General features: G+C 37.6%; 2 protein-coding genes across 8 annotated transcripts; both read left to right on the top strand.

Annotated features, from left to right (window-relative positions):
- Positions 1–30894: 30894 nt before the first annotated feature.
- Positions 30895–64967, top strand: ari-2 (E3 ubiquitin-protein ligase ari-2). Of its 2 annotated transcripts, none has more exons than XM_071582607.1 (9): positions 30895–31094; positions 31572–31778; positions 32562–32859; positions 43298–43529; positions 45545–45662; positions 47385–47609; positions 51742–51954; positions 54988–55137; positions 62707–64967. In XM_071582607.1, the coding sequence occupies exons 2-9, from the start codon at positions 31572–31574 to the stop codon at positions 62716–62718; spliced, it is 1455 nt and encodes a 484-aa protein (XP_071438708.1). In that variant the 5' UTR covers positions 30895–31094; the 3' UTR covers positions 62719–64967. The 2 variants fall into 2 exon arrangements, with proteins under 2 accessions (XP_071438708.1, XP_071438707.1); XM_071582606.1 differs by having other exon boundaries at positions 62228–64967.
- Positions 64968–71364: 6397 nt separating this feature from the next.
- Positions 71365–98812, top strand: LOC139685648 (isocitrate dehydrogenase [NAD] subunit gamma, mitochondrial-like). 6 transcript variants are annotated; one of them, XR_011700206.1, is made up of 12 exons: positions 71365–71493; positions 72034–72090; positions 79209–79312; positions 80754–80869; positions 83266–83456; positions 83544–83677; positions 84879–85110; positions 85379–85565; positions 85646–85727; positions 90718–90817; positions 91335–91379; positions 97453–98812. XR_011700206.1 is itself a non-coding variant. In XM_071582604.1 (11 exons), exons 1-10 carry the CDS (start codon positions 71416–71418, stop codon positions 91342–91344), a joined length of 1191 nt encoding a protein of 396 aa, XP_071438705.1. In that variant the 5' UTR covers positions 71365–71415; the 3' UTR covers positions 91345–91379; positions 97453–98812. The 6 variants fall into 6 exon arrangements, 3 of the variants coding, with proteins under 3 accessions (XP_071438705.1, XP_071438706.1, XP_071438704.1); XR_011700207.1 differs by having other exon boundaries at positions 90718–90821; XM_071582604.1 differs by lacking the exon at positions 90718–90817.
- The last annotated feature ends 45367 nt before the right edge of the window (positions 98813–144179 follow it).

The following is a 144179-nucleotide window of genomic DNA, read 5'->3' as shown; positions in this document are numbered from 1 at the left end:
TAAGTAGGCTCTAACGCTCTTCCTGGTATTGAGAGAAAGGTAGCAGAGAGGTTGATTTGCAACAGGTTGTTAGGGCATATGAATGAAAGAGGATTTTTCAGTTCAAGGTAATATAGATTTTTGGAGGGACGAGGGACCTTGGACTCCTTGAAGGCAATGACCGGAGTTGCCAAAAGCGTATGTGAAAAGTGTGTACTGGACATACATTTGAATATTGCTGGGGCCTTTGGTAAAGTATTGTGACAATATATTTTGAAAGAATTAAGGGCCCAAAGAATTGATTGCCAAAATATCCTTCTGTCTATTAAAAGAGACAACTTCAGGACGACTGGAAGTTGAGGGAGTGACATCGAAGAATCAGTAAGGGATTATTGGGGCATATTTCTGGAATATTATTTTCACTTATGTATAAAATCTGGTGCTGAATAACCAAACACTGATAATTGTTGACACAGATGATTCCTTGATATTAATTGAGGGAAATGACGGAAAATAACTAGAAGTATAGGTAGTTCAGTTGGTGGTTATATTTGGGGAAGAACATGGAAAATAACATTTGTAGCTGAAAAACAAGTGTGACCATGATGAGGGGAATTTTAAAAGGAAACTCAACCGTGAAGTTTCAGTGAGAGAATATGAAGTATGTAAATCTTTAAAGAACTATGAATGGAGAAAATTTTAATTTCAAGGGAGGATCTAGGTGTGTGTTGCAGATAGAGTCAAAACAATATTCTTGGTATTGGTAGATATTATTAGGGTTGGTATAAAAGCATTCCGGATATTTTATCAGGGTGTGATAGAGCATACATATTCTATTTATTCTATAGATATGATGTGTGGGCCTTGAAGATTAAATAAAGGATGTAAAGCAAAGGACAAATGTCGAGAGCGCAGATAACTACATTGCTAATGCCAATAAAACCTATAGAACAATTTGAACAGAAGCACTTCGGATTTTGGCTGGAACTCTATCAAGAGATATAAAATTACTACAGAAATAAGGAAAAAAATGAGAGAAAATAGATAGCATAAATACAACGAAGAAAATATAAGAAAAGCATGTACCGATATGGCAGAGTACAAGGTTTCCATAAAAAGTATCGGTAACAATATTTCCTGATGTGCACGTGAAGTGTTGAATTCAGACCGTCGGTTTAGTGTACGAATGATTCGCAGATCATATTGGCGTTGAAAAGATGAAATTGCGCCCCATTATCCCTAAAAATTTGGCGATGCGAAAGATCTCCGCTAAATTCGTCCCGAAGGTCTTGACGGACGACCGAGAGCAGAGTCGAATGTCTGCTTTCGAAGACCTTCTGCAACGGCATCGCGACGATTCCCCAAACCCCTTAATTTCCCAACTTGGCACAGCAGATTATTTCCTATTCCCAAAAGAGGTATCCTTCCTCAAAGGACACCAACATGGGACCTTGAGTGCCGTCACATAAGCTCGCACGTGTACCCTTAAGGACCATCTGGAATCCGCCTACCAGGGAGCCTTCGAGTCGTGGAAAAACCGCTGGTAAGAGTGTGTCGACGCTCGAAATTTTGGGCATAAAATAAATGAACTAGTGGCCTTGGAAAGAACTTGGGTATAATTCACGGGCCCGAGGGCTATGACTCCGATGGAGACAAAAGATGAAAACTCAATCAATGCGAACCAAACTATTGCTGAGAACTCTACTCAGAACGTGTCGATGAAGCGGAGAGCTGGCCGGGGAAGCACTCGCCGTCGAAACTAAGTACCGCGGTTTGGGGAAAATCCCAAAGAGGAAAAGGAGGAACAAGGGTAAGAAAGCGGTCCCCGGAATAAACGAAAGCTTGTAGCCGGGGGTGTGCGCGGAGGAGGGTCCGCGGGGGATTTCCCCACCCTATTTAAAACTTCAGCCCCCCTCCCTCTCTGTCGACACATTTTCTCCACCCGCTGCCACGCCTACATCTCAAAAGCCTCTTATCTGCGCTCATCCTCTTTTCTGAAAGATCATTAAGCCTCACGTGCCAAATCGAGTTCTTTTAAAACAATTGCCTATTTCACATCTTGACTCTTGTGATCCATTATAAGTTCTCTTCTTGCAAATGCTTCCTTCGAAAAAGTAAATCTTCTCCTCATGCCCCTTTTAACATACCCATATCCCAAGAAAATACTTGCCAAATAACTGAAATACACCACTTTTTTCTTGTTAATTACCGCTTACTTTAACGTTTACTTAGCACCTGCTTCTCTAGTTACTCATCTTTATTTCGCTTTCTTGTGGCTAATCTTAATCCCGTACATCTAGCACTGTTCCTGTGAAGCTCTCGCATTTGAATTGAGCGTTCAGCATTTTGCATCGTACACTTGATGGAGAGAAAGCCGAGCGGGCTTGTTTGCACTTGCACTCCACGAACGAGAGTGCAAGTGAGTGATCGGTCAAGATACTTAGGCAGGCGACAGAATCACGTTAGACTGTTGTGAGGAAGAATCACCGGCAGAAAAAGAGGGCGGCACGAATGCTTGGTACTCGTGGTGAGGCAAGCATCCCTGAGACGCATCTTCGGAGAATATAGTATGGCGATGAACGTGCGGAGGATGCGTGGAATATCTCGCCGGACCACGCGTCGAATGAACGGAAGGGAGAGGCAGGCGGAAGAGTTGCTCTCTTGTGTCGGCCACGACTGCACGTCGGGCGTCTGGAATCTTGCTCGGGAGTACTACATTGCGGAATCAATGAGGAGAGAGAGAAGCATTCCCTTTTCTTGAAGAATTGATGCGAATGTACCGAAATCGTCATATTACGTTATTGCTATTATATTTTTGGCCAAGGGTTGGGGCGATGGAAGAGCGAAGATTGCGCTAACGAGAAACATTATTAGAAAAATACAGATTATACAGGCATAATACCTAGAAGAAATGAGTTGTTGGGGATCGCCCAAAACCTAGCTATAATAGGTAGGCTACCTTGACTGAATTTATGAATGGGTTTAAGGCTGACGCAGTGAGGCAGATAAATTTAGCACCGCATTAAAACTGGTAAGAGAGGCCACAGCGAGGGAAGAAGGAACTTGGGACTCCAGGCCGATTCGACCAGTCACGACGTCATCACGACAATTCGAACTTCCCGAAAATACCAATCAAAACTAAATGTAAATACGACTTTATCTCTTAATCAGTGACTTTCTCGTAATTAGCGAATCACCTAATAGCCTCTTTAGCTGACACACCCTGCCCCACGCCCTCAAACTAGGCTTTGTACAAGTAGATTGGTGGTAGGGAGCTTGTAGATTAAACTTGCAAATTTTTCAGCCGTGTTATTTCACGGACCAATTCGATGGACTACTCCAAACGGTACGCCGCCACATTGGTGGGTCGGACGAAAAAAACAGGATTAGAGAGATATCAGGTGAAATCAGTAGATTCAAGGATTCGCTTCCCTCTTGCTGTCGACACAAGATACACTTGCAAATCAATATCGATCTCTGTACATCACGGGCCTCAACAGGGCCCACAAACACCCTGCCGCACGCCCCTGCGGCGGCTCGCGGACTATCATTTGGATGCAAAATTACTGCTTGATTTCCCAAGGCATTCGCACTCGGTTGTGGATCTCGACTGCGGAGGAACGGGCCTCCCTTCTATGAATAAAATTACGTCGCAGTGCGAAGCGCCACGTGATTTATGCTGCTCTCACCCATCGAGGCGACCTTAGGATTGATTGCTTTGGTGCTTGGCGTGGACATATAGCAATTCCTTTGGATGCGTAGGCAATTTCATATGGATATCCTCGAGAAGGAAGTACATTGAGGAGATTCAAAGTAGAGTCCTTCGAGGATGACCAAAATAGCATCCGCAAGGCCGCTACCCGCAACGCGAACTCCACGGCTCATCATCAGTCTTGGACATCTGGGTAAGCAGCGCCACGTGAAGCGTTGTCATGTTTCATATTCATCACGCCAAAAGGTCACTTGTCAGCTAAAATGACCATGCAATTTATACAAATTCTTCCGCACTTGGTTCGAAGTTTTATGCGATATATTCTAATGGATTGTTTCAAATCAGTTACACCACGAGAATTTGGTGAGTCCATTCATTACTGTGGCGATGACGTCCACAATATGGATGCGAGTTTCGCCGGAAGAATGACAAAAAAGGTCGAATCTACGATCTCCCTTGCCTCTTTAATTGCTGTGATCAGGATGGACCCTTCGGCTAGCCATTTTACCTCATTTTGTGATAGTTCCTTTCTAAAGTAGCGTCGATCCTGGATGTAACAATCTAAATCTTATATTATTTGGCCGCTAAGCTAAAGCTATATATGAGTCTCACAGTAGTATTGGAGGGGGTAAAGCGTTGGACTACTGACCGGAAGGACCCGGGTTCGATTCCCGGTGCAAGTCTCTGGGCACCTGCAGCTCAGTCCAAGCTATGATGGATAGTTTTGATGGACTATGAGGATATGAGTGGGTCGCGGTTAGTCCAGGGGGTAGAGCGTTGGACTGCTGACCAGAGGGTTCGATTCCCGGGCAAGGCACTCTGGGCACCTGCAGCTCCACCCAAGCTAAAGTGATTTTTCGGGTACCAGATCTTCCTGGGAAACCATAACCGGCACAGGGAAAGAAACTGGCCCCCCTACCCTGATGTGTGAATTTCACACGCCGTATAGGGCACTGGGTGAACTCCTCCATCACCAACTAAACCGACCTTTGGGTTGACTACTGTGTTTATGGTTTTTATATATATCTATAATACAACCAGGAGGTATTTGCCTGTTTCGTAGATTTCGAAAAAGCGTTTGATAGAGTGGATTGGGGAAAACTAATGAGTATTTTGCAGAAAAAAAATCTATTCCTATTTTCTGCAATATACTCATTATTTTTCCCCCCATCTACTCTATCAAACGCTTTTTCGAAATCTACGAAACAGGCAAATACCTCCTGGTTGTATTCTATATTCCTCTCGATTAATAATCTCATACTGCAATGTCATCACGCGTACCTCTCCCCTTCCTAAACCCAAACTTAGGGGATGACCAGGACCGGGTTTAGGAAGGGGAGAGGCACGCGTGATGCCATTGCAGTAATGAGATTATTAATCGAGAGGAATATAGAATACAACCAGGAGGTATTTGCTGGTTTCGTAGATTTCGAAATAGCGTTTGATAGAGTGAATTGGGAAAAACTAATGAGTATATTTCAGAAAATAGAGATAGATTGGAGTAAAAGGAGGCTAATCCGCAACCTGTACATGTCTCAGACTGCTCAGGTGCGAGTGGGGAATGGGGAGTCCGGTTGGGCAATGTTAGGAAGAGGTGTAAGGCAGGGTTGCCCGTTATCACTGTTGCTGTTCAACCTGTATGCAGAGGAAATGATTAAAGAGGCATGGGAAGAACTGGAGGTAGGAATGAAAGTCGGTGGGGAATTCGTAAAATCAGTTAGGTTTGCTGATGACCAAGCTTTAGTTTGTCAGTCAGCCAAGGGGTTGCAAGCATTGCTGAGTGAATTGGAAATTCAGTGCGACAGGTATGGGATGAAAGCCATTATTAATAAAACAAAGTTTATGCGATTTTCTAGGAAAGAAAAGGCTAAGCTATACATTAAAATAGGATGGCAAGAACTAGAGCAGGTAGAACAGTTAACGTATCTCGGTAGTGTTTTGGACCAACACGGTCAAAGTAGTAGGGACGTAAGGAGAAGAGTTGCGCTAGGCAAAGAGGCTTTCACAAGGAGGAGGGAATTGAAGAGAGGGACGTTGAGTAAGGGCATTAAGAAAAGACCCGTAAGAACTTGGGTGTGGAGCGTGGCTATGTACGGCACGGAAACGTGGTCATTGAAGTAGGAGGATAGACGTAGATTGGAGGCTTTTGAAATGTGGGTGTGGAGAAGAATGGAGAAGGTGAAATGGACAGAGAAGAAAACAAATGAGGAAGTACTTGGTATGGTGGGCGAAGATAGGGGTTTGTTGAGTGAAATCCTATGGAGGTAGGAAAAGTGGATGAAGGGGGTATTGACCGGCAGTGGGATGATGAAGACAGTAATCGAGGTGAGAGTGTTAGGTAAACGAAGAAGGGAAGGAACAGGATAGGGATGTTGGACGGGATGAAGGGAGGAAGAAAGTACTCAGAGATGAAGAGGGACCTACTATAGAGTAGGATACTGGATTTTGTGTTTTGTTAGGAGTCACAAAATATTTATTTAGAAGCTTTGTCCATCCAAAAATCTACCTTAACCGGTAGATGACATAATAATAATAATATAATGTAAATATAGAGATATAATTATGTATATATATTTATGTGTGTATATATATATTTATTTATTTATTATGCCTTGATTGCTATTTATATTTTGAGCTTTGACACCACTGAGGGCTTAAGGCGCCAGCTGACGTTTCCATCTGGCCCTTTAACGCTAACTTTCTGCAGAATATGTTGTCGTTTGATCATAACTTGTGTTATTTACAGTGACTCGAAAATTTTGCCTCAGCGAAAATATTGAGTTAACATGTGAACACTTTCGTACGATCATGTTTTACGACTTCCGACGTGGATCATTAAGACAGGAGTGTATCGATTAACTTACTTCCACTTTTGGCCATAAAACCCCATATTTTACCACTGTGAAACGTTGGTATAACGAATTCCATCATCGGCGACGTCCGCTCAGCGACGAAAGTCGTGAACGTCGTCGAAAATCAGTTGTTGTGCCGGAAAAGATTGATGCTGGACAAGAACTAGTGAAGGAGGATCATCATATGACTTCTTGGGTCTATGCGTATGAGCCAGAAACAAAACAGCAATCCACTGTTTGGGTCTTCCAAGACGAGTCAAAACCGACGAAACCGATTCGCGCACGAAACACATCGAAGCAAATGATCGCCTGTTTCGTAATAACTGGACATGTGGCAACCGTATCGTTAGAAACGTAGAACCGTGAATTCTGAATTATAGGCGAGCATTTTTTTGCCAGATTTGCTTGGCGAAATACGGAAAAAGAAGCGGAAACGAAGGATCATTATTCATCATGACAATGCAATCTTTCACAGATCGGCTGAAACAACTCTCTATTTGACTGGCCAAAACGTCCAATTGATGGGTACAGCCATGATTAAGCACCAAATGACTTCTTTTTATTCCAGTTTATCAAGAAAACATTGCGTGGTCAATGTTTTTCGGCGCCTGAAGAAGCCGTTGTTGCATTCAAAAACCATGTTTTGGAGGTACCTCAATCGGAATGGAAACAGTGCCACGAAAATTGGTTTGAGCGCATGCAAAAGAGTATTGATTATCCTGAAGAATTCTTTGAAAAATAATAAAGACATTTTCAACAGTAAATTGCTGTCTTTTCATTATTAGGCTGAAAATATACATAAATAGCAGGCGTCGTAATGGATAATAATAGATGCTGAATTTTTACAGCCAAATGCAACTCACGACAATGAAAAAAGAACACGAGAACCCAGGTGGAACAGAAATATACCGGAGGAAAGTTAAGCAAGTTAAAAGCTCACCGCGATCATCGACAGATAATTAGAAGGAATGAATGAGACTAGCATAGTGGGACAGTGGAATCAAATTAAGAACGTCATAATCGAAATGGCACTGGAGCAACACACCAGTAAGTAAGGAAAATCTAAGCGGCCGTGAATAACAGCTCAAACAAGACGCCTCATTGAGGCAAGAAGAAAAGACAAGGATTTAAGAAATGGAACAGAGAAGGCCATTCAATAGCAGTTGCGGAATCAAGCCACACAAGAGTGCCAGAAGGCCAAGTTAGAGTAGATGGAAAACTGCTGTATTAAAGAAGCTTTATTATTATATAATTAACTATTTTATAATAAAATATAAGGAAGGGAAACAGTGAAACGGCTTCTTAACTGACTAAGAACCTATTCGGGTAAAGAAAAACAATATCCTAGATGGTTAAAATATTAACAGAAAGATACTAATAAAAGATGACGAATTTGGGAAGAGATGGAAGGGATACATTTAATTCATATTCCAAGAGCCACAATCACTTGAAGATGACTTGATTAAATAACGAAGAGATCTTGATAGAGGCAGGCGAATGAGGGGTTGGAAATATTGAGCATCTACTTTGACAGAGTCTTGAAAGATTTGAAGAACAATAAGGCACCAGGAGTGGGCAATCTTAACGGTGAAATAATCAAAGCGAACAGGGTCAAAACGAATTGCACCCTCATTGGAACAATGAAAGATACGTTTAGCTAAGGTGGTGGAAAACTACCAGAAGGCTTCCAAAAGAGTGTGATGAGTGAAATACCGAAGAAAACAAGAACAGGTAAGAGCAAAGAGCTCAGAACATTGAGCCGGATGCCACACGTATCGAAAATACTTACTCGGCTCCGAATAATAGAAAGAGGCATTTTAGAAAACCTCACGGAAAATCAATTTGGATTCAGGGAAAACCGAGGAGCACGAGTGGCAATACTCAGCTTGAGAGTACTGTTCTACATAAAAAATGATACACTTAAGCTAACCATTATATGTGGCATTTAGAAGGGCTTGAAGAGAAGGGGCTTCGACAGCGTCGAACGGAACAATTTTCAAGATACTAAACGCGCCTCAATTGACTAAAAACTAAATGGACTACAACGACAGAAGAATAATTCATCACTTTTACAAGAACCAGGTAGAACAGGCATGCAACTTCAAAACGGAAGTAAAATAGAAGTCAAAAGTAAACAAAATATTGAAATGTGGACATAAAATCTCGCCTGCATTATTTAACTTAATTTTAGAGGATGCAAAAAAATAAGTACAGGAATAATGCATCGAAGGTGTGAAGATGAATGGCGAGGAAATTCCCATTCTCCGGTCCGCAGATTGTATCGCCGCATCAGTGAAACATACGTGAGAGTTATGCTATGAACCCAGTCATTCGGGATTATATTATGAGCATCATCAAAGAGAAATCAAATATCTCTCTGTTTGGAAGGGAGAAGCTGAAGGCGAATATCGCAACTCGAGGCGTGGAATAAGAGCAATGTAGGTAATTAGTCATGTACCTGGGCAGCAGTATAATTTTGGATGGGAGAATTTCAACCGACTTCAGGCGAAGAATATAGTTCAAGCTAAAAAGGCGTTCGTGCAGAATGGGCAACGACTTCGTCCATAGAACCATACCATATGTGGATTCAGTTTTGGAAAACTGACCCCTCGTTTGCAGCCAGTCAGTTTTGAATCAGTTTTCCAAAACGTTTATATACAGCATGGCACTCTACTGCTCATGGAAATCGGACGTTGGAAAAGTCGACCAGGGAGGAATAGAATCTTTAGAAACATGGCGCTGGAGGGGAATGTTGGAATGGACAGACGGAGTGAGGAACGAGAAAGTACGTGTGTAGAAAAGCATGAAAGGAGAAGGCCATGTAGAGAGAACCTCATGGCAAAGAATTACTCGGTAGATTGGACGCACTTGGAGGCACAATGGGTCAGTTGGAAATATAAATGGGAGGGACAATTGAAGGGCCTATCCCGCTGGGAAGACCAAGAGACAAATAAATGGGAAAAATTAAAGAAGACGAAAGAGTGAGTAGCAATCAGGGGGGTGAGGAATAGAGAAGAGAGGAATCCCTGAGCAGAGAAGATGGATCACTGTTTGGAATGAAACACAGATGTTGATGAATCTAATCACGTGCCCACGTAACACCCGCCGCGCTAATTCGTGTCGGATCGAATATATGTATTTTAAATGTAGGTGTAGTCCAAGTTAGCCACACAACGGCAGTGCGGGGGTAGTAAATGGACGAAGGAATAATTTGCAAGGGAGTGGATGGCATTAATGTGCGTCGTCATACAAATGGCGGGCACACAGTAATACAAGGTTTTTCCCAAATGTAGTTGGACTGAGTCTAATATTTATTGCCAGAATTGATACATTCATTCAAAAAAAGTCTTCGAAGTATCACCCATTCTTGTGCGTCTACACTCCGCTGCCAGCAGGTTTTCCACGCCACGTACGCATTCTGGAAAGAGGCGCCCGGAATTCTACTTAACTACTTCGTCACGGCCTGTTGTAACGCTTCCACCGGGCCGTGGTGACGTCCTTTCAGAAAGGATTTGAGGCGCGGGCAGGAGAAAAAGTCTGGTGGGGCATTGTCTAAACAATTGAATCACATGGTCGAGAAACTCTTGGCAGATCCGCGTGCGAGTTCCCTTTTGTTCATCGGAGAGCACTTGCGGCAGCAATTTCGCACACGCCTTTCTCATGCCCATGTTTTCGGTCATCAGGCGACGCACATCACTTTTAGCGATGCCAAGTTCATCAGAAACTATGCGAACACTTAATCTGCGATCCCTGTCCAACAAAGCCTCCACTCCTGCAAGATTTTCGTCACGTTTTGAGGCCGAAGGGCGTCCTGAACGTTCGGCGTCTTCAACATCTTCTCTTTCCTCCCGAACCAACTTGTATCACTCCAAAACACCCGATATACCCAAGGCGTCATCAACATAAGCTGCCTTGAGTATGACGTGAGTCTTTTTCCCGGTTTGCCCAGTTTTACGCAAAATTTGATGGCGTAGCACTGTTCCAATAACAGGTTCATGACGGAGCGTAACAAGGAAAGGTTGTAGAGGTTTAGCAAAGGAACGATCCGCACTTCGCAAAAGCTGGGAGACAACTGCCACCGGCCGCCAGCCTTTCCCTCGAACCCAGCCAGAGAAACCGCCGCCCGGCCGTGCTCCCAGAGGGAAATGTGCTCCTTGAACATTTAGAGTAAACCTAAGTAGATAGACGGACAACGAGTACTTTGTCTTTTACACAATGTTTACTCTGCTGCTTTCACAAATGTTTCAAATTTTTTATTACATCAACTGACTTTGGAGTATATTTCTCTAAAGCACCTCACAGCAGTCTCCCTATTAAAATTTTGCAGCGTTAGAATTGAGTGTCATCTATTTCCTTGGTAACCTGTGCTATGAAATACTATGTTCGTTGAAGTGTTGAACAAATTATTCTGAAATCTCATGCAGTAGTTAATGAACAAATTTAATTGAACAAATATTACGCATGTATCTCCAAGATTCACTGATAAAAATAATAGGCGCCACACTCATTTCCATAAGCATTAAAAATTAAATTTACTTTAGTTTTAGTTGGTAGAACAACGAATTTCTATTGTTGCGTTAGCATTATAAAAGTGACAATCAACGATTGGTTACCCATTAAATATTATAAAATCGTTAAATAGCACCTGAATTTTGGCAAAACCCCGTTAATTCTCACGTTTTAACTGCAATGAAGAATTATAAAACGCCTTGCACTGTATGACAGTGTAGCCACAAAAGTGTAACCGCAAAAGAAAAAGCATATAGGGTGAAGTTTCGGCCTATCCTGGAATATTCGGACATAGTATGGGACCCGTATGAGGTGGGACATATTAAAAAGATAGAAAACGTGCAGCGAAAGAAAGCCAGATGAGATCGCCACGGACATGTTGGTTATTCTGGAATTCTGGAGAGTTTGCAAAATAGGAGAAAGAGAGGTTAGGTGAAATATATTGAATAGTAAAAGGTGAAAAAGCGTGGCAAGATTTAAGGAAGGATATAGAAATACCTAATTATAAAGGGAAAAACGACCAGAGTATTAAAATAAAAATATAAGATCACAAAAAACAAATTGAAAAAGTTTACACTTTCAAATAGAAGTGTTGTTGAATGAAGCAAGCTACGTGGAGATTTTTTTAATCCCTTTCCATCAAGCGTTATGAATTTTAAGAACAGGAGTAGGCAGCCACTGGGCAAAGGACCGAGTGATAAATGTGCCATGGCTATGAGAGATATTGGTGTGTAATGTGATGTGGACGGAGTGAGAAGTTGGACGGCGATGGTGGGCGATGTTTGACGGTGAGTGATTCTGGTCGGGTTGTGAGGTTGGACAATGCGTGAAATTTTGACGGGGTGTGATGCAGGTCAGCGTGATTTTGGACGTTGGGCCACGTATGGCATTATTTGATTCTTTCCTTGATTATTCATGCAGCGCTTTAGTTTTGATTTATTAATGACTGTGTGAATGACTCTTTTTTTTAATCATCACATTTATGATTGTTCAATGCCAAGCGATTCTAGGGACTTGTGTGCCACCTGAAAATTCCTGTATGTATATATTTTAATTAATAATGATGTAGACAATTAAAATTGATGAGTAAAATTCATAACTTATCATAGAACATGACGCGAGTTTTCGAATCATGAGGGTAGTTTGTAAGGCTCTTTGAATCACCACCAGATATCAGCGCTAGCGCCACGAGTTTCTCGCGTAGTTTTACTTGGAACATCGCTGGAACAAGTGCATCAGTGCAGAGGGAGACTACACTAAAGAATGAAAAAGTTTCTTTGAAGTAAGTCGTTAATTTCTATTCCATTGCGAGAACATTTCTAATTACCCTCGTTTCATTATCATCACCCTGTGAGTTGCATTTTATACAGCACATAGCCTACAATCTAAACGAATAAGGTGGGGGGGGATTAAAGGAGGCGGAGGGTGAAGGAAGGTGATCAGGTCTGCGGGGAGAAAATAGCTACAAGTTAGGTTTTAGCTGAGCTGATAGCAGGAAAATATTATCGTTAAAAATGCTATATAAATATATTATATTGACAAAATATACTATATTTCTCTAATGTTTCCGTACGTTGTGCCCGTTTTCTTTAGCGTTATTGATCGATTCGTGTTCTTTAAAGGACACTATTAGAAAGAAGATGATGCCGATCCTCCATAAGAACATCGTTATACTGGACAATGCTATAGCTACCAGATATATAGAAGAATACCCTTTTTAAATGACAAATATTATCAGTCGTTTTTAACCGGGGACGTGGCTCACGAAGGTATCGCAATGAGGCCTCAAGGGTGCTTAAACATCAAATGATAAGAAGCGCCCTCATACTAATGGCGTATTTTGATAAAACTTAATGAAATCGTTTCTTTTTAATTTTTTATTAGGTTCATTGCTCTTGAAATCAAAAACTATTGTATACCTCTGCACAATTTTTAGATGTATCGTATAACCATAAACCTACTTATAACTCTGTAATCATTTTTGGCCCATATTTGATATAAAAATAATTAATACGGTTGATAAATAATGTAACCTATATGTTCTAAATTATATATTTTTTGATTAGGTTTGCCACAGTATTCAAAATTATCAAGTTTGGGTTGCCACCAAGTTTTGGGGTGTCTGCATCGAGTAAGTATGTAAGAATCGCGAGACGATTTCCGCGTTCGCATACAATATTTTGCAACGAATAGAGAGGCTCCGCTTTACAGGCATGCATTTGGATTCATGTAGGAACTCTCAACAGTTCTGGTATGAAAATGTCCGCAGAGGATTCAAGACGAGATCGAAGTGCATCGAAGCGACCTCATCTCCTTAACTAGGCTAAAGAAATCAACGCGAGGGTTAGTGTCTGTCGTCGGCGTTGACGCTGGGAGTGGCTGAAACGGAGAGCTCATCAAGTGGGGCAGCGTCGAGCGGGGATGGTCGTCCAGAGTGTCGCCATATTTGGTTACGAGGAAAATAGGTATTGCGGAGACATCCGGTACAGCAGTACTGAAACAGCAATCGTAAGGAGGTGCCTGGAAGAATCAAGGCTACCTAATAGGCTGGTTCTAATTTTTAAAATTTCTCGATTAACATTATCATATTAGTTTCATTAAATTCGCCGATATACTCGAATATAATGTTTCACTCTACTTCACCGTTTATCTTCATTCAAGTTATCCATGCTATGTAAGGGTCGGAATTGAAAGATTACGAGTCAACATCCGAGTTTAATGAGGTCCACATAAAAATAATTATTTGCCATATTTGATAGGCTTCCATAATGACATATATAGGTGGAAACAATGAGACTTGTCTTTAACTATCTATTGAGTATAACGACGTCCATTGTCTGTATGTCTACCGAGGTTCAAACTCCTCGAACGGGAATCGGGGAATGCGGTTGCTTTTTTCCGTGCAAATATATGATTGACCTCGATTATTTTCCAAGTGATTAGAATGGTTTAAATTTCTTCCTGGTCTTCTCAGCATGCCAGCTTTTTTCTATGAAATAATAGGTTTCACTGAATAAATGCCATGGAGATTCATTAACTTTGATTTAGATTGTTTTGTAATTGTCATAACTCAGATAGTGCATTCTCACTTCTGAAATTACGACCGATATCGTTGTAATTTATGCATAAACATTTAATGGACTACGAATTATTGCGTTTTAACTCCTAAGACTATCATTGATATTTCTCACGAACAAGTTGAGAATATTTTTTTTTATCCTCACAGCGCGTGATATGAACATGCTCAGGACTTGGGGTCAGATTTTCTCCATGTGCAAACTTCTTTTCCCAAAATGATCTGGCAGTTGACCAAACATTGCACAGTTTTGTTGAAGCCAGGACTATCGCGAGGACTCGAACGCATTTGCACTTGAATTTAGCAGTCGTGCCTGGCCTGTATGCCACCATGTATTACCTCTAGAGCAATCGAAGGCCACTTTATCCGCGAACGACGGCACCGATCCTTCGACTCCTCAAGATCGTGCAACGGCGTGTCCCGGAGCGCGCCGCCCAGCTCCCGGGAAACTCCCCTCCCGCGCAGGGGAGATCGCTTCGACGTCCATCCGATTGCCCAACCCCTCGTCCCGGCCACGCCCGCTCACGCCCCCGCACGTGCCGCCGAGACTCGTACTGGGCCACGAGCGGAGGGATCAGATTCATACGCAAATACGATCAGATTCATTTTGAGTCGCGAAGTGCATTTACTATTTAAAATATGAAATACGTGAAAATTCTTCCCTTAAATATTCCTAAAAATCTTATAAATCTTACCTTATCTTACTTAAAATCTTATCTTATCTTACCTCACTACTGAATCACACAATAGCATAGAATGGTATATTAAGCATATTAGCATAGAATAGGTATTTTAAGGAATAGAGTTTTCTAAAGCGATGGATGTCACTGAAATCTTTTTTGGATAAATATTCTCAAAGGTAAATGCTCTGTTTGCTCAGTTGTGATCCTACATTTTGGATGTGAGTTCTAAATGACGGCAATGAATATTGGTTCTGTTGGCTCCACTCAAATCGGTTCGTTCTTTCGTTTATGCCACTAAAATAAAATAATCGTTTAGCGATTGTTGATACCGGCGTATTGTTTCACAATTTAATGCGAATAATCTAATTTTAAATTTCCCAAACTGCAATTTCTCCCAACATTTCGATTTCATCCTCCCAGTGACGTCATTACAGCTGTTTCCCCTGTTGATAAAAAATTCATTGATTTATTCGCTGGTTGTTTCATTTTTATCGATGTCAACATAACCCAACAGGATAGTATGGTAGGAAAGCAAGATGATATGCTTCATGAACGGCGTATTCAACGCGCACAGTCGCGGCACCATCCCGTCGGCGGGATGCCGTTTCCTTACATATGGATCTTCATTGTCTACGTCTCTAGAATTCGATCGCATCTTTAGTTATTTTCCCATGTCACAGTGTCGGTTATGCATGCTTGCACTGAGAAAGGTCACTGAAATAACGGGACCGTGTAAGTAACCAATAAAGCCAGACGCTAGCTACTAGCATTGCTTTCATTGTGCATTGCATTCATCTTTTTATACCGTTTGACCGAGGTTTAAAGATAATTTTTTTTACTCACTATAAGTTTCCACGCAATGAGATAAACATAAATTGAAAAAGAGAGACCAATTCTAAATGACTTACACGATTCACCCCTTCAATATCTCGGCACCATGAACATCAATGATTGCTGAACTTACTTGGTTATTTGTGATACTTTTCCGGAACTTTCTTTTTTTTCTATGTAATACGGAAATACGTTGCGGTCTTTTTCTCCGATCACATTCCGCCTTCTCTCCTTTTGTTCGTGTTTTTGATATATTCTCGAATAACGGCATCCTAGCATCTTAAATCATTCGATTACAGACTCTTGGTTTCCAACCTGATGGATGGATGGATGGATCCAACCCATACGGAGGAGCACGGCAGGACCAAATCCAAAAAAAAGTGGCCGAAAGTAAAAAAAAAAATTAACTTGATAATTAACTTTTTTTAATTTGTTGATATTCTAAAGCATAAGATCTGCCATATATACTCCCAAACGGATTTAACGATAATTCCTTACAGTTGTATAATGTATCAAAGTAGAGTACCTTAAGACGATATTTGACTGTCCCGATTTCTCCGTCAAAAATAGGCCTATTGACGTATATTACTAAATGAGAATTCCAATAAAATGAATTGAATTTGAATAAATTTTGTCCAACTGTTGGCTCTATTTTGAAGAAAATTCCATTATTTTCATTTTATTTAATTATCAATTACAGAAAAATAAACTTTTTTAAGTTTAATCATGCTTAATATGAAGTTTATGTTGTTAGTGATCATTTCCTTCGTTCCCTCCATCTACCTAATAGACATTTCTGCAATCGCTGATGAAGTGGATGCATAGAACACTACTTATTTTAAAACATTTAGCTCCAACTTCCTCCATCTATGTTCCATTGAAGTTGGACTGGCCGCTACGAGCCTTAGCAAACATTATAAGCTCGTCAAACGTTTAAGTTAATCATTAGAAATATTTCTTTAATCCTTTATCCAAATATTGAATTCATAATGAATTGAACACATATTTTTACACGCGGATTGGTGAATCGGTAAACACTTAGTCGCAAATTTACCCTAAAATGATTATCTGTGAACAACCTCAACTGGATCTAGTTGGGTGCCATGGGAACACAATGCAATGTGCTCACATTCCTTGTGATATGAATTTCAGGTTCTCTTGTGTTAACTACAGTTGATTTGTTAATGTCCTATGCCGTTTCGTGAGTCTCCTCTGAAGTTCTTTGAGCCACCAAATGGTACCTCTTTATTAGTCTGAACGTCTCTTTCGACAACAGCTCTGAATGGTACATAATAGTTATCAGAATTTCAATAAAATTATCTATTAATTTTATAAATCGGTTCATTTGAAATAAGTGTAAAACTAATGTAATTTTTTCCGGTTCTTAGATGTTTAAATAATTACCGTTTGGGCACGGAAGCTCGAATACTGCAGCGAATCCTCACTCTTGGAGAAGACGATCAGGCTGAAGAGGTTTACTTGATAATGAGTAATTCCCCCCCCCTATGGTTATTATTATTATTAAAAAAACACATGTGCTGATAGACCGTATCAGGTGGCACTCGAGACCCAAATAATGACAAAAAATAAAGTTACCTCGTGGGGAAATTTCACTTAAAATGTGAACTGCATCGATTGAACCCAATGTTAGCATAAGTTTTCCGTTCTATCATAACTTAAAAACGTTTAGACAATATGCAAGTACCTTAAAGCAATTGCGAAAACACAACAAAAATTATCATAATTCATCAGATTCAGTGGTGGACACTAAATGCAGCGATTGACATAAACAAAAGATTAATGCATAAATCCTTGCAAAATAGTTTTCACTCCTCCGCTCATAGTAGAGTCTCTGCTTCTTGTGGCTAGCATCAATGTTATTCACAACTTGCTGCAAGTGAGTACTGATGCTCAGGGCCTTTATAAGACAACACGCTACCATCTAGACGGCATTCATAAATATGTTTCAATGGAGGAATCACGTTATTTTTGCTATAATAAGCAAATTGACCTAATTGACTACTTCGAACCGTAATTCTTATTGTTATATTTCTGGATACATTTCAATTTTTTAATTAAATTTAAATATTTGAATTGCCTTGGTCCAAATTTCATTTTGGAGAGATAATGGCAATAAAATTAGACAGATTAAGTGTAGAGCAGATAAATTTAAAATGTCAGTTATTCCACGAACAATTAATGGGCTCAGAATAACATAGTCCGACCGCGGTAGGGTCATTTCCGGGTCAAAATTAGTCTGGTGTGTAATCACCCCCTGCCACACACCCTAGCGGTGGCTTGCTGGGTAGTCAAATATCTATATTTATCAATTTACCAGTTCTCTCAATTTAACGTCCTCGGGACCCTGGATTTCACACAAAACTCTTAAAATGACTTTATTCCATGCTGTGATGCATAAATGTTCAATACTGTCCAATCTCGTTCACAAAGCTCTGGTTAAGTTCTATGACTCTTACAGAGTAGTCTGATTGGATTTTCCTGGCTTAAGTATTCTAGCTTCACACTCTTAATGTAAATGGCACCAGATAATGCTGTCGCACAAATGTTCCAATGCACTTGAATTCTTCAAATCAAAATCTTCATAATACTCTGAAACTCGTCGCAAGGGCGTGTTACGGGGGGTGTTAGGGCACCATCCATACATACAACCGTACATGCACGAATATTAGCTCATACATGCACTTGAATTTAATTTTGCTCATAGGAGTAAATCCGGGAGAGTTTCCAACCTTTTCGAAAAAATTTCACCAACCACTGCAAATAATATTATGAAAATCTTCAAACTCTGCATATTTGTTGCATAGATTTTTGGGCCACGTAAAAAAACCTGCTCTTCAAGAGTAAGCGTTCCGATCAAGGAAATCATAAAGAGTATGGGTCCTCCATGCGAGCTAAGCTGGCGGGATGTTTGGAAAGATATGCACCTTCCTCTCGATCACGTGGCCTGAATAAAAATGCTAGCTGGGAATTCTAGCTGTAATAATAGCATCGCTAAGTTCTCCTAAATATCTAAGAAAGACGACAATATATTTTGAATGCGGCATTACTCCCGACTAGGTCGGAAGAAATGCAACATATTACTTTAAACAATAAAAATGAACGAAACTGCCAAAGGCCATGAATGAAGGAGACCATAATCGTACCTATAAAATATAATATGCAAAAGTTGCCGTCGAATCGAAAATTACAATGAGTAATTAACTAATGCTGATGCTTTCCAATTTATTAATCGGTTCAAGTGCTAAAGCTTCAAGTGATCACGACATCTAACTACAGTAACGTGCACAGTCTGAAATTAAAAGCAGAAATGTGTATTATTGCAAAAGATGCATCTTTCCAGCCGCGATATTTTACCCAGACTTACAAAATACAAACACTCTACACACATGCATATGCGAGTATACGTGCATCCTGGCGTGATTGGTGTGTTTGATTGGCTTTTATGTAAATATAGACGGATTTTTGAGTCTGATTTAGTCATGATTGTTTATTTTGCGAGGGGAGAGTGACTAGCTGTCGGTTATCTCTTTTATTTTATCTTGGTGGTCGAATCTGCCAATAAATGGGGCTTAAATAATTCCCTCGGTGTCCCAAGAAAACTCAGGTACCCTACACCTACTCACCTTTCAGGCGAATTTAATCTGCTGTCAAACTTTTTGGATCATTATTGCAATTGAAAACCGCCAAAACTGCAATAATTGTCAAAAGTTATCAATATATTCACTAAGTACTCATTAGAAAGGGTAGTTAAATTGCCAACAAACGTGAACATAACTGCAGGAACGAAAGGAGGAGACTATTTGCAAAGCTATATTTGCAGTGATGAAACCCAAGTTCGCAAAAGTGATCAAGTGAAAGCATAAAGTTTATCTTTCTATAAATAGAAATTTAATGGGTTCCGGTCGAACTACGGTCGGTTTAAACACGAAATGTCATTGTTCACGTTCAAAACTTACATCGCTGACGCAGAACACACTTGGGAAACACATACTTTCAAATGTCATACGAGACGGGATAGAAAACTCAGAGAAACAAACGGATATATATGTATGTATCTCTCTCTCTCTGTATGTATATATATATATATATATATATATATATATATCTAGAGATAGAGTAGTGTATATTAGGTGACTATATACGTATGGACACCTGATGATGTTGTCTTGCGACGAAACCATGGCCGTAAGAAATAAAAATTCTAGTTGAATCTGCCAAGTTTTGTCTTCCCTCATTTCAGCCTGGTTTTTAATATAGTTGGAAAAGTAATGCAACATATTGTAACCTTTATACTATTACTAGCGTTAGAACCGTCTCTCTTACACTAATCACTTGGTTGAGCAGTGCTGGAAGAGGCTGTGTAGGGGTTGCCATATGACTGAATGTGGTGAATAAACACCTATTCCAACCTAAATATTTGCTGCGTCATTACTCATTTAAGGCGGATGAATTTCGAATTTAACAGGGCGAGTTCTTGCGTGGAAAAAATTCACGTATAATACCGAGAAGCAAAAGTTATTTGCTGGGTTTATTTTAAGCCACGCCGGTCTATGGTGGAGGAAATCTTAATTTCCTGCAGTCTGATATACTATACGTTTATGTAAGACTATGACAACCAGTAATTCATGGAATTAAGAACATAATGTATTTTTTCCACTTTTCTTGTTTTTCCACTACATTGTGTTCTTCATTACATGAACATAAACTTCCACAAAGTTGAGCCAGAAGTCATTGAATACAACCAGTTGTTTTCAAAGGCGCCAGCGCATATTAGGGATTGGCTCAATTTCGCTCGCGAGTTCGAAAATGTTTGGTGGCTACGAAGGAACACGTGGAGAAAGGTAGCATCTCATCCAAAAATATCCTATTAAATATGCTACGGGGACCTTCTTTAGCCCCCTTCTACACCTTCGTCCTCTCCGATGAGGAAATCAAGAATCATGAGGAAATCGTGATAAATCCCTTCGAAGGCTATGTGGCGCCGAAGATAAATGAGACCTTCAGGCCCCTTGTTCCATCAACGTATCCAAGAGGAATGGATGAGTATCGAGTATTTATTTCTTGGAGGACTACAGGAGACTTATAAGAAACTGTGGATTCTCACGAGCGGAATCTCAAGAGAAGTCGGTGTGCTTCGTGGCAGGATAACAGGTCTTCGGCATACGGGACTATGCGAATCGAAGAGGCTCTCCTGCGTAGGGCGCACCGCCTCCCCCTGACCAGTGGAGTGGCGCAGGCGGCAGGGAAGACACAACGGGACGGAAGGACGAGGGCTTCAATGTTGACTGTGTCAAAGAAATGAGTCAGAGCGAGTGACACAAGAAGGTGTTCCAGGGAGGGGGGGGGGGGAGAGTAAAACGAAACGCAGTGAGACTCGAAGTGAATTTCAGCACCACCGGTGTCGAACCATACATGGCGAACGCGTATTTATGCGCGAAAAAATTTGCTGAGTGAGGCATTAAAAAAAAAAATTCCCCAGCTTTTAGGGTCAATAGGGTTGGACAAATCAATGTATGTGAATCAGAAGTGTCATCACTCTCATTTGATGCCATTGAAGTAAAAGCAAGCGCAGTTGCCTTTACTCATTGGTCGATCGTAAAGCCCGCTGAAAATAAATGCTGTGAAAAATACTCGAGGGCATTTCATTGAAAATGAAATTGGGCACAGTAGCCCAAATTTGCCTTAGATTGCCTTCGTCAGCCTTCCTCGTATATGTAGCGAGATTGGGAAAATTAGGCCAACCAGCGTAACGCTGGACTAAAATTAAACCGGAAGGGATAGTTAATTCGTGTTGTACATACATATCAGGGAAACGAGGCACACCTTGACTGTGATTGCCCTGTGTGATGCTCAACCTATACCAGGTTTGCGAGGCTGTGCGTACACTTGTCGCTAAACCGGATGCTTAAACTGTAAATAGGATCCATGGGATCACGCCTACCGCACTCAAAAGGTACGCTGAGTTGGATAGGCAAGGGCATTATTACGAAAGTTGTAAGTGCCGTTCGTAGAGGGTGGATAAACATCCTACCAACAGAAAACTAAATGGGAAGTTAAGATTGTGCCTTGAACCAGTAGGTTTAAATAAGGCCTTGGTGAAACAATATTATAATGCTCCGACAGTAACTGTAATTGCAAAGAAACTTTGAGACAAGGTATGTTTCTGTTTTTGAATCTTAGGAGGAATTTCACCATGCTAAAATTGGCAGGATATTAGATTTGAAATGTGAATTTTCCAGCCCTTGTGACTGCAATGTGGTGAGACTGCCATATGATATTTCTTGTGCCCCAGAAATTTTCACAAATATGGTTGAAACACGTTTTAGTGATATTCGGAGGACTATTATTTCCTGTGATGGCCGACCTACGAAATCTTTAGTTCAGAATTCCACATAAAAAATGTACAAATAAATCGAAATTTGGTTTCAGCCGAGTGTTAGCTGGAATTAAATTCTAAATTAAATTAAATTTGACAATCTTCTCTTTAATCAAAACCGTGACATCAGAATAATGAGTACATAAGTGTGCACCCACTTATAGTCTTAACAAATAAAATTCAATATGTCCCAGTTAAATCTGCTCATATCTTAGGCCAAGGAATACGCCTTGAATATTCTTAAATTACTTATATGAGTACTAAAATGAGTCTTGTCGTTGAAACGTCAAATTTGTACGCAGTGTCCTTTTGTTGATTTTGTATGTTTATATGAGTTTACATATTCTATGTGTCGTCGATGAAGGGCGTTCCTTATAGGAGATAAAATGTGTGTGTGAATATATATGTATGTACGAGGGTCATCCGGAAAGTAGTACCCGTTCGTGAAATAAAGACACAAAAGTAAATATTAACAAACATAAAAAATTTTATTTGAAAGAGGATACTTTAAACTACTTCTCAACATAATCTCCAAGCAAATTAAGGCATTTGTCATAACGTGTGACAAGTTTCTGTATTCCTGCTGCATAGTCCTTCGCCGCCAGCTCATTGAGATACGCGAGGGACCCATCTTGCACAAATTTTTGCATAATGCAGATGGTGTTTAACAATTTCATGAACAATTGTTCGAGAAACATTGGGAAAATGCTCACAGATGTCATCAATTGTGACGCGCCGATCGTTCCTCACGAATTCGTCAACTGAGCTCACCAGTTGGTCTGTAATGACAGACGGTCTCTCCGAACGCTCATCGTCGTGTGTGTTCCCCCTCCCCATGTTGAAGTTGCGACACCACCGCCGAACAGACGACTCGTCCATTACATTGTCTCCATACACCTCCTTTAATTGGCGATGAATATCACATGGGCGAACGTTTCTTGCATTGAGGAATTTAATCACTGCCCTCACTTCACAACTGGCGGCGTTCTCAATTTTTTTAAACATTGTAAACAATCACAGAAACAACACAGGCAATGCTAGCGTCACGCAACTTGGCTCAGAGAAGGCAGACAAGCCACTGAAGCTATCTGACCTCGTCCAGCGGCTACTCGCGTCGTCAGCACTTCATGCGGCACGAACGGGTACTACTTTCCGGATGACCCTCGTATTATGAATGGGTTGACTGGCGAAGAGATGAAATGCCGACCGGATATCTACATGGCGCATTGTAAGTCACCGCTAGGGTATGAGGCAGAAGTCGATTACACACCAGACAGTCAACATAAAAAATTGATTGTTTCTTAATTGCTAGTCAATCAAATGCGGCATTGAAGATGAGCTTATTGTAGAGTTGGATGTGGGAATTGTCGTACCGTTGCGTAGCTTATGTGAATCCAAAAACTACCTTAATCGGTAAATAACCAATAATAATGATGAATATCACATGCATGGAATCAGATATTTACATATGCCGATATCTGTGGAAATTTTGGTGGGAGGATATATTTTAGAGTCCACCGTTCTTTTGAGTGATATAGATGATAAGTGAGATATTAATCAGCATGCAGATTTAGTTTAAACTGCGAAACTGCAAACACAGGATGGAATTTAATATACTATATACTTGTACTTGCATGGACTCAGGAGATAAAGGGTTTGATCATGTCTGTGATTGCTACTGAATAACCAGAGATGGAAAACATGATAACTAGTGAAATAATGCTAATTTATATTTGCTGCAAGATTTGAGAGGTGTTTAAGGATGACCCGGATGAAATGAGTGGAGAATCAATGAAGAATTGGCGCAGTAAGTGGCTCCTAGATCCGAATAATCCTAATTAAACCAAGTCCTCCATGGAACAATTCCCGTAAGGTCTGAATTAAAGTTTAATATCTGGTGAGGAAAATCAACTCGTAGCAAAGGTGACATTTCTAGGTCCTTGATCCAAAACATATGGATTCTCTAGCTCAAGTTCCTTTAAATTTGTAAGGAAAGGATAATTTACAAAGTTGGGAATCAAATAAAGCGGAAGGATGTTTTGCCGACTCTTGTTTCACAAGGAGTTTCTACAATGGAAATGACAGAATGGAAGTCAAATATTTGGAAAAACGTAGGTTGCTGGTGTAGTGAACATACCTGATGCGTGGGCAAGTGGCATTTCTGAAATAAATAAGTACTGCGATGGGATACTACGCACCTAGTAGGCGTTAGCAATCCTTAGAAGTGGTGGAGTGAGAGGGAGACAAGTTTTCCCTGATCTATATGATCCAACTTAAAGAGTTCTCCGCTGCTTTCTCACATCAGTGCCTAACAATAGAATGATTTCCTAGGTAGGCCAGTAAAAGCAGCCACACTTACCATGCATGAATGTGGATTTTGTCTGTTTTGAAATAAATCGTCAGTAAATGCATGTTGATCGTAATTCTACCACTTTCAAGTTGCGGCCCTCCCCTCCCCTCTCGATTAAGTTTAACTTAGAGATAGGAGCTGAGCGGTGAGTTGTGAAGTAAGATTCATGCCTAACGAAGTCATTATCAATCAATTGATTCTGGAAACAGTTTTGCCTGTAATAAGCATTGTTTTATGCACTTCTACCCAGATGATACGCAAGCGGATGTCGATTAATGAAAATTAGGGTATACATACTTGCCTCGAAGGCCAGTCGGTCCCGAAATTGTTATCATACAACTCTATTTTAATGTTTTGGATGCTAACATGTCAGCTCATTGATGTATAAATCTGAAAATTAATTTGTTTCTTCGGGGAGGAATCACGCCAAGAGTAAGTGCTTCTAATTTTTTGTATAAATTGGATAAAAATCCCCAAAGTAACCAAGGCTTGTTCCAATTTTGGTATACTTTCCTGAAACATTTTTAGATTGAAAGAAAAACCAATTATTTGAAAAAAGGTTTTTTTTTGTATGCCGATGGCAGCACATCATCGACTCAAGATTAAGATTTAAATTCATTTGCTTCAATGAGGAGCGACGATTTAACTGTTGTGTTCTCTCCTTATCTAGATATTTCATCATTTACAAATATCTATTATGATTTATGTCAACAGCTGAGCAGACGCTACGTACATTATAAACTGCTGCTGCAAAATTCGATCTATTTTTTTGAAGTTTATTTAAATAATCCATCGTTTTTTTCTGTAAAAAGCTACAGTTAAATTCGATTGTCTCCAATTATTTCTTTAAGATTTAACTTCAAAAGGTCATCGGTTCGTGTTTGCGAATCCAATGTTTATTATGTCTCTATGAATGAGCTCCTTCAAATAAAGATAAAAAGAATATTAATTTTGTGATATTGGAAAATCTGCTATGGTGAAGCTAAGACTAAAGAGGTCTTTAGATGTTACGGTCAATAACGATGATTCTGTGAGTTATCCAACCGAATTCTTAAATTCATTAAACATGTTCCGTATACCATCATATAATTTAACATTGAAATTTGGAGTTCGGCTCATTTGAATTAGAAATTTACAAGTATCTCGTGTAACGATACATTACATTTGTGTAATGGCACGTGTCTAAAAATCACAATATTAAAAAAATATCATCACCGCCAGAATATTAACTGGTTCCAGAAAATGAGAGGAAGTCATTATCCCAAATATTCACGTTAAACCAACTAACCTCCCCTTTCAGTTCCAAAGATTACAATTTACAGGGGAACTTGCATTTACAATAAGTCACTTTACAAAGCAGATGGGCAAACGTTGAAAACACCTCGTATACGTTAACATGATACTTTCTTCTCTCATGGTCGACTACTAATAGCGTTTTCTCGTGTTTCACCAAAACAAAATTTGTTTATCAATGCACCAAATGGCAAAACCGCAAATGCTGTGTGTGAAGCTGAATTTAGTTAAAATTATTTTACTGAGATCTATTTATATCCACTCAATTACAATTACAAACTCAAACTACCACCATACACTCGTGCATAGGAGGAGCTAGCTATAATACGAATTAAAACCAGTTACAGCTGTAATGATAAATTGCTCCGGCCCAGCCGGGCATGGCTAGTGTGTAATTGTATCAATTCTCTCCATCAAGAGTTATCTCTTGGCCAAAAAGCGGGGCATTTTGCTGCATAAACTTCAGGGGTTTTCTAGTGTAATTACGTTTCCTCGATAGCTTGATTGGAAGAACATCACAAAACGAGGTCTGCTGTTCAAGCCCCAATCAAGAAAACTATTTTCTGCACCCTTTCTCCTTCCCTCACAACCATTTGTCTGCGTTTCTATCCCTTTTCCTTTTATCAACACATGTGAATATATATTCGCCATTTGACGGGTTTCTGTGTTTCAAGGTGTATTTCGCCAATGTGGATCACTTACCCGTCTTACCATGCGTGCGTTTAAAGCACACTGTACCCACTATTTACGACATGCATCAATTCTTCATTCTATCCTCTCCCCTGAGTTTTCGTCCATTTCTCTCTTGAGGGTGAAACAGCTCCCGAGCGCTATCTCTCGGCCAGAAATCGGGGCATATGGTGCATTATCTCCCCGCGGATTTCAGTGGTAATTACATTTCCTCGATAGTTTAGTTGATAGTTCATCGGACGTCAAGACTAAAGCCCACTGTCCCAAGTCCCAGTCAAGGAAATTATTTTGCGTTTGTTATCTCAACCTTCCTCCTTCACCACAACTTTTTGTCCGTCTTTTATCTGTATTTCTATCTCTTTCCCTTCGTAGGGAAAATTGTAGAAACGGCATGGAAGAAACCGGTGGTTAGAAGGACAGTCGGTGAAGAATTAACATAATCAGTTACATTTGTGAATGAGCAAGCTTTAGTTAGACAGTCCGCCAAGATATCTGAATTACTGCTTTGCTCATTGGAAAGTCACTATGATAGGAATGAAAATTAAACAAAATTTATGCAATTTTCGAGAAATAGAAAAGCAAAGTTAAGTAAAAAATTGGAGCTCTATAATTGTAAGCTAAAGTGAGTGATTTTTTTGCCTAATTATTTACCTAATTTTAATCCCTATGTAATATAATCTTTACTCTATCCACCTGTCTTTAATTTGTCCACCAAAACTTTGACATGAAGCGCAGTTTTGCACAGCATGGAAACGTTGTCATTGGATCGAGGTGATAAGTATAAATTTCTCAAGGTTTATCCTTGTGACTAATGTAGCAACTCTTACAACTTGACTCTAATTTTTACAAGGATTTTTAGTATTTTTTTAATCATGAAATACAAAATCCAATCTGCCTCCACAAAGAGCTCCTTTCTTCAGTTGGCCAAGGTTTCACCAAAGTCAGGATTGAATGAACTCAATTGGATACAAAAATATTATCCAAATTAATAACCTGAATATTGTCTTTTACATTTAAATTTTCCATGTTCTTGATTTGATTTGTGATTTTTTCTTTCTGTTATCACATCTACAATATGCCCCAAACTTCACTGCAAGGGCATGCGGCTGAGGTTTCTATGCAGCGAGTCTATGCATACATAGATGAAGAAAATAAACTACTTATGCATGGACATTCATCTATATTACTGGAAATTTACCTGTTTTTATTTTGTTTTCTTCAATTCATCTTCTGTTATATACTTTTACATTCACTCTTTAATCTCCTTGTAGACTATAACCATGCCTTGGTGGAAGGGCTTCTGCCTTCCGATGACCCTCTAGGGCTGAGCTGCCTTGAGGAATGGCAATTGCTCCTGGTAGGGTCACCTTTGGATAGATAGGTTGAAGGTTAGGAGCCAGACGAAAGGTAGTCCAGTAGCCAGACGAAAGGTAGTCCACGCTGCATCTGTTCCTCAGTGAGACAACTTCAAAGGCATCTGACCCCAGTAAGGCCATTGAGTAAATGAGGAAGGCAATGATAAACCGAATGATTTAGGAAAAGTCGGGAGGAAGAGTTTTCAGAGGCTAATTCATAGCATTTATGACAGAAGAATCTGACCGGAGGACTTCGTGAGATCAGTGTTAGTTCCAATTCCAAAAAAGGTAAAGGCTAGATCATGTGAGGACTATAGAACAATGAGTTTGACTTTGCACACAGTCTAAGTGGTTCCCAGGATCATCAACAAGAGGATGGAGAGCAGAGCAAATGACTGCTTGGGGGATGATCAGTTTGGGTTTAGGAAGGAAGGAGGCACTTGTGATGCCATTGCGGTAATGAGGTCACTAATAATGAAGAACATTAGATACAATTGGGAGGTATTTGCTTGTTTTGAAGATTTAAAAAAGGCGTATGATAGAGTGAATTGAGGAAAACTAATGAGCATATTGGAGAAAATAGGAGTAGATTGAGGGATAGGAGGCCAATTTGCAAAATGGGCATGTCTCAGACTGCTCAGGTGCAAGTGGGGGATGGAGAGCCCAAATGTTAGGAAGTGGAGTAAGTTGGGGTTGTCCATTATCACCTTTGAAAATTAACACTCTATATGCTTAATTAGCTATGCTACTCAACTTATGTTTTGAGACAGGAGATTTTCCAACAGCTCCAAAATATTCTAAAACAGTACCTGTTTATAAGAAAGGTGATAAAGATGATTTAACTAACTACCACCCCATTTCCATGGTCCTCGATTTTGGTAAAATATTTGAAGCTATTATAATGAAGGATCAAATATTTGATTTTTTCGAGTCATGTTATCTGTTTTTCAAGTCATAGTATGGCTTTCGAACTGAGAAATCTACAATTAGAGCTGTAATTAATTACAATTAATTAATTAGTTACAATTATGGCTGTAGAGTTAATTGTCATTAATGCATTTGAAGAGAATGAATCAGAATCTGTGAAACTGTGTGATCTTAGTAAGGCTTTTGCCTGAGCTAATCATTCAATATTACTATCCAAACTAGTTTATGGTGTTGAGGGTGTTACACTGAAATTAATGAAGTCATATTTGGATTATTGTCACCAATTGGTTACAATTGATGGCTGTCAATCTGCAGTTCTTGAAGTAAAATGTGGTGTCTCCAGGCTCAGTGCTTGGCCCAGTTCTTCACATCATCTTGATTAATGATTTTCCCTGTAGTATGAAATCTAAATCTGTTTTATTTGCTGATGGCACCACTTTTGTATGAAAATATCAACATCTAGAAGATGTAAAGGTATGATCTAGCTCTACCCAATGACAGGCTAAGGAATGCTTTGATATTAATCATTTACATTTAACCAGTAAAAATCCCAGCATATTGTACGCAGTCTTAAATCAAAAATAACTGAAATTGAAACTGCTAAAATACTAGGCATTTAAATTGATACAAAACTTAACTGGGAGACCCATATCAGTCAAACCTGTAATAAACTGAGTAAAGCTGTTTATATGTTAAGAAAGCTCAACTTTCTCATTTCAAATGAGTATCGTTTAACACTTTACCATGCCTTCTTTTGATGTCATTTGAATTATAGTGTTGAGTTATGAGGTCATTTCCCACATGTTAAACAAATTTTGCTACTACAAAAGAGAGCTAATCGCTATCTTACTAATGTGCCACCATGTGATTCCTGCAAACCTTATTTATTAGGTATGGAATCATGACCGTACTTAATTTGTATATCTTTAAGGCTTTAATTCATGTGAAAGTTAACAGAGAAACTTATCAATTAAGATCTCACATCCATAACTACACCACAAGAGGTAAAGCGAATTTAAATACTACTTATTGTAGATTGTCATCAACTTACAACACATTTCATAATGTGAAAATTCGACTGTATAACTCTGCCTACTCAGTTGAAATTGAACTGTATCCAGAGTTTCATGAATCGGTAACATGCCTGGTTACTTGCTCACCCACTTCACTCATTTGATGAATTAATTTGTGACAATCTTCATGAAATTTAAGAACTTAAATTGATATATTAAGTAATATTTATATTGGTGACATTTAATATGGCTGTACTATTTTTCAAAATGAATAAAGTATTATTATTTCAAATTTGAGTGTAGCAAATGTAGTTGTCTATTTTTTCAGAAGTGCTAGTAAGTAAATTTTACACTTCCTCTGTGATTGCACCGGGTCTAATTAAACATATTCCTCCTTATAGCAATAGTTGAAAGTGCAATGCCACAATTCAAAAATAATTTTATTCCTTTCTTGAAGAGCCAATATCTATCAAATAAGCCAGCATCAGTGGAAGATGGCAATTGAAATGCTGCCTTCCCAGCAATGGTAATTATTTTATTTGAATGACTTGTAAAAATACGCGTCCAACTGTGAGGTTTAATTTCCAAATAATTCATGGTTGGTTTCAAGTACTGACTTGATTTTGTTTTGATAATTACGTAAATAAATATGTCACTCATTATTTAATGTTACAAAAATATTGTATAGACAGATATAGGTCTTTATTTGGGCGAAATTGAGACCTAATGGTCCCGTCTTCTATAAGCTATTTTGTAACGTTAGGACTTTGTTTTGTTAATCTATAATAATAAAAGTATAAATGGAGGCAGGAAAAATGGATTAAGGGCGTATTTGTCGGCAGTGGAATGTTGAAGACTGTAAAGAGGGGAGAATGCTAGGCAAACGAGGAAAGGACAGGAATAGGATAGGGATGTTGGAGGGGATGAAGGGAGGAAGGAAGTACTCAGAGATGAAGACTGGGTTGCTGGATTGTGTTTTTTTAGGAGTCACAAAATATTTATTTGGTAATTGTGTCCATCCGAAAACCTACCTTAACCGGTAGATTACCTAATAATAATAATACCCAAGTTAAACACGGTATTCAAAGAGCGCGGCAGTAATGCGACGCCAGTGTTTTCTATCATTCGGATTCGTAACTACTACTTAGTTTCCTTGTAAAACAACGCCATCTGTGAACGGGTTAAAAAAGAAGCTGTCTTAGGTATATGTAGCACTAGTGGGAGATTCATGGCCGTAAGTAAGCTTGTATCCCTAGGGAGTTGTTATGAAAGGGCATGAGGTTTGGTGTGGTTCCCTGGGGGGAGGAAAAGATTACACGTTAGTTTAAATTTGGGCGTCGAAATAATATATTCCGCGGTAGTACATCGTCCCTAGTGTTCTTTTGTGTAGTAAAACGTGTGTCCGGATTTAGAAGGTGGAGGGAAAAGTAAGTACCTTTTGGCATTTACAATTCACGTTCATCTTTTATGTTGTGCCTCAATGTCGATGAATCTTGTCAATAATCCGCCCTGTAGTCGTTTGTAAGCAAATATAGTTTTGAATCCGTTGTAATTTTGTGCTTCGCTTTATTTATAGAAATTTTTCCTACTCTGTTGGCGTGGATTGTTTACTTCTTTAAGAAATGATTTCATTCCTGGTTATTTTGCACTATTTAGTGATCCAATGCGACTTAATGCTTTTGAATGGAATACAAGTGTCATTTTGGAATTATTTACTTACGAGTCTTGAAAATTTCGTCTGTGTTCCATTCTCATAGCGGTAATCGCAATGTCTTTGCTAATTGGCATTCCTACTGAACTCCATTTAAATATGTAGCCTTAAGAAATATGCGTTGCTGACGCGCGGAAGTCCACATTTTGTTGTATGTAAATGTTTTTATTTATTGCCATTTTCTTTCCATCAGATGTCGGGTGAAGAAGAGGACCATGAAATGGACTACTCAGACGAAGACTGTGATTATGGCGATTATTACAATACGACCGAGGATGACATTGAGTGTGACGATGCAAGTAAAACGGATCCAGAGTATTTTGTTTATGAGTGCCTCAGTGTCGAGGAAGTAGATAGACTATTTAATGAATCTGTCGAGGCTTTATCCACGTCTTTACAGGTACACAATGAGATTAACTATATCAGCATCTATTTATCGAGACAATTATTAATAATATATTTCTATTTACCGGTCACTGCTCTGGGGAGTTCCCTTTTGGTATTAGCAAGTGGGCATGATTTTGTTAAAGTCCGTTGTGCCTTTAATTTTTGCTTCTGAAAACTACGTTAGGATATACCCTTTAAATGGCACTAATGGTGGAAATGCTTTCTTACTTATGATCGAACCGCCCATGATATATTACCTTCACTTCTACTGTACTTAAGAGCAGTAATGAGTTTCCCCTGCAAGCTTCTTGCTTAGTGTTTTTAATGTATTTGTTTTTTATGTATTTGTTTTTTTATGTCGTTATGGTCAATGAGAAAAATGAACTTTTCTTATCGGATATTGTTATGAATTGCTCAATTGTTAGGAAAAGGTTTGAAATATTTATTTCTAATTGTTTATTAATTGTCAATCTGATTCGTTAACATAAACACACTATGAAAATATTAAATGCTAACTGACGGGGTGTGTACGAAATTCGAACACAGAAATTATATTTCATTTCATGTTACTTCGACATTTTGTTTCTTAGCCACTTTTTTGTAGAATGCAATCAAATTGCAAATTTTGAGCAGTTGTTTTTAATCAATCTTTTTGAAGTGAAGTTTCATTATTTGATTATATCTTAATTACACTAAATGTTTAATTGGGTATTGCTATGCACTTTTTTCATTTTCCCAAATTTAGATTGAGTTTTTACAATATTATCTCTTTTGAAAAATTTTATTTTCCATACAGATAACTCCTTCTTTAGCAAAAGCACTGCTTCATTCTCATGGCTGGGCTGTTGAGGAAATATGTGAAAAGTATCGTGTGGATAGTTCACGTCGTTTGGTAGCATCAAATATAAATCCAGAGCAACCTGCTGATTTCTCTTGGTGCCATTCATCAACATCTAGGACTACTTCACTATGCCCTGTCTGTGCCATAAGTCAAGCTTTGAACAAATTTTGTAATCTTACCTGTGGTCATGCTTTTTGTAGAGATTGCTGGGCGATGCACTTCGAGGTGAAGATTATGCAAGGGGTATCTACAGGCATGTATTCTCTTAGTTTTTGTTCTACTATATATTTTTTGGTAATTATAAAATAGTTGCAGACTGATTTGGTGTTCAAAACTAACTGTACCTGTGTGATGTTTCTGACATTTCTCAAGTGAATACTATTTGGCATTGCTGTGGACATGAACAAGTGTTCCAAATGTTGAAATATTTTAATCTCTTGTTAGGGAGTTAAAAATAATCTTTGTTGCATTACCATATGGTAATGCAACAAAGATTTAACCAATAACTGTTGAAGAATTTTGTCACAGTTGAATTGAGAGTTTTGATGTATCCTTGTTGGGCTAGCCTTGTCCCTTTACCATATGCTTTTAAAAGTAATGTGGAAATTTGTCCTTGGTTGACAAAGTAAATACTCCTTTGCTGCAGGGGGCTTGACTTCTCCAGAAACCATGTGAGAGAACCCAAGTTTTATTAGCCAATTTTTTTTAGCATCTTTCTGTCAAATCTTAAGTTGGCCTCTCACATTTGTATTCAAAAACGTTTAAAGCATTTTGAGCACCATTGAGTTTCACATAGTTTTCACCCATTACTAAAAGAAAACATATAACAATTGAAAATTACTTAAATTGCTGAAGAGACCAAATGGGTTTTAAATTTTGAATAGATCTTGGAATTGTGTATTTAAGAGTGGAATGCCATGGCATAACTGGTCATTCTTGAATAATTGAATCGTGTTTTGGAAAAAGTTATTTATTGTTATGACAAGTGACAACATCCTGTATTTGAGATACTATAGGATAAAAGTAATTTTCCAAGAAAGAGTGAATGACACCTCTTATGCATCAGCAGCCAACTTTAACTTCTTTATCCATTGGTACATGTTAATTTGTGTATCACAGCTTTAAAGAGATTTAAAAGTATAGCCTTAGATAAATTATTTTAAGTCGGTGGTAGACAGGCTTCCCTGTTCTTAGCATGTGTTGTATTGTAATCTTTATTTTGTTTTCCCATGCGTGCCATACATTTCCCGGTGTTCATTCCTGTTGTGCTTTTCATTTCCCGTTGCCTTTTCATCTCTTTTGCTTGCTTGGAATGTGCTACTCCCATGGTTTGCCTTTGGTTTAAATCTTTGAATCAATGCAACAATTTCGAATCATTTGCCTTGGCTGGGATAAGGGCATAAGTTCAAACTTTTTCCAGTTGTTATCAGAGAGCAAACTGATTAAAAATTATGTATTATATATCTACGTGAATAAACCCTTCATGCCATTCCCTTTCATGGTAGCCTAGGTAAAAGAAGCCTCATTCAATGCTATTCCAGGAAATTTAGTCCTTTTATATTTTCTTCCACAAGACTATCCTTGCAACATACTTTTTTTGACACTTTCATGTTCCTGCATTGCTTCACATATGACCTTCTGTTCCTGTTAGCCCTTGCGTTGTGAATTCCTTCGGTCACATTCACCCTCTGCTTTCTCCCTCTCTCTATCCCTTCCTCTCATACCATAAACTTTTCCCTCATATACCTGTTTGATGATCAATGCCCTTAGCATGACCAAACTGGGTTAGCATATTCCTTGAATAATTTTCTATTACCATGGCATTCAATCCACATTATTTCATCACACACCTTTTTCATACCCTAGGTATCCTATTCTTCTAATTAACACTCCTGATGTGATATTCCAGGGTATTTTATTTCATTTTAACCAATGTTTAGACGTTCCTCTTTGCTCTGGTGATGGGTCAATATGGAATTGAATCAATATAAAATCCTGGGGAATCACAAAGTTGTAGTTCTCCATGCAATTAGCTCATCAGCATTGTGTAGAGATAGGAAAAATTGTTAATTAGGTTGATTATTTCTTTGCTTACTCTCAGTTTGCAGCTATTCCTCCTGTTGTCACTGTCATATTTTATTCCTATGGCTCCTTTTGCATTATACCTTTTCCTCTTTAAATCATGGTAAATTTAATTTTAAGAAGTGAAGCTTAGCTAAGTAAGTCTTAAGTAATTATGGAATTGAATTTGCTGTTGGTTTTCATTAAGTGTGCAATGTGCATTTAGTTGGCATTCATATATCTCAGGAGAATATTTTAGAATAAAGCATGAAGTTAGGAATTAGGAAATACTGCATGCCTTTGATTGAAATACTGATAATGAAATAGTTAAAATGAGATTAGTTTTCCACCTGTAGCAAGTCTGAAGGAAAAACTGAATGTGATTCACCCACATCCCAAATGAAAATTTAATTTGGATCATGGGTATGGGGTTAGAATCATGTGATACTGTTTTAGGTGGATGTAAAATTATATAATGATTTTTTTATGGTTTAAGAGAGTTCTGACACAAATTATGTTTAGTTTGTTTCTAATAAATAAGGATCATTTGCAACATTATTCCAGAAGGTCATAGAATTATTGAGATGATTGAGGCTGGAATATCTCACTAATTAGAGGTGAGGTGATAATTCAATAAAGTTGATTGCTGATAAACCTCATACAGGGATCAGCAGATAAGGTATAGTCGAGGCTAAGAAATAGCATAAATGTTGAACCTCAAAATGTATTCAATTTCGCACCATCATTTTTGATACCTAGGAAAAAATTTCAGGAGCATGTTAAGGCATGCGATTGTGTATCCTGTGATTAATTTTCAATGTAGAATAATGCACTGCAATGTAAATATGACATTTCAATGTGAAAATGTTAATGTTATTATTCCAATATCGGCCCTTTTTAATTTGAAGGAAGGTAATTAGGTTTTGGGGATGGATATTGATCAAAATTGATAATATACAGAGAAGGCTATCAATTATTTTTCAGTATAATACTTGAGGTAATTTTGGGGGGGAAAATGATGTGAAATTATGAAAGGCAAATGCAAGTGTGATGTTTTATGAATGCAGTGTTAAACATTAAAATGACAACACTGATAGCTTGATGAGAATTTCTACGAGAATGATGTAGTAGTGGAATTAGGGGAGGTGACCGACAGATAAGGTCATTTGCGCCTTGGGGGATGGGAAAGGACAAAGGGTGGAGAGAAACCCGGAGCTTTTGTCTTTCATCCCTCTTTACTAGCCCAATAGATTTTTCCCTTGGCCTTCCTCGTGAGACCTTTGTATCAGTTTTCCTTCCTGTTATATTTTTCACCAAATTGTAGGCTCAAGGAGGATCCAATCTATCATGTTCTTTTAGTTAAGGTGCTCCATGCACTCCATGAGAAGGAAAATGCTATTTCTCCGTATACTTGTTCATTTCCTACTTAATTGTTCATTCTTCAGCATTTACTTCTGGAACAAACGTCCCAAGGCTTCTATTCTCTTCTGGTGTACTTTTACAATAGCCCATGTCTCGGATCCAGGCCTTGCCGTCTCTACACAAATATTTTTGTAAACTGTTGTTTGGTTTGGTTTTTATTCTTTGAGCATAGGAGTTGCCTTTTCTTCAGAAATGCCTTCTTAGCTTGAGACAGTCTGCACTTGAAGTTCATTAAGTTTCTTCCATTCCATGTTATGGAGCTTCTAAGCAAGGGGAATGCTTCCACTAGTCCTAAGTGTAATATATGCTCCAAACATTTCTCTTCTGCAAATTAGGATTTGGTTTTCTTATTCATATTCACAAAATATTTATGCAGTACTTGATGTATTGTTTTAATGATGCTTGCAGGTTCACTTAGCCTCTCCAATTTTTCACCTGAAGCCATGCTGAGTTTTTCTTTAGTGCGTTCATGCTGCATTGTCCCATTAAAAGATATTATTATTTAATGTTTTAAACTCTCTGTATCTTTTTGTGTCATAGACTACAGATAGTGTCAACTAGGCATGGTGTCTTTTTGCCTGCCCCAGGTTTCTTCTGGCACTGTTGAACTTGATTCTTCTGCCTCTCTCTGTCCAGGATGTAGTTGATGTGTTATCCATCTCTGTCCACTTATAGCTTCCATGTGTATATTCTGCACATCCCTCCCATGGAACACACCCTTGACGTGGTGGGAGGGTTCGTGCGTTCCCATGACCCTGGAGCTGTGCTGATGGCAGTGATGATAATTGCTCCTGGTAGGTTCACCCATGCCAGATAGGTCAAAGGTTAGGAGCCAGACGAAAGGTAGCCCATGCAGCGTCTGTTCCTCAGTGAAGTGGCTGCAATGTGTCTGACCCCAGTGGGGCAGCCAGTGAGTGATGGTGTCATGTTAAAACCACTATTGAGGAAGGCAATGGGAAACCACCTCAATTATCATTCCCAAGAATATAATGATGGACAATATAGAGAATATGAGTATTGGCACCTGTAGGACTCATCCGAATCGGCCTTGTGTCTTGCCTGGCAGCGGGAGAGGCAAGGCTTCTGCACCCCACTGTTCCGTCTCTCGATGTGTCTTGAGCTCAATTCCTTAAGTCCTGGTGACTTGTGATTTTGGTGTTGAGTTTGTCCTGCAAGAGGGTTTTCTTAATCCATATTTTCTGAACTATTTTAAGGAATATTCCATATAATGGCATCGCTTAGGAAAGAGAGTGCTTTGCACAAGAAAGAAATTTTCTTTGATCTGTGTGCTGATGACCTGTCAGACATGTTATAACAGTATTATGAAGAGAGTGGAAATAATTTCAATATTGTAGTGAAGTTGATAAATAAAAAAGCCAGTCTTGATAAGTGAAAGTGACTCCAATAAGAGTGCCAATGAAGAAAATACTGTACCAGGAATATCTAATTCAACCATCAGGTCAAGTAGAGGGCTCCCTGCCACATTGAAGAGTGAGGCGAAAACAATAAAAAAGGTAGGGTGTGCATTTTCTTGTGAAGGTGAAGTGCTTGTGGTGCTTTGGGATGACAAAAGGGAGGTGAGGATTGTTAGTACTATTCACAGCACCAGGATGGGTAATGCTGAGCTGAAAGATGGGATCACTGGACTACCAAGGAAAAACTCATTTGTATTTTGAATTATACAGGGCCCGTACAATAAGTATAGGGACTGGTCCAAAAATCAATTTTTATTGCAGTTATCAGTACAGTTACTTAATATTCTTCAAAATACATTCCTCCTCCATCGATACACTTAGTGCTGTCACTCGTCAAAAGCCCACTGGGAGTCGGTTTCCGGAATACTGTTGCGAGCCTTGTCATCGCCGCTTGAACTGCTTGATGGAGTCAAATCGATATCCTTTGAGCTCCTTTTGAGGTAATAACGTGGTTGAGAATATCTTCATCTTCTGGACACAGTCCAAAATTTCTTGCAAAATTTCCACCCGCGACAGTTTTTGTTCCTCACTCAAGACTTTCGGCACCAGCTTCGCGCCCACTTTCCTCATCGCAAGATCCTCTGTCACAATGATTTTGGACAGTTCCGACTGAAAGGCCGGTCTTCTCACTGATAAGGGTAATAGTTAAGTGCCTGTCAGAGTCCAAAACTTTTTTCTATTTGGCCACATGAGCATCAGTTCGAGTAGTCGTCAGGCATCCGAGGCAGTGCTCATCTTTGACGAGCTCCATGCCTTCCTTAAACATTTTGTGCCACTCAGAAACTCTTGTGCGGCTTAAGGCATCATCCCTATAAGCCTGTTTAATGAGTTCAATGGTCTCCGATGCGGATTTTCCGGGTTAAATGCAAAACTTCACAGCATGGTGTTGCTCAACGGTGCGCTCCATGCTGGCTCGACGGCACCACAAAAAATCACACATCACAAAAATCCACCTCCTGTCTCAACGCATGCGGAGGCGACTGAACTAAAGTGCACCTGAGTGGTGGGGGACCCCTTTATCGAGCCGACCGGTCGGACCCCCATCCTCCGCTCTGTTGAGGCCACTATACATAGATGTCATCTAAAGAAAAACATGTGAATACATACATTCATTACCATGTTGAAGAGATGTAAACGTATTATAATTTCACTCTTGAGAAGTCCAGTTAAAAATATTCACATCAAGAATGCAAGTGGTTTGAAATCAACCAATCCTCGATTATTTTTTGAACCTATTTAGGTTAGTCTGTCTTGCAGCATGAGAAAGTTTGCTCTAGAATTTTAAGGCAAGGTTATCTGACTGATTTAAGGTTTTGGACAATATGCTTTGGGAAATGTCTAGCATGTTTCTTGACCTTGTATTATGGTTGTGTATATTGCCTCTTAATACAAAGTTATTTAGATGAATTAAGCACTGGTAAATGTGTTGCCTGACAAATAGTGGACGACAGTGATCATGATGGCGAGTGCTTGTTGTGATCCTAACTGCTTTCTTTTGTAACATAAGCTGAGCTTTGTGTCACTTGCATGTCCTCAAAGTCTTAGGCCATAACTTAGGTGACTTTGGAAATAAGCAAGTCCCAAATGTTTCTCAGGAACATTCCTGTTCCACAGCTTTTAAGTCTCCTGATTAGGATGAAATTTTTGGAAATTTCTTTTGGAGATAGTGGTTACATGACTTTTTCAGGAAAGATTAGGGTCAATAAAAAACCCTAGGAGCTTGACAGTGCTTTGAGCTTTACCAGCACTTCTAAGATCACTATGAGAACTGACACGGGCAAAACTGAGGTTGGGCTTGCAGAGTGAACATATTATTTGTATGCATTAAGACTTCGGTATGACCAAATTAAATTTACCAATGAAATTGCCAGAGAGCCAGTTTAGGACTAAATTACTCGTATGAGCTGGTGCACTGTCCTGTTTGCCTCCCCATTAACCATCCACGGTTTCAAGGCATTCTTCAAAATTTGCACAATTCCTCTGAAATCAGCGCCTGAGCATTTTCTCGAATGAGGTTTCCTTGCCGGGTTGGCGAAACCTTCCCCAGACTTCTCCGAAGCATTACGCTTAGCCACAAAATCGTAAACAGTTGATTTGGGGTACCAGAAGAATCGAACTATTTCACTAGGTAAACACTTCCAATAATAGCAGCTCTTCAATTGTACGCTGCACTTGTGTCTAACATCTCTGGTATTTTAAGGTTCTGACTGTTTACTAGATGCTCATAGCTTTCAAGAATGCCAATTGTGACCACCAGTGGAACTACAATGTGGTGGGAAATTCAAATTGAAATTTTTTCAGGAAATAACTGCTGCACGCTGTATATGCTTCATTCTAAGATGGGACATTGTTATGGGATGAGAAACTTGATTTGCTGATCATCTAGTTCTAGTATTGAATTATCTTTGTCATTCAGCAGCCTGTCCCCTCTTCCCACTCTGATGGTTCTTTCTGCGTGGTACACTCACAGGGGCGGAGGTAGGGGCTGCCGATACTTTTGGGCTATCCTCCGATGGCACCTGATCACTGTTGCAGATGGGGATGAGGTTTGCCTTCGCATCTCCCATCCCTTGCTGTAGTGGTCACTTCCCTCCACTACTGCATGAGACAACCTTCCAATCTTTTAGTTTGCTGAAAGGCACGCCCCTCATCAAAAGAACGAACCCTTGGGCAGCCTTTCAATCCCCTGCCGCTTGTTGCATTCGGGCAAACCAGTGCTGTCCCATTGGTGCGGCGAGTTTTCTCAATGCCACCCATAGTTATGTCCTGCTGCGGAGGAGTAACCTTCCCTTAAACCTTTGATTGGAGCTCAGACACGAGGTCCTCCAATGCAGCGCTACGGGCCCTTTGCACTGGGCATTCATAGCCGCAGGACTATCATTACAGATTCTATATATTATAAAATAAGCTTTTATGTAGATATGTATTACTTTTTATCTCATATGAGTAATTTTGATGAAGTAGCTTTGTCCTTGTATAGATGCAGAATTGCTCTTATTTCTATATATATTTGGCCATTTGTTTCATTTTTTGAAAGTGAATTGATTTTGAGATCACTTATATTAACTATTAAATACTCGGAGATAATATTATGAACCTCCACTTGTCACTGTCAAATGATCATACCATTGTGACTTTTCATGTGTATATTCTTACTCTTAGTGGTGATTTACTTAATATCCTTTGATTTTTTCATGCAAATGTTGTGATCATTGGAGACATTGTTAAGTTGATTGCACTGGCATTCACTTTCTCCAACTGTAATATGATTCCTTCTTGCTCTTCAACTCTTAATCTCACGGCCATTTACTGTGTCAGGATTTCTTTTTAAATTATGTATTCATGATCTGCTGTATAAAGAAGACATAGGTTTAGGTGTGATTTGTGAACTAAACACGTTGAACATGCGTTCTTCTGAATTTGAATGGATGTTGTGCTTTGAGCTTACAACACCTGCTTGTGCGTACAAATCTGGTTTTGTTGACCAATGTCATGGAGGCCGGAGTGGAATGTGCAGTGTTGTTAGAGACTTGCAAAGTAAGTAATTTTATAATATGGTGATCTGTAGGGTAGTCATCGGTCATTTAGTGCTGATGTTAGCACTTCCATGAGCCAGCCTAGTTATATTCAGCATCCTATTTAATTTGACTGCATAAGATCACCTATGTTTACTGCTGTATGCGCAGCATATTTGAAAGCATTTTCTATGGAATCCAGTGCAAAAATTGGCTTCTTCGGTCATTTATTTTGCTTTATTTTCACTTGGTTTAATGATATATAGTTGAATCAATAGGCAGATACACTTTTGATACCCATTTCCCAGTGTTTCTCCAACCTTTTTGAGCCATCTGGAAAGTAGGATTTCCGCAGGTCTTCAAAATAGGTGGTGCTGTGTTGGCAATGACTTCTTCGTGCGATGTGAATAGTTACCCTTCAAGCCAGTTTTAAGTTAGGAAATGAACGTCGGTGGGACCAAATGAGGTGGATGTCGTAAAAAATGAATTCCATAATTTTGCCATTAAAACTGTGCAGGTTTGCTCTCCTACCTTGACTTCATGTGAGAGAATTTATTTCTTTGCCAAATGAGGACTTTTCCCTTGATTTGTACTGTCGACTGGCTCAATAACAATGTATAATAATCTCCATTGATCAAAAGCAATCTGCCTTAAGTTGCTGTTATGGAAAATGGTGTACATAAGTAAGGGAATGCAAATTCCAAGAAACAGGGAGATGCGCTGGCAGTAAATTTTAATGTCATCCGCTAAATGAGCCCTGCTAATCAACAATTTCAGTGTAAAAATCTTTCGCCTTGACAGGGATCTCAGCCAAGGCAAATGATTTTTACATGCTGTAATTCTTGCATTGTAAGGTATTGCATTTGAAATCCGTGGGCATGGAGAAGACCTTTTTGTCGTCAGGTGGGAAAATCTAAAATTGGATATATTAGGAATGATTATGATGGCTATCATTTGGTCTTATTAGTCTGATTCCTGCAGTGCAGGTAAAAGGAAATAAATACTGTAATACATAAAAACATTGGACAAAAATGTCAATTTGCAACAGTGTTGTTGAGAGTGGGCTTGGGCAGGGAGTAAAAGAAGCATGAGGATTGGGGAAAGAAGTGGTTTAGTTAAATATAAAAGAAATAAACAAGAAAAACATTAAAAAGTTCGATGATATTTTGGGTTTAGCAAGGAATTATTTTTTAGCATTCTGATATTATTTTTGAATTGCAAAATATAATTTAAAGTAATGAAATTAAAATATTTTGGAATGCAACTGAAATCCTGGTATGCAGAAGATAGGCGTTGGAGGTAGATTTGCACTTTTGGGAAAGGATTAATAATTTTGGAAAATATGGTGGATTCATGTTGTCATTCTTAGAAGTAGCATTATATAGAAAGAAAGATGTTTGACAGGTATTGCCTGTTCATTGGACAGGAGCAAGTGGTTGATCATTCCCTGGGGGAGTTTATGATCAAGAGGCAATGGTTTTGCCCAGAGAAGAGGCAGCTACAGATGAGGAGTCATGGTAAAAATTTTCTTGTGTCGCATGGCATTCCAATAAGAAATAGACCATTGGCAAAGTAAACGAGAGATGTATAAAATGGCTTTAACATGTTGGAGTTTTACATTGATTCTGGAGGTAAAAAGGACTTTTACAGGAAATCTGGAAAGCTTGATCATGATTTTGTCCATGTTGAGTGGAAATGGCATAAAAAAACTCTTAATGTGTATATTTCACCTTAAGATAGTGATTTATTTGTATTATATATGATAGCATTAATACGGTATGGTAGTAATATAGTACAGTATTAGTTTAGTATGTACAAAAAGTATCAAAGTTTTAGATAAAATAGTAGTGGGTAAGAAAGAAAGTAGGGCTTCCATCAATCTTTAGATTAAAAGAGGAATGAATGATTTATGTTTACCTTTATCCCTTGATATTTAATGTGTGTGTTGTCTGGTGGGAGACATTGAAATGCTTCCATGTGTGTATGGGTTGTGGGAGCAAATGATAATACTACATTGAGAGCTATCATCAATTATTGTTAGACTAAAAATTAACTTTCATTTTCATGATATTTCCTGTATAAGAATTGGCTTAAGTAGAGAAACTGATTAGTTAAAATGACAAACGGTTGACTTATTGATCTTTGAAGTTTTGTGATAGATAAGCAGTTTTATAATGGTGAATTATTATCATCATTAATAATATGCCTTTTTTTCCAGGAATTGGCTGCATGGCTCAAGAATGTGAAGTTTTAGCTTCAGAGGATATGATCCTCTCTCTTTTAACTCGAGTAGATTTACGTGAAAAATATCTGCAGTTCGCCTTTTGCGATCATGTTAAATCACATCCAGAGCTAAGATTCTGTCCTGGGCCTAACTGTCAAGTAGTAGTTAGAGCGAAAGAAGCCGCAGCTAAACGTGCCGTTTGCAGCTCTTGCAAAACATCATTTTGGTGAGAATGAATTCTTTTATTTATGATTTTAGTATACATATATTCTTTTTAGGATGTTGTGTTTTGCTAGGGGTCACAAATTATTTTAATTAGTAATTATGTCCATCCAAAAACCTACCTTAACCGGTAGATTACTTAATAATAATAAAATATTCTTTTTAGAAAAACTAGTTGAAATGTGACTGTTTTAGACATTGAAGGAATGTATTTATAATAATGAATCTCACATATTCCCTTTGATATGTGAACATTTTGCTTCCCTGGAAAGCTCTTCTCTTAATTCTAACTCATCAAATATCTATTTTAAACTTGATTTTTGAAGTGCTGAAGGAGAAGAAATTTGTTTCAAAATTAGAATATTAGTGATGCATGCTTTTAACCTTAGCCATAATAAGATGTTTTTGTTTGCAAAAATTTTACTGTAAATGTGGAAAAATGTTCCTGGTATGCTGATAAGAAAAAATGTGTTACAAAGTTAGCATGAGTGCTCCTCGCTTCATAATGTGGGGAATGCTGCCCTGCGTAATGCAGAGAATACCGTTTCTTGGAACATTCATTATCCATTGTGTCCGGATGGTTGATTTTTACTGGATGGCTGTTGGGGGCTAATTTATAGAATTTTAACTGAAAACATGTTATATAAACATCGGTTAAACAAAGAAATTAAATAAGAAATCAAAGAAACTGGCAAGACAGCATCAGGGGCCATTGAATGAGTGGGGAGGGTGAATGTGTTAATCGGGAGCTATTTTTATCATGTGTGCACCTGATCATCAAGCCCTTAATTACTTAGGTTTTACTGGCGTTAAATTCTATTTAGTTTTCTATTCTGAAATAAAGTCTACGTACTCTCCAGTATCTTTTATCCAGCAATATCTGGACCTAAGTGATCTCAGTTGAGATGTTTTTCTTTATCATTAGTACCGCAGAGTAACATGTCTTCTTTTTTTATTGCCACTCTTTACTCTCTTTACTGACACTTGCTTTTTTTTGGCATGCTCAGAGGAAGTGGTGATATATGGCTTTTGTGGCCTCAACAGTATCACCAGACAAAATTCAATTTTCATCCAAGGATGGCATAATGGGAATTTTGCTCATAATGCGAATTACTCGCTATGGGAGGTGCTCGTAAAGCGAGGTTTCGCTGTTTCTAGTTCAATTTTGATCATATAAGTCGTGTGTAACAACTCTTTTTGTTTAAAAAAATTACATTTCCTTTTGGATTTATTTGATATGTTGGTTATTATTATTGCATAGTACCCTGCAAGCCACCATAAGGGTGTGTGGCAGTAGGTGATTTCATGCTAGATTACTTCAGACAATATTCAATTAGTCTGGCCTAAAATGGGGAAATTTACATTTTAACAAATGGTGCCCCACATCCGTAAATTAGGAGGCCAATTTTCTTCGCAACACTTCCAGACTGGGTGCCCCTGAAATATGGATATTTGGAATAGGAATGCTTGACTAGAATGCATAGGTGTGCATAGAATCCAAAAGTTTTAAATGAACTAGGTATCAAATGAAAGATGGGAAGTTTTAGATGTATCACAGCTGTTTATAACTCTTTTATGATGAAATTTGTCAAAATATTTTCAAATTTATTTCATTTTTCATCATTGGCCATTAAATTCTGGTGTGGCATGATGCCTTTGCCGTAAGACTTCATGGGTAACAATGTATGTTGCCGCTTCCACATTTTCATCTTGAGAAATACATTGTGATGATAGCATTGTATTATTGAATCTTCAAATTTAGTACAACTTTTAAAATTGTGCTTTGACATTCTAAGCAACATTTTGTTTATTTGTTTGGAGTATCATAATTTGGATTTCAAATTTTTTGATGATGGTTTTAACGAGAAAAATCTAATACAATTCCTTTAGATTCTTGTCTAATGTAACACTGATTCTAGAATCCTTCAGTTTTTACTGGTGAAAGCTATTGTTTTACATAAGGCTATCACTTGGAGGAAATTATGTGGTGTACTCTAATATCTGCTTCTCGCTGTTCAGTTTTAGGTGTGGCACAGATTACCATGCTCCAACGGACTGCACCACCATTAAAAAATGGCTCACCAAGTGCGCAGACGATAGTGAAACTGCCAACTACATCAGTGCACACACAAAAGATGTGAGTAATTTTCCTCTCTCAGGAAAAGCTGATAATTCTTGGGTGCATTGGCAGAGCCACTGGCTCACGTCAAGGCATACTCAATTTCCGCCCGCCATCCTAGTCATAATTGTGAGCGCTGTGTTATTCTGATGCCGTGTTCCCTCATTTTTGTGTTCTTATTCTCACTTTTCCTTATCAATGTTCTGGCTGGTCTCAATGAATAATAGCTTAATTATAACTATCCCCTGGTTTAAGCTCCTCAGGAGATGAAGGTATGCATGGATAATGCTAGGGAGGTATGAGATATATTATGTTATGGTTAGGCATTGATTTAGGAATAGGGTGATCTACCGGCACAATTTCCCTGGAACAGATTTGAGTTAAGGTCACAAGGTAGTGGTCATGAAGTGTATTATTAAATTTAAGAGAATGAGTAATGGGAGGAGTATAGAAAAATGGGATGTAGAAGACTTAAGGAGGGCAAAAAGGAAGTGCCAGGAGGCAGTTGATAAAAGATTCTGGGTGAGGATATAAGGGATGGGTACGGTAGAAGAACGGCGGGAATAAATTGTGTAGCTTCAGGCAGATGTGGTGGAATTCAAGTATCAATAATCAACAAATAGTAGCGCCTATCCTCTAGATATTTCAATGCAACAATTTCAGAGTGTAAAAATCATTCCCCTTGACTGGATTCCTCCAAGCCCAGCCAAGTGCTTTAGCCAGTTAAGCCATCAAGGTGTCCTATTAACCTCGGAAATTTTGGGAGCTTTAAAGGAACAACATATGGTGACAAAATACTGTATTTACAATGTCACAGGCATTCGTTGGCACTGGATCCGGGTTTAAATCCTGGTCAATGATTTTTACACTCTGACATTGTTGCATTGTAATGTACACTCAGCAGATGGCTCCATTAAAAGTTACTGTCGCTGTATCTCCTGCATTTCCATGGAACTCCTGATATTTGTTATATCCATGACCGGTTTCGATGTACGACATTATCCTCAGGTGAAAACTGCTGTCATTTGCTGACTTACATAGATATTTTAACTGGGAAGCAAAGGGGGAAAGAACACGTGGTAGGGAGAGGATTATGGTTTGAATGGGTGAAGGAAAGATAGGGGAAGGGTTGGTAGAGGATAGCGGAGTACATTAGCAAACACAACAGTAAAGACATTTACCGTTACATTCACGCACAATTGCTATTGTTAAAAGAGACAGTAAGTACATATCTGCTAATTGAATGAAAATAAGAGGGGAGGATGCATGCCAAAAGATAATTATTGAAGATGACGATGGTGTGAAGAAATGCAATCACCAACATTTGCTGTTGCCTTGCCCTAATATATATAATCAGTTCAGCCTCACAAATTTACACGTCTCTAATTTTATAGCCATTCCATCACCTTTTCACCCACAGGACCTATTGTTGTCTTCCTTTTTAAACATTAAAGTTAAATATTGTTTTGATATATTTTGGCTTTTTCCACCATACCAGACAAAAAGGCTAATGATGAGTTTTATTCCATTTTTTGGAAAATATTATTTCTTATTTTTGGTTCAAATTTTTATGCTGGTATTTGTTTTGCATTTTATGCTAAATATTGCCTTCAGTTAACCTCATGTCACCAAATAATAATAAATAAATAATAAATTCCAGGCAGCAGATACTTTATTTGGTTTACTATTTTCACCATATTTTTCTGAGCATTGCTATTAATTATGAGTTATTCTTTTCAGTGCCCGAGGTGTCACATATGCATAGAAAAGAATGGTGGTTGTAATCACATGCAATGCTATAATTGCAAGCATGACTTCTGTTGGATGTGTCTGGGAGACTGGAAAAGTCATGGCTCCGAATATTATGAATGTTCACGGTACAAGGAAAACCCAAACATTGCCCATGAGTCGGTCAATGCTCAGGCTCGGGAAGCCCTGAAGAAATATTTACATTACTATGAAAGAGTAAGTTGTTTTTGCTATATATTGCTTTATTTAAGTTTCTATTGGGAATACTGTATCATATTTTCTAAAATGTTTGCTTTGTTGCTGGATACATTACAAAAGATTTTATTTGGGCTGAATATCATAGAAAAATAATCCGCTCCAAATGTTTTCGCTGTATTTCCTATTACTCTTGTCAGAATGATTTTCAGTCGTAGTGAAGATCAGTTTTGATATAAATTCAAGTGTTTGAGTATCTGTTTTTGCAATGAAGCTGTGAAATAGTTCGTACGAATCATATTTTTTTGAAAATATGATGAAATGAATTATGTTAGTTGATATCAAAAGTTTTAGTCTAGTAAGGTAAGTAAGTGACTTGAAATTTTTAGAGTTTTTCTGGCTGTTCATTTTGTGATTACAAAACACAAACTGGAAACTGCACTTTCTGTTATCTGTTATGTGAGGGTCGTTCTTTTTTCTTGTTGTTAGCCGGCCGGCATGTAGTGTGTGTATTCTGTAAAGCCGTTTCGCAGATTTCAAGCTAGCCATATTTTCAGGGAGTGATGCACATAATCTGAATGCTAAAATGATTTCCTATTTTTTAGTGTTGTTAGACCAGTAAAAATATTTTATATTTTGTCTTCATCTTATTGAAGTGCTTATTCGACCATTTGGAGAATTCTGAAGAATTTTTTTCTCACATATTTATGTCCTGTTCTGTGTATCACAATTTCATGCTAGTTACATTAATTAATGCTATGTTTGTGGCAGACACTGCTATCAATGCATACATTTTTGGTGTGATTTTGCTTAGATATTAAATGGTTGAGTTGCAACCTCGATATGTTGGAAGCATGATAGAAGAACCAGTTAGGTTTTCTCTCACAAGGCCTATAGCATATGGGTTTTTCAAATGCCAAAGGTGTGGTTGTCAATTCCAACATGTCCACCGCTGGGTGGGTATTCAAATCACAATACCTCAGATTTAAAAAATTTCATTGAATTTATGCTTCACTCATTTCATAAAAATTGAGGGTGGACTATGTCAAAACCTATGAAATCATTCAGGAACAACGATAGGTGTATTTAAATTAGTTATAACAATGGCATTATTGGCAATTATGGCTCATTTATTGAGAATGCAAACTTTTTGTTTGCCATTTCCATAAATAACATCATCAAACCTGTGTATACCACAAAAAAGTGCATTTGCGTAGTTGTAAGAATGTTTTTCAAAAGCAATCAAAAAAATCAATGTGACGTGAACTATCAACTGTAGTTGAAATTGCATAGCAATAATGCCTCCAGAAACACACAAGGGTACGGAGGTTGTGTTGTATGTTGGTGAAATATCAGTCAATGGAAGAATGCAACTGTGGCCGTTAAAACATGTAGAGGAAATAGCTCTAAGGTAACTCTCTAGGTCTCACCCTCGCACACGGGTTTGTGATCCACAATGGCACTTGTGAGTCACAAACTGTCAGGGACATTTACCTTGTTTACCTTGTGTTCTGTAAAATTACAATTTTGTCACCATTAGTGCCCCTAAATTGGACAACCTTGGGATTATATCTTCTAGTTATCATTGTTATATTTGAGTGATTTATCACAGTTCATTCTAATTGAAAATGATCTTTCATATTTCCCTTAATGATTGTCTTTTTTTTTGGGTGATGCATCTTAAACCTTGTCCTTAGTAAAGAGGAATGCTTTCATGGATTGACGCTTGTGGGATGGATCACTGCATTCGGATTAGAAATCATCATTAGTCAGCTCCTTTGTCTATTCTATTGAAATTTTGAGAACAGTAGTTTCATTTGGACAAGTTCTAAGGGACAAGAAAACACACGAGCCTTTCCACCGTGTCAAGAATGTGATCCGTTCATCCACATGTCAGAGATAGGGGTGATTAAGGCCAAGGAAGACCGGGGATGTAGCCGGAACTGGATGAAATAGAAAATGACTTGGGAAAGTAGCATCAGGGATATTTTGAAATATTTACAAAGATGTTGATCGGATGTAAGGGCAAAGAACTGTTCATAAGAGACAAGAAAGGGGGCATAGTGGTGCAAAGGAGAGTGGGAGGACACTGGATGAGTACTGTTAAAACCTATGAAATGGTGAGCCACCCAAAGATGAACTGGAACTCGGGTCAGACAAAGAAGAGAGACAACATCTGACCGGGGATGAGGGGGCACAAACTATAGTGGACCTGAAGAATTATTAGGCAGCCACAGATGATGGGTAGGGGTGGGGAAGTCATCGAGTAGGGATGCAATAGAGCAACTGACACCATGGCCAAGTTTATCAACCATATCGGGAGGACGAAGGAATCATTGGAAGATTGGAAGAAAGCCAATATTGTATTGATACACAAGAAAGGGGACAAGAGGGATGCAAACAATTACAGAGGCACGTGGGTCATTCAATGAGTCCTTAGGAAAAAATAGAAAAACAAGTTGTTTTAGATTGATTTTTATTTAACTTTTCAATATTATCTCCTATCAGCTCGATACTCCTTTCCCAGCATTTCATCAACTTTTTCTCCTGTCCAAAAATTAGAATTTTGGAAGGTCCTCAAAATAAGCTATTTGTTGAAAAAAAGTTTGTTGCTTTAATTAACTATGACAATGAAACCACATGATGGATATAGTTGAAGCTTTAACAGCAATCTAGTGTGAGATGGGGCCTACTGTAAGCAAACCATATCCAATACTACAAGTGCCATATCTGGGATTTTTTTAGGACTTATTGAATGACCAATGTCTACTGCGACTAGGGGTTTGCTACTGGATGCTATTAAGGGCTATGCTGAAAAGCTTTAAGTAGTAGTAGTGTTTGGGGGAGGCGACCGACAGCTGAGGTCATTTGCCCCATTAGAGATGGACCGGAAAGGATGAAGGGTGGAGAGAAACCCGGCGTCAGCATCAGCCTGCTCTTTACAAAATGCGCCAAGAGGTCCGCAGCTTAACATCCCATCCAACGGACGGCATACTCACTCAAAGTGCCCTCCACAAAGCACCTCAAGTAGGGATTGAGATACCACTGAAAAATATTCAACACCGCCGGGATTTGAACCTGGGCCTTTGGGTGGGAAGCCAGTACGATAGCCACCGCACCATCTTGATCTCCTGAAAAGCTTGAAGAATAATAGTAAAGCACAGTAGGGGATTATCAAGGGGTTGGAAGGGACATGGATGTATGGAACAACTCATCTTCCTGAAACGACTGGCGAAGCAAAGGGCCTCGAGGAAGATGGTAGTAATGTTTGTGCCCTTGAAAGGATACAATTCTGTAGGCAGGCAGGTGCTAGGGAGAATTCTAAAGAACAGAGAACTGATGGCATCATACAAGAAGTGGTGATTGGAATTCTGAAAGGCAAGGATTGGAGTGGAGCTCTATCAGAAGTTTTGACCTCAAGGCAAGAATTAAATAGGGGTATCGACTGTCACCGGTGTTGCTCTGCATAGTGTTGGACTAAGTGATGAGATAATGCCTGTTGTCCAAGATTTGGCAATTCCAGCCAATATTAAGGATTTACTTCATTTATTTCTTTAGTTATTTATATGATGGTAGAGAGCATAGAATTCATGAGCAGTTATGACAGGTTTTAGTGTCTGGAAAAATGTACAATATTTCACCTACTCGATATTAGCACCCTAGCAGTTGATATACAAAACAAAAAATAAGACAACCAACTAAGCAAAAGATAAAATATAGTTTACAGTGTTAAAGTAGTAATAATAATGCCTAATGATTAAGTGACAAGTTTAAGCATTCATTCTTTGGAAAACTTTTCTGTGATAAATAACTGATGCCTTCCGTGAAGATTCAGTTGATTAATAATTGTTATTTGGCATAAAATCACTTTTGTGTAGAAGTAATTTTAGAAGTGCTGCCTGAACAATTTCAATATCCTGGGACTGTGTTGGTGTTGCTTCCTCTTCCTCTGTTGCCATGGGAAACACACACTGCCTTTTCCAACTTTTATACCCATGGGATGGATTTCCTGCAAGTTTTTATTATTGTAGTCTTTCTCATACATTAATAATTTTTAAGTACACACTATGTAATAAATCGTCATATTTTTGAAATCATAAATGAGAGGTATGCATTTTAAATAAAAAAATAATGTAACTAATTTTTTTTCCAGTGGGAAAATCATTCCAAAAGCTTAAAGTTAGAAGAGCAAACTTTACAAAAAATAAAGAACCGTATTCATACCAAGGTCATGGAATCATCTGGGACGTGGATTGATTGGCAGTATTTACTAGATGCAGCTGCTCTTTTGGCCAGATGCAGATATACTTTGCAGTACACGTACCCTTATGCATACCACATGGAGTCTGGTCCTAGGAAAGTATTGGTAAGCCTCTGCAAATCATCTTCTATTTGTTTTCAGGCATTTTTTGTTCTGTACAAGTAAAAATTATATCGGTATTTTGAAGAAATGATGTATTTTCAAAATATGCATATTATTTTGAGTAATCATTTGATGAAATGCAGTTAATAAGTGAACCTTAGTGAATCCTAATGCTGAATACGATTAAGGGGTTGAAAGACTGGCATTTTTTGTGGTTTTTATGTTATGAAATCATTGTACAGTGGAACCTCGCCTGATGAGTATAATTCATCCTGGATTCTTTCTCTTAAAGCTTAACACTTGCTAAGCAAAACAATTTTTCTCATATAAATTAACATAAAATACAATAATACATTCCATGCTGAAAAAAATAAATTATATAGAAGGTTTATCCAAAGAAAATTATATATTTAGGATTGTGGATCATCCTCATCTTTTCTTCTATCGCGGAATGAACCAACCTGGATTGTGAATTTCATTTGAGTAAAAGAAAAGAGAATGGAAATAATTAGTCTTTTATTTATGTTACATTCCTGGGGATTGGATTGTTGTGGTGGCTTCCCACCCAGAGGGCCTGGGTTTGAATCCCGGTGTCGGTAGATTATGTTAATGGTATTCTGATTCCTAATTGAGGTGCTTTGTGGAGGGCTTTTTTGAGTGAGTACGCTATCCGTTGGATGGGATGTTAAGCTGCGGACCCATTAGTGCCTTTCGTAAAGAGTAGGCTAGTGCCGATGCCAGGTTTCTCTCCACCCATCATCCTTTCTTGTCCATTCCTAATGGCGCAAATGATATCAGCTGTCGGTCGCCTCCTCTAAAACTACTACTACTACATTCCTAGTTCTTTTGAATAAGAAATCTCTCTAGAAACATTTGTTTTTGCCAACACTTGAAATTTTATGTAAATGCTAAAATGCTTTTATAAATGATGTTACATTTTCAAATGTGGCACAGCATAAATAAATGAGTAGCATGCTTAGCCACCACCTTACTGGGGCGATGTTTCTTAATGTACGCCACAACAGTTTCCCATGCTTTCCCATGACCTCCGCATCACATTTAGCCTTTTGTTCTGGACTTATGCAATCTTGAAGGCTTGTGGAGTTTCTGAATGGTAAACAAGCAGGGATTTAATATTCAAATTAAAAATTATAAAACTCAGGGTGTTTTCTCAACAAGGTTGGCAAAAATCTATTTTACCTTCTCACAAAATATGTTTTCATGAATAGGGTTACAATCAATATGCCAGGGTTAGAAGACTTACGATTGCTTTTCCTTTATCCGTATGAGAAGCAACCTTTCAACATCGATTTGAGTACTCAAATGTTACGTGGACATTCTTGTCACTCCCTTTGAAACATGTATTCCCCTAATTTTGTCCTTCTTCTTTAGGGAAATGCAAATTGTTGATGTCAACCGATTGTTGATGTGATAAGCCATAATCACACCTCCCTCCTGATTTCCCATGATTTTGCTCTACATTTTTATGGTTATTTTTATTCTCTCATGTTATTTTATACATTCTTGCAGCTTTTTCTTTGGGGACATTTTTGCCAGGTTTATTAAATATTAAACAAAAAATCATTGATAATGTGTGTGAACACAAGTTTGAATAAATGCATGATTGCTAAGCACACCATGATGCTGATGGGTCGAGTGCTGATTCAGGCAATCCTCTCCTTGTCACTCGTTATGAGAAAAGTTTCTCATTAAATATGTCTCTCTAAAAATATTTTTGCTTGTGTGAATTACTCACCATGAGGTGTTTGTTTAGCAAAATTCCACTGTATTCATCAATGTTTGCTCAAAAATGATATTAGAATCCTTCAACGTTCATAAAACATTTTTCTCTGTAGTATATTAATAATATATTCATTTAGTGCCTGCCTTTACCACTTGAGACAAGGGGAAGCAGCCATGGTTGTTTTAAAAGGCCTCAATACATTTTGAACTGACCTAACAGCCCATTGATATATTTCCACTGACTTTGTATTTAGCACAAGAATGTGCTAGCATTTCTTTCTCTGCACAAAATGTTTTGGGCAGTTAATGGTAGTTGGACAAACTTGAAGTAAAACTTTTTCACTTGCTTCAAAGAAGAGAAACATGATTTAGATTTTCCCTTACTTCGTTGTTGAAGTACGGACTGTTTCACTGAAAAGAGTTTTACAGTGGATGCGAAAGACTGGATGTAGTGGATGAGCACTAGGAATTTGTTGATGCCAATTTCTGTAATGCACAAAAAAGTTGAATTTTGGTGGTCAAAAATTTTTCCCAATCCAACATTAAATTAAGTTAAACAAAAAAGTGCCACACTTACCCAAAGCATGAGCCCTTATTCAAACTGATTTTGTGAAAGATCACCTTTCAAGTAGCAAGGAACATGTGTCATTTAGGCGAGTTAATGTGTCAATGTCAGCAGTTGCCGTGGAGGTATATAGGAGCTGTAAGCACTGTAATAGCATTGAACCTGTAATTAAGAGGGTAACCTCTACAGTGCTCTTATTTTAATATTTTTAAATAGTCAGGGTTTTTGAAAAATATAATGTTTGTTATTTTCTGAACCCCATATCCCTGTTTGCTGTTATAGCCTGATTACAGCTGCCTTTTGGATGGAGTGCAAGCATCAAATTTCTGACTAGTGAATATAGAAATGGCCAGTCCCTGGCGGTAAATGTATTTTAAAGTGTAATGGTGCATACCTTATAGTAAATGTATGTATCATCTAAAGGTTCTTGCTAATAATTCTTTTGAAATTTCTTCCCCTAAACATTGTCATAATCTGAAGCACTGGGGAATGCAACTTTGATTTCCCTTGAAACTGATTTTGCTTTCACAAGAATTGATCTTTAAGTCAACCAGAATTAATGACCTTGTCTTACTTCCATATATTTGCACAATTTTTCTCAGCTGTCTTATTTCAGGTCTAAATATTATGAATATTCCATAAGATTTGTCTTTGCAGGTAGGGTATATGTTTGTTATTAGGGTAAAACTTTGACAGTTTTCTGAAATTTGACCTTTCTCTTTCTCTAGTTTGAGTATCAGCAAGCACAGTTGGAGGCTGAAATTGAAAACTTATCTTGGAAAATTGAGAGGGCAGAAACAACGGATCGTGGTGATTTAGAGAATCAGATGGACATTGCTGAGAAAAGGAGGTCAACTCTGTTGAAAGATTTTCTGGAAGTATGATGCAAAATGATTTGCTAGTTCAATTGTTATATAGAATTTTTTAAAGGTGTATTCCATTTAGAATTAGGCTTCTGAACTTATGTTTCTAGGTTATTTAGACTTAATAAGGGAGTAGTATTTATATGTTGAAGTTCACTGCCTATTATTTAAGTGCTATCACCTTAGTTAAATGTGAAAACAGAGGTTTATGACTGGAGATGACGCTTGAAGTATATCTTATTTAATCTTTGGCCAACAGGCTCATTTGTTACTTTTTCAAATTCACTTTATTTTCTCTCTTACTGTGCACTTAAACGTTGCATGGTTTTCTTTAGTTAGCAGTATTTCTGATATCACAGAGCTTAAAGACATCTTTTTGAAGGATTTGCACTTGTAGCTTTTGCAGAGAAAAACTTTGATTTTAGCAATGACCTCTAATATATCCTGTTTGAAATAATCTGAGGCACTGAAGAATGCACAATCAACTCATTACTCATGATATTTTGAATACACAACCGGATTATATTTCAAAGTAAACGGGACTCAGGTTTAAGCAATCTATGGTCACATTTTGGAGCCTGTAAATTTGATTGATTTTTATAAATGGCTAGCATCGTATCTGTTTCAGAGCTTAGGATTATATTCACAATTATTGAATTAGAATTTTGATGGATCATTTGTAGGAGTGCTTGGTGATTTGATGAAATTGAATCACAGGTGTCTTTATAGCTGTAGACTTCAAATTGTTGTTTTAATCGCATCATCATGTTACATTCTCAAAGGAGCAATGTTTGTGGTACTGTAGCATCGTTGGTTTGTTTTAAAGGAGGAATCTTACCCTGTAATAATTCCTGTTCATTTGATTGTACACATGGTGGGTTAGGTGGACATATTGACTGATTACGCTTGAAAGGTCTCTTGTGTCAAATCCCCATCCTACTCTTATCTCTTTTGTTTGAATAGGTATTGGTATGAATTGCAGTATTTTTTTCATTCCTATAAACTCTCTTTTTGAAGTGTTAAAGTGTAGTTTATGAAATTTTAGCACTATGGGTGACCTAATGTCAGTTTGTGCCATATTATTGAGTTATTTTTTGCCATTGGAGTTAAAAGTACAGCCATTTTATTGGTGATTCAAATGTTTTATGCTGCTTTAAAAACATTAAATTGGCGACAAAAATATCTTCATATATTTGTAAAAGCATAGCATCTTCTCATTTTTTAAGGATTATTTTTTAAACAGATTTATATTGTTATACTATCACTTTTTAATGGAGTAAGTAAATCCACATCACAACCTTTCATCATACCAGACATTGTTCATGGTAGTTCTGAATTGTTGCAGCACTTGTGGTTGTACTTAAAATCAAACTTGACTGAAACCAGCTTTTTTAATACAGCTATCATTACTCCAATGCCAGGGTTTGATGCCAATAATATTGTTTACAATTACTTTAAGTAGCCTGCGTAGATTGTGTGGTGCATGAATATTTTTTCCCAATGAACTAAATTGAAAGCATGATGTAAAACCTAAGAGCAAAGAGCTACTATTATCCTGATATGCATTCATTTATAATGCATGTAAATAAATAAAATCATTCTTGTAAATTCATTTCATTTATGCATGCAAGTAAGACATAGAAACCTCTCTTTTTTAGAAAAATGAGCTGCTGAATATGGTCAGCAATTTTCGTTCGAAGGTTTCCGCGGCGATGAGTAGGTGATTTCCACATTTTTCGGGCTGCGTCCGCGTATGTCGTTTAAATGTACAACAGTTTCGCCAGCTATCCTGCTGGCGTCCTCAGGTCAAGGATGACCTGAGGACGCCAGCAGGATAGCTGGCGAAACTGTTGTACATTTAAACGACATACGCGGACGCAGCCCGAAAAATGTGGAAATCATGGTCAGCAATTATTTGTGTGGTTCCTGTAATTGCCTATAACACTAGTCTCTGAAAACATTTCTTCAAAATGGACTGCACCTACAGTTATACCCATAAAGCTTGTTGCAATAAGTATCAGTTGCTCAAGTCTGATAAATATTTATTGGACAAGATATGATGAACCATTATTGAAGCTTGATTTTTAATAAATGTTGGTTGTCTCGGCTCACCAACTGCAGGATATGTGCTTTGCATGGTATATGCAAGGATATGCCTACTGGGTACAGTTGCTCTCATGCTCATTGCATTATCTGTGATGAATTTAATTTTTCCATTCTTTTCCCATTCATCAAGAGCATATTGGAGTTTTGCAATAGGGTACTCTGTTGCTTCACCCTATCAAAACCTGGGATGCACTTCTAACCTCAGGATGTTTTGACAGTGTAACGTTGTTTTGTTTTAGTAGCTCTTATTATTATCTCCACCAGATGTCAAGGCCACCTATCATATGTATTTGCTCCACTGTCATTGAAACTCTTTTTGTTAATAATTAAAATATTTCCTTGGACTTGAGAATATACATTAGGAATAAGGAGGCTTTTCGCAAAGTTTATCCCATTAGTTACACAGTAAGTCGCCAACCTTTCAGTAATTTGTTCTAGAAATTTCCATGTGTTTCAGAAACCTATATCGAAAATTCCTTGTGCCAATATTTGGCCAAGTACCATACATTTGTGGCAGTTTTGCTGAAGTGATGTTCTCATAAATGAAAAACAAAAGAGAGAATGAAACAAGCGAATTTTATTAATAAAGTGCAAATATTATAATCTCCATGCATGATTCACTAAAAAAAGGGTGAGAAGTTGCTAACTACCAATGATTTCATAGCAATTTCAGGTGGCAGGAAATGAATAATCACGACCTGGCTACGATATCCTTTGGCCCATATTGTGGCAAAGATCACTCGCAAGTAATTTTTTTTGAAATACGAAATGTGTATTAGTTAGTTCACTTCCATTTTTTATTGTTTTTTTTCAAATTATAAATGAAATTGGGGGATTGGGATGGTGCTGCGCTTACAAACTGGTTCATGTGTTTAAGATTTTGCTGGTGAATATGTAAATACAACTTTAGTTTACCTTTTTTAATGTAATTATCCATTGGTGTCTGTAGAACAGCTTTTTCTTATCTTCATAAATCACTCTGTAGAATGCAATTCAATCATGAACTGGTCGAGATATGCTTGTGAACTGTTCCATGTTTGGGTTCTGCACTTGGAAACTGGTCAGTGCTCCCTTCTTCGATTGAGTGAAAGTATCCTGCTATCTGTGTAGACTCAAATTTTGTAGGAGGCTTAGGTCCATCCTTTTCCGGCTATCAAATTTTATTTTTCTCTCTTTGGTCTACGAAGGCCATAATATCTTTGTTGATCAATTCCTTTGTGTCACACTCAAATAATTCATGCAAATCATTTCCATTGACATTTAACTGAAGATAATTAGCCATTTTGACAATCTTATCAATTACTTATTCTTCAAATCCCCTGAACTCATGAATGAACTGAGGAATGAGCTTTCTCCAGCCAACATTCACGGTAGATGCTGCAACTTAATGCCAAGTAGCATTTTCTTTTTTTTTTAACTACGTGAAAAATATTATATTCTTTCCAGGACTGCTTCATTGATATTCCATTCTCCCCTTCAGTAGTTTTCACTGCTTGGCAGACATTTTTTTCCATAAATAATTTGCTTGAAATTGACTCCTTGATCCAACAGAGATAAGAAGTTAGGCGATAAGTACGTTAACTTGATATTTTTATGATCATCAAACAGAGTAGCAAGGTGGCCTGGGGCATAGTCAATCTATAACCATATCCTAAATGTATATTATTTCTCTCACAATAATTCTTAACTTTGGGCACCAAACTGTGGAAAAGAAAATTGTGAAGTATTGTTTGAGTGACCAAACCGTTTGCATTTGATGTCCATTTCACGGGTGGTGATGCCTTCACAATTTCTTTGATGACTCTGGGATTTTCACAGTTTTATGTTGACAAGGGTTTTATTTTGTGGGCTAGGACAACATTTCCTCCAAATGGAAATGTTAGCATGTCCTTTAGATGCCTGGTATCTCTGCTCAGTCTATTTTTCTTTTGCAAGATACAAACTATATGTATTTTCTTCCCGTATAACCCAGTTAAATTCATGCTTAATCCTTGATGTTGTGGGTAAATCTTATTTTTGATAACTTATGCTAAAAGTTAAGGGAAATCCGCGGCTGCTGTTGTGCCAGTCACTTTGATGTTGTGTATTTAACGCACGACTATTGAGCCTGATGAAGCATTCAGAACTTGGATTGAACTATCGTTATCACCATGCTTATCATGAAGTAAGGCTCGAGGCTTTTTCTTTCTTTGTCTAAGGTTTATGACGTGCTTCTATGACACTGATCTTCAATCGAAAAACACCAAAGTTTTCCTCTTTTGTCATTAATTAAAATAGTCTGCATCTGCAGAGAACTCCTTGTATATCCTTTGATTCATTCCTTATCCTTAATAATTATCCTTATTTTTGAATCATTCATCGAATGACTCCGCCCGAGGTCAACAACTTTTTCACCAATTTCATACCTCTGTAGATACTATCACCACCTTTATGTTTCTCAGACATATCAAGGGCATAAAGATATTAATAATTGTTAATGAAAATACTAAATAGTGTTCATTTAGTTTTTAACATCTCCCAAAAATGAAAAGAATCGAAAAAGTTCTTCTACATTATCATATGTGCTTTGTGAGTTAGCCATCTATTGACTAGACGTACATCTAACTGAATATGCTTGACGCGCCTGGGGTTTTTGTTTTTCTGTGCATGTCCATATGGTATGTCATATTTCTGTTCAACCATGCATCTGCGGAAACGTTTAACTCAAAATTTTGTTAGTCTAGGACTTACCCTTCTGTGCATTGACACCAACACCCTTAAGTTCTTTAAAAATCTGATATAACAAATTTAAATGGAATAGAGTTAAAGAAGAACTTTGAAAATTTCATGTTTTTCATGCTAGCCTATCATTAATGCCATAAAGTTGAATTTAGACTCTTTTAATAATATATTGTGGCTCATATTATGCAAGCTGCTTATGCATTACTCATCTTCACTATGAAAACAATATCACTAACAAAAACCTCATTTGCACTCTGTCTGCAAATGTCTTATGAACCCCAAGGGATTGGAAAATGTAGACCTAGAGTTGATATTTCACTCTTGTTCCCATTAATCTGCAAATAAATACTAAAACTTCTTCAAATGCTCCCACACTGCCAAATATTATCTTTTTATGACTACTTAGTCACCATTCATTGATACGCGTGAATTAGGTTTAAAATGTATGGGTAAGTCATTGAAGTATGAATTTGTACTCAGCTGCATACTTTTACTTTGAAGTGTAAATGACATTTCATATACTATATTAAAGTGTTTGAACAAATTTGATGCAATGAACAATTTATTGTTAGTACCATCATGTTTGTATGACTTTTTTTACATTAGATAACAAATGACTCTATGGTCCAAATACTTAGTAAAATCTTTACCACAAAAAATGGTGGCAGTCTTTTCTGTACTTCTCTGAGTAGTTTTCCAGAGAAACTGCAACTTTTGCCTTCGCAATTACCTCGGAATATTATTTTGTAGTTTTTACTCAAAATTTTAGTCTGATAACCATGAATAATTTACCAATAGAAACAAATGAACATTGCTCTTAGACAGTCACATCAAAAGATAAAAGGAAGTTCAAAACAATTAACCTGGTAGCCAAAGGAATACTTCTGCATAAGAAGTAGCGGGATGTCACGAATATTGAAACGGATGGAAGCATTCGGGAAAAGGCTACTCCATATCGGTGTCAGTCAGCCCTGCTTGGAATAAAATCTTTCAGCCTCAGCTTTTGAAATACGTAGCCAAATACAGTGGAGAATTGCTTTTATGACCCCAGAATATACCTTTTCGTTTTGTATGCAAGGGGAGACAGGAAAATGATTTGCATTTATTAAAGAGGAAGCACCATAATTTATTCATAGACACCTGAGTTTTATTTATTTCATCATTAATTGTGCCCAAGGTTATGGTGAAAAATAAGATATCTTGGAAGTGGATAGTTAATATTTTGGAAAAATTTGAATAAAAATTCAGGCCATATGAAATAGTCTTAAGGAACCATATCTTGTATAAGGTTCACTGATGAAATAAACTTAAAATACTTTTACTGTGAAACCATGGATTACAATGCATCCTATAGGCCAGTTTAACTTGTGTTTGACTTTGTTGGCTCCTTTGCCATCAGGAGAAGTGTATACCAGTTCTTCCTTCTTTGGAAAGTGTTAGACTCCCAGCACTTTTTACTCACTCCTCGCTTATCTGTTTGAATGTGATGCGTTAGCAGGGTGTATGACACTTATGTGTTCTTTATTTTTAAATGTTGATGCTGGATATATTTTAATTGGATTATTTGTATTGCTCTTCCCCTTTTTTCTTAGTATGTTTCATGAAACTAAATAGCAATATATCTTGACCAATTCTTCTATCATTATGGATGGGATATTTCTTTAAATTGGTCTTTTGTGAACTTAATTATCTTTAGCTCATAATTTTACTTTCTCTCGTCATCTGTTTTTTATCATATATTGGTTATAATATGATAGTCAAGAAATTATTTAAACCAAAGATGCATCTGTGCCCATTGTGGATGTAACTTATGACAAATAATTGAATTTAGTTTAAACTTTGATTCTCTGTGTTGTTGTGGCATGTAGTTCTTAGAGGTAAATGTAATGTATCAATGGAGGGGATGGATTTTGTGCTAATTAATGGAAGGCAGCTTTATATTCTGTAGTGCAGTAAACCCTCACTGATCCAAACTCCCCCTTTATTCGGAGAAAGTCCTCCTGTGTACTCTGACAGGTTTATTAAGGGGTCACATGAAGCGGTACTGCCGTTCTCTGTCAAAATATACATTCAGCTCACAAGTTTCTACAAAAATGGTTGAGATCAATGATATTTCAGTGTCCCAGCTGTACATTTTAAATTATCAATGAACTGTTGCTTCGTGAAATATAAATCCTAAGTTCATCTAAATACTGCACCTTTTGCAGATGTGACTTATGTATTCAAAATAGATGGGTAATTCTTTCTCTTGTGCTTTCTTGATTCTTCATTTACCTAGGTATTTAATGATTATGGGGTCTCATGGCTGAAAAACTGAAGTAAACTTGACAATAGCATCAAAGAAGAGTGTCAGAAAAAGAAAATATAACTTTGAGCTTTAGACAAGGTGAAGTTGCTTGAGAAATTGGCTGTGGAAGTTTCTGATAAGATTTGATCATCACTTGACGCACTATCTGGTCTGAGTCATCTTCTATCAGCCAGCAGCTGATTAACTCCATTAACACCATATTGTGTTCCTACGCCAATAGGCATCAGTTGTTTTTAACAATGGCAAACAACTTTGCGAGTGAATGTATTTCAACAGATGATAACATTAAATTATACCAGAGAACATGGGCGTCTGTGTTTTGCATCATATTATGTGATTATTCTGAAGTCATTGTCTCTCTTGTTTATATAAATACTTGAACAATTGGTAATACATTAAAAAAATAGACAATTCAATTAAGCATGCATTACTGTTTTTTTTATTTTCAGAGAAACTTCTGAATTGCTACAGGCTCAATTTTCGGAGAAAATTATTGATAATTTCATTTAAATAAAATTATTTTGTCTAAATGGTATCATTTTACGCGTTGAGGGCTCTAATGCATCATATGGAATTGCAATAATTTGTTGGCGTTGTCAACGGTGCATAAGAATAGAGGAGGGAAGCATTCCATGGGGTTTGTGTGTGCCAAAGCCCCGGATAATCCAGATTTCACCTATCCTGGATAACTCCTAGCCTGATGTAGTCTGAATTAATGAGGGTTAATTGAATTTATTTGAGAATCATCTATTTGATGAAGTCACACTATGGCAAGACTTGATTGAATTGTAAAAGTGTTCAAGATATTATTGTCTGTAAATGAATCTCCTTTGAAAATGTAACATGAATATGGCAGAAATTTGGTAAAAATATGTGTATTATACGAATTAAAAAATCCATATATGATGTATTCATGTGGGTTCCAATGCCTGTGCTCCATTTTATCTACTGTGTCCATGTAAGTGTGTATTTTCATATCGATTGAGGAAGAGCATTTTCACGTATTTTATTGTTACTGTTTTTGCTTTTATACCAATAGAAAAAATCTTCAAGTTTATTTATTTCATCTACTTCAACCATCATTAATTTTGCCACAAATGTATTTCTTAATTTTTAATGTTTTAAATTTCCAATGCTGTAAATATTGGGGATTTAAATCAAATACTAGTTTGAGTTTTGACTGAAGTAGTAATGTACTATATTATTGCTTTAATGTAAAATCTGATGTACCAGGATTATGTTATTTAGAACTGTCTTATTATTATGATGATACCAGGATATTATTATTAAGGCTCAAGAGTATTAAAATTTTCCATTTTATTGCATATTGGGAGAGAATGACTAGGATAGATATTTTATAAGATGTGACCACCTAAAATACAATGTCCAAAAAGGTAGAGTGTATTTACCTTACAGATTTGGCGAAAAAGACATGGTGATATTCAGTATTCACCATTAAGTAATGGAGTTTCTCCTTCAAGAAGCAATGTATGAACTTGATGCAGGGTTTTTAATAAGCAGTGGTTAATATTTTTGATGGAACAACCAGAGTACAATGCAGGAGCAAAAGGGAAACAATACAATAATCACAACTTTCATGGAGTAGAAAAAAAAACAAAAATTAATAAAGTATTCAAAAAGAGCCAGGAAAAAACAGGGACTCAGTCAGCAATTTGTCAACTGACCAGGAATCATCCAGATCATGATTTCTAATTTAATTGTGGACACATTTCAATTTAGCCTTACAAAAAGCATGAAAAATCCTTTGCCTTTGGCCAGGGACCACTTCTAGTATCAAATTATTTGATATTCTGAATGTCTGAGAAATTAATGAGACTGCTTTGATGCTCATGTGGCAAAAAATCCCTTAATAAGTTCTTGTCCATAAAAATCCAGTACTTTCTGACTTTTGCCATTGATTCATTATACACTGGTATAAATTATCATGCTGCACCTAGTCTTTTTGGAACTACCAAAGGTATGCATTATGCTCTACTGTTGTATGCATTATCTTTTAGGAGGTAATATTTTGTAATTTATCTGTACACATTATAATCTTTCAATGTGCAGTGAACTGTGAAATTTGAAGATTGCAGCAGACTGCAGATGAGTGGAAGTTCCCATGATGAAATCCAAATGTCATTATTATGGGGTGCTGAGACTGGTAACATTTCGACCATCAAGTCTTTCTCTTTTCTCACAAACAAGTACCGCAGTTTGATTAATGTTTAGTATCATTCTGTGAACAGGCACACTGAAGAAGAGGAGGAAATGCTCGGCCATATATTTTCAGTCAATATTATACACAAAAAAAAGGTTGACTTAGAAGCCACAAAAGTCCGAAAAACAATGTGTCCATAGAGAATAAAATGATGGTGTAATCTCTTGCATTTTTGTTGGTATGTTCAATATTCTCAGAGGTGAGGATTATATTTTAGTGAAACAATGTTGAGAAGTTTTAATAGTACATGTTCACTCTAAATTAAAAGTTTTTTACTGTTGACGTGACCATTTAAATGACCTTGGTTATGCCATTTGCAGTTTATGATGTTTTGTACATATATCAGGCTTTTATTTGATGTTCTTTCGCATTACTGATGTACGTACCTTAATGTCATAGTTTAAAGGTTTGAAATATTATAGTAACTAATTATTATGCACATGTAAGTAAATGATGAATGGCCTGTCATAAACTAAGACTACAAAAATCTTTGTGCAATAAAGTTATACAAAAACATTTGATTGATATTTATTTCCAAAACTTTAGTTGTAAGAAAACTAAGAGTTAATTCTCAGAAAATGTACAGAATGTCATCTGTTGACGGAGACAACTGTAAAATCAAGACTAAATTTTAGTTCTAGTAAAGAAGTAGTTCTTAAGAAAGATGGTGGTTGAGACAATTTGCTCCTTAAGAAGTGGACAGGTAATTTGTTAAAGGTAGCATTTCTACAGAATGGGGAAGGATGGAGAGAATGCAGCATTATCCTACTCCTGAAGAAAGGCACCAAGGGGTCCACGATATAATGTTTCGCCCAACAGATGGAGTATTGGTCTTCACACACCTCCCTAGTATAGATCAGAATACTCTTGAATTATTCTTCCCCATGGGCAACATCTTGTTGTACCGCGACACTTTTCCATGGGTGATAAGTGATTTATCATAATGTTGTTGACTACCGTGTCAGAAACCTCGTCCGTCTGTTTCCTGTCCTTTAAATTTGATTTAAGCCATTTGTGGGTAATTCCTCTGATCCCATAGCATTCACATTTACTTGGAAGAATTGCATGATCCACAGTATGAAATACATGTGAAAGATCATTGAATTCACAAAAACCGAGTATTCCTTTGAGAACCAAGAAGTCACTATCTTTTTTGAAAACTTGCAAGAGCATCATTGGTATCTTTTCCCTCTTCAAATCCGAATCGTTGCATACTTAATATTATATGTTTAATGATATATTTCATAAACCTGTCTCACATTGCGGATTCAAAGATTCCAGAAAAATTAGTCAGAAAGGACAATGGTTGTTAATTGTTGATATCATTCTCATCCCCTTGTTTATGAATAAGTTTTGTCTTTGCTATTTTTAGTTAGTCTGGGAACTCACCACTTGTGAAGGACTCATTTACTATAAATGTTAAGGGTTAGCTTATTGCCTTGGAGCATTTTTTATAATCATGCGAGGGTGGTCCCGTAACTACCCGGCCTGACCTAGAGATGGCCGTAGTTGTTTAAAAAATCTCACTGTATTAGAAAGTACGCAATCTATAAAGCATATGTTTCAAGTTTGAAGATGCCACATTGTTTAGCATTTGGTTAGCAGCCATAAATAGTCAACGTTTTCAGTGAATTTGTGAAAATGGAGAAAATTGGTCAACGTTATGTGATATAATACTTTTAATTGAAAGGCCTCAGTCCAATCAATATAAAAGCTGAACTGGATTCTACTTTGGGTGAGTCTGTTCCTTTGTTTACAACAGTAAAATATTGGGTAGCAGTGTTAAAACGAGGCCATACGAGCTGTCAAGACGAGCATCACATTGGTCGACCAAATGAGGTGACGACTGGGAGTGGTGAAGAAAATCCACAAAGTGATACTGGATGATCATTGACTGAAAGTGCGTGAGCTAGCAGACATGGCAGGCATTTCAAAAAGTGCAGTACATCGTATATTAACTGAAAATTTGGACATGAGAAAGCTGTGTGCAAGATGGGTGCTGTGTTTGCTCACACTCGAGCAAAACCAGTGTCGTGAAGATGTTTCAATTGAGTGTTTAGCAAAGTTTCATAGCAACACCGCAAAATTTTTTCACCATTTCATAACCATGGATGAAAAATGGGTCCATTACTTCACACCTGGACAAAAGAACAATCAAAACAATGGATTCAAAAGGGAGAACCGCCTCCAAAGAAGGCGAAGACCATTTCATCTGCAGGCAAGGTCGTGGCGTTGGTTTTTTGGGATGTGCATGGGATAATTTTCATTGACTATTTTGAAAAAGGAAAAACTATCAACAGCGAGTATTAAGTGAACTTGTTGCAACGTTTGAGCGAAGAAATGAAATAAAAGCATTTGGCTTAGAAGAAAGTTTTGTTTCATCAAGACAAGGTACCAACTCAAAAATCCATTATTGCAATGGTAAAAATTCATGAATTAAAGTTTTAATTGCTACCTCATGCACCCTATTTGCCAAATTTAGCCCTTTAGGATTGTTTTCTGCTCACAAACTTGAATAAATGAAAGATTTTCCAACCCTGCAGAAGTGATGTTGTCAGTTAATATTTTTTTGAGGAGCAAGACAGTTCTTATTATAAAAAGGGTATTAAACTTATTGAACATCACTGGGAAAAGTGTAGAGAGCTGAAAGGAGATTATGTTGAAAAATTAATACATTTTTTCCAAAATTTTTGTGTTTTCTTTGTTGGGTCGGGCACTTCTGGGATTACCTTCGTAGCTCTGAAAGTAGTAAATAAAGCCTGGATCCTCCTGCCCTTTTTTCAATGCACATACTTCCCTAAATTCATTGCTGGCTGCTCTCAGCTCAGCTGTCACCCAGCACTTAATTTTATTATAGCCTTTCACAGGAACTATTCTTCTAGGAAAGCATTCCTCAAAGATAAGTTTTAAAAGGCTTATGAAATAAACATAAATTTCTTTTATACCCTTAAATTCTACAAGGTATCCCATGACTTCTTACACATTTGCTCATGGAAAGAACTTACCCAATTGATTGGGTAATACCTTCAATAGTTCTGACAGACCACCTCCTTTGACGTTGGGGAATAAATACCATTTGGGCATGATGGTCAGAAATGCCTGAGTTGACAACCTTTGAGAGATCATTATCACTGCTGAGTGATCATTTTAATGCCATACAATTGTATAAGGCATGACATAAGATTACTTTTGGCAGATTAAAATAAAAAGTATGTTTCAATAAGCCTTTCCCATTTCTGAATATAAGTGCTTGTTGAATGAGAGAAAGCAACTCAATCTGGCAGCATACATCCCATTTCAGATACCCAGTTTCAAGGGTGTTTCTTTAATTACACTGATAAAAATGCAAGATTGTTTCTCTAGAAACGTTGATCACATTCTGTAGTCAATATTGATAACATATCTCATTAATCAAGCATTTTTTGTCGCCTATTTGGTGGTTGTGACCAAATTAAGTCAATGAGTCTATTATTAAAGTTATGTTTTAAATGACTGCAACAATATAATCATCTAGTTGTAGATCCTACCGCAGGTGTGGGCCTATTGTGTGTTATGGTGATATGTGTTAATTGCAAGGCCTTCTGAATTCAAATTGTGTGGGCCAGATATCATTACAGGTTCTGTAATAGGATTGGTTTTAAGCTGCTCCCCATACTTCCATTCCCTGCCAATCCCTTCATTCCCTTAGAGCTCCTTGTTTTGGCATTTTCCATTAATTGCTTCTCATAGCTCATCCTTGGCCTTCATATGTGATTACTCCCATCTTGTTGTCTTCAGTCATGGGTCCCCAATAAGCTGTCATGAATCAGGATTTCTCAAATTCATTTCCCTTTATTTCTTGTGAGAGTACTCTTCAAAGTACTTCAGTTATTACTCTTGCCTATCCATTTTATTTGCATCATTATTAGTCAGCACCACAATTCTATCTCCTCCAATCTATTCTATGCTATCAAACAAATGATACAAGACACTAATGTGCCATTTGCAGCAGTAAAGCAGATAAATCATGCCAAAGGTGCAGAGTGCCAAGTGCAATACATGCTTCCTTTCCTTAAAGCATGAATTGCATGTATATTTATGATACATAACTTTTTAAGCATATTAGCTATTTTTACCAGGCATTTTTCAACATATTTTTATTATAAATTGCTAAGTGTGTTTGATATTTCAGAATCTGATTTTGTTGTCACTTATATAGTTATTGAAATGCAGTATATTTATTTCATATATTTCTATCTTTTTATGCCACACAATAGGACATTACATAATGTCAAAAGCCTATGTCATAGGTTTTATATGCATCATGATCATAAAAATTAAAGAGTATATGTTGAAAGTTTTTTCTATAAATTGTGAATTACATCACATCTGTATGTTGGCCCCTCCTCATGGACTACAACCTTGATGTGGTGGAAGGGCTTGTGCATTCTGATGATCCCTAGAGCTGTGCTGGAAGGAGCAATAAAAATTGCTCCTGGTAGAGTCACCCATGCCGGATAGGTCAAATGATAGGAATGTGGTGGAAGGTATTCCATGCAGTGTGTGCTCCTAAGCAAGGCGGCTGCTGCCTCTGGTGGCAATTGGACCACTGGAATAGATGTCGTGTTGGGTAGAGAGGGAGGCAAGACCTCTGTGATTGTCATTGCATGACATCCATGCTCAACTGAGCTGAAAGTAGAGGAAAAATGATGCAGAAGAGGACTCCAATGGTTGGGAAGGATTCATGGAATGTTTGTAAAATTAATAGGCAGGGAAGCTAGAAAACATTAATAGAAACATGTAAAGAGGAAGTGTAGATATTTTAGATTTTTCTGAGGTGAGATGGAGGGGCAGCAGGGATTACTGGTGTGATAGTTGCAGAGGAATGTATAGCGTGGGGTTGCTGAAAATTATATTAGCGCGGCCGGTGCTAGGAAATACTAATAAATCACATTTTAAGAGTTTGAATAAACAGCAGATTTATTCTGTGTGCTGTGCATAACAGACCAAGATCAACGCGGTAAGATATATGCCATGGGCGCATCATGCACAAGAGGGATGAATGTTCGACTGGGGTTGACATGTGACTGCCTCCTCGTGGGTTGTGCCTAGGGTGACACCTCGTGGCACACCCCTGAATCACAAACAAATGAACCGCCACATATATTAGGGGGTGGAGGGAGGAGAGTCGATGTGGATTGGCCTTAGTACTTTGGGAGAGGGCTATGAAACAGGTGAATAATAGAATTCTACTGGCTGAGACAAATGCACAACTAACCCATCTAGCAGTAAACCAGGTGTACATGCCAAAAAGTAGCCACTATGAGGAGCTAGGTCACAGTTTGTATCATCAATTAGAAGGAATAATTGAGATTGATTTATCATGAAATTTAATTCAAAATTGAAAAGTATGTATCAATGGGAGAAGGAAGCTGTTTGAGGGTGAGGATGTGGACGATGGAGATATGAGAGGCGACTTGAGGTGACAAAGCACCTCAAGTAGGAAATGGGATACCATTGAAAAATATATGCTGCCTCTAAGTTTTGAACCTGGGTCCCCTGGATTGGAAGTCAATATGTTAGCCACCGGAACATCCCAATCCCCTTAGAACCTCAAGCATCCATCTTAGCATCACGAATGGTGCCATTCCCATGGGCCCTCTGGAAGTGTGAAGACAAGAATAGTCTAAGCCTCCACCATATACTGCTATAGCTTGCAGGATTAAATGTGGATGTTGATGCCAACATTTGATTTTTTGAAACTGTCCTTACTTTAAATTTCAGGTTTTGTATATTAGGGTAATCAATGGGGTTGATTATTTTGCAGTTGTTTTGTGTTCTCTTTAGTGACTTGAGCTTTAGAAATGTTGAAGCATAGCTTACATTACTTCTTCCATTTTATTATTCTTCAAGAAAAATTTGAATTTAAAGTTTTGCAATGAATTTGAATCATTTCATGCATAGCAATGGCTACCCTACCTATTTGTGCAATACATTTTCATTGTATTTGAATAGGAGAGTCTGAATTTGAATTGCTTTTGCTTTAGTTTCAGGTTATGATGCCATTAGCAGTTACTCCCACATTTTTTCCAGCAAAAAAGAGGATATTTATTTTATTTATCAAGCCAAACATTAAATTATTAGAAGAACTGAATAAGACAGCCTCTAAGGGTTCCCTTGCCAATTGTAGGCCATTGGCAAGGGGATCGCTTAAGAGTATTGAGTTACTGTTTGTCCGCATGATACGTGAAAAGAAAGTAACTGCAAAATATTTTATGTGAATTTAGAATGCAATTTCTTAACGAAGTAATTACAAAATAATTCGATTTTTTTCATAGCGTTAAAAAAACTTATTTGAGAAATTTAGTTTTTCTTTATTTTCATCAAGCAAAATGGCTAATCAGAATGAATTAGCGCACATGAGTACATTTTCATAAAAATTAAGATTAAATAACATTCGAAATTCAGATTCGGAAGGTAGCACAGACCCACTAGAGGATATGTTTATTTTATGATGAGGCACCATTAGGATATACTCGACATCAGTAATATTCGTTATTAAATAAATTGTGTATTTTAAGATTTATAGAACTGATTATTTAAAATTTTGGGGACAGTCAAAAATTAACCAATATACCATTTTAAATTATATTAAAGCGAAGCTGTTCGCCACAATAGGGATTTTAAATAGTCTGGTGGAAACATTGAACCTTACAGTAATTGTACTGATTAATTTAACAAAAATCATTTTAAGTCGCAAATAATTGCAAAATGGACAGGGTAATAAAGTCAGATTACATTCTTTCAGTGTAATCCCGTCACAAAGTTATCGCCAATTAATCTAGAAATGAATTGCCGCCAAGAACAACACGGCGCAATTTCGTTGTTTCTTTGCTATTGGTGATAGTTGTGGCAACGGAGGAAGGAAATTTCTGTCTGTTCTTGTCGGCTGCTAAACATGGCCGTTCGAGTTTGTGAGAGGCTGCGACCTCTTTTGAAAACTTCCCAATGGCCTCAATTTAGCCTCATTCGAAAGGTATTGTGATGCACGGAAAGTAAAATATAATTAGCATGCTTAAATTCGCTGCATGTATGTCCCTTTTATATCTTGCAGAAATGAGAATAACCTTATACGTTCAGCACCTTGCTTTCTAGCGAGAATTCTGTTTTCCATGATTAGTATTTGTGTAGTGAAATTAAGATTGTTCTGTAATTATCTCCCTAGCATTTTATGGCATAACGTGTTGTTAAAGTACAGTCTTGTTAAAGGTAGAAATGGGTCGATCCCTATTTGTAGTGAATAATTTTGGGATTTTGCAGTTGCTTGGACAGAATTTTCGCGTATCAATTGAATTTTACACTACTTTTATTTAAAAGTATTAGAGTATAAAGTTTTCATTTACACGACGCCCTCCATTGGTCAGTAGATCTTAAACTCACCGTAACGAGATCTTTGCATCGGAAATAGTTTCAAGCTTATTTTTCGTTTGTTTCACGACTGTATAACCCTATTTTTTCTTTTGAGTTGCAACTTAATTGTATGTTGCCATTGATTTTTTTTTGACTATTTCTTTAGGCCTCTCTTGCGCCAGACTATGACTCGCAGCACAAAAATCCTACAGCCAAACGAGTGGTAAGTTATAAATTTGGGTTTGTTAACTATATTTTTATCATCGTTTTACCCATTTTTTCCGTTGAGACTTTCATAGACTACTGCATAGTAATATTATTACCGGTGACATCTTTGTGGAGTTATTACCTGTTTCAGCTCTGTATTTCGTTAAGAATATTTGAGGAAACACTGATCGTTGTTAAACAAATGTTTACGTATATTTACATGTATGTACCTGCTGTAAAACGTTGTACTTGTAATGCAGTTTCGTTTCTTATTGGTGTTGGAATGTTTAAGTAGGACCCCAGTAACTATACCATTATGTAAAAACTCGATTGGAAATTTTCATTATTTGCATATCCTGTGGCAGTCTTTTCATTCTCATCAAATATGCTATGAATGTTACTAAGCCTGGAAAAATAACATTGTGAATAATGTGCCAGTAGTTCTCAAACTTATTATATAATTTTTTTAGGTATTGCTGTTTAAGCAAAATCCATAGAATCAGTAGGATAAGGTAGATGATGCATGTGGGTGTGTGTCGGTCAAAGAAGTGGCATGAAAAACATCTGTATGGTCAAATCTGCAACTTTTGTGTTTTGAATGATCTGCAGTTAACATACAGCTGGAGTATTACAAAAGGAATTAACTTCGTCCTGGCTGACTGCACCTCATTGCTGATAGCCTTGGTTTACATCAATGGGCTGCTCTTTCTTACTGATTCAAACATTATTATGGATTTACTTATTGTCTGGGGTACATATAATGGAGCTACCGACCCCAGTTCACTCAAAATATTTGTATAACTCACCTTTAAGATTAATATTTTTTTATATTGAATGGAATTTTAAGTTTAAGGGAATTACTCTCTCAGTTATTTCATGTGTTGAGATTCCTCTTACAGTTTGCGAACTGCTGAGTTTAATATTTCAGCATGACATTAGAGATGAGAAGACTTGTATGAATATTAGATCGATTGTAAATTGTTTACGCATCAACTCAAGAAAGGGGTATCAGGCGACCATCTTCAATTATTTTGAAAAAATCTATTGTGATTCTCCACTTGGGAAAATAAATTTTCTTAGGATTTTGGTTTTTTTAAAGAAAATTAAAATTGGCTAATTTCAATGATTCATCAGGTGTAACCATGCTAGGCAGATGCCTTTTTATATAGGCTCTATGGTAAGTATGATTTGATTCCTAAGAAGCAATGAGGGCTAGAAACTTCTTTAATTTTTTGCCTTAAGAGTTCCTGTAGTGCACTTTCTTGAAAATACTGGAAAGAAATTAAAATATTACTTTTAGAGCAAAATACTCACTGAGCAAAGAGTTATATTTTGGACTGAAACATTTAATTTTTGTTTCAGAGTTTTGTAATTTTATATCTTTAAAGGGGAATTAAATCTGTTGATCTGCTTGTGTACCCCTGACTGGATAGTCACACGAATGATTTTATTTTTGGCCTTTGATATATGCATTTCCTGAAATTGATAATCAAAAGCTTGAAAATGAAATAAAAGCAATATTCACAGAGGAAATTCTCAAAAATTCCATTTTGTAAGATTTGAAAAATGCTGCCTAATAACTTCCTAAGAGTACTTGAGAGACTGGTATACCATGATATCTAGATATATAAGACTCAAACGTTTTAAGTTTTTGTCATTCCATGCTGAACTCAAATTAGGAGGAAGTGCACATGTTATTACGATTAATTAATGAAACTCTGAGCATAACCATTATTCTTTTAACATAATAAAAGTTCTACTAGTCGAGTGAGGTTATAATTAAGCCATGATCCATAACAATGCATCAGTGTGCATCAAGTGCGAATCATGTGAAAAATTGTCGCACATGACTTCTTGTGTCTTTTTCCTATTTATTTATTTTCCCATTTAATCCTCTTTAATTTCAATCTGCTACCGTATATTATTATACGGCATTCATTTTGAGATTGTTTTTATTAAATAAGGATTTTAATTTTTTTCATGATATCAGGGATTCATACTTGAGATAGAATCAAGCGTGTCTGTTTGTCAAGTGGCATTTAAAAAAACTTTTTTATTGATTAATAATGCAAGAATTGTTTTACCATTATAAGAAAATTACTCTTGATGTATCACCATATAAATCTTTGTCTATCAACTCCCAATAAAAGTTTTAACTGGCATGAAACTTTGAAAAACAATGAAAATTTTTACTTGAAAAACTTTGCTCAGTAATATTTGAATTTTGTTCTGGTGTATGGAAGAAAATTCACTCCAACAGCTTTGAAACAAAAAAAGACTGAAGTCTCTAGCTGTATTAGTTTAAAAAATAATAGATAAAGTTTTCACTTGGCTTTCTTTGCATATTTGTATGTCATGAAGCCTTTTGATTATTTTCAAAGTGGACAAAAATTAACTTTGGAAAGAATTTCTTTTTCATAAAATCCTTTTGGGATACTCATTTTCTCAAGAAAGAAGTAACCACCTTAAAGAATTGCAGATTGTCACCTGACATATGGTGATGGTAGCTGCCTGATTTGAGACAGAAATGTTCTGAAGACTGTGCTGCATTTATAGTTGTTGTTTTATACATGGATTGTTAATTTTAATTAATTTTTTGACGTGTTTTATGGCTATTAAGTCAAATGCATAGTTGCTGTAATAAATATAAATTATTTTGCCCTTTATTCTATTGTTGCACGTTCCAATAATGACTTGATATTATGAATGTTTATTGTCCAAATCTGTAGCACGATCTTATTCTTTTTGTTAATGTCCATAGTACTATTATCAGATGTGTTCATGATATTATAAATTGTGAAATTCGAGTATGTTGATTATTGTATCTAAAATTTGGGTTAGTTTTATATGTTTCTGAAGTAAAATTTATGGTTCACAGCTCACCTCTATTGTTGTTCCAATAATCTGAACAACATTTATGAAAGTTAAATATGTATTTAAGTCGATCATTTCACTAAGGGGTGTGGCAGTCCAAGTAGGCAGTCTAGTTTAAGTAAGGGCCCAGGTTCGACTCCTTGTGATACCTTTGGGCACCCTTGGCTTCAGACAGGAAATCAGAGTCAGCATAGAAACAGAAACTGGCCACCCTACCCTGATGTATTTATTTTACATGCCAAAAGTCTTTCAAATCCTTTGGATTGAATACTGTATTGGTGTCGCTCCACTGCCTGATATGCACATCAACAGCAATTGATTGAATCCAGCGGTAATTGACAAATCCAACAATCTAGCTTTGTTGGATGGAAGAAAAATAAATTTTGGCCTGTATTTTTTTTTAGGAATTTGCATTTGAAAACTCCTCTTTAATGCTGTGGTTTGTATTTTGCCATATTTACAGAGAAATGGACATTTAAATTCTGTCACGAGCTGTCATTGGACTAGTAAAGGTATGATAGTAGGGCAATCTAAAGTTTGTTAGTCCTTGTTCCACACTCATTTTAGATTTGATCAATCAGGTTTTTTCCGTTTACTTTTTACTCCATTAATTGACATTTACTCATGAATTTTAAAAATATTTATCTTATCCAATACACATTTTTAAAATTTTGCACATTTTATTGTTTTGCATGTTTGGATTTAAAAGTCATTCCATTGGTTTTTTCTGAATCATTTCTGAGGGTTAGGGAGGCATTTTTGATAAATCCTTTTTCTACCCTGACCCAAATTATTACATTGTATATTACCATTATTTACATGCAGGATTAGAGTATTGAGGTACATTGCCTGTGCCTACCATTAGTACTCCTACACTCTTTGTTAGTGGCAAGAAAACCTGGGAGTGCAGAGGTCTACAATACTACAGTATGTATCAGGGGCAAGGCTTACTATCTGCCCCAAAGAAGACTTATAATGGAAAATGTGAATACATACTCTTCACACTGTTCCCTTTTAGGGTGTAGTCCCTCTCAAGGGAAGCTTGATTTTAGGTCACTGCTGGAAACTTACTCTTCCCAGTCTCCTTTACACTGTTGTGCCCTTGCATTTATTTTGCCTCTGCCCTGTTTATATATTGTTTCATACGTGTTCTTCTATTCCCGAGACTTGTAATATTGCTTGGTTTGAGTTTTCTCTATTCGTGTATGATTTCCTCTATTTACCCCTCCTCTTCATGCGTTTAAATCTTTTCTCATTATGTGTATTTGGTGAGTTGACTCTCAATCATTCTCTTGATATGCATACTTCTTTCACACTTTTGTCACTGCTCCTCCAGTATACATTTTTGTTAATGGACAAATATCAGCCATGTCTAAACTTGTGTGATAACCAGTGAGAATTGATATGAATTAACACATTTGGAAACTTCACTTTGTGCAAATTGGAGTGATTTTCATGATGCCATTGTGTTTAATTTTGTGGAATGGCTGGCATTAAGATCCGGTTGATGTGATGCCAGTTGTAGCATTCAAATTTGCTTTTAATTCACTACCATACTTTGCTTCCAAGGCAGTCTTTTAAAATGAAAAGGGAGATCTGTTCTGTGACAAAATGAATGCTTATCAAACGGGAGGAAAGTGTTGTGACTAATTCTAGTATATTAGTTGTTCCACTGTTCCATAAATCATTGGTGTTTCACCAAGTGACTATCTCATTGTACTGATGAATTCTGCAATTGTTTTGATAGTTGAGGGTGTTGTTGGCCACTCCACGCTTAGTCCCTTACACTTAAACCCTTGCATTCAGAGGAGTAGAGACACCAGTTAGATATTGAATGGTTCTCTTACGTGGAAAAATCAGTGTCCAAGTTTTCTCGGTGATTTCCCGTGAATCAAATAAGTATTGGCTAATCTCTCACACTGCTTTCTGTGGGAAATGTTCCTAAAAGTGTGCTCAGTGGTACATTCACATAAATATATTTTCTTGATGCTATGGTTTTTGGGTCCCCACATTTCATCTTGTAATAATGATGAAAAGCAAATGGCTGCCCGTCTATTTCTGTATTCTCTTCCTCCCCCAGAATTTTTATTATTTAGGGGATATGATACATTTGGACATTGGAGATACAATTTTACCTTGCCTTAGCCGAGTGGAATGAGCGTTTAACCCAGCACCTAATTTTTGCAACCTATTCCCATGGCACGAGACACTTCCTACCCATCAGAACTGGGATGAAGAAGCAGCTCACCTTTGTGAGGCCTCTGATTAATAATATTTGTGAGAGGTGAAGTGTATTTCAGCAATTCTAAGATGGCCATTACATTTGTTGGAAAGATTTGTTGGAACTTGCCAATTTTCCCAAACCCCGCATTAAGTAACTGACTGACTCCAGTACCTAACTACTTTCAAACACATCATCAGAAAAGTCCAATTCAGTAAAGAAGTAACAAATGGAATCTCACCTAATACTTGTGTAATTTATGAGGCCATTTTTTTATGGGCAGTAGGTGTGGATGGAGAATTGCTGTCATTGAGTGCAACAAAATAGTGAGTCGACAAAAATTAAAAAAAGAAATATGGTCTCATTGCATTTTTCTGATCCATCCCAAGTTGTTCATTTTAGTTTCTCTCTAGTATTGTTTTTATGAATGATGTATATATTTTTAGTTTTTTTGCAGTTGTCCACTCCTCCTTGGATTTTATTTCCCAGCATGCATTATAATCCGAGGTTCTATTCTTAATCAAAAGATTATTTTGTAATGTTTTGTACCAAAAATTTGTTTCAATGAATCTTTCATTTTAGGTGTAAGAGAGATTTATTCAGTTCCATATAGTGTTTGAAGTAGAATTATTTAATGGCTTATTTTATTCGCCTTAGGTTTTAAATGGACCCATCCATTAAGCACTCTTGCATTTGTAAGCTCTGCTCCATCTTCTTCGTATGTTCATGCTTTTTTACCCAACACAAAATTTCTCTGAACTACCATACTACTTGGCCCATTTTCATCTTAACAAATTTCCCAATAAGTCATGTGTTCTTCCAGCTGCCATTCAACTTTTTCTAGTGTTTAACAAAGCATTCAAATCCTTACAGAATTTTCCATCCCTAATATGATATTTCACCTTGGAAATTAGTTATCAGGATTACACAGTCATAATACTACATAAAGATCTCCATGAATGGAGCTCAAGAAAAGAGGTTGCTCATTCTCATGGCACCATGTTGTTGCGTACATTCAAGCTTTTAGTATTTTATTTTGCTCTCCAACAAGGCTAAATAAACCTATCCATGAAATCCTACTAAAACTGACGCAGTTAGTGAGATCCTTATCCGTAAATAACTTGACATTACTTTCCCATATCTCATTATTTAAAAAAATGCTGTTATTAGTTGCAAATGTTTGGTTACTGTTCCATAGTTGCAATAGTAATAATTATGCCAATATTGGTGATCAGCGACCTAAAATGGAAAAAAGAATGGAACCTTAAAGATGTACCAGGTAAAAGAAATTTATCTTCTTTAGATTGCTAAAATTGTAGCGTAATTTCTACCTAATTCAAAAGGTTTATCTCTTTTTGTATTTTCTGAGGATTATTTATTTCTCTGGTAACTCACTTCAACATTGAAAAAAGATTTTGGGGAATGTTTGTTGCATTACATAATCAGAAGTTAGAATATCAGGAGGTTCGTGTTTTGTGGCTTGGTGCATAAATTGGCCTGCTTGTAGTGTCAGGTGGAAAAAATAGTTCATGCCATTCTATGCTGGTGCCCATAACTGTGTGGCATGTTGGAAATGAGGTATGAAGTGCCACTTAATGTCATGCCATTAAACGTTAATTTGTTTGGTGTGTTATGCTGTTTGTGATACAATTTTTGTGCACACAATTCACTTCTTTGCAATTTGAAAATGAATTGTGAAGGCAGGGAATATTGTGTTTTGGAGGATTTTTTTTCTTTTTGAACCCATTTAATTTTCTTATCCAAAGTGAAATAAATTAAGAAAATGAAAAAAATTGGTTTAAAATGTCAACATTGTTGATTTAGTGTGAATGTGTGAGTAAGAAGAGAGCTGCTCTGGGAAAGTTTTGAGTAGGTTGGACCTATTTTTAAATGTTTCATTAGTTTTCGTCTTATTGTTATGGTTTACTGGTAATTTTTTGCCATTATAATTTGTGAATTTATTGAGTGTATTTGTCTTTCGCTTCAACCTATTTAATCTTTAAATCCATATCTCACCATTTATCTAATTTTCCTTTCAGGCAGCAATTGCTAAAGCTAAGTATGGAGGCAGGCATACTGTTACAATGCTTCCAGGTGGAGGAATTGGCCCGGAATTGATGGCTTATGTGAAGGAGGTTTTTAGGTAATTTTTTATTCACTTTGTAATCATTTCCCTGATAAATTTATTTCACCTTGTTACTTAACATATTTTCTGATCAATATTTTGTTTGTGTTTGTTGTATGTAAATTATGGTTGTGTTTATTTAATTTTGAGCATTGATATGCTCTCTGTTTCATGAAACTTATCATGCTTTTGTTTAATTGTGGCACAATGTTAACATAAGTGTAAAATGACATCCATTGATTCCTTGTGAGAAGAAAACAGTGGAAATGAAGAATAGATTTATAGAATTAATTTTAATGTTGTCTCAATGCAAATTGGAGTTCAATGCCAGCTTTTGATGAATTGGTCCTGATTTAACCGATTACTGAGATGCGCTATACTTAATGTTAATTGAATGTAATTGATTGAATGGTAACTATGTCTATTTTCATTATTGATCAGAATATTGCATGAAATTGCGAGTAATATTGTATGGATGTAATTAGAGTGACTCCTCCTAGTTTTGCACTCAGATTAGCTTAACTTTTACTAGCTTTGCATCCACATCTGGCACCTAATTAGTAGTATTTTGGATAGGTGCTTGAGATGGATCATAAATAATATTTTCATACTTTAACCATTATTATTATGCACTAAGCCGTGGAAGAAATTCACATAAAATAGTTTATTCTAAGCAATGGGGACACAGCTGTTCTTACGCAAATATTCTCAAACTTCTAATGATTGTTGCAATGTGAGAGATTGTGTACAATTTCCTATTGGAGATAGGTCCTTATGCCACTAGCATGCTGCCTATAGTTTGAGATCTGAGTTGAGTGCCAGAGAAGGGGCCTTGGAAATTACTTTGCCCCAGACCCCCTGAATCCTTCAAGTGGCAATCAGAACTGAAATAAAATTTGTGGATGAGAAACATTTTTTCCTGGTTTTGTTTGGAGGTAATTTTCAAAAAAATATTGGACCTCATGAAGAAAATCCATTCAAAGGTTTAGCATACAAGTGTCTTCCATGCTTCTCTTCTTTTGTGGTCATCATGTTGCCAATATTTTTATTAAGTAAGAATTTAATGCTGGTCTCAAGAATTCATACCAATGAAACCATGAATAATTTTACAACAAGATTGAAATAATAAAAATGAGTGAAATGATAGCAATAATGGTGTAATAATTAAGGCATTAGCTTCCTTTGTACCATCATTAGCACAAACATAATTACTAAGTTAGTATTACCATAAATAATTGTGGTGTTAGCATTGTTGTACCATCATTAGTATGGTAATAAGTTTTAGTATGCTGCTGATTGAGGAAAAGTAGTTGTAAATGTTTATCGTGGGACCTTGTTCTGTATTATATTTATTTATTCTTTCTATTTTCTGACTTAACTCTAGAAATTATTTCATACTAACTCATTTGTGTACTATTTTTTTAATGGAAAAGATAATATCTGGAATACATTCATTTAGATTTGCAGGTGTTCCAGTGGATTTTGAAACAGTTTCCATTGATCCTCAAAGTGAAGGGAATGAAGATTTAGAATATGCAATTACTTCCATTAGAAGAAATGGTGTGTGCATCAAAGGTATGGACAGTAAATTCCCTTGATTAATTTGTGATTAATGACTATTTTTGGTGTGGCATAGTGGAATCTTACCCTGGAACCAATCTCAAGGAATAACATAAACCATAAAAAATTTGGAAACTTTTGGGCAAATGCTCAGCTTGTGTGCTTATTGTGCTTAACAAGCATTTTGTCCCGATCTTTTTCTCCTGAAGTGAAAAATTCGTTTGGTTAAACAATTAATCCTGCATAAGTTTATGTAAATTACAATAGTGTGTTCCAAGCCAAAAAAACTAAATTATGTAGTAGGTTTATTCAAAGAAAATTATTTATACATTGTTTAGGATCAGTAACCATCTTCATCAGATCTTCCATCATGGAATGAATTAACCTGGAAAAGGAATTCGATCTGTAAAAAAGGAATCAAAATAATTATTTCATTATTTATGATATATTCGTAATTACTTTATACTAGAAAGCTGTCTGGGGTAATTTTTTTTTACATATTCTTTAAAATTGTATAAGAATGCAACACAGCATTATTATTACTACGAGGGTCATCCGGAAAGTAGTACCCGTTCGTGCCGCATGAAGTGCTGACGACGCGAGTAGCCGCTGGACGAGGTCAGATAGCTTCAGTGGCTTGTCTGCCTTCTCTGAGCCAAGTTGCGTGACGCTAGCATTGCCTGTGTTGTTTCTGTGATTGTTTACAATGTTTAAAAAAATTGAGAACGCCGCCAGTTGTGAAGTGAGGGCAGTGATTAAATTCCTCAATGCAAGAAACGTTCGCCCATGTGATATTCATCGCCAATTAAAGGAGGTGTATGGAGACAATGTAATGGACGAGTCGTCTGTTCGGCGGTGGTGTCGCAACTTCAACATGGGGAGGGGGAACACACACGACGATGAGCGTTCGGGGAGACCGTCTGTCATTACAGACCAACTGGTGAGCTCAGTTGACGAATTCGTGAGGAACGATCGGCGCGTCACAATTGATGACATCTGTGAGCATTTTCCCAATGTTTCTCGAACAATTGTTCATGAAATTGTTAAACACCATCTGCATTATGCAAAAATTTGTGCAAGATGGGTCCCTCGCGTATCTCAATGAGCTGGCGGCGAAGGACTATGCAGCAGGAATACAGAAACTTGTCACACGTTATGACAAATGCCTTAATTTGCTTGGAGATTATGTTGAGAAGTAGTTTAAAGTATCCTCTTTCAAATAAAATTTTTTATGTTTGTTAATATTTACTTTTGTGTCTTTATTTCACGAACGGGTATTACTTTCCGGATGACCCTCGTAAATCAATTTGGAGCAGGCGTAGCCTCTGCCTCACTACGGTGATGCTTCTTTGGACATCAGTGATCCTGGCATCTTCTTAATGAGGCTAGCGAAAATCATTTTCCCTTCCTCACCGATGATATTCTTGTTAATTGTTTTCACATTGCAATGGCTTTTGATTTAGCCATATGAGCAGCCTTCCAATAAGTTTGAGTGTAGTTAACTGTTTCGTAGATATTCTTTTCACTATCTTTGAAGCATCTATATCCTTAATCTTGTCCTCCTTTTTGAGAAGAGTGCAAATTGTTGTCAACCAATTGTATGTGAACGCTAGATCAGCCATGCTAACACCTTATCAGTTTTCTATGATTTTACTTATAATTTTTACAGTAGTTATATTCACTTATGGCTCTCTTCTTGCTGCTTTTTCTTTGGAGACTTGTTAAAACTATGTACAAAGTATTATTTAACTTAGCGCACAGAAATGTCTGGAAACAAGTTTGGAAAAATATGTGGTCACTAGTGACTCTTAAGTTCAATGAAATATTGCTTTGAAATGAATTATAATTTATCCGTTGAACTACATACCTGCGCTGCCATTTAAAGAATATATTTAATTGTTTCAATGTTTCATGACACAATCCCTCTATGCATTTATTTTAATGGAATGGAATTAAAAAGTGTTGATTTTTGTAAAATCTTGAAAAAGTTGTGATGACGTTATTCAAAACATATATTAATCATGTTAATCATATGAACTTTAGCTCACATTGTTGGTGAGAATTGCATTTTCTCTAAATGTTATACTTTATATTTTAGAAAGTTATTTCCAAAGTGTAAAATGAATGAAACATCTTGAAACATCTTGTGGTTGTTGAAACATCTTGAAATGCATCAATTAGAGTGCTTTCATTTTTTTAGGCATTTGCCCAAATGAAGTATTCGTTTATGAGGCGATTGGGTTGGTGACCTGTGTAAAATGCACACTTATGGGAATGTTAACAACCAGTTTAAAGATTAGCGTATATCTCAGGCGAAAACTAATAGCGAAAACAATCATGTGAAAAATTTACCACTTGTAAATTAAATATTTGACTCAAATTTTAATGTGCTTGCAATTGTAAAATTTCAGGTAACATTGAAACAAAGAGTTTAACGGCTGGAGTTCAATCTCGTAATGTTGCAATAAGAAGTGAGCTGGACTTGTTTGTTAGTGTGCTGCATTGTAGGTCTTATCCTGGCGTGCACTGCAGGCATAAGGGGATTGATGTGATCTTAGTTCGACAGAACACTGAAGGAGAATATGCCATGCTGGAACATGAAGTGAGTTTGAATGCATATATTTAGCTAGAGCATTCAAATTTCTGATGAAATATCTTATTTCTAATTGGTTTTTATGTTTTGATGTAGAGTGTTGGTGGTGTGGTGGAGAGCATGAAAGTTGTCACAGCCGAGAATGCAGAAAGAGTTGCCCGGTACGGTTTTGAGTTTGCAAAGAAACATGGAAGGAAAAAGGTTACCACCATCCACAAGGCAAACATCATGTATGTTGACATTTTATGCTGATACCTCAATAGACAATCAATCATTTTCTTCTCTTGTTGTTTATTTAAGGATCACAAAATGGGACATATCCGTCTCCACATTTTTCTATAAATTCAGCATCATGAAAACACCTCACTTTTTCTTTTGTATATTCTTCTGTAAAATGCACTAATGTCAGAAACTCAGGGTGGCCAGCAATCCTTGAATCATTGAACATCGGGGAAAACCTTGAAAATGTACTTTGACAAAAATTTGGAATTGCTAAGAAACATTGAATTTCAGAGGTTTTTCTTATTTTAATGGAAAACACACAGTGGACTACAGAAGGAGAAATATGACTTGAATATTTTCTTAAATTGAATTCTGTATCAATGGAGAACCAGGCAATTTGTTTTGAACTAGTGGCTTGAAATATGCTATCTAGTCTGGAGGAAGGTGAGGGATTGTGAGTCATCTGTGTATCCTGAAGAGGCATTCAATTAGTTCAGGCTTAGTGTTGCACTATGAAAAAACTACCTGCCTGCTGCTGTATCCAGAGATACCTGTATGCTTTTCATACAGAGGCAGCCATTGATTTTTTATTTCGTTCTTATTATGAGAATGCAGGGAAACATTAGTTAGTAAAGGGGGATTGGAATGCAACAGTAGGCAAAGGAAGAGATGATGATGAGGTGGGGATTACGATTTAGGAACAAGGAATAACCGAGGGAAGAAAGAAGGGAGTTATGCAGGAGACAGTAGTTAATTAACCCCAACACCTGGTTAAGACACCACAAAAGGCATAGGTATACGTGGAAAATGACAGGTGACTCGGAAGATATCAGTTAGATTATATCAAGGTTAGGAACAGATTTAGGAACAGCCTGGTCAATGTGAACAGTTTCCCAGGAAAGAATGTGGACGTACATACTATACACACATGTATACGTATAGTACACATTTTTAAGTTAAAAGACAACTATACTTTAACTTTTGCTGTGTAATGAAATAGTTAAAATATGCTTTCATTCTATAAATATATATATTGATTGAGTGGTATCATGAAATTCCATTTTATTGTGCAAAAAAAAATCAGGGCAGTTAGTTTAATATCATGCAAATAAAATCTTTGCTAATTTGTTTTAAGCACCTGAAGAGTATCCACTTGTATTTATTCATAATGGTAATAAAATTAATCAAAGGAAAATTTTCCCTTTAAAGGAAACTCTCTGATGGCCTCTTCCTTGAAACTTCAAGGAGAGTGGCTAAAGATTACCCAAACATCCAACACAATGATATGATTATTGACAATTGCTGCATGCAGTTGGTGTCAAATCCTCACCAATTTGATGTCATGATCATGACAAATTTGTATGGTTCTATTGTTTCGAATGTGGTGTGTGGTTTGGTTGGAGGAGCTGGATTGATATCTGGAAGAAACTATGGAGATCATGTGAGTTTTGGCCTAACATTTGGGGATTGTGACATTGTGATATGAGACTTTTGATTTACAACATGCTGTATGGGATGAAATTAATCATTAAATAGAATGAGATTTTTCCTTTGTGCTTCTTCAGTATAATGCCATTGTCATATCCTCTGGGACATCTTGTTTTAAGTATTCTTTTGTGTGTATATATTCTTTTATAGACTATGATATGCAGCTGTGATATTGTTGATTGACCTTGTTTCTACTGCCTATTTTCCTTATATATTCACAGTATGCTGTTTTTGAGCCTGGCACAAGGAACACAGGCACAGCTATTGCAGGCAAAAACATTGCTAACCCAATAGCTATGCTCAATGCCGCTGTTGATATGCTGGAGCATCTAGGCTTCACGTATCATGCATCAAACATTAAAAAGGCAATTGAGTTTACTATCAATGAAGATCGTTTTCACACACCTGGTGAGAGTTATTTTATTCATTCTAATGATTTCACGTGTTAAATGAAGTTAGTGAAATAATTTCCACCCACTCTTCTTCAGATTTGGGAGGCTCCAGCTCCAGCACTGATGTTGTTCAGAATATCCTAAAGAGGGTTGAGAAATTGACTGAGGGCCATAACTGGTATGAGAGAAAATTAGTGACCCTATCATGTGTCTTTATTTGGAATAGGCTGCTTAACTGTTACTTTTCAGTGTTGGTGTTTGAAAATACAGAATGAATATGGATTGAATTTTGCTTGCACTCAGTAAATTTGCTGGAAAGAATGGTTTTTGCTTGGAATGGCTAACAGACTTGGATTTATGAAGCCATTTGTTTTGTATTAAAAAAATTGTGGTTGTGGTGCATTATGTTTTGCATGTTATGATTGATTTTAATTAATCATGCATACATTCTTTTTTATCCCAATTTTTAGGTTGAATATATCTTTAATTATGCCACAATACGAAAATTCCAGTACAATTAACTTCACCCAAATGAATAGAAATGATGACCATTTTGCACACTGCTATATCATTAGAAAAGCCCTAGAACAATTTGGCTTGAATTTGACGTGCTAAATGGAAAGCATTTAATCACATAATTGTATAAAAAGTAATTGCTGTTGAAATTATTATTAGCTGAACAGAGGGTTGTACAGAATGTGTGTGGTGGTGTATTTTAAAATGGTAAAATCTTATTTGAAAATGTGTTAAATCTCATCAACACGTTCCCCCAGTTTTGGCAGAAGTTGTAATAAATCCATAAAAGTGAATGCCCCGGCCTGACAGAATGAGACTTCTCCTAAATATTTTGATTGAATTTTCCCCTTGGAATTGATCAAATGGTTTAAATTTTTTATCCTGGGGCATTATTCCACGTATTTTGGGATACTGTTTTATCAAAATATGGGGTGTAGGTTCAGAAACCTTTTACAGTGGATAATGAAAACTGATGTGATCCAAGAGATATAGTATTTGTGACTAGAATTTCACTCATTTCGCAACATGTTGAACATTTTCTCACTTAAAACTTCAAGTATTGAGACAATTTATTTTTCTTATAATATTTTCAAAGATTTCTGTTATATAAACCATTAAAATATTTGATTAAGAACTAATGAAGTGTTTTGCAAGTTCAGTTCCCGAAACATAAGTTTGTAAAAGGGACCTCTGTGTTGTGAGATTACAGGAAGATAGACCTATGTCAAAGATATTAAAGCCAAATTATCTAAACATTATATGTAAGAAATTCGACTAAATCCCAGATATTCTTTTACTGTTAGTACAGGTTTTTACTGCTCATTCTTTTTGAATTGTTCTTCACATATTTCTCAATGGAGTTAAATTGTTTAAATAGCACTTGCTTTTACATCTTTGTTGTGGGGGTGAATGGGCTCCATATGCTCTTGCATTGTATAGATGGAACTTTTGGCTCTGCTCTTTCTGTCAAATGTAATAAAGTTCACCACTTCTGTCTGTAATACTATGTGCAGCAGCCTCCTTGGAAGCTTCCTTCTTTAAGGCCTGGCTATTTATAGAATTGAAAAAAAAATTGCTATCATTTCAGTCTGTGCATGCTCAGATTAGTATTTACATGCCCAGCAAGCATGTAAATATAAGCTGTCCTTGGTGATTTGGTTTTACCGGGAGAGAGATTTTATTTTTTCTTTCAAAACTTGGGGTTTTCTGAATGATACACCAATAACATTCAGCATTTTCTAATTTGAGAAACATTGCTTGAAAAGGGTATTCTTTCATTGAATATTTTAGCGCTATTCATTCATCTTTGATTAAACACATTCATTCCTATCATTTTTTTCATATGAAACTGCATTAACTAGAGTTACAATACAGTAAGTTCCGCTTTGTTGTGTATCCTATCTCTTTATTACATGTTTTAATTCTCCAAAGAATTGACCCGCTACTTGGGAATAAAAAGGCTCTCTCATAAATAGCTGTGCTATATGCAGTAAAACTAGCATTAGTTTCAAGAACTTTTCTGTTGCGTTGATTTGTTTTTTGGAAATTCTATTTAACCTTGGATCTAGCGCATGCAACTTGGTTAACTCAAAGTCTGACACATGAAGGAAAATTTGACAAATTTCAGGTTCAACTATTATCAAGTGTTCCACTAGGTCAGGTATTCAACTGCCAATACTTAAGTGGTTGATTATGTTATCATCCTTGAGGCGTTGACTGATGTTTAAAGCTCCAAAGACGTTGGCAGAGTCAGTTATTGAAATATTGGCAGAAAATAGATGACCTGGTGAAACTCCTTTGATGATTTAACTGGAAAGTGGTAGTTTTGATGTATTGTGCCATCTTCCTTATCTATCGCAGTCGTGAGAGGTGGGAAATTGCTCTCTGGTGGGGATTAGCAATCACTTAAGCTGATAATGGTGAAATTATTAAATGGAAACAATTCCAAGTGAGATATGTATATCATCTTTTGGACTTCGGGGGCATTTTCTCAAATGAAAAATCTGAAAAGACTGCATGTTAAGCTTTCCAAACAAACTTATTAAGCTCCAGAAATTGGTGAAGTAGTGATAGTGGAGATTGTGGGAAGCACTTAGAGTGAGTACGTCTGTCGGATGGGACGTTAAACTGTGGATTCCTTGGGGCCTTTCGACAAGAGGAGGCTAATGCCAATGTCAGGTTTCTCTCCACCCTTCCTTTTCCAACCATCCCCAATGGCGTGAATGACCTTAGCTGTCAGTTGACTTCCATAAAAACGACTAATGTTTTATTAATATTTATCAGGCTCCATAGAACATTAAGAAGATGTAACAGTTGCAATGACCTGAAGAAACTACCAAGTCTTAACGCTTTTGAAATTTGTCAGGCATGACTCTTAAATTTGCTATTTGGTCACTCTGTGTTAGGGCACCCTGAGAGCCACCGACTGGAAGGCAGAAACTGACAAAGAAATGTCACCCTTAAATGGTGCCATCATTCTTCTTTCTTTGAAGAGTGGCTATTGAATGGTGAAATTTCTGTGTGAAATATGTAACTGCAGTTCACGCTGAGGAAGTTTTGTTTGGAATTCTGTGATTTTAAATATACCATAGTCTATTTTGGCATTGTAGTCTTCTTTTTTAGTTTTGTCATTCATTAATTAGGACAGTCTCTTTGAAACGTACTTCATTACTCAGTGGTTTGCGAATGTCTTCACGTGTATTTATTCAATTACCTTTACTCATTTTTTGCTGTTTATTCATTTTCTCATTCCTTTAATCACCTAAATGTAATTTTACATGCATCTTGCTCCTATATTTTTGCTACACATTCCCATAAGAACACGTTTTGACCATTCTGTTCTTCAGGTATCAAGTGATGTTTTTCTGTTACGAGGGTTGCTATGTATAATTTCAGCCTATTTATGAAAAGACAGTAAATTATTTTTGAAAATAATTTTATTGTTTATCAGAGTATTCTCCATGATACAATTTTGCATGCGCTCTAACATCCAAAACATGGTGTTTGAATGCATCAACGGCTTCTTCAGGCACTGAAAAATATTGGCCACATAATTTTTGCTTGATAAACGGGAATAAAAAAAGTCACTTGGTGCTAAATCAGGACTGCATGGAGGGTGACCCATCAATTCGACATTTTGGCCAGGCAAATAGTTAATTGTTTCAGCCGATTTGTGAGAGCTTGCATTGTCATTATGAAGAATGATCCTTCGTTGCAGCTTCTTTTTCTGTATTTCACCAAGGACTCCTGGCAAACAAATGCTTGCGTACCATTCATAATTCACAGTTATATGGCACTCTAACTAAATGATTGCCACATGTCCAGTTATTCCGAAGAAACAGGCGATCATTTGCTTCGTTGTGCTTCCTGTACGAACCACTTTTGTCGGATTTGGATTGTCTTGGAAGACCCATACAGTGGATTGCTATTTTGTTTCTGGCTCATATGCATAGATCCAAGATTCGTCACCTGTATTGATGTTATATACGCAGCTTTTGATGCACCGCCAGTGTATTTCTTGAGCATTTCTTTGCACCAATTGACACGAGCATCTTTTTGAGCTTTTGTCAAATTATGCGGGATCCACACGAACAAATTTTTTTCACAGCTAAATGTTCATGCAATGTCTTTTTAATTCTCATCATACTAATCCCCTAGGATGACTCAATCTCGCAATAAGTCACATGACAACCTTACTTTCCCAGTTCTTGTCCAGCATCAATATTTTCTGGCACAACAACTGATTTTGGACGATGTTCACGACTTTTGTTGCTTAGGGAAGGGCAGCCATGATGGAATTCGTTACACCAAGCAAAATATATCATATCAGCTCTCATAAGAACCAAATATTGCTGTCTTTCTGATGAAAGTTTATTGTTCTAGCAGTATTCATTTAATCTGCGAGAAGGTGCTTGGTGAATATTATTACTATTGGAAGTGACATTATCGGATGCATTTATTTTTTGTTTTCTTGCATGCAAAGCTATGATATGGAAATTGTTCTGTCTCTCAGAGGAATATGTTCTCAATGATAGTAGTTTAGTATCATTCACACGAAATGATTTCATGAGCCTCTATAGCGTTAGTGAATATTTAATCAGGCTTCCATTCTCATCACGTGGTCATCGTATTTTGCTATATGACAAAACAATCTACGCTTTAAATCCAGGACTTCTAGTATTTTATGTTGTTAAGAGCTCTTTCTTCCATTATTCTTATTGTGAAAGTTCAATGTGAAAAACTTTGGACAAATATTAAGATTAATATAATTGTGTTAAGTCATGCTTTCAAGGATTTCTTCTCTTTTAATGCCTCACATTTGTGAAAACCCATTTGGCCTTTCATAAAATTTTGGTCTTCAGATGCATGTCATGCCTAAGGCAAAGTTTTCAACTCACATCACTTTTATTAATATTACATGTGCACATTTGCTTGTCAATCAAATGCAGTCAAGAATTAATGTGTGTTGCTGACTCTTTGGTAACCTTCTGTAATATAATGCATAAATATAAATGTTTTAACTATATCAGAGAAATAAAAAAAAAATTTGCCAGTATATAACTTTGTGTAAAATATTTTTGATGGAAGATTAGAATGAAAAAGAATGGCTGTCAAATTGCATTATTACTAATATTTAGTATTTTTTCAAACAGGCTTGGGAAATCTCATTGATAACATTCTTGGAGCCTGAAATCCTCTTCCAGCTTGGGTTCCCTTCTCAAAACTTGATTTGTTTTCAACAAATTACGTAGTGTTTGTATGACTAATTTTTCCTATTAGTTTGAATTTGCATTATAATATCTTCGTTTATAAATCTTGAGATTTGGAATTTTTTTTGCTGAGTGTGATGTAGCTTGAGTTACTTCAATTTTTAGTAATTTATTTAAGTCTACATAAATTGTAATTGATAGTTGTGTGTTTAGTTGCATTTACATTTTAAGTAAAATTGTAATTGATGATCATTTTTGTGCTGTATTTGTTAATTGTTTGTGTTTGTATTATTTTAGCATGTTGTTATTGACTGCTCTATTAAAATTCTGGAAGAAAAATTCACATGTATAGTCACCTTAGACAAAAAAATGTTTTGAAACCCATTAACGTCATGTAACCAGTTCTCTTGTCCTGTATGGCAATGCTTAGACTGTACACTATGTTGAGTGATTTCACTTTATGATGTTATTAGATATGATATATGTTAATAATATCCAATGCCGGAAAAATAATGCTGTTGTACTTTTATTGTCTCCTGATATGTCTATTTATTTTTTAGGGTCAAATAGGTGGTTTCAACCCTAGTCATCTTAACATGGTGTAGGTGAGTCATGATGCAATATTTTTTGCTGAGGGCACTGGCTTTTCATCTATGGGCAATCTTCTTCTCTTATTTTGATCTTTTTCTTTTTAGCCTTTATTTTCTGCTCCTAATTGATCACTTATTTTAATTTCTTTTTCTTTTGCTGCTCTGAATTTCTTACTTATTTGAGATCTTTTTCATTATTTTAAGTTTTCTTCTTTCTAGCCATTATTTTCCGCACCAAATTCATCATTTGCACATTTGCATTTATTTTTGCTGATCCTAATTTTATATTTTTTTCTTGGGAATAATTTAATTGTTTTGAAATTTACTTCTTTTTAGCATTTTATTTTCTGCTCTCATTCATCATTTATTTTCATTTCTCTTCTTTTTGGAAATGGAATCCTATTCCATGCTGCTTGAAACAATAATACAGTAAACACCTTGGAGTCTGTGCCATCATTTCTTTGTTTTGGAATTATGTTGATTCTCCAATTGCAAATAAATTTATGTTTGTGAGACAAATTTATTTGCAAGTTTGAAATCTATCTCAATCTTTATTGCCTCATTTTTCCCAAAAATTTTATTATGCATTAAGGTGATGAGGTTGCTACTAATTTTTTGTTCTCTCATTGACATTAGTTTTAATGGTATTATCACAATGGGATTCAACAGGAAAATATTATCAGTAAATTTTGCCACAACTCATAATAAAAAGCAGAATTTTGCTTACTGTCATAATTTTGACCCCTTAATCAGTGCCCTATGCTGGGACAATAAAAATGCAATCATTTTCTGCAAGGATGCAGTTATTTATGGCAAACTTTTTATCTGTTGCCCATGCACATTTCTCATATCTTCCGTAGGCCAGATCATTGAGTTTACTGTGCTATTTATTGGTTTTATTTTTTTCTGAGTGGTTTTTCATTATTTTTTTCTTACTGGAGAATACGTTTTATTTTCAGCTGTCTTGTTTACATTATTTTCTTAACAGTTTTCTTTTTATCGTTTTCTTCATTAAATATATTTTATTTCAGGATATGCATGGGGAAACATGTATTGGTTGCTAAAGATTGCCAGCTCATTAGCATGATTTTCAAGTGTTTTATTTTACACTCATTCATTCTCCCATGTGAATATTATTGTTGGTGGTATTCACGTTTGCCACCTCTAAGACTTTCTTTTTGGTGTGTTGGACTAAACAATTAAAAGCGGAAGAAACAGATTTAACACGTGAGGCCACTCACGATGTCTTCCTTCAAAGATTCATTGAAAGTCATTGGTACATGGAATAATGCTGATCAAATATGAGGAATCTTCTTTCTGTTTGATTTGATTCAGTCAAAAAGAGAGATTTTTAATCCATTAAGTCCATTAGTTCTTGAAGATCTCAATGAATGTTACTATCCATTAAAAAAGTTTTTTTTAGTTGATAGAAAAAAAGATAAATAGAATATACCATATTATACCATTACGAAACCACCATTACCACTTATACCATAACGAAACTGAGGTCGTAATAAAAAACTTTCTATGCAGAAAAACCAAGTTGTTTATTTTCAATTTCAATATGAAGATTTTCCACCAAATCACGCCAGAAACTGTTTTATTTAGAAAGAATAAATAAGAAGAACAGAAAAAGTTTTTTTATGTATAGATATAGTAGAGGAAACTCAAGTTCACTTAAGTGTTAATGCTGATTTGCATGATGTTTGTGATGAATTCAGTTTTGAAATTGAGTCTCCAAAACTTATTGTGATCTTTAAATTGAACTAAACACATTTTGGAATATCATTGCGAAGTACAAATTGGCAGAAGAAATGGTTTTATCTCCATCATATTGTTTTGCTTTTGATGTAAATTGCCAATCTATGTTAGTCAGTTACCAGCTGTAGAGTGCTCATGCTGTGCTCTCTTGAGGGAAACACTTTTTTGAAGAGATTTGGATCCATCAATTGAGGGTATGCCATTGTTGTGGATCTGATGCTGCTTTATTTGATGGAGATCACTGTCATGTATTATGAAATATGGCAACGTTATAGCAACTTTAGATTGCTTTGATGGTTAGGGGGAGCTTTAGGAACCTCCCTAGCAGAAAGCATACGAATAAATCTTTAGTTTCAATCTCAGGGTTTCAATTTTAAACTCAATCTCACATCTGACGTATGGGGAAGGGAAGGTGACAAAAGGGGAGGAAGGGGATGAGATGAAGTGATGATAAATTATCCAAGTCCTGTTGGAGTTATCTCAGAGTTAAATATACCCAAAGTATGCATGTATGCAGTGCAGCATGCATTCCCAATAATCAGACATGTTGGCCTAAATATATGGAGGCAGTCAAGCAAAATTTTTTTTATAAAAATAAATGTCATGTGTGATTTTGTAAAAATTCCAAGTGTTGATTTGATGTGTAGTTATTGTCTTTTGCATAACTTTTTCTCATCTCTGACTCTTGTGTCTAACTCTTCATTTTTTACTCTGACATCTGTTCAGTAGCAATAAAGAAGTAAAGAATTTTAGTAAGCTTTATGATTCAATTTCATTGCTCAAGGAAAATATTTCAGCAAGTTACACGAGCCATGGCCAACGTTTCAATGGCTAATGCCACCATTGTCCTCGGGGCTTTGAGTGTTGGGTTGAGAATCTGCATTGTTTTTATATCCTCTTCTGTGGTCGAATGCCTTGATTGGCCAGAACTACTTTCCTGTTTATCCATGAATTCTTGATTTTATGGAGCATGGGATTCCAAGTTTGGTTTAGGGTGTATCCCATGTCATGTCAGTTTGTCTCTTCTAATCCTCTATTGCCTCTTTTGTTAGACAGTCTTGGTAACCCTCGAGTTTGTTCAGTGATTTAACATTGTCAAATGCAATGATGGCTGAGCCTCAACACCTGGTTGAGGCTCAGTTCCTTGATGGCAGACGTTTTGGGATGCCCTAGTCTGATGTATCTTCTGGGCTGTTTAATGGGGGTTTCCATCTCAATGTTGTCTGCTTCCCCACACTCACTGTGAATACTGTAGTCACCGGGGGTCTCAAGTCCCAGGTCATTCTTGAATTGGACAATGTGCAATGTGGTGCCTTAATTTCCCATGTGGTAGTTGGATCACCTCTATATTTTATGCCTCTGGAGTTTTCATGAGATTTTGCCCAAAATAGTGGAGACATATGGAAGTCATGCCCCTGCAAAAGGTTTCACCTTCTCTTCAAAGGACCTTTACGAGGCCTGATTTTCTTCTCTATGGTGTTCACTACCAACGGTTTTTTTAAGGGCCATTGTGATGTCCCCGTCATTGTATGCAGCTTGGTGGAAGGTTTTCTGCAAATCTTCAAGCTCTTAGTGAAGACTTTCTTCATCTGCTATGGTTCATGCTCTACAGACTAGCGTAGATACAACTGCTCTGCATTGTGCTGAGTGATGGTGGCTCTGCCCGTTCAGATGGAGATACTATATGTGCATCTTTTTCTGGTGCACAAGATATCGAAGAGTTCTGTTTTCTTTCCAGTGTGTCAGGATATCTTGAAATGGCTGGCATTTGTTTTCCTTCTTTTCCCTGGTGAACTGGATGTCCAGGTGTGTGGGATTTGTACAGTCCACAAATTCTGGAATGGTCTTGGGTCTATCTGGCCAAATGACGAAGGTGTCATCTTTGTAGTGGAAGAATCATGTGGGTTAATGTTTGGTGGAAGAGAGCAGTCTCATTTAAATCCTCGATGTGGTAGTTAGCTGTCACATTTGAGGGAGGAGATCCCATTGCGATGCCATCCGTCTGCTCAAAATCTTTTATTGATTTGGAAATACATGGTTGTCAAGACATGGTGGAACTGTGCCCTTGTTAAAGTGGCTCTCCTGCAATTTGAGTACGAGGGGTGACATCAAAGCTCACTAAGATATCTGTCCATTCTGGATGGATGTTGCGAAGTGGTTTCAAGAACTCAGCCAAATTTTTGTTGTGATCTTCAATTCCTCCAGTGAAGGTAGGCCGGTAAGGTGTTAGGTCAAGCAGTAGATTTGAGAGCTCATGGCACCCTCAATAGGCCTTGTAGGGACACCAAACTGAGATGGGGGGATTTTTGGCAAACCATAGTCTTGGAGATAGTGGAGCCTGCAGCATGAGATTTCTTCTGTTCTTGGCAGGAATTCTCATGGCTTTAATTTTGACAAGTATTACCTTTGGCATGGGTGTGCCCCGAGCCAAGCCTGGAAACTCATGCTCCAGATAATCAAGATTTCATGGAGAAACAGGGAAGGCTGGAATGCTGACCAATCACAGGGCACTTGACCCTGGTAGTATTTATTAACATGGTAGAATCGCAACCCGATGCTCTAAATCCGTGGGCATGATGATGGCGGAATTTGTCATCAAAACTTTGGCCACTGATTACCTAACTTGGCTGGAGCCTAAGAAAACTTCATCGATACCTTCACTAGGAAAACACCAGATCTTTCATTTTTCAAACTTAATTTACTTATTCCACATTATTGTTTTTAAATTTGCATTTTTTAATTTTTCTGGCAAATGTCTGTGATAAGCCCGACAGCTGTGCTAGTACATCTATAATATATAATAATTAATAATAAGCAAGACAGTATGTGAATGCTAATTTTCAGGTACTGAGTTACCAGCTCTTAAGGAAAATAAAATGAGACAAAATGACATTGAAATGATAAAGAGGAGCAAGAGAGACAATTATTATTTAACTGAGGAGGCGATGTTTGTAGTTTCTGTGAATTCTTATGTATTGTTTAGGTTTTGAAAGGACCTATCTCAGCTTACGATGAATCTTATAGGTGGATATTTTTTCATAGTAAAATGTTTATGGGTTTATATCTTGCTTGAATCTTCATTGGTGTGCGACACTTTCTTCTGCATAATCTTAAGAATGAAATGAAAAATAAAAATTTACATTTCTATTGATATTTAATGAGACTCCTTGAGATATTTTCCACTAATTGCCATTTTTTAATATTAATTGATGATAATATACTGGTGATTAGTGAAGTGGCTACGGAGTGGATGCAAGAACTCGGAATAATGGTGTACTGGTGTATAGTTGAGAGTAGAGAATAATGGTGTAACTCCTGTTGAAAGTATTTCCCATCAAGTGTGCTATCCTGTAGCATTTAGCTCATTCTCTACCTTGTCTCTGGCAGACTGTTGATGCACATACTTGAGTGAGATGCAAATCTTCATTTTTGGAGAAGTACAGGATCCCCTTAACCCCTCCCCCCCCCAATTCAACAATTTTGGAGGAAAGTTAATTGGGGGTTTTGTATGTAATTAAAAAAAATTACTTTAGGTAGTGTCAACGGTTAACATTTGCAACAAAATTGAAGGAAATTTTTTAGTGAAAAACAGAATTTCTATGAAGAACAGAAAGCATCTCACACTTGGTATAGCCACTATAACTCTTTGACTCTCGGTACTTAAGCTTTTGCCATACCATATTTGAGAGTCACTCAAAATGAAGTAGAATTTTATTTGTAAATTTAAATGGCAACTCTGATATAAATGGGAGCTATGATAAATAGTGTGTCGAATAATGAATTAGTGAGATTGCTCAATATTGTAGGGAAATGAGAGAACTTAAAATTGCTTAGCCAAGAATATTTGAAGATAGTGATACGATGGTGTACTGCACTGAATATTGCCTGTGAGTTGTATAGAGTTAAGAACTGAATGGAAATGTATTTTAAAGGCTTGGGGTGTGATTTCTTTCAGCCCTGCAGAACCAAGCAATGTTTATGGATAAGCTGTTAAAACTAATGAACTTTGTAACTTGCTTAAACTTCATCACATTTAGGCCATCAAGCTAATACCAGGACTTAATATTTTGTGAATGTTGGCTACTTGTGATCTTATTGAAAAGAATGAATGGACCATTAGTACTAAATATTACCGTAAATGAAATTTCCATTTACACCAATGACATTTGCTTGGGGAACGTAATTGAAAAAAAAATATGGCTTATATAGAAAATTATTTTCACTTACATGTTTCATAGCAGTTACTCAACCAATTGTTTTTAAAAATATTTGTTCTGCCTTTGCAAATTGTAAGCTAACAGTTGTTTTCTTTTCCATTTATTTGCAGATGCAGTTTCTCAAAATTTGAGGGATGTGGGCTTAATACCTTACAGATTTCATATGAAAGCTTAACTATTAACCACATTTCCTTGGCGACAGTACCACTTACCATGTTTTGGTGGTAGATGCTAATAGTATTATGATAATCGATATATATATACATTTTGTGTTTCTGCCCATTTAAAAAGTCCTCCATGCCAAAAGAAAATGTTTTTGGCTGCCTTGGAAAGGCTCTCTCCATTTAGATGAAAAAGTGAAGTGTATTTGTGAACAAACTATGCGAGTCTTCACATAGTTTTCATTGAGTACTTTCATAAGTAATGATAAATCAAGTTTTGTTGTATCTGATTATTAATTTTTTGGAACTGGTTGATTTTACACTAGAAGGACTACCAGCTTTTCAAAATATAGGATTTCAATTTTTCAAAGCTCATCACTGTGTTGTGCTTGAATTTGCAACATTGAGAAACATTTTGCCCTCGCATGTGGAGGCTCATGAAGGAAATTTATTGGGAAACTGTTTGTTGGATACCTGCCAATTTATAGGATTTTTATGGTTGTTTCTTTTAACAAAATTCAAACCTCAGTATTTTTATGGAAAATATAATTAGATACAGTCTATTTCAGAAAAATAAGAGGGGCAGGTAATGTTTTTACAGTGTTGAGTGTTGTTGAGATTTTAAGAATTATGTTGTGAAATTATTTAAGTATTTATTGAAATAAATGAAATAGTAATGTTTATAGAGTTATTTCAATGACAATATTGTTATATTAATTGCTGTTAATCTCTTAGTGACGTCATATAATTGAAGCAATTAACTTAAAAATAAATATTGCCTTGTTACAAATGCAATTATTATTTCTATTACATGGCTTTTTTTTAGCTCTCTGTGAGAAATTAATTCAGGGGTAATATCAAGGCTTGAATTTAAAAGTTTTTATGTTATCGGTTCTTCTGACTTTTGCATAAAGTATTTTGTGGCAAAAACCCTGGCAGTGAGTTATATTTTCAATTGATGTGCAGCAAAGCCCAGCTATTTTGAAAATCATGGGTCTGGGACCATTGGATTTTGAAATATCAACGTGACAAATAAACTTAAGAAAAAGATAGCTTTGTATGAATATAAACTCCAGGTGCTGCTTATCAGTCCACTAAAATACTGGGCGAACTAGCCTGGTAATAATTTAATTGCTGTTCTCACAATGTTTAGGGAGAAATAATTTGCTGCTGTATTTAATTTCAAAACTGTGAAAATGAATGTGTATTCATGGGCATGAGTTGCTGGACCAACTTTCATTCACTGTCCTAAGGCCACACATTGCAATTAATGAATTTTGAACCAGATATTAAAATTGCTGGTTTTCCAGTTGTCTCTTTCCTTTCCTAATTTCACCTCTGCCTATGTGGGCCAAGTGGATCATTCTGTTTCTTGACCTGTGGCAAGATTCTTTATACTCGGAGGAGGGATCAGTTGAGTCGGCCTTACACTATCGAATATCCATTACCGAGTTATCCCAGATGGTGCGTGAATCAGCTATTTGACGAAATCAGTGTTATTTGTTCTCATTTTGGAAATAATTACCTTTACTCTATCCAAGGTTTTTGCAAATGTAAATTGTATCTTGATAGATATTAATTTGTGACACTAGTTTCTTTTGGAATAAACACAATGTGAACATAAAATCACCAGTAAAAGCTGCCTATGATTCACATTGAACTTTAAATGTTTAATTCAATTAATAATTTGAATAAAAGTAAATTTCTTATTTTTTCCCATATTAAACTAATTTGTCATATTCTGGAAGTTAATCATGCTACCAGGATCGTCCTTGCAAGAGTTAAGGTAAAAATATGGGGATAAGACCATGAAGTATTCAATATATCATAGGTCTCGGAGTAATGAGTGCACATTGTACTTTTTAGCCAAGAACTTCTAAACTAAAATATTCTTGATAAAAATTATTTTTGAAATATATACAACAAATTTAGAAATTTAAGTAATCTGTTGAACCTAAAAGCAAACCACGCTATTGATTTTCACTTTGCTGCCTGAACAAACTACCACATGTAAGCCATAGATATGTGGCAGGGGATGAACAAGCAACAAAACCTATCAAGTGTGAACCATATCGATTCATTACTCAATATGACCATACGTGATGAAAATTTATCTTTCTACTTCAAAATATTTGCCCTTTCAGTGCCATGCATAATTTCTTTATTTTTTGGAAAGCTTTGAAGAGATGCAGAATTTATAAAAAATGGTCATAAAAATATAATTTGTAATAATTAGCAGAAAGTTAATAAAACTATTATAATGGGTTACAGAAGAGGAGAATAAAGCATAAAATTGAGTATCATGCAATTGCTATTTCAATTTGTAGCAATCAAGAAACAGTCTCTTAGAGTGAGGCTGATATTTTTGGGAAAATACATCAGCATCACTGGCAGCAATGTTGGCACTTCAGTGGTTAAGGAGTTTACAAGAAACTATCTATTGATGGAACTACAGCAAGAATATGTTGCAGGTCCCTCCAATAATACACTTCTTCCTTTCTTTTCACCATAGAGATGGAATTTTCACTTCCATAATAACGTGCAAAATGGGTTGATAATTTTCAAATAAAGATGAAAAATTATTATTTCAGTCCTGTTTAATTCAAAATATTATGTAGTATGAATCAAAGTGACATCTCCAAAAAAAAGCGCAGGATATATTGAGGAAAGTTACAATTTGGCAGTTTGCCAGGTGGTAACCTACATTTAGTTTACATTAATGCCTTAAATTTCATGTGAATGCAATTATCGTTCAAACTTTTTATTCTTTTTAAAAATGTATTTAAATTGCTTGGAGAAAACTGGCATAGTTTTGCAGGTACCATTCCAGTTCGAGTTAATGATGGTTTTGTCGAAAAATGCAAATTTTTTTCTTATTTGTTCTTTGTACTCAGTATTTCACCTTGTATTTATGATCATTTCTCCCAATATATGAAGGATTTCCGATATCTTTCGTTAATTCCTCCCAAGCTTTTTCTCCGCTAATCATATGGAGCATTCCACAGGGTGATTCTATTTGTCCTTATTTCTAAACATTCCCGGGCCAGAATTTTTATTATTAATGTCATGCTCTCTGTGCTTCCCCAATACAAATCACCCTGCACCCTTTCCAGTTTTACAATAAGACCTACATACTATATGCCTTTTATTATCATCAAGTTTGATTATATTTTTTGCATAGTTTTAGAAGGAAAAATTAGTAATAAGAAAGCCATAAGAAAATAAAGATAACTGTAGAAATGAAAAGTAAAATCATTGAAAATCGGGAACAAAGAGGCTGATATATTACGCACGTCAACAATCGGTCGACGTCAACGATTGGCCTTTTCTTCAAGAACACTGACAAGACTCAGAAGAAATATGCTTAATACAGAGTGACAACAGTATCGACAAAATGGTTAAATATTCTCAGCAATGTTGAAAAGTTGCTTCTCATATGCATAAACGAAAAGAAACTGGAATTCCACACCATTAACGAGAATATGATTTCTGAGAAGGTGAAAGTGATATTCGCCGGCCTCGTTAATGAGATGCGAGGATCATCAACGGCTGAAGAAGTATTGAAGGGTTCCTAGTTCGAGAAGTTGCCTAGAAGAAGCGTCATCCACGGTGTTGTTAGGCATGGTGAAGCAGAAAGCTTGGAGTCAATGGCAGGAGAGAACTTCATCGGCGGCTTCAAAAAGGCCTCAGATTCTGATGGTTGCCTGCCACTATATGTTTTTAATTGTGACTAGACAGTTCCCTTCGGGAGGAAGATGCCGAAGCTAACCTATATTTGTGCACATAACAATAGAGGAGAATGCATTGCCCAACCACAAGGCAATGAAATGCCGTCTCATGCTGCTATTTTGCACAAATGCGAGCCGCAATTTGAAAATCAAACCCCTGCTTGCTTACCATTCAGAAACTACACGTATTTTCAAGAAATGTTTGGTCCAAAACAGCATGATAAATGAAATGCGGAGGTCGAGGGAAACTTTTGCATCGTACCAGGCATGCGTAAGAGGCATCGCCCCAATAAGGCAGAGGCGATGCTCGTCATTTATTTATTTAACGATCATTCTGAGTCGCATTTTCACCAAATTTTGAGGCTTCGGCGAAAACAAACCTCTTAACAGATTATCGTGAAAAGGAATTAGCTACGTTTCATAAATAATTAACAATTTATTTTGATTCTTTTTAACTTTTTCGAATTGAGTTCGCATTCCCGGTTGCCTCATTCCGCGATAGAAGAAAAGGTGAATGTTATCCACGATCCAAAACAATGTATGCATACTTTTCTTTGAATTAACCTGGTACATAATTTATTTTTTTCGGCATGGAACGCGTCCTCCACTTTTACATTAATTTATATGCAAAAAGTCGTTTCACTAAACGAGTGTTTCGCTTTACAAGAAAGAGCGCGGAACGGATTATGCTCGTATTATGAAGTTCTACTGTGTTTACACAAACATCTGGCTCAGCGGAGCACGGACAATCAATAGCCTGGTTTGTAAATATTAACTAATGCCTTTCGCAAAGAGAATATTCGTCGTGTCCAAGGAAACTCCAAGGATAGTACCGATTCCCAGGTAGTGTGTGATCTCCCATCGCAAACAATAATGAAAGCAGAAAGGAAATTGGGGAGCGGATTGCTCCAATGAGCTCTTTTTTTGCTTTCTTAGCAAAAAAAACGCCATGCCACTCTGGAACTTCATCACCCAAAGAGTTTTCAACCCTGAAATTTCCCTGAGGTTTGGAAATTCACTTTCTCGGAAAACGGCGTTCGGCGAGCAAAAAGTTGAATTCCAAGGCCGATCCTCCATCCAAAAAACTGTATCTTTTGGTGAGAGCTTGTATCATCTCAAGTAGCTATAGAAAAATTGACTAACATTCTGTGAATTAGGTTTGATCAATGTTGAGTGTGTCGACAAACACCAATAAAACGTTTCTAATCTAGTATCCAGCGTTTCTAGGCTTCCTTGTCTTGCATTAATAAGGGAGAGGAAATAACGGTGAATTCTTTGGGAGGTTCTGAAGACACTTGGAGGATATATATATATATATATATATATATATATATATATATATATATATATATATATATATATATATATATATATATATGTGTGTGTGTGTGTGTGTGTATGTGTGTGTGTGTATCTGCCAAGCATGTATATGGCGACAATAATGTCGCCAGAGATATCTTAAATTGGACTACAAACAAATTCATTTTCGTCCGGCGACGCAAAACAATCTATTGGTTTTGGGGGATCATTTGTGATTACTTGCGTTTATTGCGGATTAAGAAATTTTCCCCTCAGCATTATTTAGCTTAAACGAAGAACAACGGGAATTTTCAAGAATTCCAAATGCCCAAAATAATCTAATTGCCCGAGAGGCAAACGGTAGAGATACGAGATCGCTGGCCTTCATTGGTCGCGGGCTCGAATTCCAGTTCGGTAGAGTGAGCCCTATCGTTATGCAGTAGTCAATGAAGCATTGGCTCTGTACTACAATGTGACCTTAGCCTTTAGGGTATTAAAAAACCAACAAACTCCTACAATAAAATTTTAAATATAGTATGAATGAGTAAGCCGTAGACTATTGATGATTTTGCGACCAAACGGGAAAGGAAACAAATCATGAAATATAATTTTGTTTTCCATTTAATACGGATGTTAGTTAGCAAAACGTGCGTCTTTGGTGGTGTTGTGACTTGGAAATCGAGGCTTAGAACCTCACGTTCACGCTTCAACTTTTCGAGTCTGTGGTTATCATAAATTTCATTTCGGGAAGAGCACTGATGGAGATGGAAAAAAAATTTTACCCAATAATTTCTACGATGGAGTGGCGAAAGTATTTCGGCCGCGTGTTAATTATATTTTTGTCATGAAGGAAAGTAGGAAGCCAGCAACCTTGCGCCATCTCCGGTTCAATCTGAAGCGGTCTGCCTTAGACACGTCGCGCGTCAAGGCGTGCCAAAGTTATGCCAAAGCCACTCGATTGAGTGTATTATTCTTTTATTAACCCACGGAGGATCGCCCTGTGGATTAATAAAAGTAGAATACTTGGCACTGACGAAATCTGTTGGTGACGGTGCTTCTCTTCTTTTGTCTTTGTAGTCGTATCTACCAGCACGATTCGTTGCCATAATACAGGTGCTGCGCGAAAACTCTGGTGTCCTCTGCCATTCCTAAGGTCCAAGTCTTGTCTGCTCTTGTCTCGCTCACAACCTAATTCCTCCAACGTACTTTTCATGATTATTCTCTTTTCGTAGATAATTTTCGTTCATTTGGCGGATTTGTGAAAAGTAGGGCATTTTGTTAATAGGCCTTGGCACTGCACACTACTGTACTCGTAAACCCTGACTGACGTGACTAGAAATATCATTAAATCCCATACTTAATATCACGACTATTTCTTTCGCTGTGCCAACCGCCATTAGTAGTTCCGTCAAAAGTCTCCTCTCCGGCACTGTCTTCAGCATTCCATTGGCTTAAAGAGTCTCCCGCACCCACTTGTCCAGTCATCTTCAAATTTCTCTCAACAGCGGTTTATCTACCTATCCATACCATGCCTAGGGCTTCATTCTTTGCTTTGCTCTACCTGTAATTTATCTCCCCCAAAATTCAATGGACGGGCATGTATGGATTTTAATCAACCTTATCTCTCTTATGACGTTGAATTAGAAAGCAAGCTAAAAGAGTTGAACCGAATCACTAAATCACCAGTGATGAACTAAGGAGTTGGTTTGACTGGTAGGGCAGTACTCACCCGCCACTCAGTCAACCGACCTCTCGACGCCAGGCGTGAAAGCCCTGCACGAAGGTAGTAAGTCAAGGTTATTTTCGTATGCTCTCTTTTTCCTAAAGTTCTGGACCGTAAAATTCACACAGCTAGGGTTTCGTAGGTTATGGAAAAATATGGGATTTGAGCTGTGGAACTTCCGTTTCGGCAGCAGTGAGTTCAACCCACGAGGTTGGCACGCTACCTGGGCTGAGAGGGGTACTTCACGCTGATTGAGGCATGCTCTGTTTTGATTGGCGATCTGCTCGCCTGTGATCGCTACAGTTAGCAGAAATAGGAAGCACTTTACCTTCATTTTACCGAACACCTAAGGCGATGGCTCTTCTTCGAGACCTTCTGGGTGAAGTTGGGTGTGTAGGAAGTGGAGATACTTAAGAACCAGCTATTAAGCCAACATTAGCGAGTATTCATTCAGAAAATATGGAATATCAATGATTTACGGCACTACGGGAAAATTATTTAAACTGATTAGCTGCTGAGTCGGCGATGTGCTAAGCCTGCCGGACCACGGATTTTTAATAAGACCCGTTAATATAATGACTACTTCAAGGTGTGATGACATTTCCAAAAAAATGTTGATGTTTGAAAGCGGCGAGGTAACTCAGTGGGTATCAGGGAAATCAAATTTGGAACTGAGGGATTCAGGTTATATTTCCCACAAACATTTTTCTGTTTGCATTGGTATTCCCTTAGAAGAGTTACGTGACCGTCAATCTACGGTCCACTGCGACGGTTGCGAATTCAGACGACAGCCGTGTCCGAAAGTTTTTATAAAATATGGTGTCGAAAACTATAAGAGCGATTTTTAAATGGGCTGAAATGCTAAGCTACAAAATTCCGCTGGATACACGCGATTTTTCATTTTGTAAAGAACCAATATTTTGGGCCTCACGCTGGAGCCGAGCCACGTGATTACTTGAGCTTCGTATTGCATCGTACGAGACTTCCGGAGGCAGTCGCTCATGGAATTGTTTATAAAATATTTACGCTTAAACTACAGAAAGTTCTGCAACCAAATTCTAGTTTTAGGCTGAGGTACTTTATTACCCCAAGTAAGCTTGGTTTAAATTTATTTGGGTTAAAGCCCTCGATGTCAATAGTTTATGTCTTCATTCCTCTATTGTGAAAAACTCTACATACATATACGTACTTGTACGCTTCGCGAAGGTGTTCTGAATGAGGGCGGCGGTAACGATATTCATGAATTTATCGCAGACTTTATATCCAAAATTGCAAATAAAACCATTTAATTTGAATATTTCCAATAATTTCCTATGACGTAGTCGCATGACAGCACTCATATTTGGAATGCGTCGCACGAGGTGGGTTATTAAAACTTAGCTGATTGGCCATTCCGCAAAGCACGGCTATTGGAAATGTCACCATATTTGGCAATAAAAATATTAATGGCCTTATTAATGCTTTGTGCCCTCCTTATGGACGTAAATGATAATCGTGATAACAATTTTCTTTCTTCGGAATTTTTCGACCAGGAGCGCACGTCAGTGATAAAATTTGAAATGTTTTTCTAGTTCCTGTCTTCAGATACCTTTTCAAACTCAGCAGTTAGTTTGAAAAGTGTTTGGTTTTAATTTTTATGTAGAATATCGCTAGTTCCTTAGTATTGAAGAAATCGGTGTCACGTCATGCTGGTAACCACAATAGGTGACGTGGAATAACTAGTGGCGTGAATGCCGGAGGATGCTTACCGTTCAATTGTAGCCATTAATTGCCCTCCTAAAGTCACCGGAAAAAGTTATATAATATATATATATATATATATATATATATATATATATATATATATGTTTATATATATATATATATATATATATATATATATATATATAAACCATAAACACAGTAATCAACCCGAAGGCCGGTTTGGTAGGAGATGGTAGAGTTCACCCAGTACTAAGCCCGACGGCGTGTGAAATTCATCCATCAGGGTAGGGGGGGCAGTTCCTTTCCCTGTGCCAGTTATGGTTTCCCAGGAAGACCAGGAACCCGAAAAATCACATAGGTTGGGTGGAGCTGCGGGTGCCCAGAGTGCCTTGCCCGGGAATCGAACCCGAGCCCCTCCGGTCAGCAGTCCAACGCTCTAACCCCTGGACTACCGCGACCATATATAAATAAATAAACAAATAAATAAATAAGTATATATATATATATATCCCTCCCCGGAATGCAACCTTGACGTGGTGGAAGGGCCTGTGCGTTCCGATGACCCCTAGAGCTGTGCTGGCGGGAGTAATAACTATTGCTCCTGGTGGGGTCACCCATGCCAGATAGGTCGAATGTTAGGAGCCAGACGAAAGGTAGTCCACGCAGCGTCTGTTCCTCAGTGAGGCGGCTGCAATGGCGTCAGACCCAAGTGGGGCGGCCAGTAAGTGATGGCGTCACGTTAAAAACACTATTGAGGAAGGCAACGGGAAACCACCTGAATTATCATTCCCAGGATTAACATGATGGTCTATACAGATATTTTGAGTCCTGGCAACTACGGGGCTCGGCCCCATCGGCCGTGTGTCGTGCCCGGCAGCGGGGGAGGCAAGGCTTCCGCGGTCGCCATCCCACGAAACCCTTGCAAGGGAAAACCAGCAGCAGCTGGACAGAAGACGCAGGGGAAGAAGACCACATTAGTCAGAATAGGAACGTGGAATGTTAGGACAATGATGAGGACGGGGAAATTGGAGAATGTTAAGCGAGAGATGGGCAGGGGAAATATCGATATTTTAGGTCTATGCGAGGTGAGATGGAAAGATAGCGGGGATTACTGGAGCGATAAGTATAGAATAATATACAGCGGCGGGGACGAGAGCCAACGAGGGGTTGCCATAGTATTAAATGAAGAGGTAGGGAGAAGCGTAGTCAACATAGAGCAGGTAACGGATAGAATACTACTAGTAGAGATAAAAGCAGAACCGACGAACTTGGTTATTATTCAGGTGTACATGCCACCGAGCAACCATAAAGAAGAAGAGGTCGATAGGATATACGATCAGTTAGAGGACATAATCGCGTGTGTTCCCGCAGGGAAACATTTGATAGTGATGGGGGATTGGAATGCGACGGTTGGCGAAGGAAGAGATGGTGACGAGGTCGGGAACTACGGATTAGGCATGAGGTATGACCGCGGGGAGAAAGCAGTTGAGTTGTGCAGGAGACAGGGCTTAGTCATCACCAACACTTGGTTTAGACACCACAAAATACGCAGGTATACATGGAAAATGCCAGGTGACTCAGAAAGGTATCAGCTAGATTATATCCTGGTTAGACACAGGTTTAGGAACAGTGTGATAAATTCGCACAGCTTCCCGGGAGCGGATGCGGACTCAGACCACAATTTAGTTGCTATGAAATGTAGCGTCCGTTTCAAAAAGATAAGGCAGGGGCGGCGAGTTAGAAAATGGAATGTAGAAGCATTAAATGGTTTGGAAAAGAAGGAATACAAACAGGCGGTAGAGGAAATCATGGAGGATGGTAAAGAGCTAAGTGCCAGCGAAGAAAAATGGGAAATTATCAAGAAAGGATTATCTAAAGCCGCAAAAGACACTATTGGAACCGTTAACGCTAAAAGGACTAGGAAACCATGGATCACGGATGAGATGATTACAAAGATGGATGAGCGGCAAGTACAAATGAAGTACAAATAATTGAACAATAAATTGAGGCGGGCAACAAATAAAGCAAAGGAAGCATGGTGGAAGACGCAGTGCGAGAATATGGAAAGTCTGCAGAGGAAGGGTGAAATCGGTGCGCTGTACAGCAAAGTTAAATCTTTATCGGGAAGTAAGAAACGGAGATCAACGATAGCAGTTAGAGATAAGGCGGGTAAGGTAATAGTTGACGCAGGAAAGATCCAAGAGAGATGGAAGGAGCATATAGAAGAGCTGTATAGTAAAGAGCTTAGACCAACAAAGTTAGACATTGAAAAGGAACACGACGTAGAGGAAGATAGCTTAGGTCCAGGCATACTAGACAATGAGATAGAAAAGGCATTAAGGAAGATGAAACTAAATAAGGCTGTTGGGGTGGATAACATTCCCGTGGAACTTTTAAAATGCTTAGGAAAATGTGGGAGGAAGAGGCTATATGGGCTGATCGGTAGTATTTATGAGGAGGGAATCTGGCCGGAAGACTTCGTGAGATCAGTTTTAGTTCCTATCCAGAAAAAGGTAAAGGCCGCGTCATGTGAGGACTACAGGACAATTAGTTTGATATCCCACGCAGCTAAGGTTGTTCTCAGTATCATAAACAAAAGGATAGAGAGAAGGGCAAATGAATACTCAGGGAATAATCAGTTTCGCTTTAGGAAGGGGAGAGGTACGCGTGATGGCATTGCAGTAATGAGATTATTAATCGAGAGGAATATAGAATACAACCAGGAGGTAATTGCCTGTTTCGTAGATTTCGAGAAAGCGTTCGATAGAGTGAATTGGGAAAAACTAATGAGTAAATTGCAGAAAATAGGAATAGATTGGAGGGAAAGGAGGCTAATCCGCAACCTGTACATGTCTCAGACTGCTCAGGTGAGGGTGGGAAACGGGGAGTCAGGATTGGCAGTGTTAGGAAGGGGTGTAAGGCAGGGTTGCCCATTATCACCGTTGCTGTTCAACCTGTACGCAGAAGAAATGATCAAAGAGGCATGGGAAGAACTCGAGGTAGGAATGAAAGTGGGCGGGGAATTCGTAAAATCAGTTAGGTTTGCTGATGACCAAGCTTTAGTTTGTCAGTCAGCCAAGGGGCTGCAAGCATTGCTTAGTGAATTGGAAATTCAGTGCGACAGGTATGGGATGAGAATCAATATTAATAAAACAAAGGTTATGCGATTTTCTAGAAAGAAAAAGGCCAAGCTTAACATTAAAATAGGAGGGCAAAAGCTAGAGCAGGTAGAACAGTTTACGTATCTCGGTAGTGTTTTGGACCAACACGGTCAAAGTAGTAAGGACGTAAGGAGAAGAATTGCGCTAGGCAAAGAGGCTTTCACAAGGAGGAGGGAGTTGATGACAGGGACTTTGAGTAAGGATGTTAAGAAAAGACTCGTGAAAACTTTGATATGGAGCGTAGCTATGTACGGCGCGGAAACGTGGTCATTGAAGCGAGAGAATAGGCATAGACTGGAGGCTTTTGAAATGTGGGTGCGGGGAAGGATGGAGGTGAAATGGACAGAGAAGAAAACAAATGAGGAAGTACTTGGTATGGTGGGCGAAGAGAGGGGTTTGTTGGGAGAAATCCTATGGAGGCAGGAAAAGTAGATGAAGGGGGTATTGACCGGCAGTGGGATGTTGAAAACTGTAATTGAGGGGAGAATGTTAGGCAGACGAGGAAAGGGAAGGAACAGGATAGGGATGTTGGACGGGATGAAGGGAGGAAGAAAGTACTCAGAGATGAAGAGGGACCTGATATAGAGTAGGATGATGGATTTTGTGTTTTGTTGGGAGTAATAAAATGTTAGTTTGGTAATTGTGTCCATCCAAAAACCTACCTTAACCGGTAGATTACCTTAAAAAAAAATATATATATATATATATATATTTATATATATATATATATATATATATATATATATATATATATATATATATATATATATATATATATATATATATATATATATATATATATATAGAGAGAGAGAGAGAGAGTACGAGGCATGTCCAATAAATACGCGAACTGAGGCAAAAAAAGATTTATTTTTGCATATTTTATTCTACATTGAATTTGTCCCCTTCAGAATAGTCTCCACTCGTTGCTTTGTACTTATTCCATCTTCTTTTCCACTGGTTTAAGTACCATTGGAAGTCCTCGGCTGGTAGGCTTTTTCGTTTTCTCGTCGTTTCTTGCTTTATTGGGTCCACATCTTCCCAGTGATGTCTTCTCATCACATTTTAGCATTTCGGCAATAGGAAAAAGTCGCAGGGGCGAGATCTGGCGAATAAAGAGGGTGATCGAGAATGGCGATTGAAATTTTAGCTAGAAACTGGCGAACAATCAATGCTGAATGTGCAGGTGCATTGTCACGGTGAAGGATCCATCCATCATGTTCGGTTAAAATAGTGTGCACTGTGGGTTTTCCTCAATTCAGTTCATCAACTATCATTCGGGCAGTTTCGCGACGATCGGTAAGGAAAAGGGGCCGCACACGATCAATGTTGTCATCAACATAGGTGGTTGAAGGTCGTCCCGGCCGTGCATCATCCATAGCGTCTTGTCGGCCGTCTTTAAAACACTTAATCCACAAGAAAACGGATGTTTTCTTCAGAGCATTATCAATGTAAACAGCTGTCTATATTTCAGTAATTTCTACATAACATTTACCGCACTTCATTAAAAAACTTGATGCTGATTCGTTGCTCCGTGATTTCGCCAATTTGCATTTTCGACAAATAGTAAAAACATGGCCAACAGAAACTACCTTAACTGGCACCATTTGCACAACTCGACGATCCGCCAAGCATAGACGGGCATTGGGTCTAAGGCAACTAGCGCCGCTAGTGGGCAAGGCTATAGTCCGCGTCATGGCCGCCAGATTGCAGCAGTTCGCGCATTTATTGCACAGACCACGTATTCTACTGAACCTATTTGTCTCATAGCTTTCGTGTTGCAGTTGGTGCACCATTAATGATGTTCTACTTTGGGTTAATCCAAACTTAATGCTTAACAACTGATAAAGTATTTAACAGGGGCTTGTAGCAAACGACTATAAAGCTTTCTATGAAGGTGTTGTTGACCTTATGTACTTCCACCGTTATGTGGATAAAAACGAAAAAGCTGAGTGGATATTTTACTATTACTGTAAAACACGAAAAGCGTCTCCACACATCAAAGTTTTTATTCAATGTGCTGTATTTCTCCCTCATAGCGTGTCCATTCAAAAAATGATTGGGACCAGTGAAGGGGAAAAGGTGAGGCTGGAAATGGCCGGACAGCAACAGTTACGAAGTTGGCATTAGGCAATGGTGGATACCAGGAAGGCGGGAGTTTCAAAGTAGTCGATGACGGTACAAAATTAATTCAGCTGTCGGGGTCACCTCAGAAACGAGTATCAACGGCTATTTACTCGTGCGCGATAGGACATAAAAGTAATATACTGTGGACGGAGGTTACAGATCGGACTATTGTCATAGAAGACTTTAAACATTGTTTCACCATTTAGATCAGCATTGATCAAATAATATGGTAGTCAATGATAGTCAAATATAGACCAAGAAAATTGCCAAATCCAAGTCAGACGTCAACACCAATGATCAACCACAATTATTACCAAACTTGATGAGGATAAGTGGCAATGATATGAACATCTTAATTTGATTGTTCATGATTTTTATACCAATTTTTATTATTAAAAGGTAGCGATGGCATTTAAAACTTAGCAACATTTAAAAAGGCACAATTTAATTATTTAAATATATCGGTGGCACAATCTCCAATTTAACACGTTAAAACACGCATTAAGGACGAACACAGGGTTAGGGCGGAAGTTGGAGTTGTGCGCATTCCAAGGAGGAAGAAATTTTCTTGACTGGGACTTGATCCTCGGACCTACGACCTGCCGTTCCGATTCTCTACCAATCAATCTCTTGAGAAAACATGATTACCGTTGAAAACTTCGGGATTTTATGAAACCAAGTGCCCCGGAGATTCTTTGGCCAAGAACTAGCGCTCTGAAGTTATTTCGCCCACTGACCCATGAATGGTAGAAAACACTAGAGGGAACGAGTATGTCTTCGGGATCGAATGAGAGCGCACTCTTTCATTCAACCTTTCTCAGTTTTACATCACACTCTCCGCGAAAGACCCCACGTTCGAGCACGAGTGAAAATTACGAGTAAGCAATTCTGTCCACCTGGGCAAAATATATTTAGTACCTCATATTTTGGTCGGCCACTTCGATTTCAAGCATTATATTACTCTTGGGTAACAATGAATTATTTGCCATTTTCACTTTCTAAAAATTTTCCCTCATAAATGTAATCGTATGAGATGTGTGTCCAATTCGTAAACGTGTTGCGTTTTGCGGCTCAATGTATTGTACACGCGGGAAACAACATATGCAATACATTTTGGTATCCGGAAACTCTTGTCAGTGCTCTGCTGTATGTTCGCCTTGAATCAAAGTATGTTGATTTAAACAAAAATATGCCGATAGAATAAACAAGGATTTGGCGTAAGACGAGGATTACCATATTATGTCACATTTTGCACTTTCCGTCCATAGAAAGATTAACGATTAGTTAGCGGTCTTTTGAATGTTGTCACTGCAAACAGCAATCTTCTTATGTCTAATTTAAAGGGACTGATTGTGTAAAAGTTTGATTCGATTTTTTCGTCTTCATAATTCTTGAATGAAGCGCATAAAACGCACTCCTCTTTCCAGGTTTCAAATGTCCCATTTGAACGCTTTCTTCCTTGCCTTCCCCCTTTGTGGTTCGCGGCTTGTCGTTCTTGTGTGCGTGATTCGTCGATGACGTCGGATATGGCATGATAAACAGCCTTGCCAACCATATATTCCCAAAATCAAAATATTATTCACTCTTTCCTCATGATGTCCCAAATCCCCTCCATTTACTGGAAGAAAAAGACGCGCACTATGGCGGGCGATGTGGTGCTATGTTGACTTAATCTCAAACAATATCAATAACACAGGAATGATAAACAATTTAGAGGATTTAAATACTTAATATATTAGACAAAGTAAATTTCATTCCTAAAATATGAAAACATATTGCATGCATCTCTTGTTATATTTGATTTTACTAGTGTTCCACAGATGAACATTCTCGTAATAATATGGTAGTAAAGTGGATATTCAAAGAGACTGGGAAAATGGTTGAGTACATATCGCATAGAAATATAAATAATATTTTGAGGAGTGTGAATTGATTTTTTTCCAGAATAGCTCAATATTTACATCATTGGATTATGAAGTAAGTAAAAAAAGTAATATAATTGAAATTGTCCGTGTTTGCCCAATATACTTCGTGTTACACTTCGAGCACTTCAATTCACACACTCCACTCATCTCGACTCTGGGAACTTTGTCTTTAGCGCGACAGATCAGGTCCTTAAGGCATGAACCACCGTAAAAGGCACATTTAATTCTTTTCTTAATAAAACACTGTTGAAAAATATACTATTTAGTGTATAAAATACATTCACTTTAATTTAATAAAATTTGTTATCTCCGGCGTGCGCCAGTAAAGCAGTTAAGGCAAGCCTCTGCAGAAGACTCCACCAAATACCAGAATGCGTCACTGAATATCTTTTTCAACAGTCGCTGCATCTTCCCTGGAGTTTTCTCGAAATGCATTAACCTTCAATATAAGAAAACCTAATCCTCGGCTGGAAAGTTCGCCATAGGAGTACCCAAGAAAGTCTGCCTAAAAAGAGAGTTATACGAATTGTATGCAAAAAAATACTCTGGATCTCCTTATTTACCACTGTTGTGCGTGGAAATGTCTCATGGAATTTAATGGATCGAGTGTCTATATTTTAATAACGATGTCCGCCAGAAACGCAGTGAGATTTCCCTTCAAAATAGAGCGACAGTCAATCGGAAGCTAGAGTCACTACGGAAGAATAAGGAGTCCAATTCAAAATCCACAAGTTTTAATGGGGCCATAAGCTTCGACCTCGAATTGTTAACCTTTCCGGATATTCCTTTTCTAATGTTGGAATTTATTTGCTAGAAAAGAGTCTCGAGTACGTACCTATTATTCCTATTTCTGTAAAAGGCATGAAAAACCTGGCGGTTGATCTTGAAGTCGCCCTTCAGATAGAAAACCTCGCGATTAAAAACGTTGTTTCCCAGGAGCTCCTTAAAATCTAATAACCGGAAGTAAAAAAGAAAAAGCAGTCTACAGAATACGAGGCCTTGAAATCCATTTTACATTATAATGGCAGTTAAAAACTTGATTATCCAAAAAAGTAAATAAAGGCGCGGTGGTTGTATCATAAGAAAGTACTTTCATCACGAAATGCGAAGACTTTATCAGACACAATGATTTTGAAGTAATGAATGAATCATGTAACAAAATGAAGTATTGTGACACACAACTTCATTTTGTTACCTGATGTTGATGTTCTACATCGAAACCCGTTTGTAAAATAAATTTTATCAAGTGGAAAAGTGCTACGATCAGTTATTCATTACTTTAGACTTTCACAACATTACGCCTGAAGCTACTCAATTTGTTTAATATTGAAGTACTTCGTTCGGACCCAACCCCCAAGTTTCAACAAGAAATTTAGTAAGTGATAAGATCCAGTGGTACGTTGTTTAAAAGTTGTGACATGCCCAAACTGGAGCAAATGGATCCCTCAGCACCACGGTTTTTTGGGCTACCAAAAGTTCACAAAAATGGGATTCCGATCAGACCGGTAGTACGAGCTCCCAACCACATGCTAGCGACAAGACTTGATGAACTCTTCAGTGAGGTTTCCAAATTTACCACGGGAATATGGTGTAGTGAATTCCTTGGACTATGTCAACAAACTAATGGCAGTCATTTCACTAACGTGCCACCCATGGCCAAGCTGTGACCATCGCCGAGGACATCCTCCTCTGGAACTCCATCCCAGTGCCAGTTGTTAAGGAACTCTGCTAAACTAAACTAAAGATGTGTGTTTCCCAAAATTATTTTATTTTTAACGGTACATATTTCCAACAACCCAATGGTTTAGCGATGGGCTCACCCTCCTGACCGATATTTATTGGGCCCATTTTGAAAAAGTTTTGTTCTCCTCGGCTCACCCTCTAATTATTAACATATATTTTTGGTTTAGATATGTAGATGATGTCTTCTGTTTGTGGACAGGATCCGAAAGGCAACAAGATAAGTCTATAGCACATTTAAATTCTGTCAATTCTAAAATACAATTAACGTGGGAAAAAGAAGACAATGGTTCCTTAAATTTTCTCGACCTAGACATTTTTAAAGGCCTTTGTCTATAAAAATGTATACGGTACTCCATTTTTTGGAAAGAAAGGCATACGGGCCAATTAATTAATTCCTCTTCAAGGCATTACTTCGCCCTAAAGCTTTTGGCATTTCATGCAATGATCCACCGATTAGCCTCTACCTCTATGTCAGAATTCAATAAAAATTAGGAACTTAATGTAATTAAAACGATAGCAGTTGACAATGGCTATCCAGAAGATCAAATAAATAAACTTTGCCGAAATAAACTTAGGAAAATAGCCTTAAGCCACATTTACAACCCCGAATATTTAAAAGATCCCGCTGCCAAATGGCGACGAATACACTATCGAGGGATTATTTCTCAAAAAGCAATAAAAATTTTACCTGAATAAAAAATTAAATGTGCCTTTTACGGTGGTTCATGCCTTAAGAGCCTCATATCTTACACTGCAGACAAAGTTTCCAAAAGCGTGAGGAGTGGAGTGTGTGAATTTAAGTGCTTGGAGTGTAACTTGCCTTAACTGCTTTACTGGCGCACGCCGGAGATAACAAATTTTATTAAATTAAAGTAAGTGTATTTTACACACTAAATAGTATATTTTTCAACAGTGTTTTATTGAGAAAAAGTTAAATGTGCCTTTTACGGTGGTTCATGCCTTAAAAACCTGATCTGTCACGCTAAAGACAAAGTTCTCAGAGTCGAGAGGAGTGGAGCGTGTGAATTGAAGTGCTCGGAGTGTAACACGAAGTATATTGGGCAAACAGGGCGAACATTTAAAGAAAGGATAAAAGAATACAAAACGTGTGTAAAGAATAAGAACATAACATCCCTCTTTACGAAACACCTCATCCCTAGTGACCACAAAAGTAACTTAGTGTCTAAAATTCCTCATTTTGAAAATACAGGCAAAGACCCGATGCTTTGGAGCAAACAAGGTTCCTAGAAATTGGAAAACGGCTAACGTAACACCACTATTCAAAAACGGAGACAAGAAGGAACCGATCAATCACAGACCTATTTCCCTCACTCCATTTCGTGCAAGGTTATGGAATATTTGCTAGTTCGATCGCGAGGCACTTCGATTTTCAGGTGCTATTAATGAAATATCGGCACGGTTTTCGAAAGGGTAGATCCTGCGATGCACAACTGAAGTTTTTTGTTCATCATATTCTTACTTCGGGAGAGAGCAATATTCCAGTGGACGCGATTTGTCTAGATTTTAAAAAAGCCTCCGACGAAGTACCTCACAGTATACTACTCACAAAACTAGAAGCATATGGCATATGATAAAAATATCCGGTATTGGATTAAATACTTTTTGAATGGTAGGGTACATAGATGTGAGATGAGAAAGATGGAATTAGCTCAAATGGAAGTTACTTCAGGTGTTCCCCAGGGAAGTGTTATCGGACTTATTTTACTCCTGCTTTGCGTTGACGACATCGATGCCGTAGTCACTAGTAAGATACGTTTATTTGCCAATGATGCAGTGGTTTACCGTGATATCTGTGGTCCTGAGGGCAGAGCAACTTTATCAGATGACCTTAATGCTATAGCACAACGCTGGTGTGACACTTGGCATTTAGAATTAAACTTAAAAAAGTGCACAAAGATAATTGTTTGGAAAAAGAGCAATACCCTTCCGAACACCCACTGCATTGGGAATACCAAAATGGAATGTGTAGATTCAATTAAATACCTAGGCGTTACCTAACTATCGCCCTCTCCCGGGTGAAACACATACGGGAATATGTGGACAACCTAGCAAAAATTTAGGACTACCTGGAAGGGTACTGGGTAATTTAATCTTAAGATCAAAGAGAAATGTTATCTTTCCCTTGATGGCCCTCCTTTAGAACATGTTGCAAGTATATGGGATCCTCACGAAGTTGGATTAATTGCCGAATTGGATCGCGTGTAGCATAGAGGACCTAGATTTGTAAATCGTTGTTACGATAAACTTAGTAGCGTATCCAAAATATTAGAGAAGCTGGGCTGGGAATCACTCAAGGAGCAAAGGTTAAATTACAGGTTGAAGCTCTTGCAGAAATTGGAAGGAGGTCTCTTTAGCAGTTTTGTTGAAAATGTATCATTACCCCCATCGTACTACGGTAGGAATGATCATGCCAATAAAATTAGAGGGATTAAGCATAGAACAGATGGATTTAAGATGTCATTTTTTACACGAACGATGGGGGATCATAATTAAATTGTCCGACCGCGGTAGGGTCATGCTAGGGTAAAAATTAGCCTGGTGTCTATTTACCCCCTACCACACACCCTAACGGTAAGTCTGCTGGGTACACAAATGAACAAGTAGATTAAACACCCCTCCCACGCTCAGAAGGTATATATACCAAGTTAGCTTCTATGAGGACCACCTGATGATGGCGTTCAACGTCGAAACCTGGGTCATATTTTTAAATAAAGTGTGTTGAATAACAAAGTCAATAATTTCATTTTCTTTCAATACGAAAGATACATTGTTTTTTTACTTCAGTGGTAACTGATTTTCACAAATTTAAGCCTGAATACCTGCATATTGAATATATAGTACCCCCGAATAAATATTTCATTTTGGCATATTTTCACTCACCCTAATCTTTATAAATTTTAAATTTTATCCAAAAAAACTAAATTATAATCAAATCTGCATCTCCCCGTGAAAATTTAGTTATTTACGCTGTTCCTGTATTAATTAAATCTAGCTATGATATAATGCGACTGAAATTTACTGGTTACCCCCGGCAATTTCCATGTGCACCAGTGAATTTCTGTAGGAGAAGACTGAACAGAAAAAATAGTCGTTCAAAATACTAATTAATACATTTAATACTTGAAGTAAGTAGTACTTGGCTCGTTAAAATTTTAAAATACTTTGAAATGTATTGCCTTATGTACGAAAGAGCAAATAAATCCGAGCACTATAGTTCTCCTAAGATCAACCGTCATATTATTTTGTGTGCATACCAAGTCCATTTGTTCACACTTTTCAGCATGGGGAGAGTCATTTTCGCTGGATAGTCAGGCCTAAAAGTAGAAAATCTTCGTTCAGAAAGCACGCATGAAGAGTCGCTAAAGCGATTGCTGTCATCTAAGTCTCTGAGTATAACTCGCGTAGAAATCACCGCCATGAGGGTGGCGTCTGATGTAGGTCCGCCCGTCATATGCCGTTAAAACCGGTTTATATAAATAATTAACACCAAATTTACGTGAAATTCGAATTCACTCTCGTCATAGGTGGCGTCCATGAAGTTAATTAGCGCCAGATATGACGAAAAAATTAGCGTAGAGCTCTGGATGAGCCTGACTGAAACAGTGTGAAATTAAGGATTCCTCAAGTTATTTCGCACTTCGATGAAGTATCTTTTGACCCGTGAAGATTTTACGAGCAACGCTGGAAGTGTTTATCCAAGGAATGATTTCAAAACATGGCATCCAACGAATAGGGAAGAGGTCAACGCAATCATTATTAATCCCACATGTGGTTATAAGCCGTCACTACGAAAAGAACTCTTGACTTAACAGTCATCTATCAATTCTTGAAACTAACAAAATAGTTGCTCATCAAATACAATTAGAGTTGTTCGTCTACGCCGCACTCTGTAAGCCGTCCAGGATATATGTAGCAGAGAGTGTTCGGTCACCTGCATTCAACAACTAAATGGATGAGTTCGAGGTTAGTATTTCATAGCTAGGTTCATAGTTCAGCTTTTTGTTTATGTTGTGATCGAGAATGGTTCGAGGAGAGGATGAGTCCCGGTATCTATTGGTGGAAATGTCTCCCTTATCTTATGCGAATGGTCCAATCTGTCGATATAATAAGGGGTCTTAACGATTTCTTCGGTATTATAAGTTAAATCGAGTGTCCTGTACTTTTATGAAACGTACGATATTCTTTGTTTCGGCATCTCCCTTCATGCTTCGAAGGACTCCCATTCTAGTTCCTCTATTAACCGCATTGCTGCTCGCTTTCCTATAGTTATCTTTCTTCGCAAGCCTAGTCATCCTTCTTTGCACCTTTTCCTTCTCCATCACCAGCTCCTTCTCCTAGGGATCCCAAACAGGCCAGAACCTAGCCACGTATTCCAAGTGGAACCTTTCCAGTGCAGAGTACTCCCTCTCCCTTACTGTCTCATTACATTTTCCTAACAATCGTCGAATGAATCCAAGATTGTTCCAGGTGACCACACAAATCTTCCTAACGTGCTCACTCCATGTCAAGTTTATTGTAAGGGTCATACCTAAATGCCTTGCTTGTTCTAGATATTGCATTTAAACCTAGCCAATTCTTGTACGTCGCTTCGTGTTGTTCATTTCATTCTCCCAAATTATCTAACCTCATTTTCCCAACTTTATCTAAATTTTTTAAAGGTTTAATTCTAATTCCCATTCCCTTTACCAGTCCGAAATAATGTCTAAATCACAGAAGTCCGTGATCGGCTGGTAACTTTCTCTCTCTATGGGTCACCGTGTCGTCTGTAAATAACCTAATGATATTATTTACGCGGGAAGTTATATCGTTGATGTGAATGGGAAGAGTAGGTGGCCTAAAACACCTCCCTGCTGCACGCCGGATGTTACCCCTACCTCTTCCGTGCTCATGTCGTCAAGTACTACCTTTTGTTTTCAATGCGATAGTGATTCTCGTATCCAGTTGAGTACCTTCTCGTTTAGACAGTATTATACCAATTTACTTACATGTTTGTCGTGCGGGGCCTTGTCGAAGTCTTTCTTGAAGTCTAAGAATATTGTATCAACTTAAGCATTCTGTTCTTCTGATTTTAGGACGTCGTGAATAAAAAGACCCAATTGTGCTTCGCATGTTCTACTCTTTCTAAATCCATTTTAGCTTCTATAGAGGGGTTATATATATCCCGAATGCCGAGGAAGGTCGTCAACTAACTAAAAGAATGAATAGATTGGATTTCATAGCATATCTAACACAGAGATATTAGTCTGTAATTATTCGGATCCTCACGATTGATGCCATCGTAGATTGGGGTTATGAGGTCATCTTCCAGTCTCCGAACAATGATCATACGGTCGCGAACTTTGAGAATTGCTGTATGAGCTGCGATATCATGATCAAGGCCCTGAAGGATTCTAGCTGGTATTTCTTCCGGGCCCAGGTGTTTATAAACCCCTTTGCTACGCAGGTGTTTGGCTATGCATTTATGTAAAACTCTGCCTAACATAGGGTCGCTAGATGGTACAGATGATGCTGTTATTTCGTTAGAATTGTTCATTTAGACGCTTTAAAAATACTGACTTAACATACCTACTGGATTTTTTCACTCTACCAGTGCGTACTTATCATTTTCTCCCTTCATACAATATGTAATCAGCCATTTCCCATGAATTTCTTTCAAGTAGGACAAAAATGATTTTTTGATTGTGATTTACAATTTACTTATGAATTACGTAATTCAGGGCTTGAAGAATTAACTTTTTTGTTGGCATTCGACATCCTTTGATTTAATCCGTAAGAATTTTCTGCTGGTCAGTGTCTCTAACACTATGTGTACTTTCTTCTTTCTAAATGTAGATTACCTTGCTCTTTGCTGCCTTGACATCGATCCAACGTCACGGCTGTCTAGTCTCCTCTCTTTAACATCATGTTTTAGTTCCAAATGACGTATGTATTTTTTCTGCGGCGTAAGATATGTTGAAAAGTCTTCCAGGATTCCTCGTACATGTTGGAGTTTTAATCGTTAATTCTGCAAGTTCCTTATGCTTTAATTCCGAATACCATTTGATTACTACCTGTAAAAAAAGTATACTTTCCGTTCTTCCTTGTCCTCTCTCGCGAGTTTCCTGTATATTTTTGCAACTTTTTATGAGTGATTATACCCTTGATTGATTCGACATTTCTTATGATTTTTGGCGTACCATTAGCAAAAATCTCGAAATAAGCGTTTAGAAGGATACGAAGGATGGGTGATGGGAAGGCGACTGAAGACCAACTAGTGTGCACATAGCCAGGGAGAGATAGCCGAGAGTCAGGAAGAGTCATAGTAAATGATGGGAAAGTAAAGTGGAAAGGAGAGGCGTACAGAATTAAAATTGGATGAAAAATCATCCAAACGAAGATGACGAGCGTTTTATAGAAGCAAATAAAATTAAAAATTAAGTCGAACCGAAAGAAATATGAGCAGGTATATTCTTAAAACTACCTGGGCTATGCAATCACATGAGATAGAGATTGTGCCGGAACAATTAGAAGAAATATTTGGAAAGGAAAGTCAAGAGTTTGACTTTCCGGCTAGGAACTGTGGGGGCTGGGAGTTTCAGCAGAAAACTAAGAAGTTTGGAGCAAGTGCTACATTTGGAGTATCGCTTTGTACGGATGCGCAACGCGGACTGTGAGGAAGGAAGAATGGAAGTGGTCGGTTGGGATTGTCTGCAGCAAGGAAGATCAGAGGGAAGAAAGGAAGAGGAGGATAGGAATTCGGAGTACTGACGGATGTAAAGGGAGAGATTACATAACAAGGGATGAAGCACAAGGCACAAGGTAAAAGTGCTTGGCGTCAAAAGTTTCAATGAATCTCGTCCGAAGATAGATTCACTTCGGATGATGATGGTATGGGAAGATACGTTATAATATTCCATTGTCGACAACCATCGGGGTTCAACTCCATTATGGTGACTGTCGAAATCGATAAGAGGTAGCTCTAGGTAGATGATCGATGGATTTTTGTACGCGATTCCCATTTGTCATTTGTCACGGCGCCAGCTGAAAGGAGAGGCGTTAGCGGGGAGTACTCGTTTGAGCGACATTTCCACCACACTAAGAAACATCTTGATCTGCACCCACAAGCACTTTGAACGAAGGCGAGGGAAGATAGGAGTGAAGAGGTGGTCGGTGTCGCTATATCTGATCCTCTAGGCTCTCCCCGTCATGTACACAGGTGCAAGATTAACTGCTGAACGTGTGCTCTCGACCAAAACTGCATCTCTTGTGACAAAGTTTTCAGGGCACGCGTTAAGGTCTGCAACGCGTTAAGTCGAGAGAGCATTTTGTAGCATTCAACAGTTGGCAGTATTTTAGTTCATTCAACGAAATATTTTTATTTTCGGGTAGCTCGAAAACTTAAAGAGTACTTACCTGGAATTAAAACGGAGCTAACCAAGTTTTCTGAGGTGTTTTTTTTAAGTGCATCTTGATCTTCGCATTAGCAACTCCATTGAGTTTAACGGCTAACCATATAACAACTATGATTTGGAATTGCTGAAAACATCAAGTATTGACAGAAGATTTATTTCTTTATTAATGTTACTGTTAAAAAATTCATATCTTGAAAGAAAAAGTAGAAGTAATTCGGCTTTTGAGATGCGCGCCCCTTTCCTACCAAACAACCCGACTAGGCACTGAATGACAGTCATGAGGTACTGAATTTCCGCAATTCCGCCGAAAATCATGGCCAGGATAAATAATTTCCAGCTCACTTACAAGAAGAGTGAGGATAAAAAAAGCCATAAAACCAGGCACTCGAGTACCCAAACGAATCTAACACCGACGTTTCGAATGCTCGCACTGACCCCTTCTGCTCTCATCTTTTATGGCGAAGAAGATAGCATGGGAAAATGTTTAGGATTTTGTTGATGCACGGCAGCAATGGTAATTTTCGCGCACAATATAATGGAATTACTGAATTATTTTTTAAATGACGGACTTGGAATGTTTTTTGCTATTATTGCTGCATACACTCAAGGATAGAAAAATTAAGCTTAATTTGAAACTTGGTGCAAACATTTGAAAAATTAAAAAAAATATGATTTAAAAAACCTGAGGTTGCTCCCATTTTCGAGCAACATTAGTGCCACTTTTGGCACTATTAGGAAGAGGTGATCAGTCGGGTTGGGTTGGAATCGTGTGCTCTGAATTCTCCTATCATTCTAACTCAATTTCGAGCACTTGTGTTTTGTAAATATTAGAATCACTGCAAATATGAAATATAATCATGGAGAAATAATTATTGAAAAATATATTTGAGACAATTATTATCTTAATAATCTTTGATTACGTCAAACATTCATATCTTGGAAAAAATCGGGTTGGATTTCTCTTTTGACAGCTCAAATATGCGTAGTTAGTTTCCCATTATCCGCATATGACTCTTCTTATCACGATTGAAAATAACGCAGCATATAAATAAATTAAAAGTTCATCTCTGTTCAATTGATGCCCACGGATCTTGACAGAAATAGTTAGCATGCGTTTCTACAGTTTATCTGCATAGTCCCCCAATGCTTAGCACATACACCTTTTTGCTAAATATTTTAACTCTCTTGAATGGTGATCCAGGAAAAATAAGCGAAGTAATTGCCACCGCAGAGCCTACATGGACTTGAGGTGCAATATATCAACTATCAATGGGTAGCCTCAATAATTCATGATTACCATTGTTTTAAATTGATTTAATTATTCGAATTGAATTTTTTTAGGTTTGAAGAAAGATTATATTAAATAGTTATGTGAGATAAGAGATATACAATTCCATACATTGCTCCATTAGCCATGACCTAATTAGCTATAGAGTATCCCGCAATCTGCCGGGGTCCATATTTACCTGTAGCAACAGATTTAAAATGTAATTTTCCCCACGAAGGGACAGGGATCAGATTAAGTGTAAATGACAGCGCTGGGGGTGAGTGGAGTATTTTTATTGACAATATAAGTAGAATAGTATGTTGTCATTATTTCTTCCAACCTTAGTTTATTGTCCTTGTTACTAATAGCTGATCGATCTGGGCAGATCACCCAGTACTAAGCCAGACGGCGTGTGAAATTCCTTTCCATGTGCCGGTTATGGCTCCCATGGAAGATCTGGTACCCCAAAATTCACATAGCTTGGGTGGATCTGCAGGTGCCCAGAGAGGCTTGCTCGGGAATCTAACCCGGGCCCTCCGGTCAGTAGTCCAACGCTCCACCCCTGGACTAACCTGACCCACACTACTATTAATTATAAGGGTAAATTAGAGGGCTAGGAAGCTTATCTGTAATCTGTGCATATCTAAGAGTGCTTAAGTGCGTTGGGTGGATGGACAGTCTGGCAGGGCGGTGCTAAGCGGAGTAATAATGAAGGAATGCTTATTATCCCGTTCTTTTTTTTAAACACATGTATGTGTGGAGGTAATTGCAATGGAGGAATGAGAAAGGCCGGAGACAGGAGCGCAGGAATCCGTAAATCATGCTAGTTTTATGGATGATCTAGTTCCAGCTAGCCAGTCAGTAAAGGGGTTACAATCATTGGTAATGTCATAAGGACATCAATTTGTTAGATATGAGATGAAAAGCAATGTGGGCAAAACACGTGTTGAGGATTTTGGTTTATTGTAGCATGGGGTTTCAGTTTGTGTCTTGTTGGACATGATGAAGAGATGTAATAGCGTCAAGTTGGTATTATTCTGATATTCCTCTCCTAGAAAGTCTCGTCAAATATAGTCACTTCTCGTTTTACTTCTTCCTCTCAAACTGTTTTCTCTTTTCTCCCGTGTCTATTTTAGGATTGGATTCTCATTTTCCCTCTCTCTGACCTCATCAGCACACTTGTCTGTTAACTTGCCCACTCTTTATGGTGGGCAGGTCAACTAAAATGATACTCTAAATGCGAATTCAGAGAAATGCATGCCAAAATTTCGAAGTTAATATGCCTCCTCATTTTACCTAGCGGGAAGTGAGTGAAAAATCTATCAATTTCCGATTCAACTTCACCTATTCATCATAACATATATATATATATATATATATATATATATATATATATATATATATATATATATATATATGTATATATATATACACACACACACATATATATGAATGCATGTATGAATATATATATATATATATATAAATAAATAAATAAATAAATAAATAAATATATATATATATTTACATATATATATATATATAAACACAGATGTAGATTTTTAGAATATAGAGACATAAAGAAAGGACACTCACAATTTGTTATTTTTATTTGACGTTTCGGCAGTTCGCCTGTCGTCTTCAGAATGGCGTTCTCGGGGGAGAGCGGAGAGGACATGTGCGGGGGAGAGGTGGGGGAAGGGGAGGTAAGGAACCAATAGGAAATGAACAAGGGGGTGGGATATGTAGGCAGCCATATGATGCATTCAGTGGGCTTGGTTCAGCCCGGGCGGTTTAAATATGTGTATGTATACATATATATATATATATATATATATATATATATATATATAAGTATACATACATACATGCATTCATATACACATATAACAAATATATATATGCATATATACATATATATTCATATATAAATATACATTCATATATACATATACATTAATATGTATATTCATATACACTCTCGTTTACGTGGTCTTGTCCCGTTATGGATATATTCTGCGAGGAAGATTTCGTAATTACCCGGTACATCTTGACATTTTTATGATAGCGGAGCGCATCTGATAGCATTTTAACCTGAGCATTAGCCGTAGTAAAAGGTATCCATTGTTAAATCCTATCTGAAAGTTCATATCTTAGGTGGCGTCGCTCGGCGGGTCGAGATTTCGCGAGGTTGGTGGAGGGGCCATAGAAGGGTGAAGAGGCTTGGGGTGAGGAGGAGGGTCAAAGATTAAAGAGATAGGACAAAGTAGATTGATGCTGGGAGATTGGGGGGACACGTTACTGGAGGTTTGCAGCTCGTGCGACGATAATCCGTGGAGAAAGCCTCGCTACACGCTGCTGGAAGAAAAAAATCTGTCTGACCTGTCTGGGTGTTGAAGGTCCAGGGATATTTGAACAAGTCTCCGACAAGTCTGTGAGTACAAGTAAAACTGAAGGGAATTCAAAATGGCTTTGCAATTATTTCGAAATCAATTTCCCGGAACGATAACACGACACGTGAATGGCGCCGGCGATATACTTCGAGTTTCTTGGGTGGAGTGTCAAATAGTGCATGTACATTGCACGTTGTTAACTGTTAAGTATTATTATGGGTAAATTGTGATATAATATAATAGCAGTATATTAGCAGTATATATTAATAATAACAGTACTTCATAATTCAATGATTGAATTATGAAGTACTGTTCAATGAATGAATTTAGCAAAATTTCACCGCAATTGCAGTACTTTCATTGGAGTTTAACTGTTACAGTATTTCAATTATTTAGCATAAATTGGTGTAATTTGGCATGCATATCATGTTATTGAGGGAAAACTTCATTTTGACTTCCGAGTAGATCCCAGCGTTGCGAAATATTGATTGAATTAGTGCTCAACAAGATGGCCACTAGACATGGCAAGGTGTCTTTGACTATCCCACCGCAAATAAAGCCTTCAAATGAATTTCGAGAAACGAAAGTTGATCTAATATCCATCGAAACAAGGTTTAATTATTTAATATTTAGAAAGCATTGAGTATAATTGCCCCAAATATAATTGTGAAAAAATTATTAAAATATCGGAATCTTTCTTCATGGGAGAAACGCCATAAGGGTAAATTGCACACGTTTCACTCATTTCCATTTTAAACACAAAGCCTATCGTGTTCATAATATTTTAATATGTACATCTCGTATAAAAAACAAAAAAATAATAGTCATATATGCAATTAATTGTAATGGTGCATTGGTTGAATGAGGAGATGCAGATTTGAAGGAAGAAGATACAATTTTGATCCCAAAGCGATAAGCCAATTGAGGAATGACGTGATACAATAATGCATTAAAATGGCATGTTATTGGATATTGGAATCCAATTCGGTAGTTTACAGTCGTAGACAGTATTGAGTTAAAATTTTGCGATGCATTACGGAACAAATGTTAATATGTTATGCTCAAATAATCAATGATGCTTCTTATCTGAGGGAATTGAGCTTATTAAAAAAAATAATTTTCTACCTGGATTTGCGGCAGCCATTTTGATTAGCTATTGAATGTCCTTTCTGAAGCTTTGATTTTCCTTAGTTGACCACAATCAAAAATAAAACATAAGTTGCCAGCAAATAGTTTTATTTTCATCATTTCTCATTTATTCGATTCTACATGAACTTTGAAAAATCTACAAAATAAGATTTTATTCTTTCTTACTCGCAGAAGTCTCGCCTCTCCACGCGACTCTATTTGTGGACCTTTTTAAGGCGTTACCTCTGACGAAGACGTCTTCGCGTAATGAGAAGTTCACTATAATGAGATACAATGCGTCAGCTTAAATCGATAAATGGAGTTATCGTTTGAGCGAGAATAACATCTGTCTAAACATATCGATTGCTGAATCGCAATTTATCATGCCGAAGATTAGAGGCGTTTACATTGTTCGGAAAACATCTTTTTACAATTGATATTCAAATATTCATAAATAAATAATGGGCGTATTACATTGCACACTTTGGATAATTTGAGTGGTAGCTCCCTTGCTTCCAAATGCTTTTCCTGTACACGGATACATCATGACAGCGTCTGAATCTTTAACAGAAAGTAAGAAGTAGCGAAGACGTCCTTTGGTGCCACCACTGATATGTTATCATCGTCGGAGGTCATCTGCCGTGGTTGGCAGGTGCATGGAGGCATCTTCTCCGCCATGCTTTCCTTTCCTGTGCCCTCCTCTTAATTTCCTCATGACCTCTTCATACCTCTTCCACATCGTCATTTTGACCCTCCTTATCCTCTCTTCACTGGCCCTTCCACTGTGCCTTGTAGCACCTTCTTCCTGTGGCAGTCCCTTCGTAGAACGTGTCCAAGCCAGTTTCTTTCCCTTTTTCGATTTTTTTCAGCTATCTTCTCCACAGCCACGTCTCAAACGCCTACAACCATTCCTGACCCCTTCGTCAGGCAGTCCATCTCTCGCAGCCATGTAACATAACACTCCATATTTCACACTTGATTGGTCTCCGTCTTAGTCCAGTATCCATTTTGTGACATAATACTTTTCTTTTCTTGCTGGAAGCTTCCTTAGCCATCGTTATTCTGATTTTAATTTCGTTTTCACACCTATAGCGTTTTGCTACCTCTGTACCCAGATATTTGTAACTCTAAGCAATTAGAAGTAAGGTCTGGTGCTTTCCCGGCGTATTTGCTTGATGAAGTTTTCTCGGGTCTTCCACCGGGTCAGGGGTTCCATATTGGCCGACGTTTCGATGCTCGACTCGTGCATCGTCCTCAGGGTAGATCACCATCTACCCTGAGGAAGATGCAAGAATGAGGTTTAGTTCATTCATGGTTCGCCTGTATAATGTGTTATATTTAGGCCCTAGGAAAACGCTTTGATTACGGAAGCCAGTGCTCTTGTCTTATTTCCTACGCTTTGTAATTTATCCCTTCAACAGGTTCCCCTAGCCATAGTATAAAAACTAACACAGTTTTCGGTGGTAAATCGAAGAATAATATGTGGAGTAATGTGATCATCGTTGAGGAGGATTCTTGAAGAAAATAGGCATCATTTCTCACTTTTATCATGAATTTTAGAATTGTTAAAGAAAAAGTGGTTAATTTATGGATTGGCATGACTTAAGGTTTGATTTCGGTTGAGGATATCTATATCTTATCGAAAATTCATTGGTTCATTATCACTGATCCGTAGGACGCACACCGTAGTTTACCCAATGGCATGCTTGGATCCTTGCCCGATGGGGTCAGCCATTCAAATTACTTAGGGGAAAGGCAGTGAACTTGCGCACATCCGTGCTTGAATGTGATTGTAAGCTGGAGGCGTGAGGAACTCCGGGAGATAATCCACGCGCTCTCGCGTGCTACCAGGCAAGAGGCGGGGACCAAGCGGCCTCGAGGGGGGAGGGCGGGAGCCCGACGCACTGCTCTCACTAAGTACTCATAATTATGTGCAGATAAGACACTTAGGTCTAGATGCTGAGATTAAAACTCGACGAGTGGCCTTGCCATCAATCCAGCATATCGATAACCTGAGCTGTTTCACATTAACAACTCAGTCAGCAGTGCCGCTGACGCACGTGATTGAGCAGATAATAGGAAAATTGAGTTTCAAGTTATGTATACACTCACAGATTTCAAATCCAATGGAAAAACATTGGTGACATAGATTGTTTGGAGTGCTTTCAATGATTTGACTGAGATGATAGAGAAGAGAAGTGCTTCAGCGAATTACAGTTGAGAGGTTATTGAGTTTTTCATTGTCTCGATTCGAACACATTATGCAAGGTTCTCCAATTTGGGAAGTTAACGTTACTTCTCTCTGTCTTCAACGAAATATTTTTTTTGCCATGTAAAAATTGCAATGTAGCAATTTTTTTAGAGTAGAATATATGGTGGAGCCTATGTCGAAGACACTGTCTTTAGGTCCATCGTTTCTTTGATTTATTATAACACTGGCTCCTTTTTTAATTTAAACTGTCCAAAACTGATAAAATACATTTACATTAAAAAGATTTGATAATGATTTATGTCATCCGTCGCATTAAAAGTGGTGTAATGATATTCCTACCGATTTACAGGTATATCCTTTAATTATTTTCATACTTACCTCATATTGGACATTCTGTATTTGTGGTAAGTCAAAATAAACTGGACCGATTGATTGGGAGATTACTACATTTTTATCGATGACATTCTATTTTCATCCGCTCAGTGACTTTTAACACGGATACGTCAATCAAGCTTATCTGTCGAATTTCCCGTTTTTCCTCCGTGAACGACATGAGCTAAGGAAATACATTGTGGCTGTAACACGAGCATCGTAAACTAGTTCCCTCCCTCTAAAGAAAGAGTCCTCCCATGAGACCTGGCATTCCTTGCCCATTTCCTCTTAAGGATCTATACGTCTAATCGCTTGTAAGATATTATAAATAGTGCGCAATCTGTCGGGTAACACCTTGAAGTTGAATCCCTTGACACCACCTTCGATTACTGTGCTAAATGCCCACGCTTCATCTCTCCCTCCACTTACCTTCCCCTCTTATCTACCTCGCTGCAGCTAATCTCAGAGCTTTTCTCGAGAACATTAGTTAACATAGCATTCGAAACTATCTTGCAAAAATGACGACTGCTGGTTTATGTGAAAATTAAAAGGAATCCTTCAGAGCGTCAATACTGGTTTAGGATGTGAGTTGATACCTCTTCTCTTACCGACACTTAGGTGAAATCTCTGATAGTTGAAGCGATCATTTACCACTCCTTCGTATCGATTTCCTGAAAATATACCCTGGAGATACACTGAAATCTAGGAAAACTAGGACACCCTTGAGTTCGAAGAAGTATGCGGGCTAGATATAATATCCTGACTTATGTCATTATTCGCTTGCTGACTAGGGCTGTTGGGCTCATGGGAAAACTACATTTTTCAATGCGTTAATGAGAAAAGGGCGGGGTCGAAGAGAGTAGGGACTGCTCAAGTCGCTCCATTCATTATATAAGACCCTATTTGAGCAAACACATTAAACAGAAATTACTTAAATGCCTAAGAACACGCCTTTCAAGTTTTATTGCCTGCGGTTTGCGGGAGCAAGTTGCTGCTGACTCATCCCTAATTCATATTCGAACGCTCTTTCTCCTGCGCATAACGTGCATGCCAGTGTCCGTAAAAGATTCATCAATAATTCCCTGCTAATAACACCTCTCCATCCTGTCTTCCTTTTACTTAGTTAACATTAGAATGGAATTGGATGGTTCAAAACTATCTTGCAGCTTACCATAAGGTGTACTGTTACCGTTTCCTTCGTCGGAGCGCTTTATTTCATCATTATAAAACCGCTTTTTGCTTGATTCATTATTAATTCTACTGGAGGATCGGAAGTGCTGAGTTGAATAAATTTTAGTGCAACGGCATTGATAGGAATGCCGATATAAAATCCAATGCCTTGGTATTTATGTATGTGTGTATACATATACATAAATATATATACATAAATATATATATACATACATTCATACACATATTTATAAACATGCACGAATAAACACATACATATATATATTTATATATTTTTAAAATGTAATCCACCGGTTAAGGTAGGTTTTGGATGGACACAACAACCAAATAACTATCTCCCAACAAAACACGATACAGCATCCTTCTCTGCAACAAGTCTCTCTTCATCTTTGTGTACTTATATTCTCCCTTCATCCCGTCCAACCTTCCTATCCTGTTCTTGGCCTTTCCTCGTTTGCTTAAAATTCTCCCCTCTATCAGTCTTCAACATCCCATTGCCGATCAATATGCTTTTCATTCATTTTCCCTCCTTTCTTATGATTTCTCCCAACAATCCCCTCTTCTCACCCGCCCCATTCAGCACTTATTCGTTTGTTTTCCTTTTCGTCCATTTTAACTTCTCCATTCTTCTCCACAACATTAATGCACTGTTTCAAAGAGTCTTCCTTTCATTTTTTTCCAAGACTTTTTCATATCTCAGCCGGTACATTATCCAGACCCGTATTTTTTCCAGCACTTAGGTTTTGGAGAACAAGCTAAAATTCCTTCTTTGTGATTTGGGGCCCACTTTCTGGTCCTGCTTTCTCTCTACTTTCAATATTATTTTCTCTTATGGCTATATCTTCGCCATGCCATACCTCCTCCATATATTCTTTCCGTCGTTAATACACTTCTTCATTATCTGCTAACAACCTTGCCTCTTATTAATTAATCACTGTTGACCTTATTCTCGGTTGATAATGTAGAGATTTGATTTTCCGATAGGCTACATCTTGTTTTTCTGCTTGGATCTGTTCTCCTATTTCCTTCACCCATATTTTTGCCCACCTCTTCTTTCCTACTCTACATTTGTCTGTTATCTTATTCTTTCCTCTCCTGTATTCTTCCATATCCTTATTTGCTCGTAGCTTACTTCTCTTCTGAATTAAGTTTTAAATTTCCTCTGTCATCCAAGGTTTCTGAGCTTCAAGTACCTTCCTATCCAGGACTTTATCCGCCACTTCCCCTATTCCCTTTTACATTTCATTCCAATTTACTCTTTCCTTCCAATTCTCAGCTATTTCATTTTACTTTTCAAAGCATAAAAATCATCCCGGTCAAGGCGAACGATTTTTATTCATTAACATTGTAAACCCAAATTAAATTAGTGCGGGTAGTTCTTTTCCCTGTTTTAAAATCTAAAATTGAGTACTGTTGAAACTAGTCGAATGAGAAGTTAAGTATCTGGCCCTGTAATCTCCAACTACTACTGTTGCTATTCTCGGTATTTCCCGGGATGGGGTTACGAATGGACCTGTTCAAGCCTTTTCACCCAGCGCTCACCATTGGAACGCTGGGAGCAAGTGCAAGGAAACTAAATCTTCCTCTCAGTCATTTTCTCAACCATTGAGCCATTTACTCCTAAAGAGAGGCGTTCTTCCAATTTCCTTCTTCATCTTCATTTTCATCTGGCATTTATCGTTCAGCCATTTCCTTCAGGCAAGCGGTCTCAGTAAAGGCTTTCCTGTATTGTCTTTTAATAATGGATTTCGTTTCACTTTTTTAATTCAACGACAATTTCCTCACCTTCTTACGCAGCGCAACCGCATTTCCTTGTCTTTGATATCCCTCCACGTCATCCCGCTGCCCAGCCTTCCGCGTCTCTCTCGCCAGACTTACGCAGTATTCTCGCTCGCTCGACTGCTGTCACCATTGATATCTCTGTAAATTAAGTTTCCCTCTTTTAAAGCACAACCTTCCATATCCTTCGGTCCCCCATCTATTCTGTGGCCCTCACAATCTTTTACTTATTTTTGTAATGACCGCTGCTCCTGTTTTCTCTAAATACTCTTATCGTCCCTATTTTGAGAAACTCCCACTTTTTCTTTACGTTTCCGGCCTCAATCTCTAGCTAATCTTACGTTCAATATGCATTTAATTAAGTGCCTCCTCGTATTTCTGTACACGTAAACCTTTTAAAGTACCCACTTGCTCACCCCATGCCTCTTTTGACAATTTTATATTTTGAGTTACATTACGTTAGCACTAAATTAGACTTAGAGCCAACATCTGTCCTCGGGAAGCTATCCGAAGTGTTGAAGCTGGTCCATGATCTTTAATACCATAATGTAATATAACCGACTTAGAAAGTAGAAGTGAATATGGTAATAAAACAGTAAAGTTTTACAGGGGATGGGATTCAACGATGACCAACCCCTGGTTTAAACAACATCTCAGGAATAGGTGCGATAGGAAAAACCAGGAGGTAGGGGAAGGTGCCAGACTCCATTATTGGATATCCGACTCTTCCTTCACCCCAGTTCCAGAAATGTACACAATTGCTTGACAGTTTTCCATCATTGTAGAATAATCAACATTCTTCTTTACTTTTATTTTGGAAGGGATTCAAAAAGAACATGTTTATTTGTAAAGTATAACAAAACAACAATTTTGAATATTAAAAACCTTGGAATTGAAGGCTACAAAGAAGTTTCCAATTAAATTTGAATTACATGGGTATGATAAATATGAAATGCCAATGCACAGTTTATCATCGACATAATATATTACGTTAAATGCATAAATTTGCAAGGAAGATTTTTACCAACAATATATTGCCACTCATAAATATGTGCAGTTTAAACATTTTCGTAGAGTAGCAGAGAAATGAGGCGTACTAATTCTAAGTCTCTATAGGGCTTGTCAGCAGGTTTCAATAATTTACACGTCGCAATATCGGTTCATGCCTCTCCTAAAATAGCTTACATAGAGACAAAAATGAAATGCAAAAATGTAAATCTTACTACCTATCAAATGGAAAACCTTAATTATCCTTTCCACAATGACTACTCACCGTTGAGATTTATCAGTTCCGCAAGTAAATTATTTAACAGGACGGGGAGGGCAACGATTGCCTCTTACCTAAACCAGTAAACAATCGAGGTATGTTGATTTTATTTTGATTTCCAACAATGAGGTCACTGATTTCATTTTATTTAGTTTTGTATTTCTCAGAGAAGTAATTGAACTCCAGAACAGCATAATAGTCACAGTCAAATAGCCAATGGCTGTTCATATACTAAGTCTTCTCATTATGGGTTAAATGGAAGAAGGAACCATTAGGTCTCAATTCCGCCCAAATAAAGACCTCTATTTATCTATCATATTATTCCTCCTAGTGACTCCTAGCCGCCGCACTCATATCCTCTAGATTTGTTGAATTTGTACAGCAAGACTTGATATAATGATAACCACTCTATAATGATCGTGGTTTACTGGTATTAGCAAGAGGCAGATTTCCGGGATGCGTACATACCCTTTTCCGGCATGTATTTAAAGTTTTTCAAAAGTATTTAAAGAATTCAAAATTGGATATTATTGAATGATCCCGAGCGGAATTAGTTTCCATGAAACAAGGAAAGAGTTGATTTGAGGGAATAAAAGAATATCTAAATAGAATCTTTGTTATGAAATATAACATATCTTTCTGCCTTTTTTTTTAAGTTTCACGGTGCTCTTAAACTTCACTAATTGTCTAATCAAAAATGATTCCACGAGGTAGAATTGATTCCAGAGAGGCACTTAATATTTTTGCATAAACTTATTTCATAAGCCAACTCTATACTTCACGTTCACGGTCACGAAGAAAATTCGAAAGACTTTGCTCTATCGCGTATACTATTTCTAATGAAGAGAGTTTTTTGATGCCATGATAGCCGACTGCCGACGAAAACATCAGAAACCAATTTAAATAAGTGCACATGAGCGAAGGACTAGACGATGGGGAGCACATGAAAGCAAAAGCGATCCAAGCCCACGCTACTAATGAATTCTGAAATATAGATCGCATTAACACTACTACTAAACATGCGCAACCAGTGGTTTAAATGAGTATTTTAAGGTGATCAAGTTTAAATTAATTTTCGTTTAAAATAAAGAATGGATTGATTGATTTAACTAGCTATTACCTTGGTAAGGAAAAATGCTTTACGCGCTGGTAGTGTAAGGTTTAATAGAATGTAAAAAATAGACTTATTTATTGTCAACATTTTTATTAATTAAGGAATACTCAATATGTTGAAGTTCTAATTTTATTTTCGTGCGTTTAAGTTCAATGCGTATCTCATACTGTGTAGCCAAATGTCGTTATTTGTCTACCTCCCCTCAGTCTATGTAAGCTCCGCACCGTTCCTATTCTTCTACTGAGGATACATGCTCTTCTTTTCCTCATTTCGCTTGACATTAGTGTCACCTTTAAGCATTGCGTGCCCTTCCTTGTGATTTTGTAATACCCTCATGCTCTCGCAGTATCTATTCCACAACACTTCCTTCTGTTGACTTCTCGCATTGTGTTCCACTCTTTTCTATTGATTGCTTAACTCTTTAAACTTGAGTATTCCTTCCTATCTATTTTAAAGCTATTATATTTCCTTCTTTTCATTTTATGCACGTGAATTTCATAATTTCCAGCGAGTTATAATCTTTAAAATGTCACTGGGGAAGTGTTTGTGGGCATTGATGACAGTGTTCCGAGATGTTTCCCATGACATAATTACTTCATTTTGAATCTCCAGGGGATCGAGATGGTGCGGGGGCTAACGTTGTGGCTTCCCACCCTGAGGGCGCGGGTTCAAATCCCGGCGGTGTTGAATATTTTTCAGAGGTATCTCGATCCCTACTTGAGGTGCCTTGTGGAGGGCACTTTGAGTGAGTACGGCGTCCGTCGGATGGGACGTTAAGCTGCGGACCCCTTGGCGCCTTTCGTAAAGAGTAGGCTAATGCCGACTCCGGGTTTCTCTCCACCCTTCATCCTTTCCTGTCCATCCCCTATGGCGCAAATGACCTTAGCTGTCGGTCGCCTCCCCTAAAAACTACTACTACTTGAATCTCCAGAAAATATCCATGCACACACTACGACAATTTTTGGACCCTTCGCTCTCTCATATTAAGATCTAATGTGAACCCAAATTGGGAACCAAACTATGCTATTGTGACGTCACCTAATTGAAATATTCCCACGCTTGTTCTTTGTTATTATTAATCAAAACAACATCTTTGAGTGACGATTGGACGTGATGGCTAGGCAAGGGAGAAATTCTTCAAGTGCGGGATTAGACAGAAATTGATTCGAAATGGATTATCAGAGAAAGGACTGTCTGTCGGAAATCGATTGGAAATGGAAAATGGGAGGTATGACATATTTCAATACTCAATTGCCAATGAAAAACAATCATGGAAGCAATGGCGAATGACAAAAACAAAGAGGGAAGCCCCGGGTAGAGGTACTCGTACATGAAGAAATTGACGGCAGGAGGCATAGCGTAGGAATATGCAGACATGTAGCCGGTGGAATTATCGAGGGAAGTCAAAGAGATGTTAAGGCATCGGAGTTCTTGAAGAACACCAAACTCGAATTCTATGCTAATCAGATGCTTTTATCCTGAAGGCCATTTCGTTTTATCATCTTTTCCGTCATTTAAGTATGCCTAGTTCTCACAGAGATTGCGTGCTCTGATGCACAGCTTAATAAAATCCAATCCACCCCTCATGAATACATTGCCTCACTCTCCTGACTCTCAAATTCCTCTCCCCTGCTGGCACGACTCTCCTTTGCATGATCATTCGCTTCGTTTCACTTTCATTTCCAGTCATATTTCAGTCAAGTATCCATTAAACTTTCAGTCAAGTATCCAGTCAAGTTATCATGAAACTCCAATTTTAGTTTGTTGTGCTCACGAGAACCACGATAGACCTTGTCTAGGCTTATATTCCTCCTCCCCTTTTTCCCATTCTCTTCTTCTGTAACTTATTCCTTTGTTCCGTAAATCAGAGTATCCAGCAGTTCTAATTTGATGGTGCATGGGTTTTGCAGGATTGTGACCACGATCGTGGCCTCACATGCTCTCACTCCCAGGGCATTGCGCTGATTCACGAGGATAACAGAGCTTACACTAGCGTTGTCATATTAGATTTCACGAGCGCTTGAATTTTGTCGGTCATTCAAATAAAAGTTTCACGAGTATACAAGTGTACAGGAGTTTACACTTTTATGAGTCGATGAGTCTTTGAAAATGTTACAAAAAACTAAAAATATTTTATTTCTTTCCTCTATGGAATTTAATAAATGTTAATCATCCCATATTTACAGGCATAACACCATGAAATAGTTTTATTTATCCTGCTCTCGCTCAGCTAAAATCTTGATCTGCCAGACTACCTGGGATGAAAATCACGGGGCGTTTCTACGTTGTCATTCCTTCATTTACGCTGTCAAGTACTGAATTATTATTTTTCACGTTGTGGTAGCCTAATGCAATCTAACTAAGATTAGAACGTATTGAATCCTTAAAAAGAGAAAGTAAAGTCTGATTTCATTTAATTGAAAATGTGTCTTATCTTCGAAAGTTATCAAAAGACTGTCCACGAGACTCATTCCACCCAAGTGATACGAACTAAGACAACCTCCAAATACCAGGCAAAATAATAAGATTGCATTAATTTTCTGGCAATGAATATTAAATTATTCCGTGATAAATGAGGACTTAAAAAAAGTTCTGTATTTCATGTCTGGGGGCCTCCTTAATTATCAATGTCTAGAACTGGGTTCTTCTCCAGCTTAGTCAGCCATTATATGCTCTTCATTTGTACCAAGTATTCATGATACTTACGTAATAATGCAGTTCCGCTTGCTATATTCACCCGTTTACTTTTTTCAGTACAATGGTGACTTCAAATCACCCTTTTCTTGCCTTTATGTGGGAAAAATTATAGCACTTTTGGGGAAATAATTATGAATAGCGTGTCGTTTTTCAATGTTTTATGTAGCTCTTAACAGACTCCAGAACCAGCTTTCAAACGTTCTAAAATTCTTACATGACTTAGATGCCACTACATGTGCATCAATATATCATATTGCGGCAGTCCAGGGGGTAGAGCGGTGGAGGGACTCGGCTTCGATTCCCGGCTAAGGCACTCTGGGCACCTGGAGGTCCACCCAAGCTATGTGATTTTTCGGGTACCAGATCTTCCTGGGAAACTATAACCTGGAACAGGGAAAGGAACTGGCCCCCCTACCCTGATGTGTGAATTTCACACGCCGTCGGACTTAGTACTGGGTGAACTCTACCATCACCTACCAAACTGACCTTCGGGTTGATTACTGTGTCTATGGTTTATATATATATATTTTTTTATAAATATATATGCACACACACATATATATAAACCATAAACATATATATATATATTTTTTTTAAATGTTGTTTTGTTTTGAGTACATGCTAGAAGAAAAAGAAGACTGCCAATTTATTCCAAAACACAATCGCGGGCAATTTTTCTGAAAAAAGTAATTTTGAAAAATTGTTTCGATACGTGGGTGGTTCATTAATTCCTTGGAAAATTTGAGAGATGAATGGAGCTTCTTAAGAGCAATCCGGCTCCGAAGTAGGCGAAGAGGGTGACATCTGCCGATAAGGTGAAGGCCATGGTGTTTTAGATGAAGGTGAAATCATTTGCATAAGTTACATGCAAATAAGTTGAACGGTAAACTGAGAGTATTATGCGACGTTATTGCACCTGCTGAGGGTAGATATACAGAAATTATGCCCTCCTTTGGCATGGAAAAAAATTCTCTTCCATCAGGGCAAATGCACCTGTGCAGTTTCGATGGTAAATATTATGGAACTGAAGTTCGAACTTATTACAGCATAGTCACCGGAATTGCCCCCCGGTGACCTTTTTTTATTTCCTAACTTAAAAATTATCTCGGTGGAATACAATTTAAGACGAACGAGGACGTTGCCAACACCGAGGTCTATTTAGAGAACCTTCAGAAATCCTATTTTTGAACGGCTTAAAAAAGTTGTAGAAACACACAAAGTTGATCAATCTAAAAAGAGACCATGTTGGAAAATATAAAAAAATAATTCAACAATTTCAGATTGTAAAAATCATTCGCCTTGACCGGGATTCGAATCCGGATCCCTTGACGTCGGCCGAGTGCTTTGGCCAGGTAAGCTATCGAGGCTTCCAGTTAAACTATGAAATTTTGAGGGATCCGGGATCGAATCCCGGTCCAGGCGAATGATTGCTTTCTGAAATTGTTGAATTGAAATGCATATTAGCGGATGACTCCGTTCAAAGTTATTGTTGCGGGATCTAGTTTTTTGGAATTAAAAAGAAATTAGCTCAAAATAATTGTTTTTCTTTTCTCCCAAGGACTTATTAAATGACCCACGTTCAATGCAGTTTTCTATGAAGAAAGTACTCCCTGTAAGCAAATATTCATCTCACATATCTGTAGTTATTCATCAAAAATGTAATCTTGATCGAGGAGACAATAGGAAGACTTTTTTTATAGAGTATACTCATATTAATGATGGAAAAATGAAGGAGACAAAAGGCTGTTACATCTCACATAACACACAAGAGTAGAATGATGTTGAAATGACTTAAATATTACTTTAAATATGAACGAAAATTGATTTGGATCCCCCTGGACATTGGATCACGTTGTGCTATTTGCATAATAGAATTCAAAGAGCACAAAACTCCAAAACATGTGTGCTCACAGTCCAGAAAGTAACTTACGTTTTGAAATCAAATATGAACCTGGTAAACAAGACAATTTTACTATATATATTTGGAAGGCATATTCTTAAACTATTTTTCTACATAGTCGCGATTCAAACTAAGGCATTTATCATAATGATACATTAGCCTTTCAATACCGCCTCTGTAGAGATCAACCGCCTTATATTTAAACAACTTGTTTACACCAGCATGCAATTCAACGTCATTGTCAAAGCGCTGGGTTGCAAGGCACGTCTAGCGAGAGATCCGTCATCGTAAATCGGAGATTTTCACGTATTGTCTCGTTGATTTTCACCGTCATTCCATCTGTCGCAAGGCTAGGCCGACCACTGCGGTCATTGTCGTGAACATTGGCCCGGCCATTTTAAACTAAATGCACCACCGACTCACTCCGCCTTCACCCATTATTCCGTCATATCGCAAATTCACCTATAATTTACAATTGGCTTGTGGTTTTTTCCAGTGAAAACCTAATCACAGATCGCACTTTGCAACTCGCGGGATTTTCTGCTGCAGCGCACGTTTTAACAGAGGGAAAAGTAGAAAACTCACAGTCTGCACACACAGTACCACAACAGGATGCGCTCTGAGTGTAGGGACGTTTAGACACCAAGATGATGGCTATATTACCCATCACCACGCTAGGCCGCAACGTAAGTTACTTTCTTGACAGCCGTCGTGTTTTGTGAAAGATTTTCGAAATAAAATATTCATGAACATTGCATACATACATTCGTGAAAGAAGGATCAAATTACAGTTGGCGACAGTTTATTATCCTCACTTAATCATTTTAGCTTACATTCTCCCTGAGAAAAAAAATCTTTTGTTTTTATCGTTGGATTTCAGTCAGATTTATGCACTTCTTCCTATCGGATAAAATTACCTCATTCCATTGCTCGTTTGATATTTCGACTTGGTTGCGACTTGGCAATGTTCCGGATGATGTAAAAGGCTGAACAGATAACTAACTGACTCAACTCCGGAATATCAATACTTAATCAACTCGATTAGCCGACCGATACCTATATGTACACCTCTTTTCCCTTTATCTATTTCCATGTAAATGAATATGTGTTCGCTATTTGGCGGTTTTTAGTGTTTGAATGTTAGTACGTCTGTATGTGTGTGTGTGTGTGTATATATATATATATATATATATATATATATATATATACATATATATATATATATATATATATATATATATATATATATATATATATATATATATATATATATATATATATATATTTATTTATTTATTTATATATATACGAGGGTCATCCGGAAAGTAGTACCCGTTCGTGAAATAAAAAGACAAAAGTAAATATTAACAAACATAAAAAATTTTATTTGAAAGAGGATACTTTAAACTACTTCTCAACGTAATCTCCAAGCAAATTAAGGCATTTGTCATAACGTGTGACAAGTTTCTGTATTCCTGCTGCATAGTCCTTCGCCGCCAGCTCATTGAGATACGCGAGGGACCCATCTTGCACAAATTTTTGCATAATGCAGATGGCGTTTAACAATTTCATGAACAATTGTTCGAGAAACATTGGGAAAATGCTCACAGATGTCATCAATTGTGACGCGCCGATCGTTCCTCACGAATTCGTCAACTGAGCTCACCAGTTGGTCTGTAATGACAGCCGGTCTCTCCGAACGCTCATCGTCGTGTGTGTTCCCCCTCCCCATGTTGAAGTTGCGACACCACCGCCGAACAGACGACTCGTCCATTACATTGTCTCCATACACCTCCTTTAATTGGCGATGAATATCACATGGGCGAACGTTTCTTGCATTGAGGAATTTAATCACTGCCCTCACTTCACAACTGGCGGCGTTCTCAATTTTTTTAAACATTGTAAACAATCACAGAAACAACACAGGCAATGCTAGCGTCACGCAACTTGGCTCAGAGAAGGCAGACAAGCCACTGAAGCTATCTGACCTCGTCCAGCGGCTACTCGCGTCGTCAGCACTTCATGCGGCACGAACGGGTACTACTTTCCGGATGACCCTCGTATATATATGTATGTATACATTCATACATACATACATATATGCGTATGTATGTGTGTGTGTGGCTCATTTCCTTCTTTTGGCTATGTGTACCACGAAACGCACTGTTCCTTCCTTTTATGACGTTGCATGATTATTTCCCTACTATCATTTACTCCCCTCCCCGGACTACAACCTCGACGTGGTGGAAGGGCTCGTGCGTTCCGATGACCCCTAGAGCTGTTCTGGCGGGAGTAATAACTATTGCTCCTGGTAGGGTCACCCATGCCAGATAGGTCGAAGGTTAGGAGCCAGACGAAAGGTAGTCCACGCAGCGTCTGTTCCTCAGTGAGGCGGCTGCAATAGCGTCTGACCCCAGTGGGGCGGCCAGTAAGTGATGGTGTCACGCTAAAAACAGTATTGAGGAAGGCAACGGGAAACCATCTCAATTATCATTCCCAAGATTAACATGATGGACTATACAGATATTTTGAGTCCTGGCAACTACGGGGCTCGGCCCAATCGGCCGTGTGTCGTGCCCGGCAGCGGGGGAGGCAAGGCTTCCGCGGTCGTCATCCCACGAAACCCTTGCAAGGGAAAACCAACAGCAGCAGGACAGAAGACGCAGGAGAAAAAGACTACATTAGTTAGAATAGGAACGTGGAATGTTAGGACAATGATGAGGACAGGGAAATTGGAGAATGTTAAGCGAGAGATAGGAAGGGAAAATATAGATATTTTAGGTCTATGCAAGGTGAGATGGAAAGATAGCGGGGATTACTGGAGTGATAATTATAGAATAATATACAGCAGCGGGGACGAGAGCCAACGAGGGGTTGCCATAGTATTAATGAAGAGGTAGGAAAAAGCGTAGTCAACAAAGAGCAGGTAACGGATAGAACAGGAGTTTCAGAAATAACTTTGCAGCTTCCACATAAATAACTTATTTATTTTCCACATAAAATAACTAATTATATTGGAAAATAAATAAGTTATTTTATGTGGAAGCTGCAAAGTTATTTCTGAAACTCCTGTTCGCAATGGATTTCCACAAAGTCTCGGCCTCAACCATCAGTAACGGATAGAATACTACTAGTAGAGATAAAATCAGAACCGACGAACTAGGTTATTCTAGACTCAGGTATACATGACACCGAGCAACCATAAGGAAGAAGAGGTCGATAGGATATACGATCAGTTAGAGGACATAATCACGTGTGTTCCTGCAGGGAAACATTTGATAACGATGGGGGATTGGAAAGCGACGGTAGGCGAAGGAAGAGATGGTGATGAAGTGGGGGACTACGGTTTAGGCACGAGGAATGACCGAAGGGAGAAAGCAGTTGAGTTCTGCCGGAGACAGGGGTTAGTCATCACCAACACTTGGTTTAGACACCACAAAAGACGCAGGTATACATGGAAAATGCCAGGTGACTCAGAAAGGTATCAGCTAGATTATATCCTGGTTAGACACAGGTTTAGGAGCAGCGTGATAAATTCGTACAGCTTCCCGGGAGCGGATGCGGACTCTGACCACAATTTAGTTGTTATGAAATGTAGCATCCGTTTCAAAAAGATAAGGCAGGGGCGGCGAGTCAGAAAATGGAATGTAGAAGCATTAAATGGTTTGAAAAGGAAGGAATACAAACAGGCGGTAGAGGAAATCATGGAGGATGGTAAAGAGCTAAGTACTATCGAAGAAAAATGGGAAAGTATGAAGAAAGGGCTGTCTAAAGCCGCAAAAGACAGTATTGGAACCTTTAACGCTAAAAGGACTAGGAAACCATGGATCACGGATGAGATGATTACAAAGATGGATGAGCAGCGAAAATGGAAGAATGTAAATACAGAATTAGGCAAAATGAAGTACAAAGAATTAAACAATAAATTGAGGCGGGCAACAAATAAAGCAAAAGAGGCCTTGGTGGAAGACGCAGTGCGAGGATATGGAAAGTCTGCAGAGGAAGGGTGAAATCGGTGCGCTGTACAGCAAAGTTAAATCTTTATCAGGAAGTAAGAAAGGGAGATCAACGATAGCAGTTAGAGATAAGGCGGGTAAGGTAATAGCTGACGCAGTAAGGAACCATGAGAGATGAATGGAATATATAGAAGAACTGTATAGTAAAGAGCTTAGACCAACAAAGTTAGACATAGAAAAGGAACATGACGTAGAGGAAGATAGCTTAGGTCCAGGCATACTAGACAATGAGATAGAAAGGGCATTAAGGGAGATGAAACTAAATAAGCCCGTGGGAGTGGATATCATTCCCGCGGAACTTTTAAAAGGCTTAAGAAAATGTGGGAGGAAGAGGCTATATGGGCTGATCAGTATTTATGAGGAAGGAATCTGGCCGGAAGACTTTGTGAGATCAGTTTTAGTTCCTATTCCGAAAAAGGTAAAGGCTACATCATGTGAGGACTATAGGACAATTAGTTTGATATCCCACGCAGCTAAAGTTGTTCTCAGGATCATAAACAAAAGGATAGAGAGTAGGG

This window comes from Hetaerina americana, unplaced genomic scaffold (genome assembly GCF_022747635.1).
Source record: "Hetaerina americana unplaced genomic scaffold, ioHetAmer1.1.p SCAF_12, whole genome shotgun sequence".
Taxonomy (NCBI): domain Eukaryota; kingdom Metazoa; phylum Arthropoda; class Insecta; order Odonata; family Calopterygidae; genus Hetaerina; species Hetaerina americana.
The sequence above is the reverse complement of the archived record's forward strand: the minus strand, read 5'-3'. Positions and strand labels throughout refer to the sequence as shown.

Coding starts and splice junctions, on each gene's coding strand:
- ari-2 (XM_071582606.1), top strand. CDS start 31,572: ATGTCGGGTGAAGAAGAGGACCATGAAATGGACTACTCAGACGAAGAC. Junction 31,779..32,561: donor CTTTATCCACGTCTTTACAG/GTACACAATGAG, acceptor TTTTCCATACAG/ATAACTCCTTCTTTAGCAAA. Junction 45,663..47,384: donor TCAGTGCACACACAAAAGAT/GTGAGTAATTTT, acceptor TATTCTTTTCAG/TGCCCGAGGTGTCACATATG.
- LOC139685648 (XM_071582603.1), top strand. CDS start 71,416: ATGGCCGTTCGAGTTTGTGAGAGGCTGCGACCTCTTTTGAAAACTTCC. Junction 72,091..79,208: donor ATCCTACAGCCAAACGAGTG/GTAAGTTATAAA, acceptor TTTTCCTTTCAG/GCAGCAATTGCTAAAGCTAA. Junction 83,457..83,543: donor ATGCCATGCTGGAACATGAA/GTGAGTTTGAAT, acceptor GTTTTGATGTAG/AGTGTTGGTGGTGTGGTGGA.